We start from the raw sequence: 121,896 nt of genomic DNA on the forward strand, positions 1-121,896 counted from the left end.
TACAGGAGACTTCCTGGAAGCTGAGTCACTATTTCCAGGAGTAGTCACTGAAAGAGCCTTCATGTTGAATCTTCCTTGCAAGGTGCTACCATGGCTCTGTGCTCTTTGTGGCCTGAGCTATAAGATGGCAACACCACGGTAGGAAAGATCACTTATTGTCTCCTGGTATCCAGTGTCTCCTTTTTACAAGATAATTTTTATATGCCTGTTCCAGCCCCCTTGCAGGCAGGTGTGACCATGTGACTTAGTCTTAGCCAGTGAAATAGAAAAGATATCTTTGATTCTGACTTGTGTCCTTAAAGGAAAGGAGCTTGCCCTCAACTACCCTCATCCTCACTTCTGAGGAGGGTATGTCACTTCAGTCAGACCAACAAGGGATACATGATGGCAATGGTGGAGCATCAAGACATAAGGAGGCTGAACCCTTGCCATTATAGACCCCCATGATCATGTTCCTACTAGTATGGGAAAGAAAGAATGACTTTTCTTGTTTAAGCCACTATTAGGAGGAGGGGGTGGGTATCTCTGACATCATTTGAACTCATAACTCTTAGCCACATGTGGCAGTGCTCACACTGGGGTAGGTGAATGCATCCACGTGGGGAGTGTGAAAAGCCATAAGATATACATGTGTATTCTCTAGGTACATAGACTTTACTCAAAGATTCTGGATGAAAAGTGTTATACTGAAACCAACGGAGACATGGTTTCATATGTTTTTGAAAGTTAAAATACAAGATAATAAATGAAATTTGGTGCTGCAGACAGAATATTTCTAGCTCTATTCCAGGTTCCTGAAATAAGCAGAAAATCTCTTCTATCCTGAGGGAGGCTCTGATGGGATGTAGGAGGTGTATTAGTTGTAGAAAGGATATTTAACTACAAGTCCAAGGTTCTAGACTCAACTCCACTTCTGACTATACTATATGAGACAAGTCCTGCTGCTGCTCTGTGCTTTTAGGTTTATGAAACAGAGCCACATGTCTATGTGTCCAGTCAACACACTGCTATATATATATATATATATATATATATATATACACACACACACACACACACACACACACACTCTTGGGTTGCATGGGGGATAAAGATGACTTAGACATGATCTTGGAAGGCAATGAGATGCTAGGAGTTGTAATCCAGGAATAATGACATCCAAGTGGAAGCCTTCCCAAAAAAGGCCACTCACTACCTGGGCAACCTATTGTGAAGTTGTTTAGTGGGAAAATTCTACAATTTGCACAGAACTCCCAAACAACTTTCTATGGTTCACTATTAAATGAGAAGACAATTATAAATTAACTGCTACTTAGGGAATGCCTCCACATATAAATGCCTTTATAAGAGAGATATAAAGAAGACAAATACACAATGAAAGGAGCAGATGAACACAGACAAAAGCCTAAAGCAGGAGAAACATGCAAAGCAAAGAGCAAATCACTTAAAAAAACCTCTAAACTATAATTAATCTTTTCAGGGAGCTAGCAGAAGATATTGTGTCCATAAATGTATCAGAAAAAGCTTGGAAATTAAAAATAAGATAATTAAAATGTCAACATCAGGGTTAGATTATAATGTTGAGAAAATTCATCTTGAAGTAGAACAAAAAGGCAAATGGGGAAGAAACAATAGATATATAGATTACAGATCCAATATCTGAAAAACAAAAATTTCATAAAGATTATAAAGAGGAAGTGAGTAGAGAAATTACACAGAAAATACTGCAAGAGAATCTTCTCAAATTGCAGAATATGAGACTCAATATTTTTAAAAAGGATGACCAAAGTGTCCAGCATGAGGAATAACTAAAGCCGCATACCATCATGAGGTGTTGGACCGTCAAGGATAAAGAGAAGATCCTGAAAGCTTCTGGGAGATAAAGGGGGTTAGAGGGCATATATGAAGAAACAAAATTCAGAACCACTGATATTGTTAGACTTCTCAATAACAGTACTTACTGGATGCTAAAAAAATGGTTTTAAAAAAAAGCCTTTTGGGCTTCCTTGGTGGCGCAGTGGTTGAGAGTCCGCCTGCCGATGCAGGCGACGCGGGTTCGTGCCCCGGTCCGGGAAGATCACACATGCCGCGGAGCGTCTGGGCCCGTGAGCCATGGCCGCTGAGCCTGCGCGTCCGGAGCCTGCGCTCCGCAACGGGAGAGGCCACAACAGTGAGAGGCTCGCGTACCGCAAAAAAAAAAAAAAAAGCCTTTAAAATTCTTAGTGAAAGTAGTTGTCAATTTAGAGTTCAACACCCAGCCAAAAATAACTTTCAAATCTGAGGGTAGAATGAATAATATATTTCAGACACTGAAAGACTCAGAAAACTCACCTTTATGCATTCTTTCTTTTAAAACTACTGAGGGATGTAAAGGCAATAAAAAGTTCCTCCCTTGAAATGCAGACATGCGTCCAGCTGCTGACTTGACATTTACAGTTAGATGTTGAATAGGCATTTCAAAATTAGTAAGTCCAAAACACAATTCTTTATTTCAACCCCAAATCTGCTATTCCCCTAATATTCTACATTACAGTTCCTCTGGTTTGAAACTTTGGAGTTCATTTTGACCTCTTTATCTTGCACCCAGGTCTATTCTGTCAGCAAAGCCTAGTGGCTCAACTTTTAAAATATATCTAGAATCTGACCATTTCTGATTAATTATACTGCTACATCCCAACCACCAGCATGTCGCATGTGCTTTACTGCAACAGGTTCATAACTAGTCTCCATGCTTCCATCCTTCTCACTTACAGTCTAGTCTCTACCATTTTTTCCCTCAAAGTGTGCCTTTTTTAGAAAGTCAGTGAGGTCAAAACTATTTTCATACGAATACTACACATGATTTGCCTTTTTAACTCACCTTCTCTGGTGAATGTACAGAGGAATTTTCTGGAGGTTACATGATGTTAGTGAACAGACTGAATGCCAGGCATTAAAGAAATATGTAAAAATTTAAAACAACGTCATTGTCTTTCTTTGGGGGAAAATATAGTTATTTTCATAAAAATATATTATTTGTGTTAACATGTTTTCTTATTATTTTAAAATAAGTTAATACTTAACAGTTTAAAATTTCTAAAATGGTAAATATCTACAAATATAACCCACATAAAGCTCTTTGGGAGTCTTCAATAATTTTTTAAGATTACAAAGGCCCTGAGGCCAAAAAGTTTGGCTAATGGCTTCTCTATACTGCAGCCAGAGTGATCCTTTTAAAACTCAAGTCATACTGTGACCCTCATTTGCTTAAAACCTTCTAATGGCTCCTCACTTCACTCAGAGTAGAGGAGGACAGGACACTTCATGAGCCTACAGTACCTTCTCCTAATAACTGCTGTTCTCCCCTCGCTCAGTGCCTTCCACCCTCGTTGGCCTTCTTGCTGTTCCCCATCATGCCAGGGATATGCCTTTGTATTTGCTGTTCTCTCCTCAGATATGGATGGCTCCCTCCCTTCCTCCAGGTCTTTGCCTTATGAGCCATATTTTTTGTTGTTTCTCTTTCCAGATATTTAAATACTTGCAAATATTTCCCTATTCTTCTATGGTAGTGCTACCTCTTATCTTTGCCACACATATATTTGTTTACCCTACCCCACCTGTCACAGAGTATGTCCCGAGGACAGTGGCTGGGTTTTAATCTCCTCAAAGGAGAGCAGATCTGGTGGTGGTTTGCACACAGTTATGGTCCTGAACTGAAAACACATGGCTGAACTCAAGGGATTATCCAGCTAAACCTTCAGGAAAGAATATACTCAACGCAGGGCAGAGAGCCCCAACTCTATTCAAATTTTGAAAACAAAGACCCAGTCTCTATGAAAATTTGTGGAAAGCCTGATGACTTGGTGTCAGAAAATTCTTTTTAAATTCATATGCTGCAGGAGAGACCTTCAAGATGGCAGAGGAGTTAGATGTGGAGATCACCTTCCTCCCCACAAATACATCAGAAATACATCTACACGTGTAACAACTCCTACAGAACACCTGCTGAACGCTGGCAAAAGACCTCAGACTTCCCAAAAGGCAAGAAACTCCCCACGTACCTGGGTGGGGCAAAAGAAAAAAAAAAATCAGAGACAAAAGAATAGCGATGGGACCTGCACCAGTGGGAGGGAGCCGGGAAGAAGGAAAGGTTTCCACACACTAGGAAGCCCCTTCGCGGGAGGAGACTGTGGATGGCGGAGGGGGAAGCTTCGGAGCCATGGAAGAGAGCGCAGCAACAGCAGGGCAGAGGGCAAAGCGGAGAGATTCCTGCACAGAGGATTGGTGCCGACCGGCACTCACCAGCCCGAGAGGCTTGTCTGCTCTCCCGCCGGGGCAGGCGGGGGCTGGGAGCTGAGGCTCGGGCTTCGGTCGGAGCGCAGGGAGAGGACTGGGGTTGGCGGCGTGAACACAGCCTGAAGGAGGCTAGTGCACCGCGGCTAGCTGGGAGGGAGTCCGGGAAAAACTCTGGAGCTGCCGAAGAGGCAAGAGACCACTGCTTTGGGGTGCGCGAGGAGAGGGGATTCAGAGTACCGCTTAAACAAGTTCCAGAGATGGGAGCGAGCCGCGGCTATCAGCGCGGACCCCACAGACGCGCATGGGACGTTAAGGCTGCTGCTGCCGCCACCAAGAAGCCTGTGTGCGAGCACAGGTCACCATCCACACCCCTCTTCCGGGGAGCCTGTGCAGCCCGCCACTGCCAGAGTCCTGTGATCCAGGGACAACTTCCCCGGGAGAACGCATGGCGCGCCTCAGGCTGGTGCAACGTCACGTGGGCCTCTGCCGCCGCAGGCCCGCCCCGCATCCGTGCCCCTCCCTCCCCCCGGCCTGAGTGCGCCAGAGCCCCCGAATCAGCGGCTCCTTTAACCCCGTCCTGTCTGAGCGAAGAACAGACGCCCTCAGGTGACCTACACGCAGGGGCGGGGCCAAATCCAAAGCTGAACCCCAGGAGCTGTGTGAACAAAGAAGAGAAAGGGAAATCTCTCCCAGCAGCCTCAGGAGCAGCGGATTAAATCTCCACAATCAACTTCATGTACCCTGCCTCTGTGGAATACCTGAATAGACGAAAAATCATCCCAAAATTGAGGCGGTGAACTTTGGGAGCAACTGTAGACTTGGGGTTTGCTTGCTGCATCTAAGTTGTTCCTGGCTTTATGTTTATCTTAGTTTAGTATTTAGAGTTTATTATCATTGGTAGATTTGTTTATTGATTTGGTTGTTCTCATCCTCCTTTTTTTAAATATATATATATATACTTTTTTTCCTTTTTCTCTTTTTATGAGTGTATATGTGTATGCCTCTTTCTATGATTTTGTCTGTAGACCTTTCCTTTTACCATTTGTCCTAGGGTTCTGTCTGTCCGTTGTTTTTTTTTTACTATAGTTTTTAGCGCTTGTTAACATTGGTGGATTTGTTTTTTGGTGTGGTTACTATCTTCTTTCTCTCTTTCTTTTTTCTTTTAAAATTACTTTTTAATATTTTTATTTTTAATAATTATTTTTTAATAACTATTTTATTTTTTTCTTTATTTATTTTTCTCTCCCTTTTCTTCTGAGCCGTGTGGCTGACAGGGTCTTGGTGCTCTGGCCGGGTGTCAGGGCTGTGCCGCTGAGGTGGGAAAGCTGAGTTCAGCACACTGGTCCACGGGAGACCTCACGGCTGCATGTAATATCAAACGGTGAAAGCTCTCCCAGAGATCTCCATCTCAACGCTAAGACACAGCTCCACTCAACGACTAGCAAGCTACAGTGTCGGACATCCTATGCCAATCAACTAGCAAGACAGGAACACTACCCCACCCATTAGCAGAGAGGCTGCCTAAAATTATAATAAGGTCACAGACACCCCAAAACACACCACCGGAGGCGGCCCTACCCACAAGAAAGACAAGATCCAGACTCATCCACTAGACCACAGACACTAGTCCCCTCCAACAGGAAGCCTACACAACCCACTAAACCAACCTTAACCACCAGGGGTAGATACCAAAAACAACGGGAACTACGAACCTGCAGCCTGCAAAAAGGAGACCCCAAACACAGTAAGTTAAGCAAAATGAGAGGACAGAGAAACACACAGCAGATGAAGGAGCAAGGTAAAAACCCACCAGGCCAAACAAATGAAGAGGAAATAGGCAGTCTACCTGAAAAAGCATTCAGAGTAATGATAGTAAAGATGTTCCTAAACCTTGCAAGTAGAATGGAGAAAATACAAGAAACGTTTAACAAGGACCTAGAAGAACTAAAGAGCAAACAAACAATCATGAACAGCACAATAAATGAAATTAAAAGTTCTCTAGAAGGAATCAATAGCAGAATAACTGAGGCAGAAGACCGCATAACTGACCTGGAAGATAAAATAGTGGAAATAACTACTCCAGAGCAGAATAAAGAAAAAAGAATGAAAAGAATTCAGGACAGTCTTAGAGACCTCTGGAACAACATTAAACACATCAACCTTCAAATTATAGGGGTCCCAGAAGAAGGGAAAAAGAAAGGGACTGAGAAAATATTTGAAGAGATTATAGTTGAAAACTTCCCTAATATAGGAAAGGAAATAGTCAGTCAAATCCAGGAAGCGCAGAGAGTCCCATACAGGATAAATCCAATGAGAAACAAGCCAAGACACATATTAATAAAACTATCAAAAATTAAATACAAAGAAAACATATTAAAAGCATCAAGGGAAAAACAACAAATAACATACAAGGGAATCGCCATAAGGTTAACAGCTGACCTTTCAGCAGAAACTCTGCAAGCCAGAAGGGAGTGGCAGGACATATTTAAAATGATGAAGGGGAAAAACCTACAACCAAGAGTACCCAGCAAGGATCTCATTCAGATCTGACGGAAAAATTAAAACCTTTACAGACAAGCAAAAGCTAAGAGAATTCAGCACCACCAAACCAGCTTTACAACAAATGCTAAAGGAACTTCTCTAGGCAGGAAACACAAGAGAAGGAAAAGACCTACAATAACAAACCCAAAACAATTAAGAAAATGAAAACAGGAACATACATATCGATAATTACCTTAAATGTAAATGGATTAAATGCTCCCACCAAAAGACATAGACTGGCTGAATGGATACAAAAACAGGACCCATATATATGCTGTCTACAAGAGACCCATTTCAGACCTAGGGACACATACAGACTGAAAGTGAGGGGATGGAAAAAGATATTCCATGCAAATGGAAATCAGAAGAAAGCTGGAGTAGCAATTCTCATATCAGACAAAACAGACTTTGAAACAAAGGCTATTACAAGAGACAAAGAAGGACACTACGTAATGATTAAGGGATCAATCCAAGAAGTAGATATAACAATTGTAAATATTTATGCAACCAACATAGGAGCACCTCAACACATAAGGCAAATGCTAAAAGACATAAAAGGGGAAATCGACAGTAACACAATCATAGTAGGGGACTTTAACACCCCACTTTCACCAATGGACAGGTCATCCAAAATGAAAATAAATAAGGAAACACAAGCTTTAAATGATACATTAAACAAGATGGACTAAATTGATATTTATAGGACATTCCATCCAAAAACAACAGAATACACTTTCTTCTCAAGTGCTCATGGAACATTCTCCAGGACAGATCAAATCCTGAGTCACAAATCAAGCCTTGGTAAATTTAAGAAAATTGAAATCGTATCAAGTATCTTTTCTGACCACAACGCTGTGAGACTAGATATCAATTACAGGAAAAAATCTGTTAAAAAATACAAGCACGTGGAGGCTAAGCAATACACTACTAAATAACCAAGGGATCACTGAAGAAATTAAACAGGAAATCAAAAAATACCGAGAAACAAATGACAGTGAAAACATGATGACCCGAAACCTATGGGTTGCAGCAAAAGCAGTTCTAAGAGGGAAGTTTATAGCAATACACTCCAACCTCAAGAAACAAGAAACAATTCAAATAAACAACCTAACCTTACACCGAAAGCAATTAGAGAAAGAAGAACCAAAAAAAACCCAAAGTTGGGCTTCCCTGGTGGCGCAGTGGTTGAGAGTCCGCCTGCCGATGCAGGGGACATGGGTTCATGCCCCGGTCTGGGAAGATCCCACATGCTGCGGAGCAGCTGGGCCCGTGAGCCATGGCCGCTGAGCCTGTGCGTCCAGAGCCTGTGCTCCGCAATGGGAGAGGCCACAACAGTGAGAGGCCCGCATAACGCAAAAAATAAATAAATAAATAAATAAATAAAACCCAAAGTTAGCAGAAGGAAAGAAATCATCAAATGAGATCAGCAATAAATGAAAAAGAAATAAAGGAAACAATAGCAAAGATCAATAAAACTAAAATCTGTTTTTTTGTGAAGATAAACAAAATTGATAAACCATTAGCCAGACTCATCAAGAAAAAAAGGGAGAAGACTCAAATCAATTGAAGTAGAAATGAAAAAGGAGAAGTAAAAACTGACAATGCAGAAATACAAAGGATCATGAGATATTACTACAAGCAACTATATGCCAATAAAATGGACAATCTGGCAGAAAATCACAAATTCTTAGGAAAGCACATCCTTGTGAGACTGAACCAGGAAGAAATAGAAAATATAAACAGACCAATCACAAGCACTGAAGTTGAAACTGTGATTAAAAATCTTCCAACAAACAAAAGCACAGGACCAGATGGCTTCACAGGCGAATTCTATCAAACATTTAGAGAAGAGCTAACACCTATCCTTCTCAAACTCTTCCAAAATATAGCAGAGGGAGGAACATTCCCAAACTCATTCTACAAGGCCACGATCACCCTGATATCAAAACCAGACAAAGATGTCACAAAGAAAGAAAACTACAGGCCAATATCACTGATGAACATAGATGTAAAAATCCCCAACAAATTACTAGCAAACAGAAACCAACAGAACATTAAAAGGATCATATACCATGATCAAGTGGGGTTTATCCCAGGGATGCAAGGATTCCTCAATATACGCAAATCAATCAACGTGATAAACCATCTTAACAAACTGAAGGAGAAAAACCATATGATTATCTGAATAGATGCAGAAAAAGCTTTCGACAAAGTTCAACACACATTTATGATAAAAACCCTCCAGAAAGTAGGCATAGAGGGAACTTAGCTCAACATAATAAAGGCCATATATGACAAACCCACAGCCAACATCGTCCTCAATGGTGAAAAACTGAAACCATTTCCTCTAAGATCAGGAATAAGACAAGGTTGTCCACTGTCACCACTATTATTCAACATGGTTTTGGAAGTTTTAGCCACAGCAATCAGAGAAGAAAAGGAAATAAAAGGAATCCAAATCGGAAAAGAAGAAGTAAAGCTGTCACTGTTTGCAGATGACATGATACTATACATAGAGAATCCTAAAGATGCTACCAGTAAACTACTAGAGCTAATCAAGGAATTTGGTAAAGTAGCAGCATACAAAATTAATGCACAGAAATCTCTTGCATTCCTATACATTAATGATGAAGAATCTGAAAGAGAAATTAAGGAAACACTCCCATTTACCACTGCAACAAAAAGAATAAAATACCTAGGAATAAACCTACCTAAGGAGACAAACTACCTGTATACAGAAAACTATAAGACCCTGATGAAAGAAATTAAAGACGACACAAACAGATGGAGAGATATACCACGTTCTTGGATTGGAAGAATCAACATTGTGAAAATGACTATACTACCCAAAGCAATCTACAGATTCCATGCAATCCCTATCAAACTACCACTGGCATTTTTCACAGAACTAGAACAAAAAATTTCAAAATTCATATGGAAACACAGAAGACCCCGAATAGCCAAAGCAATCTTGAGAAAGAAAAACGGAGCTGGAGGAATCAGGCTCCTGGACTTCAGACTATACTACAAAGCTACAGTAATCAAGACAGTATGGTACTGGCACAAAAACAGAAATATAGATCAATGGAACAGGATAGAAAGCCCAGAGATTAACCCACGCATATATGGTCACCTTATTTTTGATAAAGGAGACAAGAATATACAATGGAGAAAAGACAGCCTCTTCAATAAGTGGTGCTGGGAAAACTGGACAGCTACATGTAAAAGAATGAAATTAGAACGCTCCCTAACACCATACACAAAAATAAACTCAAAATGGATTAAAGACCTAAATGTAAGGCCAGACACTATCAAACTCTTAGAGGAAAACACAGTCAGAACACCCTATGACATAAATCACAGTAAGATCCTTTTTGACCCCCCCCCAGAGAAATGGAAATAAAAACAAAAATAAACAAATGGGACCTAATGAAACTTAAAAGTTTGCAGAGCAAAGGAAACCATAACCAAGATGAAAAGACAACCCTCAGAATGGGAGAAAATATTTGCAAATGAAGCAACTGACAAAGGATTAACCTCCAAAATTTACAAGCAGCTCATGCTACTCAATATCAAAAAAACAAACAATCCAATCCAAAAATGGGCAGAAGAACTTAATAGACATTTCTCCAAAGATATACAGATTGCCAAGAAACACATGAAAGGATGCTCAACATCACTAATCATTAGAGAAACGCAAATCAAAACTACGAGGTATCACCTAACACCAGTCAGAATTGCCATCATCAAAAAATCTACAAACAATAAATGCTGGAGAGGGTGTAGAGAAAAGGGAACCCTCTTGCACTGTTGGTGGGAATGTAAATTGATACAGCCACTATGGAGAACAGTATGGAGGTTCCTTAAAAAACTAAAAATAGAACTACCATACGACCCAGCAATCCCACTACTGGGCATATACCCTGAGAAAACCATAATTCAAAAAGAGTCATGTACCAAAATGTTCATTGCAGCTCTATTTACAATAGCCAGGATATGGAAGCAACTTAAGTGTCCATTGACAGATGAATGGATAATGAAGATGTGGCACACATATACAATGGAATATTACTCAGCCATAAAAAGAAATGAAATTGAGCTATTTGTAGTGAGGTGGATGGACCTAGAGTCTGTCATACAGAGTGATGTAAGTCAGAAAGAGGAAAACAAATACCATATGCTAATACATATATATAGAATCTAAAAAAAAAAAAATTCATATGCTGTAAGTTAAACTTTTATCTCGTTTCAGAAGATATATACAATCACTCTTTAGATTCCATTGGAGATCCCTTCACATCACTGGAAGTAATTAAATTTTTGCTTGTCTTCCTTGTCTTAGCTGAAATATCCCAGTTCCTTTCATTTATTCCACATAGATTCAGTTTTTCAATGCTGTAACCCTCTTTGTCATGGTCTTTTGACTCTTTTCCAAGGTTTTCATCTTCCTATTTATTTGTGTAGTCGTAAATTAAAGTGTAATAGTGTGACATCAAAAGAACCCAAATCTACTTTTCTTTTATTATAACGTACTGTATGCTTTTAATACATACTAATACGTTGCCTTATAAAAAACAAATTTCCAAATCTGTTTGTGTAATAGAACTTGCAACCTCCTTCCAGAAATTAATGTTCCTGATACAATGCTTAATTAATTGATTCTCATGAACTTTAATGACATTAAGAAATTCTGGGAATTTAGTTACCACCCAAGCAGTTGATAAACTGTCAACCAAGAGTTTAGTAGCCTTTAACCAAATATTATTTTCTTTTGATGTTGAATCTAACACTTTTCTAACCATTTTCTTTTCCTATAAAATGTCCCTACCAAGTGCAAATCTTTTAATTAGCCTACTAGAGAGCATTTTTTTTTTAAACAGGAAATCTATTGTAATTCTTTGATACATGCTAAGTACAAAGTTTGTTGTTTTTCAAATGCAGGGATCAATAAACTTATTCTATAGAAGGAGAGACAGTAAATATTTAGGCCTTATAGGTCACATCTGGTCTATGTTGCATATTCTTTAAATTTTTTAAACAACCCTTCAAAAATGTAAAAACCAATCTCAGCAAGTGGGCCATACAAAAACAGGTTGCAGACCCAAACTATGCAGGCCACAGTTTGCCGATTTCTGTTGTAATGGTTCTTGGAGGTCCCATGGAGATTTGCTCATCTCAAAAGAGCAGCCGCTGGATCAAGGAACTTCATGGCATGTACGCTATTGAGATCCCTTGCTTCTCTTCCTGAGCCTGGGATGTTTTGCTGATCTACGGCAATTTGAGCCCTTGAATGTCAAAGTCTAGTGGCTATCTGAAAGCACTCCTGTTCTACTGGGCTTATGGTGATTTACTATCTAAGTTGAGAGCTTGGAGAGTAGGCTGGGCCATAAGAACTGGTTAAACTTGGGGTTGGAGTTAAAGCAGAACTCCTCCCCAGGATGAGATCAGAGAGGTATTTTGATATCTGAATGAAATAAAGAACTCCCAAGAAGGGAAGTCAAGTGTAGAACCCGAAGTTTCCAACCCATATTTTAAATTTGAGAACTTCCATGGCCAGTGTTTTGAATTTGACTCATTCAATGGCCAAATGTCTGTTATTATACTAAGAAAAACCAAAGCCCTTATAAAGTAAGTTTAGGATGAGCAACTATGCATTTTTAGGGAAAAAGGTATCTAAAACTTGGAAGTGAGGCAAAGGGAGGGCAGAATATCCTTTTATTATTATCTTGAAGAACTGTTTAACTGGCCTACGCAAGGATAATTTAGGGAAATACTTTTTTTTTTTTTGACTTGCTAATTACTACTCATTACATTCCAGACTTGCAGATTTTTGTTCGGTAGAAAAGAAAACCCAAAACATATGTTTTTTATTGCCCTGAAGGATGTTACCTAGTTTTGTATCTAACCTAGCAATGTTATTCTAACATTCCTTTTTGTTTGTTTGTTTGTTTTTTGCAGTAAGCGGGCCTCTCACTGCCGTGGCCTCTCCCGCTGCGGAGGAATGTCATATTTCCCTGATACATTTTTAATATGAACTGTGATTATATCATTTTTAAGTGGCAATGTAAATTGTAATTAAACATAATTAATATTAAGACCTGGGACTAATATTATAATTAGATAATGAATAACCTTTGGCAAATACTATCATATGATGGTTTTAACCTATGTATCATATCTATACATAAATATAATTTGTTCTTCATAACATTTAAATAATAATACGATAATAATTGTCTTATATAACATGCTTTATAAAATTAATTTTATCTTAAAAACCAAAGCATAACACATTAAATGCTGTCATCCACCATGTTTTTAGTTTATGTGATTTATATGATAAATAACACATATTGAGATAAAATTATTTTTAATTAGCTTAATAGAATAGGTAACTGGTAACTGAGGAAAAAAAAATTTCTCAATATGAAGCTGTAAAATTATTTACTTACCATATAGTCTACCTAGTTGCTAAAAGATATTTTTTCACTCACCCAAACCAAATGTGTTCTTTCAGAAGGGGCAATTAGCTTTCCTGCTTTTGTGCTGATTTTTGATAATTCAAAATTATAAATAACTGAAAACAAACAAGCGGAATAATAAAGAGATTCCTGGTCTCTAGAGAAATTAAAATTCTGAGATTTCTTAAACACTTTCTTAGTTGTAGTTAATAAGCCAGCCATCAATATGGCCTTCTTTTATCATTGGGCATCTACATTCTTATCTGACAACATTTTAAAATGTTGCTTTGAGATTGTTTCAAATTTGGAGCAATAGAAAAAGGAGCAGTTTTTTAATATTCAAAACATGTTTGAGACACACTAGACAGCCTCTAGGGAGCACCAAAGGTGTGCTCCCTCTCCTATAATCCAGGATGTGGCACTCATAAGTAAAAAAGATGCTGGAAATAATTCGTTGTAATTGATTTGCTCCTTAAATTCCTTAATTAGGTCAACAGTAGGCTGTTCTGCTTATTGAAGTACATTAGGGGAAAGCTGTCAAGTAAAAAAAAAGTTAGATAAAATGTTAGTGATGTGATTATGTTATCAGATACCCTTTCAGGATAAGTAAAATCTTCTTCAAGTTCAGGTACAAGGGCTGACTGAAACAGTCACTGTCAACAGATTTACTTCAAAGATTTTGTTTGTAAATTTTAAATACCCACATGTCCGTTAGAGATTAGTGTGGCATTTATCTTTATTTGCTGCTTTGTAGATTCCTTGGGATATGGAATCCTGATTTCAAACACAAAGTCTGTAAGGAGAGATACTTTTACTTCTTCCTTTCCAATCTTTATGTCTTTAGTTTTTTTCATCCTTATTGCACTGGCTAGCCTCCTGCATGATCTTGAATGGGGATAAGACTTGTCCTTGGAAACCAGCTAAAGAGGTAATCAGTTAACTGTCAACTGTTAGGCAAGAGTCTAATGACCTTGAACCCACATTTTTTTTATCTAACCTAACAATGATACCTAACCAGTCATATGCTTATAAAATGTCCCTAGTCAGGATGAATTTTAAAACTGACCTTCCAGAAATCTTTTCTCTTATATGTAAGACTAAAGTAAAACTTTAACACATAGTCATAAATGATTTGTCCAAAAAGTGTTTTCTAACAGTCTATTCAGTCGCACAGTTATCTATCACCATCTCCTTAGGATTAATTTTACTTTTGCCCTAATGGCATGTAGCTAGTCTTTCTCCATCTTGCATTTCATTCATGTAGTCATTCAACAAATATTTACTGGTCCTTTGCTAACATATACTGTTCTAAATACTGGTGATACAAAAATGAACATAACAAAACAAACAAAAATCTAGTATATTTGTATGGTTGGTTTATTTAGTTTTCTTCAAGTTACAATTCTATACTTCCCTTAAATGAATTTCACTGCTCAGTTTTGACTGTTTCCTTTCATTTTTATTTTATTTTGCCAAGCTCATTTCCAGTCTTTCCTTCAACACTGTACTTCTCTATCCACTGTGGAGCCACTCACAGAAATATAACACGTTATGTTATCCAGATCCTTAAATAAAATGCTTAAACACTCAACACACATCCAAACCCTAGACACACCTCCAGCTGCTACCTCCTCAACTTTAACCATTTTCTGGTTACAGGGATCCACATAGCTGTGCATTAACTAGAAAGGTTTTTTGTATGCTGTACAGTATTTCCTAACTTTGCTGACTTTAAGAACATTATCCTGGACCTTGCTAATTTCAAGGGCGATAATACAAATTAGCTTGCTGGTTTTTCCTAGCGAAGCTATCCTCATAGTTATTTTTAAAAATCAAGGTGTTATTAGCTAAAAAATCCCCTATTGTATTTTTCCAGGAGTTGGATTTATAGGTTATATCTTTCCCATTTAAAAAAAAAAAGATATTTGAACCTGTGTCTAATTTTTATAAATCTCTAAGGTATATGAGGAAGAGTAGTTAGTAATTTTTATTGATTTGACAAGTTCCTCATACATACAGGGAGAACACAGGGCCCAAAAGCTTTCATCTATTTAGCTTATTTAGTGACTTTTATCTAGGATTGGTTTTGATGTTCTGACTTCATATTTTATATAGTACTCCAAATTTCCAATTACATATAGAAATATTTCTGTATACATATTTCATGACCCTATTGAGAAGAATAACTTCTAATTACACTCTCAAATTTCATTTCTAGAATTTAAAATAATAGAAAGGGAAATGGATACACTCTAAGATGTTAGAAACTTTACTGTAAAATGTACCATTAAATATTTATTCCACAACTGTTTCTTGAGCAGCTCTGTCCCAGGCACTGTACAGGTGCTGTGGATACAGAAGTGAGCAAGACAGAAATGGCCTATATGGCCTCTGCCCCCGTGGGACTTTCAGTGCAGCTCCAAAAATCAAACAGAGAAAAGAGGTTGAAAAACAAGGATGTTTCTGGAGGTTTGAGGGGAAAGGAGAGGGAAAAGAACAATATGGTTAAAATAGAAGCTGAAGAAGAGGATCAGCTGTTGTCGGGGAAGGAGCATGCAAAGGCTGAGAGCCTCCAAATGTTGAAAGAAGCCAAGCTCCTCTAACCCTAACAGTTCTGAGGTTCCACATCAAAAGCCCAGGCTCATGCTCCCCAGGGACCCAAAGCAAGGAACCGAACATGAAAAAGCTGAGGGACTTCAGAAGCCCCACCCCTACCCCCAAATATCTACTTGTTATGAGTTAAAATCTCTTAGATAGAGAACATGGTATTTCATAATAATAAATAACTACTGTAGAATGCAAATGCTCTAATAAATACAAACTAATTTATACTCATGTGTAATTGACCAGTCACAAGAATGAATGTTTAGTATCAGAGCCTTCCCGGCATAATAGAAGTAAGTAAATAAAAGATGCTGAGTATTTAAAGTTTGGGGAGGGCTTCCCACCCAGAAACAAAACAACACAGGTAGAGGTGGTTTTGGAAGATAACTTAATGAATTTAATAATTTTGCCAAGATGAAACTGGGACAATTGGAAGACATATTTTTACAAACATATTTCAGCTTGAGAGCCAATAAAGTATACCTCTTTATAAAGGAAAAAAAATGTATATGTATATACTATTCTTCATGTCTTTTAGTTCCATATGGCTCTTTTATGGTTTTCAAACATAATCCAGAATCATGCTCTACCATGTGTTCTCAACAGGGGGGCAATCCTGTCCCTGTCAAAAATTGAGTCTGTGGGGCAGGGTAAACGAATCTTCAGGTTTGTAGCCTGCCAACAGGCCACAGTACATAAATGGGTATACCAGTGTATCTGTGGCATTACAATGTATCTAAAAAAAAACTCTGGAGGGAGGGTAGTAATGAACTAAAGATTGAGAAATGCTTCCCTAAGAGCTTCCTTATTCTCTCTTGTGCTTCCAGCCCTCGGGCAGTGTTTGGGTTTAGCCAAACTAATTTTCTTCCTTGCTCTTCCGACCGACCCCTCTCCAGTATGGGCAGAGCTTGGGTTCTTCTGAGTTCTTAGAAGGGTTCTTTAAAGAACATATAGTTCTCCTGGATGCCTTTGACCCCAAATACTTCAGTCATCTGGAACACTTTCAGTTGTTTCTCTAAGCTTTACAGCATTTTTCTTAAAATTGTTTTTTGAATTTCACCGATTTCCTCTTTTCTTTTCTTAACTCTGTTCATTTTCTAAATATTACCATGTCTCTACCAACTGCCACTCACAGACTATAGAATATTTTAAAAGGACACCCATCCAACACTAGAAAGGGATCCTAAATTCACTCCCAGAACTTATGACAGTGTGTTACAGTTCTAAGTAAAGAGCCCAAGTTATTTTTTGTTTCATGCCTGATATTGGAAATGAGTTCAGTTATTCTCTATCTTTTAATATGTTTAGGAAATTTTCAATATACCTGCCAAACTATCTACTTTAAGAAAAGCTCTGAGATTACCCTCTTGCCCTTCTGTGCCAGCGCTGGGAGCAAATGGGAGTATATTAATGTTCTAGATGTTCAAGGCCACACAGGAGAGGCAGAAAACAGGATAGTGCATTTGCCAAAAAATACAAATTCCATCCCATTGAAATATGGCTAGTAATGTTCTAAAAAATGTGCAGAGTGAGCAAAGGAAAAACTACATAAGGTGAGTAAATGTTTATAAGTCAAGATTACAAAAAAAGGATATGACACAAAAGTTAAAGATGCTAAAAACCAGATAAGGTCTTTATACAAAAGAGTGAAACACTGACAACATCGACTAATCGCTATATGCACATAAAATACACAAATGTAAAATAAAGCAGAAATTTCGATCCATGCTAGAATACAGTAACCCCTACTATTTATTAAGCATCTACTAGGTGGACAGGAGCTGTCCTTCACATGTATTGTTACATTTAATCTACACAGTGACCCAGCTAGGTAGGCTTTATTAATAACCCCATTACACACAAAGAATATGGGGCTCAGAGAAGCTCAATAATGTGAGTTAGTTGGCACTTGTATTGTGCAATAGCGCCAGAATTTGTATCAGCTTTTCCTGTCTTGAGCCATGCCCTTTACCCTATGCCAGTCTAGAATGATTTACATTTTAAGAGAAATTAAGTGAATTCGAGGTGCATAGTGATGTCACCTCACATATTGGTTGCAATATGCTTTCATGAGTGTTCTGGGGCTAGAGATATAGCCAGCACTCCAGGGACTGAGTATAAAGTCTTTGGGAGTGTGTTGCAGCCCATGAGGCCATCATTATCTGTGGATGAGAAGAGCTGATGAGCAGGAGTGAAATGTTCATTAGGTTAAGCTCTAAATCAGTCATTTAATAGAAATCAGTGGCAAGAACAGGGATTTGGGAAACAGATGGCCCTGATTCCAAATTCGAATTCTGCTGTATACAAGTTACATGGAAAACCCTGGACAGGTGACTTAAACTTCCTTGATCTCCATTTCCTCATACAGTCATTATGGTAAGTTAACAAAAATTTATGTAGGAAAAAGAAAAAGAGGCAGCTTTGGATAAAAAAGTAAATCATTAAGACTAGAGGCTTTGGATATACGTATTCGTATAACAGATTTACTTTGCTGTACACCTGAAACTAACACAACATTGTAAATCAATTATACCCCAATAAAACTTTTAAAAAATATACTAGAGGCTTGGCTTCGTTCAAGCATTAACTTAGCTGTAGAGTCTTGGGTAAGTCACAAACTCTGAGCCTTTTTCTTCTGTGAAATGTGAATGGCCATCTACCTTAAGGGTTTGTTGTCAGATTCTGAGATAATGTGTCAGACACCTACAGCAACTAGACCGTATTATAGTGGTGCTCCATATTAAATTATTAACACAACACTTGGCAAAATAAGTGTGTGTTTCCACTCTATTTCTTTTTAAACTTGGGCTTTATTATAAAGTCATTGGTGACTACAACTTAAAAATACTACAGACTATTAAGAATCATTAAAAATTTGGTAAAAATTAGATACCTTAGAAGTTAAAAATATTGCTAACTTTGTAGTTTTTTAAAAGATAAACTTCCTATAAGTGGAAAACTATTCATTCTTTTCTCTTACAGTTCCTCATACTTTTTACTTTTACTAAAAGCATTCCCTTCTAAACACACACTTCATTAGGTAAGTGCCTAGTCAATCTGAGAAATAAGAGATTAGTACCATTAACAAAGGCTTTGATAATTTTATTAATAATAAAGTTGTTAAACATGGGTGCTATCTCTGATATGGTTGTTGGGTTAGTGGGCCTTATCTGTGGTCAGTCTATTATGTGAACCATGAAAAACATCCATCCTTGCAAAGCTGCTTCCCACCTCTCCCTCAAAAGCAAACACACTGACCTAAAGAGTATATAATCACTCGAAAGTAAAGCAAATCAGGGTCACATCCAGGGTCTTCCCTATTTAAGCAAGTCACAAGAAATGCAAATATCACAGATAAGAGTTGTATACATCTAATCTGTTATCTATGTCCACACACCCAACACATGGTTTATGAATCTGAGCAAATTTTGGGAAGTTCGGCTTACCTTTGGGGCTTACATAAATCATTAAAAAATAGAGAGAAAAACACATAAAGCTGATTGGCTCTGACGATTCTGCAGTATTGTGCCGAGAGGGTTAAGACCACTTGTCCTCATCTCTCATCTGGATGGCATTTTAATGACTTGTCCATGAAGAAACCTCAGGTATGCCTTAGGAAACCACTACATACCTGTCCGGAAATGTGACCGTTGGTTAAGGCTACATTTCTTACACTATCGATGGCTTGTAAGAAGCGTGTGACTAAAATAGGGCTGCCATTTCCTTTACCTATTCCTCCCCCATAAGTCTGCATGAAATAGTCATTCAAGTCTCCCTCTGCCCAACACCGGCACTCCCACACAGGTTGATCGGGTCTTACTTTTTACTTTAAGGTGGATGGGGACTTGAAAGTGTTTCCTAACTGGTTTGCTGGGAGTTTAAAATGCTTAAAAAGAATTCGAAAGTGAAGTTTGGCCCTAACCCTCTGAAATATCCGTCCTGGGATGTGGGCTAGGTGTCCGTGGCATTCAAAGCTAGGTACAGAGCGAGGTTTTGAAGGGACTGGAATCTGATGTACCCCGTCAGGCGTGGGGGGGGGGAGGGAAGAACTGGCGGAGGGAGAGAAGAAGGAATTAGGGTCTACAGAGCACATCCTAAGGTTGCTGAGTTGCTAACTCCATCCCTCACCATCTCGTCGTTGAGAACCAGCTGGAAAGGGCAAGACCGGCGAGCCTGGGTTTGGGTCGAAGGCAGCGGTCCTGGCCTCGACCGCCGGCCTAGACACCTGGCTTCTGGGGCCCGCGCGATCCGGCGAAACCCTCTCTCCCCTAGGGTCCTGCTGGGGAGCAGACATCACGCTCTCGTTCCCTTCGGAGACCTTCTAATTCCTCTCTCTCTCCGAAAGTGCTAACTTCAGGGTTCGGGGGCGGCAAGGGAAGAGCAGACCAGAAGGGGCAGGCCCTGGGGTCTCGGGAGTTTTTAAGGTAGAACGACGATCGCTCCCAGCGTGGCCCCGTTTTCTCCTGGTCCCCTGGCCCCATCCCCCCAAGTCCGCAGAACCTGCCGCGCTGCGCTTGGCGCCAGGCTGGGGTCTCTCGCCCGACGCTGGGGCTGGCGTGGGGAAGGGTGGGGAAGGGGTTGGCGGGTCCCCGAGCCCCAGCAGCGTATGGCTCCAGGGACCACACGCTGGGCAGGAGACTACAGTCTGCCCTCCCGAGAGCCGGGGAAAGGCAGGGACGCGAGCGAGGCGGGGCGAGTCGCGGCCCCAGCGCACCTAGCGGACTGAGCCGCCGGTCCTCGGCGGGCCGTCCCTCTCCATCCCATCCCTCGGCGGTCCCCGCCCTTACCTCTAGGCGAGAGGGTGCCGTCTGCAAAGGGTGCTGGGGAGCGGCGAGCCGTCCCCCGGTCGGGCTCAGCGGCGGCCAGCGACAGCGGGGTCGCTCGCGGGGCCGCTGCTCATGGCTCGTCGCGCTCGGAGCACTGCGGCTGCGGCCACGGAGGCGCCTTCCTCCTAGTCCTCTTCGCGGGCTCCGAGCCGGGACGCAGCTAACGCCCCAGCCTCGCAGCCCTCCGCCCCTCCGCCTCCCCGGCCACGGATGGAGCCGCCTCCAGCGCCGCCCTGCAAGCAGCCGGGCCAGCGGCAGCCAGCGCCCCCCAGCGCCCGGCCCCGGGGTCGCCGCGCCGCCCACCGGTCGGCTCCGCCGTCCCAGCCCGCTGTGACGCAGGCCACCGGGCCCGGGAACTTCCTCCCCCGCGGAGACCACCCCAAGCCCGGGCCGGCCGCCAAGGGGACTTCCTTCAGAACACGGAAGAAAATCTCCCGCCGCTTCCCGGCGGGGCCACTGCGGCCTTTATGACGCCCACCTGGCGGCCAGTGCCGGGGGAATCGGCTGGGGCTAATACCTTCCGCCATCCCTAACAATCCGCGGAAAACCCGAGGCTTCCCTGCGCTCGGCGCTCGCTCCACAACCGCAGCTCCTCCCCTGGGTAAGTTAGAGGGGAGCAGCTACCCCTAAAAATAGTCCTTCTGGGAACTCCTCGGAAGGACCGGGGTCAGGATAGAGATAATCCCTCTTCATTATCATCCTCCCCGCACAGAAGAACAGAAAGGTGGGAAGGGGTGGTGGGACGCACCGAAGGAGACAGAGGACAAAGGCAAAAACCAGTTTTTCTGGACCATAAAGCCCATGAGCCGGTCGCTTGACACCTGAGCTTCCTGTCCAGCAGGAACCCCCAAGTTCCCGGACCTTAACAACAGGGCGCCTGGATTTCTCAGCCGCAGGTTCCAGGGACGCTGAAATTGAACGCTCTGCCTACAGTTTCGTGCTGTGCATGAAGGAGTTGACCAGGCACGTCAAAACCACCTGTTGTCTAAAGAGTATGGGGGAGAGGTTTTCCCTTTTTTTTTTCTTTTAAATTGATCTGAACAATTTTTTTCTCCACCTTTCCCTACCCAATTTCAGGATGAAAAGCGAACTCTGCCTTCTTGAAAGTTGACAGTTATCTGTATGGAAAATCTGCCCAGTGGAAAAGTGTCCAGAAAAGATTACTAAGTAATATAGGGTCTTCTGGGATGCATTACCAATACGAGCTTTTCTAAGAGCACCAACAATTAAACTATTGCTTTGTCCTGGCATTCAGGGAAAGACAGGTGTATGCCGAAAGAGGAATTCGTAGACAACTAGTCCTCTTTCACTAGTTGGTTGGTTTTTACACAGTTGGTTGGTTGGTTCTTAAGAAAGCAGGCACCTCCTTTTACCCCACGCCAAAATTAAAATGTGTCCAAAAGTTGTTCTTTTAGGCTTTTTACTGATTTCTCCATGTTCCTCTGGCAAACTCCTACATTTTTTCCAATTCCAGTACTGTGGTTGGGTGTCTTTCCCAGAAGACAACCTGAAACCCTCTCAGGCCTTAGGAGATGACCCGAATACTAGCCTTAATTAACCTAGATCAACACAAAATTCTAGAGTGGAGCCATCCTCCTAGGTAGCAGGCAGAAAAATTCCTGGAAGTTTCCTGGGGAAAAGACAGAGACTGATTAGCAATTTGCTAAAAAGTACTGAGTACCTTGCAGGCCACCAGGTACTAGCTGAGGTAGTTCCAGCTCTTCAATGCCTTGCCGGGATTTAAATGCTCAGTGAGGTGAGTACTAAGGGCACTAATGTCCTGTGGAGGGCTTTATTCTCCAAGGGCTTTCTGAGTGCACCTCTATCTTCCTTGTGCCACTGGCACCCTAAACTCAAGCTTAGTCATCCCTGAAATGCTCCCACACTACCCAGTGTCAAGGAACCACAATTCTAGACTTTGGACACAGGTGAACCAGGAGGAAGTCCCTACTCTTCTTGTGTAAATGTAAGGAAGTTACTGCTACATTTTTTTTTCCATCAACAATATTAGTACTATAGAGTGCTGTGAGAATTAAATAACATGCTTAAATCACCAAGAACAGGGCCAAGCACTTTATAAGTACTCAGTAAATGGTAGCTGTTGTATTTACTATAGTTCATTGCCCTGAGAACAAAAGGACCAGAAACAGAAAGGAGGTTTGGAGATGGATTTGAATCCCTGCAAGTTGAGTTCTCCCACCCCATCCCCGACAGTTGCTTAATTGTGATACTTTTGTCTACTCTGTGCCTGCTTTCTAGTAGGGTGAACTGGACAGTTCTGCGTGTAGTCAGGTGATTCCTGTGCACACTAAAGTCTGAGAGGCGCTAGTCTGAAAGCCGCTATGTTGTACTGCTTAGGTGTCCTTATTTTACAGAATGTAAGCTGTAAGTCTAGTCACCTCACTTCAGTCAACCTACTGTAAGTCAACACACACACTTATCAAGCCTTCTGTAAAACACTAGATGAATCAGCAATCAGCCAACTTTTGTGAAGGCTGAACCCTGAGGGTCTCAAAGAAGTGTAAGTCTTATTCCCTGACTTCAAGGTGTTCACAGAGCATGAGAGGGAATCTGGCATGCATATAAGTCAAAATAAACCATTTTTAACTAAATGTGGTTGGAGTTCAGAGAAAGGAGAGGGAACTGTGGGCCAGAGCCACCATCTTGATCTTTCACTGAATACCCAATTCTTTAGGCCAAAATTTGACATTCCAAATGGGCTTCCAGAGTGAGTTTCCATACTTAGACTCCACACAGAAGTTAACTATGTACTGGTTGACAAATAGGGAGCAGAAGTAGACCTTTCTGAGCAATGCATGACCATGATAAGAAATTTGGAATGATGTAGATCTGGGCTCAAATCCTGTGTCCACCACTAACCAGCTATGTGACCCTGAGCTTCATAATCTTTGAAGCCCAGTTTCCCCATCTGTCTCTTAGAATAGCAATACCTTCTTTTGAAGGTTCTAGTGAGGCTTAGAATATCTGCAATCGCTCCGGTGGATTGTATGGAAATGGTGATTATATTACATTGTCTTGTTAGCTACAAGAAAAAGCAGGCTGGACTATATCATTCCTTAAATCACATTTCAAAAGCCGCCTTCTCTGTGGAGCTCTGCAGGCTCCAGCCAAGTGTAATTCTCACTTCCTTATGCTCCCACAGCACTTATTTTTGAACCTCTGTTTCAGAACTTAACTGGTGTCCTGCCATTTATTTCTTTATGTTTTGCTTCTCTACTGTATATTCATCTCTACATCAACACCTAGCAGAGAGCCTGGCATTAAATTTTGAAAGAACAAGTTTAAAAATGTTTCAATTTCTTGTACGGGTTCTGACTTTCACTATAATTTGTATTAAACTGCAGGCTCTAAAACCTGAACCCTTTTGCTCATAGTTTATACTAAAATTATGTATTTTGAACATGTATCTGCTTAAACCTTGATTTTTCAATGCTGGGCTTATTCTTTAAGACCAACCTGCTATGCTTGTTTTGTTTTGTGATGTCAGTTGATCCTTCCCAGTAATAGTGAAAGTAAAATCTAAATTCTAAACCAAAACCACCAGCAGGATTTTACTCAGCATTCTCTACCCACTCTGTGCACATCTGCTCCCCAGACCTTTTCTGAGCTTTGTGGGAAAGATCCTGAGCTAACAGGAAACATGGTTGTTTTAAGTTTCAGCTGTTAACATTGTTGCAACCATTACCACTTTCTGAATTAATAGCTGCAAGATAAAACCCACCTTTAGCAACAGTTTTGAAATCCTTGACTCTATGCCAATAAAAATGCTAGGGAAACCTTCCCTAGAAAAAGTCGTGTGAGCAGGAAGTTGCCCAAGAGGTAATGTGGTCAAATGTGGTCTTGACCCTAAAAAGGCAGAAGAACTTGTGCCAGAGGAGAGGGTGGTGTCATTGAGGACTTAAAAATAGAATTCTAGAAAACTTTGGGTCAAATTCTTCTAAAATCAGCCCTGTATAATTTATACACCTCCCTCCACACACATGCACACGCGTTGGAAGTGGTTGGTACCACTAACTTGTGGGATATTCTTTGGAAATAATAATAATGAATAAGCACTTACTAGGTACATGGTATGTGCTAAGTACTAACTTTATATATATTGTCTCATTTAGTCGCTGTCGTCATCCACTAGTAGGCAGTGTTATTTTCTGCTATTGAGAGAGGGGAAAACTGAGGCACTTTGTAATCAAGTAACTAGCCAAAGGTCACATGACCAATGAGTGGAAGAGTTAGGATTTGGACCCAGGTGAGTCTAATTGCAGAGTTCTCAGGCTTAACCACTACTCAATCCATGGAAAAGGAATATTTATTTTTAAAGTGAATCCATGAAGTATATTCAGTAAGGTTAACAATGTAGTTTTTCAGTAGTTTATGAAATTGCATTCATTTGTACTTTTCTCAATCATGTATTCATATCCTAAATGTGCCTTCCTGGGGTGATTTCACAGCTTACTCTTTAATTGAAAAGCATTTTATGACTGAAAGCAAACTTAATGAAAGATCATGAAGTGTCTGTGGTTCTGAGTTTAGGCAATATGAAAGATACCAGGCAGAGAGCCTCATTCTTAGAATTATTGTTTATATGGGCCAATGATGAATAACTTTCACGTGATAGATATGTAGTATAAGTTTAAAGTAAAAAATGAGTTTGCTTTCTTTCCGCCATCTTTCCGTGCCGCCATAATGGTGCGCATGAATGTCCTGGCTGATGCTCTCAAGAGTATCAACAATGCCGAAAAGAGAGGCAAACGCCAGGTTCTTATTAGGCCGTGCTCCAAAGTCATCGTCAGGTTTCTCACTGTGATGATGAAGCATGGTTACATTGGCGAATTTGAAATCATCGATGATCACAGGGCTGGGAAAATTGTTGTGAACCTCACAGGCAGGCTAAATAAGTGTGGAGTGATCAGCCCCAGGTTTGATGTGCAACTGAAAGATCTAGAAAAATGGCAGAATAACCTGCTCCCGTCCCATCAGTTTGGTTTCATTGTACTGACAACCTCAGCTGGCATCATGGACCATGAAGAAGCAAGATGAAAACACACAGGAGGGAAAATCCTTGGATTCTTTTTCTAGGGATGTAATACATACGTGCAAATAAAATGCCTCAGAGGGGGGAAAAAATGAGTTTGACATTCTCAGGAGTGACTTTTTTGTACCCAAATATCACTGCTATCACTGCATTACTAAATAATATTTGCTTGCTCCTGTTTATTAATCATGTACAGCCACTGATCTAAGAACCTTATATGTATTAACTCATTAATTAAATCTACAAATGACTGGCTCTGTCCATGAAGTAAATTATTTAAAGATAATGAAACATTCTTAAGGGGTTTAGAACTTCCGTAGTTATTAAACAAAATACATTAGGATTTACCTCTTATGGAAGGAAACTCATTTTTTCCCCAGGACTCAACATTTTCAGCCTTTTCTCAATACCGTATCACATTATGCACGTAGAATGTACCTTAGAACATCTCAGATCACATTTTAATATCAACTTGCTTCAAATTTCAGTGACATCAGCCCTGACAAAGCACCTAATTTCAGGCCTAAGGAATTGCTTCTTTCCTTTGACTAAAAAGCCTCTCTTTCTCTCTCTCTCTCTCTGAGGCATGAAGATCCATGGCTCAAGACACCTTATCAGGGTAGTGAAATTGAAGATGCCCTTGTTACTCACATAAACATGACTCTCTCTTTGGAAAAGTATCATGGACTGTGCTTTGTTTACTTAGAAGATGCTACAAGCGTGCCTGGATGCTCTCTTCTTAAAGCTTCCACCCATACTGACACAAGACACATTTTCTTGAGCCTTTTTTCAGTTTATTTATTAATTTCCTGAATTTACTCATGTTGTTTACCTCTCTGGGAAAAAATCAACAAGAAAGCCTGGTTAGCTTTCTCAGTATCAATGATAATGATCATTTATGATCACGTTTATTGCTAGTAGTGAAAAGAGCGTAAACCGAGATTAAGAGACCGGAGTCCAGGTGTGGTTCTGTCATTGACTAACTTTGTGACTTAGGACAAGCCTATTAATATCTTTGGATCTTTGCTCTCTTGATCTGAAGTGAAGGGGTTGGAATAGGTGATTTTTTAGGATTTATTCAGTGCTAGAACTTTTCACATTGATCTTAAAATGGTACATATTTATCCTCCCTAGATTTCAGTCAGTAATGCATATAATCACCAATATGTAACCAAAAATCCAAGAAGGCATCCAGTGCTGTTATCTATAGGAAATATGTCTAGAGCAGGGCAGACCAATCAGGCAACATCTTCTCAAAGCACCTCTGTCTTCCACTATCCATTACCAGTGAGACAGAGCCATTCCTCTACTGAGGCATTTCCAAGTAGCATTCTGTAGAACCTTTGAGTACCCTGAGAAATAGGCGTCTGTGGTCAAAGTCGTTTGGGCAACACTATATTCCTCTTGGAGATTCACAATGCATATTAACATGCTTAGGGCTCTGCGAAGTCCTGCATTAAAAATACTTGTTGACTTTGCTGAACCTAGCATGTCTCTAACTTCATTTACCGTGGAACTATTTCCTTGGTCATATCTATCAACATTCCAAGAAGAATAAACTCTCTCAGAATAGAATGTTTGAATTGTTATTCTAGAGTTAAAGACTTCAGAACGGTCGTAAGGTTTTCCCCCTTTGGAAAGAGAAGGGAATTATAGGCCGTGTTAACTAATTTAATGAATGCCTACAAAGATGAGCCCTCTTGATAGATGCGATCTGCAGGCATTTTCCTTACAAACAGCCACAATAAAGTGCCTGTTGTCTTCAATAGGACAAAGAGCCCCCATTCTCACTGGTAATAGTGTAACCTTGCTCCTTTACACTGAGGAATATTCCCTTGCCTTTATACGTTTGTACTGGCCTCCAGGTTCTTTGACATTCTTTTAGAAATAGTTGAAAGTGGTATAAGACAAACACATTCATTCTGTGCACTCGAAGAGGTATCATAGAATAGTTTATCAATGACCACTGGGAGACAGCTCTCCATGGGTCTCTAGTATTTCTGTACATCTTATGAGCAAGACACTCACTGCCCTTTCTTCCAGACTAGATTTTCAAAGATATTTGTATAGTGAACAGCCTTTAAAGATGGTGATAATGTCTGCCTCTAGAGCAAAGGGCATGCATACTTACTGTCCAGTATAATAAAGGTAATGTCTCTCTCCAGAGCAAAGGACAGGCAGACACACTCGTTATAAAGGGTTCACATTCTCTGAGCTCATGGTCCCCTCTCTTATAACACAACCTACTGTTAATGTGTTAGAGTTCAAGGAATGGACACATAAAAAATGCTGATACTTCTGGCTACTGCTGTTGCTATGAGGGATGAACATGTTTCCATCTCTGATCCAGGAGCTTCATGTCTTCTACCAGAATCCAAGAAACTGGAGCAGGCTGATTTTTTAGCTTGCAAATAATAAAAGTCTCAGGCTTTTCACAGTCCTTAACAGTAACTGGCTTTTTCCTTCTTATGAATTGGACAGTGGTGGAATAACTTCATGTCCTTAGGTGTTCTCCCTCCCTGGTGCTGTGAACATACTCTCCTATGAGTGCTTCTCTAGGCCTGTTGTAACATTAATAGCTGTCCAGCCCACTTTCTGAGGAACATTCAGTAGAGGGCTGATAGAAGTGATGTGCTCTGATTATGGGATATCAAAGAAAGGCACAATGAATTTCTGTCCGGCATGATAATATTTCATTAAAATGATTAGAAACTATCTTGCTTTCTATCTTATTTTAAAGGAATTTAAAAATTAATCCTCAGTGAAAAGGAAGTACCATCTTACAGTAAAGAATGGATAAGTATGTGTCTGAGGGCGGGAGGGGTGGATACTTCTGAGTTAACTGCACTGACTTCTTCCAAAAGCAATGTAGATAAAGGAAAAGACTAGAGTTTGGGACTTCCCTGGTGGCGCAGTGGTTATGAATCCGCCTGCCAATGCAGGGGACACGGGTTCGAGCCCTGGTCTGGGAGGATCCCACATGCTGCGGAGCAACTAAGCTCGTGCACCACAACTACTGAGCCTGCGCTCTAGAGCCCTCGAGCCACAGCTACTGAGCCCGCGTGCCACAACTACTGAAGCTCGCATGCCTAGAGCCCGTGCCCACAACAAGAGAAGCCACTGCAATGAGACCGCACGCACCGCAGCGATGAGTAGCCCCTGCTCGCCACGACTAGGGAAAGCGTGCGCAGCAACGAAGACCCAATGCAGCCATAAATAAATAAATAAATTTATTTAAAAAAAAGACTAGAGTTTGGATAAGATAAATTGCTTCACGTGGCCAAAGGCAGCATGATTTTACCATAACATGAAAATAACAGTGACCAAGTTTAAGAAACTGAAAACATCCAGATTTCTTGAATGTCAACAACATTCTTCAGTTTGTAAGATACTCCCTACAACAGTCTATTTACACCTTATCTGATGTCATTTCATATTAACTGTTGATTTCATTGGCTAAACCAGAACTCAAAATTATGAGTTCTGTAATTATGCTTTTGACCAGTTGCTTTGAAACAAATATTTTCTGATCAAAAGGGTTTCAGGAACTTTAGAACATAACAATAATAGGTTTGTGAGCAACCTGGTCTGGAATTTTTAAGAGGTAGTCTGATAACTTGCTACAGTGATTTGAATGCCACAAATAGGGTAGTAAATTAACATTTGTTAAGTGCTCTCTGCCAGGCAGGGTCTAAAGCATTTTACATGTATGATTTCATTTACTCCATGTAACAACACTATGAAGTAGGTACTATCACTGTCCCCATTTCACAGATGGGGAACCTGGGGGCACAAGTAGGTAATGTGACTTGCCCAAGGTCATGCTGCTAGTAGGTGGCAGAGCCAGGAATAGAATCAAGGCGCCTACAATGGAATCAAGCCTACACTCTTACTCTACTCTTGTACTTCCTTTCTGCCTTATAACATCAGAATTTTTTAAACTAGAAAATGTGATTTTTTTTCCTGTAATGCTTAAGGGAAATAAACATCAATTTCCTTGCTTCTTTGGAGTTTTATCTGTAGATTATCTTCCCAGATATAATGTTTTGTCCTTCATTTCTCCGTAATGAATATATGTCAGGACCACCATTAAGGATGAATTATGTCCAACATCAGCCCATGTTGACTGAGAAGAGAGATATTGTGTAGCTCATTTTGAGCAGGGACACACTCCAATTAAGCCACCTTGAAATGTTCTATTTTGATGCACCTTAAACTCCTGATACAAGAAGCATTCGAAAAATCTTTTAATAATCTAAAACAAATACAAAATTGTGAGTGTTTGTCTTTCAGTCTGTATCCAGAGAAGGAAGAAAAAGTAGCAATACTTTTAAAGTTACCAGTTCTTTACTTGGGCAAACTTTAATTTTTCATGATCAGGAGTGGTGCTACTACCAGTCCCCAAATCACCCACGGTTGCCACTGTCCCCAGATGGACACATTGTGACCCTGTCTAGGCTAACAATCACATCACATCACAGTGCTTTTCTTCAAATCAGACTGGCAGCTTATCCCAGCTAATCTACCAAGGAGAATGGAGGTGGGCAATAATAGGGGACTTCTAAGTGCTTTAAGGGGAAAGGAATTTTTAAAATCTTGGCTGACTACTACTTAGGTTGATGAGATCATTTAATATACAGCATTTGTAGATTGCTGGCCAGCCTCTGGAACTCCAAAATGATTTCTGAAAATTTGTGATAGGAAGGTTTCACGTGAAACTCTCTGCAAGGTTAGATCTGTTCAGTGTCTGGCTAATGAAGACAAATGGTGTGGCACAAATTTCAGCCGCAAGAACAAGATCCACTTCTGCATCTCCTGCCACCATTTTCAGAAGAAAATGCAGGAGTCATCATGGTCTTTGTGGAACGACTTTTGTGGAGATTGGTCGGTATTTTTCTTTCTGTCGAGGACTGGAAGAAGTTTCAAATCTGGAGTGAATCTAGAAGTTTAAGAGGAGTGAGTTGATGGTTCACAAAGCTCCTTGGGAGCTTCCTGGTTGTGACCTGCTGCTGGCTTCCTTACTGGGAGGGCAGGGAGAGACAGAAGAAAGAAGCAGACCACTCCAGATTGGTAGGTGGAAGGCTTCATACGGAGATTTACTTACAAGGCTTGTCTTGTGCAGATGCAGGACAAGTAGATTTCTGCACCTGCCCGCTGGAATCTAAGAGTTTATATTGAGGTCTTAACTGGGTTCAGTCGCGTACACAGTCTAGATAGTCTCATCACCACGTTATTATTTGAAGGCTTCATTCTTGGGGCAGCTTCTGGGAATGGCGGAAGCAAGTGGAGCACATATTCCAAGGACAGGGGAGCGGTGGGATTCCTCCAACTGCTCGGGTCCAGCTTGCAGGTCAAACCAGTGGTCACGTCTTCTCAGTGACCTCCCCCAACACAAGTGTGGTTCCATCTCCTGACCTCTGTGAGACCTCAAGTAGCTGCACAGAAATAGTGTAATCCCTTAACTAAAAGGATTTGGATTTATCTGGATTTTAATCTGCATTGTGTGTTTTTGTAACTAATATGATAACTGAATGTCTATGGATCCAACATTTTTTGGCCAAATCACCTTCGGAAGTGTTGCAGTTGTTTGCTCTGAGGGGACACTCTCATCCCATTGGCACATGCCTTTGTAACTCTTTACTACCACCTTGATTTTGTACAGGTCTTCACACTACCTTCTGCTTTCTCTCATTTCTCTTTTCTCATCTCTCCACTCTCCTCCAAATTTTGTCAGCCTTTTAAAATGTCCTATTCAAATTCTCTCTCCATAAAGTTTTTTTTAAGAAACACTTTTTCTGTAAACTCTTACAGTAATGAATCATCTTTTTATCTTCCATAGCTGTGAGAACTTGGATAAGCTGCTTAACCTCTCTGAGCTTCAGGCATAGTTTAACAGGATAGTTATAGTATTTAATTTATAGTGTCTGTGATGATTAGATTAGCACAGTGCCTGACACATTGTAAACATTCAATAAATGTTAACTTTCATTAATATTCAACAGCTAATTACATCTTCTTTTTTGACACTTTACATTTTTTTCTGTTTCCCACATAGTTGATGTTCAAAAATTACTTGTTCACTTAATTATTTTAATAAAATGTCAAAGGAGGAGTCTTTCTATCAAGCTTGTTTTTTAAGTATATTGACAAACATGAAGAGTTGCCAGTTGCCAATTTTCTTAAAAGTCAACTTGTTAACTTGATATATAATAAAAAAATTTTAAAGTAAGCGTAATGAGTGCTTACTGCCTGAGTAAACTATATATAATTTTTACTATTTCATTTCTATTTCAGTGTAACATATCACCCATGATACATTAAAATAATCATCATATCTCTTCACCCCCAAATTTAAATCCATTAAATTTTTTTTGGAAAAATTCTTATCTGAAATATTTGTCATATTGCAGTACTTCCTCAGATATGAGCGATTCACTGTTTTAATAATTAGTGTGGAAAGAAAGTACATACTGAGAATTTTGAAATATTACTTTTATTGTTTACTTAAATCTGTATGCGGGAAGAAATAGTTGGTTTTTCACACAACAATATTACAGGTTCTCTTTTATACATGATTTATACAGGGATACATCATGAATTTGTGATCTACAAGGAGAGGAAGGACCTTGAACTCAGAAGTGAACACATTTCAGAAAGTTGTTTGAAAGGTAAAAACTGACAGTATTCATTTTAGAACAGAAACAGTCTTCCATTTGAAGACAAGAGGAGTCCACATATTTTGTTCAGAAGAATGAATGGGAATATGGCGTTAAAGATCAGGACAGGGGTCCTGAAACTTGTTCAAGAAGTGAAGATTAAGATCTTTAATGTTAGTTGAATTTCTTTTAACTTTTTATTTTATATTGGAGTATAGCCGATTAACAATGTTGTGATTGTTTCAGGTACACAGCAAAGCAACTCAGCCACGCATATACACGTAGCTATTCTCTCCCAGACTCCCTTTCCATCCAGGCTGCCACATAACATTAAGAAGAGTTCCCTGTGCTGTACAGTAGGTCCTTGTTGGTTATCCTTTTTAAATATAGCAGTGTGTACAGTTGAATTTTTAATGTTTAGAATACAAAGTTCTGTTAATCACAGGGGACACACTTGGTCAATATTACTTGGATATCTTTAGAAGATAGTTTAACTCTTCAAGTAGTTCTAACTTCTCAGTCCATTGTGTGGCCTCTTATAATGGAGACAAAACTTTAAATGATAAGTCGAAAGCTTCCTTCAAAATCTCTCTCAACTCCTCCCTTTCCTCCATTTCCATTTGCAGTTCTGCTCTGCCAGTTTAGCTCTCACCACTTCGTGGCTACACAGCGGCCACTGCCTCTTTCCCAGTTTTCCCGTCTTAGCTTCAGCCAGACCACTGTCCATGCAATCGCCCGATTTATTGCCCAAATACTATGAATGGCTGGACGTAGTAGCTGCTCAATACATGATAACTTCAACTTGCTTTAAGTAAGTCCCCACTGCACAAAGGAAAAAGTTTAAACTCAAAGCCCTGATGGTTTGTAAATAATAAAAGACTGTGGTATAATAAAGAATATATTTGGTATTTGTCTATTCCTGGTACAGAGCTTCTGAAACCTTTGGAATTCCCTGAGTGATGAAGTGCCTTTGTTAAGTTAATGAGGTGACTCATCTGGGCCTCTAGATAGTTTCAGGGTAGGGGCTGGACGTCAGAAGGCCCAACCATGTAATTCGAGTGTTGGAACTTTGGGCCAGGCTGACCTCTGGGATTGGGGGTGCCTGGAGATTGAGTTCAATCATGAGTCTGATGATATAATCAATTATGTCTATGCAGTGAAACCCCTATAAAAACCCTGGACACTGGAGCTCAGTGGAGCTTCCCAGTTAACGAACTCACAGATGTGCCTGGAGAGTGACATGCCCTGACTCCATGGGGAGAGGACGCTGAAGCTGTGTGCTCTCTCCTAGACCTCATCCTATGCATCTCATTTGGCTGCTCTTGGTTGTATCCAATAAAGTTGTAATCATTGAGCTCAGTGGGTCATTCTAGTGAATTTTCAAAATGAAGGGAGTCATGGAACCCCCAAATTTGTAGCCAGTTGGGTAGAAGAGTGGGTGGCCTCGCGAGCTCCCAAGACTCACGGCTGGCATCTGAAGTGAGGGCAGTCCTGCGGGGGACTTTGCCCTTAACCTGTGGAGTCTGTACCAACTCTGGGTGGTCAGTGTCAGAACTGGGTTGGGGTAGAAAGAGAGCCCACAGTACTGAGAAGCTATTCCTGGAAATCTATGGAAACAGATCAAGTTACCAGAGCATGATTTTGTACATCCTAGGTGTAATGGAAAGACTGATTTACTAAAGGCCTCCCCAGGACCACAAAATGATAACTCTGCTTTCTCTAATCTGGCTTACCTGGAACCTGTTAGGATGGCCTCATGGTAAAGAATCATGCCTGTGAGTCATTTAAAGAGGAGTCCAAATATTTTGACCAGCCTAGGGCAAGGCATTTGGAATGCGTTGTGATCTATGGTCTTAATTCCACAAGGTCCTACCAATGGTTTATTTTGGCAGAAGACAACATAAGTGTCCTTTTCCACTTAGTGTCTCTGAGAAATATTCCACCTAGGCAAGACAACCAAGCAGGGCTGATGAGTTACAAGTAAATAGGGGTGTTATGTACAAGGATTTGGAATTCTCTGTACTGTCTGCATCCCCAGTAGTAATTCTGAGAAGAATCGAGCTGCTAGTGCTGGTAGTAATAGTTATGGGAGGAGGGAAGACATTGCCTATTTATTGTTCAACAAGCTATCTGTTTCCAATTTTGCCAGTAAAATATAGCAACAAAGGGAAAGAAAAAGAGAAGCCACAGGCACTGAGCACCTATCGCCTACCAGGCTCAGGATGAGTGCTTTCACTTAAGTTAGCTTATTTCATCCTGGTAACCTCGCTGAGGAGGAGGTATCGTCATCTCCACTCTACAGACTCTCAAACTATGGCTCTGAGCTCCCTGAGGTCTCCCAGCTAGTGAGTTAGTAAGCCGACTGGATGCAAATTTAAACTCTACACTCAACTCTACTGCCAAGTTTCCAGCTTTGGGCCTCACCTTGGCAGCCTGAGTTACACTATGGTTTAGGAAAGCAGAGAAAGGTTATCTTTTCACCCTCAACTTGCCTGGAGGTTGGAGGAGAGTGGAGGTGGTTTAATCAATCCTCAACTTAGGCTAGAGTAAGCACCTGAGCCAGTTTTCCCCAGATAAGTCAAAGATTGCCACTGGTAAGCAACACTGAACTCTTTTAGCAACCTTTTCTCTCAGCATTCTCTCTTTTAGGCAAATTGGTGCTAATTCTGGGACAGGTGGCAACAAGCAACCATCACAGCCTCCTAGAGACGTCCTTGGTGCAGCTGCCCAGGGACCCCTTCTTGTGTTTAGAACACATCCCCCTCTTCCCCAGATTAACTCTGCCTACTTGTGAGTAGCCAGCAGTGAGTCTGCAAGCAAGAATCCTTGAGGGTGCATCCCTCTGTCCACCAGAAGACCTGCTAGTGGGCTCAACACATGCTGAAACCACAGTGGGAGGATGAGGCTAAGGTTTCGGCACTGTTCAGTGTCTATTTGTCGTTAGGAAGGGGCCCTACCTAGTATGGTTGGCTCAGGATCTAACACTGCAGGGCCTGGAGTAGACTGCCCAGTCCACTGGTGGCAGAGGCTCAAAGGAGTCAGACAAGACACACTGATCTTCACGGTGGCACTTGGCCACAATCAGGGCAAGTAGCCTAGGACAGCATCTCACCTGTCCAAAATTGTGAACAGACTGGACTGGAGCCTAGGCAGAGTGTAGCCACTCCCAGACAGCACCTAGAGCTGAACAGTCTCCCTCCCGTTTCCTAAGGTTTCACAGCAGTTGATTTCCCATGGAAACAAGCAGAAATCTGTTGTAATCATCGGGCATTTTTAGTTTCCTAATTTGTATGGGAACCTGGAGATACAGACATATGGTACATTCATCATCCCAGAAAGCTACAGCTGAAAGAAAAGCAGTTAAAGCCAGTCTTAAAACTGGAAAGCTTCAGCATATGCCTTCAAATGACTTTCCTTAATCTCAGAGACTGTCAACGGTGCTGCCAAAAGACTTGGTTCTGTTTCAGCTCAGTCCTTCCAGCAGGATTTGCGTTTGAACCTTGGTGTGTGCTTCCCCTGCAGCACAGCACAGCCGGCCAGCTCTTGCGGTTCGATGGGGAGCCCCCTTTCAGTTGCTGAACCAGATTGAGAGGGTGAAATGAGCGCTGGCTGAATTCTAATTCTGACCCTGGCACAGACTAGTCCTGTGACCTTAAAACTGAGCTTCTCTGTGCCTCGTTATCCTGCTCTGAGAATTTCATTCAATCATTAGCAAATACTGAATACTTATTGAACATCTGTGGCAGGTACTGTTCTAAGAACTGGGAAGACAGCAGTGAACAAAATAGTGTCCCCACCTTTGTGGAGTTTAGATTCTATTGTGGCGAGATAAACAATAAAAGAGTAGGAGGCATAATATAAGGGTGATAAGGGTTATAATAAAGCAGGGGAAGGGAGTATCTGGGCTGAGCAATTACCAGTTTAAAGTATGTGGGTCAAGGAAGTGCTCACTGGAGAGGAAGCAGCTGAGGAAAGGCTTGAAGGAGGAGTGAGAATGAGCCACATTGATATCGGAGCATTTGGGTGGAGGCCTTGAGAAGGAGATTACCTGCTGTTGTTGAGGAGTAGCAAGAAGTCCAGGGTGGCCACTCAGCCTATGGTGTTTTGTTATAGCAGCCTGAGTGGACTGACACATAGGCTAGAGTTGGAAAGAGGGTATTTGTGACTAAGGGTGTCAAGAAAGATCATGGGGAAGAGAATATCTGTGCACGTATCGGTTTGGAGAAGCTTTCTGGGCCTCCAAACAGAGAAGACTGTGAAGCTAGAGTTGAGTTGTGCAGTGGAAATTATATCTAGCTTGCAAGGGTGCCCAGGACCTCAAGTAGGACCCAGTGAAACTTACTTCCTTTATCTTAAGGACAAGAACTCTGTATTGTTAATCTTTGTATTCTTAATATGTGCACAATAAATTTACTTGTTTCTAGATTTGAATTTAGTCACTTTATATAGTTCTAAGGTACTAAGGTACTGGAGACTTAAGGGTCAGGTCAGCGTAAAGTTCAGACTTCTGTCTAGAGCAGTTCTACCGAGTAGAAACGTAATGTGAGCCACACAGGTAATTTTAAGTTTTCTAGTATCCACGTTTTACAAAATAAAAAGAAAGCAATGAAGTTGATTTTAATTACATTATTTAACCCTAAACACTCAACTTATAGCCTTTCAACATGTAATCAATATAAAACTATTGGTATGTTTTATTGTTTTTCACTAATATTTTGAAATCCAGCATATATTTTATACCTAGAGAACATTTCAATTCAAACTAGCCCCATTTCAAGAGCTTACTGGCCACATGTGGCTGGTGGCTGTCATACTGGACAGGGTAGTTCTGGTGGCAAAATGGAGGGATTTTCCTCTCTTGCTTTATATTTTTATGAGCCTGGCGTTTGACTGTAGAAATGTGGTGTGTTTTGTCAGTCAGACTCAGATATTACTTGTTCCTTTGCTTTATATAGCAGGCAGTTATGTGGTTCCCTCTCCTGTACGTGTTGCAAACAGGATCTCAAAGTGTCTTTATGCCTTAACCACTTGGAACAGCAAATTGCCCTGCAAGTCTCCTGCTTCACTTGTTCTTACCTCCCACAGGTAGGAACACACCCCAATCAAAACCACGAAGGAAGATCCAATCACAAAGCTTCTGCTGGTGTGGGTGGTCATCCTAATGGCTACATTTAAAAATACTGCCTTTCTCTGATTTTATGTTAAAAATTTCTGTGATGAAAAACATAAAAATGCTGGAGGGGGGCACAAATAACTTAAAATTTATAGCAGGAGATCTTCTAGGCAATGGCATACATAGGAAATAAAAACAAAGGGAAAACTATCCTGAATAACATAGAGCTCACAGAATAAATGGGACTTTAACTTACATTTCAGTTTATAAAAACGACTTCATGTACTTTTGCTGACTTGTTCATGTTTCTAACTTACAGAATTCCTCCCTGACTCCAGAATGTTAATATTGGCGCTTAATGGGGAGGAATACTACGAGGAATCCTGTTCTAAGCACTTTGAATGTATTAATTAATTTAATCCTTATAACAGTCCAATGCCCCTTATCATAAACCTGCAACAGGTTTGACCTATACAAACAAACAAAAACCAAAATAAAATGGTGGTTAGAGGATCAGGGTGGGGGGATAAGATTGATGGTGTTTCAGGGTACAGACTTGTAATGAGCAGTGGATTTGCCATAGAGATCTAATGTACAGTTCATGAATAGAGACAGTAACACTGTACTATAAGTACGTAATGTGATAAATAAATATCACCTTAAATTTACAAAATGTTATCTGTCAAATTTATCCAGTAAATAATAATAAAAAAAAGAAACATTAGAAAACCTCTAACAGGTTTGAATCTCAGCTCTGTCACTTGCTAGTTAGCAAACTCCCTGAGACTCAACTTTCTACTTTGTAAAATATGAATAACAGTGTCTCAATTCACAAGACTGTTGTGCAGATTCACACAGATTAACAAGATTGTTGTGAGGTAGTGTGTGAAATGTACGCAGAACAGTGCTTGACAGTGTAAGGTCTCAATAAACATTACTACTATTATTGGTGACAAATGATTACTTTACAGATCTTGAGGAGAGAGGTTACAGATGTTCTAAGGGAAAGAGGCCGCAGGATTAGACTCTTCTTCTAGCCTTTAACAGGCTATTATTAGACAGTGGTTTTCAGCTTCAAGAACCACAATTTCCCCTGTCCATATATTAGAAAGTTTTGGAGTCTATACTAACATTCAAGGCATTGGAGAACTCTTTCTAGAGTATCTAAGCCAAGAATGTATTCCAACATCACTGACATTTTAAAAGTAATTTTAAATAGGTATTACATGTACATGATGCAAAATTAAAAGAAAATACAAAAAGATATGCAGAGAAAAGGGTATACAGTGTTATCATTTGTGTGTGTGTGTATCCACCAGAGATACTGTGAATATCCAAGCTTACACACTCTGTCTTTCAAACATTCAATCAGCAAATGTACTCAACTGAGTCTATTGTTTTTACTGAGATACAGTATTGATTAGTGTTTCCCAAGGACACTTTCTTACAGGTGCACAATAGCTACTGACTCTTGGTGATCAGTCTCAGCAAAGGCCCCAGAGAGGTGTCAGTAATCAGGTAAAAGAAGCAAGCAGGGGGTAAGATGAGAGCTCAAGGGAAGAGGGTGAAGCTGGTGAGTGACCCTGGCTGACAGACGTGGCTCTAAGAATTTTAAATGTACTGTCTTACTGAATTTTCCCAACCAGTTATTCTCTCCCATTTTGCAGAGGAGAAAATGGAGGTGTGGAAAGGTTAAGTGACTTGACCAAGGTAACACAGCTAGAAAGTTGGGAAGGCAAGATTCAGACTTAAGTCTGGCAGGTTTCAAAGCCCCAAGCCCAAGGACTTCCACCCTAGGGGGAGGACAAAGGGATCAGGTACCCAGGAGGTTGGAGAGGGGCTGGATTGCCAATTGTTTTAAATGCAGGGAGGGGGACTTCCCTGATGGTACAGTGGTTAAGAATCCACCTGCCAATGCAGGGGACATGGGTTCGAGCCCTGATCCGGGAAGATCCCACATGCCGTGGCGCAACTAAGCCTGTGCGCCACAACTACTGAGCCTGCGCTCTAGAGCTCGCGAGCCACAACTACTGAGCCCATGTGCCACAACTACTGAAGCCTGCGTGCCTAGAGCCTGCGCTGTGCAACAAGAGAAGTCACTGCAACGAGAAGCCCACGCACCGCAACGAAGAGTAGCCCCCGCTCGCCGCAACTAGAGAAAGCCCCCGTGCAGCAATGAAGACCCAACATAGCCAAAAATAAATAAATAAAAGTAAAATAAAATAAATGCAGGGAGGGGTTGGGAGGTGAGATCTGAGAAACTAACAATTATAACATCAAAACAAAACACAATAGGAAGAGACCATAGTCAACAACCCTTCTCTGTCTCAGCACCTCTTCAGACCTGTGGACTTTAAATGTTCACAGAGGTCAGCTCTAAGACAAGCACCCAATAATGGTGACATTTTGTTGGGGAAGATAGACGGTCTATCCTCGGTGCTGCCTTACTCCATCCCCAGAATCTTCACTTCAGAGGCTAAGTGGAAATCAGTTATCATCACTTGAGCACATAACCAAGATTTCTGTAAGTGAAAATTCCTGAAAAAAAATATCTGTTCTTCAGTTCTGGTGGTGGTGCTGCTATAACAAAATGTCACGGACTGGGTGGCTTAAACAACAGACATTTATTTCTCACAGTACCAGAGGCCAGAAGTCCAAGGTCAACATGTCGCCAATTCAGTTCTCATTAAGGGTCCTCTTCCTGGCTTGTAACAGCTGAATTAAGATGGGGAGAGGGAAAGGGAGCTCCACACTCTCTCATCTTATAAGGACACTAATCCCATTGTGGAGGCTCCACCCTCATGACCTCATCTAAACCTAATTACTGCCCAAGGCCCCACCTCCTGACATCATCCCATTGGGGGTTAGGGTTTCAACATCTGCATTCTGGAGGGGACGCTTACACTGAGTCCATAATATTAACAATGACACAATAATGCATGCATACAGAGTTTGGCAGTTGGCACAGAAATTTCACATATATCACCTCATTTACACCTCACATATGTTACTGGTAAGTTAGTTTTTATTTTTCTTGTTTTAGGGATGAGGAAGCTGAGTTGAGAAGGATTCAGTGATTTCCCCGAGGTCACCCAACTAGTAAGTGGCAGCAGTGGGGTGCAAACTCAGGTCTTCTAATTCCAAATCCCGTGTTCTTTCAGCTGCATGAGGAATCAGGCCACTCTGCCTCAAGTATTAACAACAGCAACAGTGAAGCAGGAACAACAACTGACGTTTATTTAGTGCCCTACTAAGTGTCATTCTCTTTGAAAACAGGACAGGTACAATTATTCTATTTTACATCCATGAGAAAACCTAAAATTATCAAGATTAAGTCACTTTCCAAGATCACACAGCTACTGCATGACAGAACAAGTATTTGAACCAGGTCTGGTTGAACCTAAAGATTATGTTCTTACTAAATGCTCTGCACTAGTGGCCTTTGAAATGCTCTTTGAAAAACAGTATGTAAGATGAAAATATTCTGTTAGACATATTTATGGAGATTTTAGTCAAAAATGGATTTCTTGCCCTTTAATAGCATTAGAGTCCTACAATGTACTCTATTGAAAGTCCTAGTTTTTAGACACCACAGATGGAGGACAGATGTTTCTTTATGCTCTGAAAGGTCCACTCTATGTAGCTGACCATAATGAGATTGTATCTTTTTCTGAATGTTTCAGAAAAAATGGCATCGGACAGATCATTCCAAATGAAAGCCAAATCAAAGGAGCGACGGCATAGATTTGATGAAAACAACAACACAATGTTATTCAGTGGTTTGGGTGGGAACTTTTCATTTCAGAGTTCATTCTGAACCACGCAGACATTTTCAGAGGCGCTCTACCCTAAAATTCAGCCTGAAGGCAGAGAAGTGCACGTATGTCTGATGGAGACTTATGTGATGGGGTGGGGTGCCGCAGGTCCGGGTAGTGTGATGCTGAACTTTCTTTCAGTATGATACAGAATTACAGGTAGAATAAAGGCCCTAAGCCGTGGAGAGTGAGTGAAAACTTTGCTGTGAGTTAAGTATGACTATTCATGGAAATGGATGCTTTCTGTGAATTCAAGAGTCATACTTCAGTGCCTGGGCATATTTTAAATGCCCACTCGGGAAGAATAATTAAACCTTTAAGATAATACTTAGGGTAATATGTCATAGCCTTTGTTGTGTTTTGGAGTCACGATTGCAAACTGTGAAAGTCTTTCAGGGCCAATAAATGAGTGCACTTACGGGTTTTTTAAAAATTTTTATTTAATTTAATTAATTAATTTATTTTTGGCTGTGCTGGGTCTTCGTTTCTGTGCGAGGGCTTTCTCTAGCTGCCGCGAGCAGGGGCCACTCTTCATCACGGTGCGCGGGCCTCTCACTGTCTCGGCCTCTCTTGTTGCGGAGCACAGGCTCCAGACGCGCAGGCTCAGTAGTTGTGGCTCACGGGCTTAGTTGCTCCGCGGCATGTGGGATCTTCCCTGACCAGAGCTCGAACCAGTGTCCCCTGCATTGGCAGGCAGATTCTCAACCACTGCGCCACCAGGGAAGCCCTGCACTTACGTTTTGACCATGCTGATTTCCAGGTTAGGAAGTCCATTTGTATTCCACAGAGAATCATGACATTTCAGAGACTAAAATTGGCCTCAACAGTCACCTAGCTCAATGCTCCTCATTTTACCGAAGAGGAAACCGAAGTGGGCCTAGTCAGGGTTAGTGACATTCTGGAGTCACTTAACAAGCTGGGGGAATGTTCCCTGAAGACCTCAAGGACACTAGGTCCAGGTTGTGGTTGTAGACTTGGTTGAGTTTTTGCATAGTATCTAAGAACACAAACTCTGAAATCAGATCTGGATTCTAAACCAGATTTTTTTGTTTACTAACTGTGTGTGTTTTTGTAAAACATTTAACAAAGCCTCAGTTCTCTCATCTGTAGAATGAACATAAGATTTTTATGCTATAACCTCATCATACCCATTATACCCTCAAATCATGTACCCCAAGTTCTATTGAAACTTCCTCAGGCTTGCCCACAAGCCTCCGACAACTTACTGTTTTCACAGTCTGTCCACAGAAGTACCCACTAGCAGTTTCTGGCACATACGCTTGTCCTTAAGCTTTCTGGCTGACCCACTGGCCCTGGGATGAGGTTTGCCAATGCCTGGCTTTCTGCTTTTCATTCATTCTGTACCTACAATGTGCTGGGCGCTGTACTAGTTGAAGGGGATACAAAGACGAACAAGATTTGGTTTCTGTTGTCAATTTACTGAGGAAGAAATCTATAAATAACTTCACTACGTTATTATAAAGTTCAGGAATAAAAGCACTGAACTTCAGCTTGGGGGAAGGAAGGTGGTCAGAGACAAAATATTTTGTCTTAGTCTTAAAGAATGAATGGAAGTTTGACAGGTAGATGGTAGGTAGGTAGGTAGATAGATAGATGATAGACAGTCTTCCAAATTTATACTGAAGGAAGGGACCTCTGATTTAGAGAGCAGCATGGGCAAAGGCATGGAGGTTTGGAAAAGCCTGGCACAGAGGACTGCCACGCCGTTCCCTGCGCTGGGCCTGTAGGAATGCACATGGGAAGTCCAGCACTGCCCCGAGGATTTGGAATCTGGCCAAAAGCAAACCACTGGGGTCAGGTCACATGGCTGCTTTGTTAAATCCCACAGTGCACCAAAGGGCAAGAACATTAATATTTCCAGTGAGTCACATGTAAATGACTGCCTCTTTCTCAAGGTACTTAAGTGGGGGTGGGGGGCTTCTTCCATACTGGGCTACAGAGTAAAGAGTCAACACAGTTACATCTCTGATGCTGACGTCATTCCCGTCATGTGGCCTTGGATTTCATTTTCTCAAACTTCTTCTCTCTACAGTTACAAGAGGCAAGACTTCGTTTGTTTTTTTTTTGTGGTACGCGGGCCTCTCACTGTTGTGGCCTCTCCCGCTGCGGAGCACAGGCTCCGGACGCGCAGGCTCAGCGGCCATGACTCACTGCCCATCCGCTCTGCGGCATGTGGGATCTTCCCAGACCGGGGCACGAACTCGTGTCTCCTGCATCGGCAGACGGACTCCCAACCACTGCGCCACCAGGGAATCCCCAAGACTTCTTTTAATCGCGCTGCCTGGCTGTGAGAGAACAGACAAGAGTGTGACTTAACCAGGGAAGGGGGGATATGTGAGGAGCAGGGCCTTTCCCAGTCCCCCTGTGGTCTGTCCACAGGCCTTCTCTCTATCCCCCCTCCAAGCTTCCCCACACCCTGGTCCTCTCCCCATCAGAAATGGCCCTACTGGGAGGGGAAGACAGAACCCCTAACAGGGCACGGGTGCTGACTTGTCCAAGTGCTGGCCAGGCACCCTGGTTGCCCAGGGCAAAGTGAAAAAAAAGGACAAGGTTTAACAAGCTATGCAATCTTTCTCCAAAACCCACAGCTGGGCTGCACCCGACCCTGCCTGTTCCTTCTCCCCCTACCCTTCCCCATGTGAAGCTGTGTGAACAGTGGGTCCAAGGGCTCTGTCTGTGTCTCTGTCCAGGTGCTGAGCACCACCGCATCTGCCCTCCCCAATGATGTGGAATCCTCACTGGGGTGTGCTGTCCACAGATCTGTGAACTCCTGGTACAGTAAAACACTTTCATGTCAAAAAAAAAAAAAAAAAAAGAGTGTGACTTGACTTCTCAAAGAAGATTCTGACTGCCCTGTTCTCAGCAGTGCCCTCAGTGCTGGTGGATAAATGCTTCTTACCAATGGGAAACCCAACATGCCTTCCTTTGCACCGTAACTTGTTCACTTGTTTGTTCCCAGGGAGATTAGGATGCTTCCCAGGGCATGGTTTTCTCAGCCATCTCTTGGTTGCCCCTCCTCTTCGTATTAGAAGAGAGAAGAAAGGGAGGAAAGAAAGGGCCCATGTGCTCCTGATGGGTCAGATTCTTCTTGTCCTGGTCTGGGGTACTTTTCTCATTTGGAGGAGAACATGCCCTTCACACATGTCAGCCAGAAGGATGGTCAGACATTCACGGAGAATCTCAAAGCCCTGTGCTGAGGCTCAGGTAGCCATGGACGCTGTCTACACCAGGTTTACAGTCTAGTCAGGAACACAGATGTTAAACAAGTAGTAGTTACCAAGGTAATGGTATCTAGTATTACCAAGGTAATACTGTCTCAAAGTAGAGTGCCAGTTGCCATGAGAACGCACAATGGGGGAACGTATATCTGGTCAGGCAGGTGCTTCCGTGAGGAAGTGAGCATTTAACTGGAGAAGTGGGTGAACCCGAGTTAGTGCAACAAATGGAGCATGGAAGAGCCTTCCAGGCAGAAAGAAATACACGTGTAAAGAGCAAGGTGGAAAAGAGCGTATTTTAAAAGATTTTTTACCACCTTTGGAGGAAAACTCATTAGAGCTAACACGAAGTGAGCACCCACTGGGGATCAGACAAAATGCTAAGCATTGTACATAATTGCCTGGGATACTCCTGAGACCGAGAGGTTTGTTTCCATGATGGTGGGACCCTGTTTGTCTTGTTCCCATTGATCCCACTGTATCCTCAATACCTAAGGCAGGCCCTGGTTAGGAGCAGACACTAAATATTTGTAGAATAGAGTCTACATTTTACAGATGAGGAAACTGAAGCTCAGAGAGATAAGGTTACCCAAATCTTACTGGTAGAGATGAGATACCAGCCCAGGGTGCAGCTGAGAGCATTACCGGCAGCTGGCTGACAGCCCAGCTCTAAGACAGTGGACTTGCTTTCTCCTCTTCTTCTAGACACAGCAGAGCCAGGTCGAGGCCTGGAGAAGTCCTGAGCTGGGCACCAGAGCACAGAACAGGTACACAGCACACAGCTCCAGGACAGCCCACCATGGGTCTGGTCAGCCTGATGGGCACACAGTCTGCCCTTGAGCTGGTACCCAATTGGGGCTTTACCCTAAATTCAGGGAGGAGCTGACATCTCTCAGTACACCCAAGCCTGGAGGTGTGTCTCTCCAACTGGGAACCTATTAGCTGACCAAACACTTAGGCCCAGAGTCTCATGAAACAGAAACCCAAAACTGAAAACTTGGAGGCATCTGTTGGTCCCAGATCAGCCTCAGATTTCACACTTTGGTGTTAAAGCCCAAGAGAACCTCCCAGGTCACCTTTGTACCTGTGCAACCTGAGGCCGTTTCTCCTAGTAAGGGAAATGTAGCCAGAGCTGATGAAGGCCCTCCTGGGAATGCTCCTATCTGCCCTGCCCTACGTGGCTCCTCTTCACTGCACACCTGGCTCTCCTCGTGGGGTGCTTGGCAGAGCAACACTTGAAAACCATCCCATCCTCCTTCACTGGCTATTATGCTTTAAGTTCTTCAGCTAATAAAAGACTTGTTCATATGTCATAAAACTGAGTCATTTACAAAGCTAAAAAATAAATGTAGGACATGCTCAAGCTCTTAAGAAAATTACTCATTATTAACCCTCATCAACACTTCCCACTCACTGAGCATCTTATATAGATCCGAATACTGGAGTTGGAAGGCACACCAGGGAACACCTAAGCTCATCCTCTCATTAGCCTCTGTTAGACGGGGACCCTGAGCACATTGGCGTCTTCAGATCACACTGGAAACGGCAGCAGCAAGGGCCAATGCCGAATCCTAGAAGTCACAAGGACCCCATATTCTCTCCCATTATGAGCTGGCCTCTGGCATCCTCAGCATCTCCAAACTCCCGAGCCACAGCTCACCCCAAGAAGCTGATTTCCTGCAGCCCCTCCGGTCAGGAGCTCAGCTGGGGCCTTTGCTGATTATCTGAGGCAGCACCCCAGCCATCTGGCTCATTTCCAGTCTTACCAAAATAATTTTCTGTGGGCGGTCTTTTCTAAGCTGGAGGAGTTAGACTCACCACCAGAAAGAAAAAGGGAGGCGGGCCAGTTTCTTTCATCTTCTAGAAGAATATAAAAAGCAGCTAATGTAATGGTGCGAAGTCACTTGGTAAGTCATCTTTTCTTCCTGAGACAAGCTTGGTGAAGGGGTGGAGTGTCATGTGAGAGCTGCAGTCCCACTGTGTGAAGGGCCTTGGAGGCGGCTGATCTGGGCAGCTCACAGTGGGTCTGACATGCCCCTTGTCTTGAAGGGCAGGCATTCCGTAAAAACCAAGGGGAAATGCCAAGTGAACCAGTGCTTCAGGGAGTGGGTTCTTAGAGCTTGAGGTGAGGCTTTCTCCATGCTTGGCAGTGTGTGTTCAGCTAATAGGCAGAGCCAGGGAGGGACACACCATCGGCTTAGGGTGAGGAGCACAGCTTCTTATCTGTAGCACAGGAGGAATTCAATAAGGACAGCATCACCCGTCCCTCCTCCTCACTCTCCAAACGTCTACATCAGCAGAACGAATTTAGAACCAATTTAGCCTGAACTGTGATTGGTAGTCATTTTGCAAGTCTAAAATGTCTGCCAGCCTCTCCCTATAATAGATCAAGACTTTCAGGGAGTTAAATGAGAACTGCAATTCTGCATAAAACCCAAACCGACTGGGAGCCCCATCTGTACCTTGAAGCAAAAACCAAAATGTTGACAACTCTTTTGAACAGGATGAGGTCTTCTTCATCCATCGTCTCCCACAGGGTTTGAAGTTCAGAATGGCACTCTGTTCTTCTAATGAGAGCACATGTGCTCATAGTTTAGGTTAGGACATTGAAATAAAAACTCTGCTGCTTCAAAAATAACCATGAAGTTTAAAATTACATTAGTCCTTTGGATGAAATTGCTATATTTATACTAAAGGGTGTTTAAAACTGTGTGTTTGTGTATATGTATGTATCTGCATGCATATCAATCTTTTCCCAGAATGCCTTGCACAGTCTAAAGGGCAGAATACTGCATTAGATGTCGAAACCCTAGGCTGTTCTCACGCCACCATCATTTGCTTGTCATATGACCTTGGCAACGTACACTATACAAAAAGCAGAAACTTGGTGGTACAGGGTCTCCAGTTCAAACCTGGGTCTGCCACATCCTAGCTATCTAATCTAACATATAACGCAATATGTCATTTAACCATCCTGGACCAATTTCTTTTTTCTATAAAATGGAGCATTTTAAACATTCGTGAAGTTACTATGACAAATGCTTTTGTAGTTCTCAGTAATGGTAACTACTGATGGTTCCTTTCAGAGTCTAGTTTTCTTACAAGTGAAATGGGGAAAGAAGCCTCACGTGCTTTGAACCCAGTACTGCATGGGCACAGGAAGGGTTATTATCAGGATGCAGGACGTAACTAAAATGAATGCACCTTGTTGGAGAAGGCACAGGACCTGCAGTTAGGGAGAAGGCCTGGGCTCTTCCACTAGGCTTTGCTTATAGACTATCTGTGCTCCTGAGAGCCAGACCAGAGAGTGGAAAGAGCACTAAACAGGGAGACATGCAGACTTAGGTACCACCTCCCTCAGACAGTGGGTTTGTGATCTCGGACAAGCCATTTAGGCTTTCCTCTTCGGCAAAAGTCTCCATGGTTTCTTCCAATTGGAAAGTCCCACAATTCTAGAATTACATTAGGAGATGAAGGGGGAAAATAAAAAGGATAGGAGGTGACTCTTTGGCTCAGGAGAAGGCAAACTAGGATAGATATGGAATAGGAGGAAGCGCTGGGCGTAAATGTGATAGGAGACCAGTGAGCTCTGAAAACCAGAGCATGATCTGTGAGTCTTCAAACACCCAGGTGGGTGAGAGGGGGTAAAGTGCTAATCTTGGGTGCTGTTTACCTAAACCTCCGAAGAAACCTGTAGGTTAAACAGGATTCCTCTCTGAACAGTCATGAGATGTTGAGAAAGTTATTTTTATTTTATTTTATTTTTTTTTGCGTTACGTGGGCCTCTCACCGTTGCGGCCTCTCCCGCTGCGGAGCACAGGCTCCGCCGGACCAGACGCGCAGGCTCAGCAGCCATGGCTCACGGGCCCAGCCGCTCCGCGGCACGTGGGATCCTCCCGGACCGGGGCATGAACCCGTGTCCCCCGCATCTGCAGGCGCACTTTCAACCACTGCACCACCAGGGAAGCCCGAGAAAGTTATTTTTTCATTTGTTTTCTCATCTGTAAAATGGCAATAACACACCAAATAAAACCTTGTTGGATGGATTGAGACAGCACGCTTGAATAACCTGGGGGAGCACCTGGCCCGTAGCAGGAGGTAAATAATGTTACTGTTGTAATGGATTTCCCCCGATATGACGTTTCTCCCGAGGTGACAGACTCCAAGCTGAAGCAGCAGGGATGAAATGATTAGATTTTTATCTTTCCTCAGTTTGAAGCCATTAATGAGGCTTATGATGTACTGTTCTGCCCAGGTATCACAGGTCCAGCAAATTTCCCTCGGGCCTCTTAATGCAGACTGAATCAATGCTCCTTCACTTGGCTACTTCTTCAGGATTTCCCTTTTCACAGAGCAGTTGCCTGAGACTGGTTCAGACTATTACGAAAAGAGTGACAGAATGGCTCTTTTCTCCCCATAATGATCTGAGTAGTTCCTTTATGAAATACTACAGAGGCAATAAGACAAGGATGTGAATCCTAACCCAGTTCAAGGAAAGACTAGAAGGAAACTCTCTTCACATAGGTGGTCCCCCCCAGTGTTTAAACATTTGCCTGGGTACTAATTTACAAGGAGCACCCAATATTATTGGAATAATTGGTAGTAGGTCAGGACCAGTTAACGTGGGTTTTCACATGCCATTCATTAGGTTACCAGCCTAAGGAATGCAAATTGGTCCTACTTCCATTCAGCACAGTGAATAAGTCTGTTATTTGGAATTTGAAAATTGTGACCGGAAACCACCTTGAAGGAAGGGAGAATCTTGATAACTGAAAGACATTTATTTTTTCAAATACATTCTGACTTTATTCAGCATGTTATATGCAATGGTCCAAATCGATTATTCCTCTTCTGATAAAGTTACCACAACCTGAGGTAACTGAGAAACCATCCTTTCCCTACTAGAATCCCATTGCCTCAGGTTCCTAAGGTTGCAGCACGCCTCGCCAGCGGACAATCACATTCCCCTGGACATTGTGATTTGAAAGACATTTAGTTTTTATTTTTTTTAAGATATTTTTTGATGTGGACCACTTTTTAAAAGTCTTTATTGAATCTGTTACAGTACTGCTTCTGTTTTATGTTTTGGTTTTTTGGCCGCGAGGCGTGTGGGATCTTAGCTCCCCGACCAGGGATCGAACCCGTACCCCCTGCACTGGAAGCACCCCCTGCACTGGAAGGTGAAGTCTTAACGACTGGACTGCCAGGGCAGTCCCCTTGAAAGACATCTATTTTGATGAGTACAAACTAAAACATCTCCCTTGATATGATGGGCATTTAATACTCTCAAAGTTGGAATTTAGTAAAGGGTGATTTGTGTAAGCTTGGAATATGTGGTTAGGACAATGCTAAACAGCCCAGTCAGAGAGAGAGACTGGAGGGTGTAGGGCCTGAGATCTGGGAAGGGCCAAAAGAGTAGGACGCTCTGAGGGGGAAAAAGAGAGGGGAGACCCAGCAGCTGAGAGGCCTGCTCATGAGGCCTGGGAAAAGAGACTGTCTACTGGGAGTGTTTGACAGAAATGCTATGAGGACCCCCTACCTCCACCTGTCTCTCTGCTCAATCATCTTTAAGCTCTACCTTACTCTTGTGAGAGTTTTGCTTTTGGAGAAGGATATAGACAGCTGACATAAAGGTTCATGATTTTTACTAATAGAAAAGCAGTTTCCTGCATCTCTACCAAGTACATATTGAATGAATATTCAAAGCATGTTTAAAGGGGTGACAAATTGTTACCTGCCCAGGGCACCTGCATGTCTGGTCTGGTCCTGGTGCCGGGCACTGCATGGGGTTTTCTAAGTGCATCTCATTTGAGATGGAGTCACTGAGATTCAGTGAGGGCCACTGAATTCTCAAGATCTTACCTTGCGGGGGCTGGGGGCTGCATTTTATAAAGGCAGGGCAAGGACAAACTGAATAAAAGGGGAGGAAATAGGAACCAGGCGAACTTCTATTTGATTTCTTCTCATCTCAGCGGCAGAGGGAGGCAGAGAGTAAAAAAGGATGTGCCTGAGCCCTAAATGAATAAACAACAGGCCTGTGTAAAAAGGCAAACAAAATTTAAGGTATTTGTTACAAGAAGTAATTTGAAAAGCTTCTCAGCAGCACACAGGCAGTTCTATAGAATCATTGGTATTTAGGAGGCAAGACTTAGAACTCTTGTCTAAATCATGATGAGACAACACAGGGTGAAGAGAGACTTGTATTTTCCAAGTCGAAAAATGACTGCATTTTTCGCATGTTGAAAAATGACTTTTTTCTGATCCTTCGTTGGCATAGTAGATACATATTCCTCTGTAAATATGGGGCTGAGTTCAAGGTCTGGCTTTGCGCTTTTGGATAAACTGCTTTCCTCTGACCTCGGAGATGAGAGGGACACAGAAAACAAGCTAGGAACCTGGATTTCAGAGAATCCACTCATGTCAGAAACTCAAACACGAGCTGCATCTCCAGAGCATCAAACGGTGGCCTCAACAGCACCGACACAGCCTCTGTCTGCACAGCCAGGCCCCCTTCACTGCATGTTTGAAGAGTGATTTTGGAAAGTGGAGGCGAGTGCTGAACAACGTGGAGCCACCCTTGTCCCCATGCTCGTGGGGGCAGGTGACTGCCCCGTGGCCTGTTAGACAGGACCCAGCGCCCAAAGCACCTTGCAGTGACGCCTTAGGTCAGGCACTGGCTTCGTTCCCTCAACATATTCCCATTCCTGAGGCATTTAGGGTGAGGGAAAGCCTTGCCTGAGGTATGCATTTCCTGGGAAGAATAGGACCATCTGGTTTCCTTCATCATCTGGTTCAGTCTATAACGAGTTCTGTCCTCCAGCGGAGAAAAGTTCTTACTATCTGCTTTCTAATGTGTTTTCCGAAACTGTGTATGTGGTTGAGAGAGTCTTCTATCCAAAAGTTCAAACTATTAGGTGCCTAATTTACTCGATAATTCGAGTGTTTTCTCCCTTTACTAAACCTTCACAACATTTCTTGTCTTGTAGTTTTTTACTTTTTATTTACCTGGTCCACTATTCAATGTTAGTGCGAAACTAACAGTAGATGGAGAAACAGGAGCCAGGAAGAGAGGGAAAGAGATGGGTTGGTTTGTGAACATCAGTCCCCAAGGATGAACACTATTCGACAGATGGACTTATTAGGAGTGACAGATTCCACACCCTCAACGCTCCCCCACAGTGCATTCTAGGATCAATTCAACAGTTTTCAGGGACTTGATAATTTGTGGCCATTGTAGTGTACATTGTAAACTCCTACTACTGTTATGAGATTCTTATGTAAATCTAAACTCCATCATTTGGTGAACAATATAACAGTACAACTGCACAGGAAACCCTGAGAAGGGGAGGGAATCACTTCTGGAAACTTGGGCACTGATACGTGTATACAGGTAAAATTAGTCCAGTCGACTTCTTCCAACACTGAATCTGTTTTTATTTGCCATTTATTATAAAAATTGAATCTTTATTTTACACAAAAGTTATTTTAAAAACAGTAAAGTTTACCAAAACCTACTGAATCTCAGGCAGAGGGATTTACCACCAAAATGCAGATTTACATGGTAAACCTGAGGGCCAAAATCATTCAACTCAAAACAATCTCACATTTTCTAGTAATCCATTATCAGAAGCGAAAACCAATTATGTACATGTTTCAGAACATGTGGCAAAGACAAAAAAACAAATGCTAGCCTTCACTGTGAAGCTAATCAAAGAAAATGTCTCTACTCAGGATTGGCCCATTATTTTGCTGAGAGTGAAACATTTGAAGAGTTTTAAAATATTTAAGCATAAATATTTAGGTTTATATACAACACATATATACACAAACACATCCATTCTAATTCCATGCCCCTTTGTATTTTTTAAATTGCACCGTCTCTGTTAGAGATAATATATAACATGCAGGAGGCATTCCTAATTGTTTTTTCTCAGCAGCAGTGTTCTATACAAGACAAATGCAAAATTTAAATATGAATTAATTTCAACCAGAAGCCAGCTCGACTCAGTACTTTGGTTCATATGTTCTATGTTAATGCTTTAGGGTTGATGAAATTGTTCATATAAAAAAAAAAAGTTGAAGAGAATGTAGTCCATTACCAAAGGTACTTAGTAGATAGTTCCCAGTGGATGTAGAAGTGATGGACCAAAAACAGGAAGAAACCAATTAAATAGGACTGCAGTTTTTTCACTGCTTCAGCTTTCATATCCAGCTGAAGATAAGAAATAATTATATCCAGGGCATTTTGCAACAGTTACTAGTTTAGGCCATTTCATGTATATAATGTCTTCATAATTCAAACCAGGATGCAAAATAACTCCTCCCCTCTCCCACCAGCCTTCCTCTTGTTTCCAGAAAGAAATAAACACAGATTCTGATGCAATATACAGTTCCTGAAAACAAAGTGGATTTACAGTTATATGCTCATGCTGCTGGTACAGATGAGGGATCATTGGATCAGCTCTAAACACTGCAGGGATGGGTCAAGGAGAACTATTCAATTAGGCATAATTACAGGCTCTGGCTTCCCCCCCAAATAAATACACGCTCAAGTAGTATCGCAAGTTCTCTAGCACAAATATATTTTGTTACTATATAAATTTAAGGAGATGGGTGAGTGGAGAGGGAAAATAAAATACCTTATGTGGATGGGACAATGCTAAGAGAAAGTGACGATGGAAAGAGCATTTGCTTGAAAATACAAGGAAATAAAGCTATAAGTCCACAGAATAATTGTTTGATTATTTTAATGGTTTCTGAACCCATCAATATTATGCAATACTTTAATTCAACATACAAAATTTGAATCATGAGACACTGAAGAACAGAAACAAATATTTTCACTATCAAACAATAATGTTATGCAGATAACTCACTGCAGCTCACCACAGCACACACATTGGAGCTATGCCACAACAATGAGACCTTGAGGATCTCTATTTACCCTGTTTAACACAAACATTTGCTAAGTGACAGTGAAACATGGTGATATCAGAGGAACAATGAAGACTGAGGATGAAGAATGAAAACACCGTATCTATGTGCCACACAGATATACCCTGATGTATGTTAGTGAAGGAACACCACACCTTACAAGGAATGCTCGAAACCACTTAGGTCGCTGACCAAGTTTGAGCATTTAGTTTTAACATTACAACTAAGAGAACAGAATACTCCATGATTACAAGTAAGGAATAAAAAAGAATTAATATCCTAGCATTAACCTACAACCTCTTATAACTTTGGAGAAATATTAAACATATCCAAAACTAATAAATTACATTTTGTATACATGGGGCGTGTGTGTGTCTGTGTGTGTGTGCAAGCTCATCATTGTGTATCTGTGTGTGTGTATGTAAATAAAATGAACCAATGCTAGCATAAGCCTTCAACTTTGTTCTGAATAACATCCATATTTATTTTTTGGAAAATGCACTACACATTCTTGGAAATCAACTAAAGTCTTAAAATTATAATTGAATAAACTTAATTTTCTTCATTTAAAATCCTCTTCCAAATTGAATATCTGCTCCAACATTGCAGTAAAGGTGGCATCAAACATCACAATTTTGTGTGTTAAGTGGTGGTCTCAGAGTTCATGGCCTCAGTGCTGCATCATTTCAAAAGTTACCTAAACACTGGAGTGTAGGATTGAAATAAAAAAGTAACCCTAAAAACTATGGCATGAAGAACAACAGAGTTTGCATTAGTAACCAAACCCTAGTGTTTGGAAAGAAGCTTACAAAACTCATTATTGATCCTGATAGTAACTTGCTTCCAGAAATTTAGAAGGGTGATAAGGAAGGTTTGGCTAGTGACTTCTGCAGGTGAACAGAACTGGTGACTAGCCGGGAGGAGTTGTAGTTTGTCAGGGGAATAGTAGCAAATCTGAAATTTGTTTTAAAAATTCTTCCTTATAGAAGGGGGTAAGATCTTTCATACACATTATGGCTAATTATATGGCCCAAAACATTTAAACATATTTCCATGTATCATATTCATGTTCCAAACATAAGATAATCCTATCCAACACTGGAATCGGTACACATGACAATTCTATTGTGCAACAGAGATGTGAAACATTAAAATGACAAAGAACTCAACATTCAAAAGATTGAAAATAACACAAAACCCTAGATATGGTCAGAACCTGTTTTCTGAAATCCTACAAGAAAGTTTCATCAGTTATGCCTGGCTCCCTGAGAACTTGAATGTTCTGACTAAAGGCAAGTTTTGGTAAGAATTGCATTTTTACACTGTTCTTTGTCATTCAGAATAAACAATAATGTTTTAGGCAGCCTTTGGTGTTTTCTATTTTTTATAGCTATTACTCAAATTTCATTTGATGTGAACAACTCTTTTCTCTGAATGTTAGTCCAGGGGTGTGTGGCAGGTGAGGGAAGCTACATTTTGCCATCATTTAGACTTTCATCTTTCTGGAAGGGACAAAGCAAGAAAAAACATACCATACAACACAATTCCATGTTTACAGTACTCTTTACCCATAGTGTTTTCCAGTTTTGTCTAGGTGCAGTTAATAGATTACTTCATAGTTACATCCAAAATGAGACAGCATCACAATGCCTAGACCCATTAGAGAAAAACACATTGAAAATGTACGTTTCCCCAAAATGAGTCAGTCGATTTTATTCATTTTACAATATGTATGATAATAAAAAGCCAAACACAAAGCTCTTTATAAAAAAGAGCAAAATGTATTCCAGAAAAGTTAGACAAAGGCATGAGATGAATTTCAGTTAACCAGATCTATTTCTTTGTGAGCTCTGAGAACTCATTTTAAGCGCTGAATTTTAAGCTGAGTGTTTTACATTATAATCCTATCTAGAGATCATGCAGATGGAGAAGAAAGTATTTTGCTTAACTCTTACTTAATTTCTACAGAATGCTTTAAAATCAGTTTTAAAGATTCAAATCTGCACCTCTCCCCTCCATCACAGTTTTTGAAGTAATTAAGAATTGTACCCGTACAATAGCACAGCACTAGGGAAGAGAGAGGTAGATGATGTGGCCATCCTCTTACCAAGGAAACCCCCCAAATATTTTAGGGCATGAAACACAAGGCTTTTGTTATCCAAAAGTAATTAGTTGCAGAGTACAAAAACATTTTGGAACAGAATGTGCACAAATATGAGAATCATACGCAGCCAAAACCAAGTATATTAATAGTAAATTCTTAAAGAAAAGGATGTGTTTCTCTGTACCTTACAAAAATTATTCTCACAGATTTTGAATCCAAGATTATACAATAAAAATATTTGTATGTTTACATTTAATATAAAAATGATTAGCAAATAAAAAAGGCTTTGATGATATACAAGAAAAAATTTGAGTATACATTAATTTTTAGGATGCCCCGAGGGTGACATGTCCTAAGTACCCTGCTCCTGTTCTATGCAAAGGCCAAAGGCAGGCACTTTCTCAGGGTTCATCATTGTTGTTAAGAGAAAATCAGATCGAGGAAGACTCAAAACAAGCTGGGACAGGAAGTAAAAATTAAGCCAGAAGGAATTCTGCCTAGCACAATGTACCCTGCCTAAAAATATTTAAGACCATAAATCAAAGACAGTGCTCAGTGTACACATCAAGGGAATTTATGTTGATGAGTTTATGGTCTAGGTGATAAATATCAAAACAGGAAGTCAGTTAAAACAAGTACGCAAATAAGTAATACCTAATCTTCAAAAGATACAAACTGCAATGTAGAGATTCAATAATTTCTTGTCCCCATTCCACCCTCCAAGCGTACTTCTTATATTTCCATAAGTTAAAGATCAATTATTCACAAAACTTTAGTTCAGTGTTAATACTTTTTACCTGTTTAATTTAGGGATAGACACTGAGTTGCTTTAATAAGACATTTGGTTATAGTTAGTCATAATTATCCATTGTTCATCTTTATAACTTAGGTAAATTGAGTTCTCAGATAAAGCCCTGGAGTGTACTTTTAAAAATTATTTTCCTCTTTAGGTCAACATTTATCTAAGCATGTCTGCAAACGTTCTGTTACAGGGGGAGGAAGAGTATTGAGCAAATTCTCCTCAACAATCAGACAGCTCCGTTTGAGGGACTGACATCCTTCCAGTTCAGGAGGAAGTGTTTCCAGGTAATTACCAATGAGCTCCAGATGAGTAAGGTTCGACAGCTCACCCACGTGAGGGGACAAGCTCATCAGGCTATTTTTCCCCAAAAGTAAACACTGCAGCTTTTTGCACTGAAACAGCCCATCTGGTAGCATCTCAATCTGGAAAGGGAAAAAAAGAAGCCAGTAAAACTGTTTTTTGATGGCCTACCATAATACATCTATTTATCTATACCCCTACCTTTTCCCAAAAACATTTCTAGACATTTTACAGAGGTACATATAATAATGATGATACACTTGAAGTAGATGGGAAAGATAAAGGAAAAATACGGACATCCTGACATGGAGTCAGGATTGAGGCTACCTTGAACTTCTATAAACCCCTGCTGCATATGCGTGGGCAACAGATTTGGCTCTGAACATTCTAACAAGCAACTCTCAATTCTCAAAGGAAACCTAATCGGTTACATACTCATTGTCCCTGAGATAAAAAACAAATCAGTGGGCTTCCCTGGTGGTGCAGTGGTTGAGAATCTGCCTGCCAATGCAGGGAACACGGGTTCAAGCCCTGGTACGGGAGGATCTCACATGCCGCGGAGCAACTAGGCCCGTGAGCCACAACTATTGAGCCTGCGCGTCTGGAGCCTGTGCTCCGCAACAAGAGAGGCCGCGATAGTGAGTGGCCTGCGCACCGCGACGAAGAGTGGCCCCCGCTTGCCGCAACTAGAGAAATCCCTCGCACAGAAACGAAGACCCAACACAGCAAAAATAAATAAATTATTTAATAAACTCCTACCCCCAACATCTAAAAAAAACAAAACAAAACAGTGACTGAGGAGAAGTGTAATTATTCTTGAGTCCTAGTCAGAAATCAGGGATCTCAAGAGTCCTCATAACGAGTTTACTGTGTGGGATAATGAGCTATACTCTCAAAAACATCCCGAGAACAGACACAAGGCTATTTTTTAGGGTTTCACAGTAGAGACTGAAAACTTTATTCTGTTAAAAAAAAAAAAAGCTGACAGGAGTAGAGACAAGAAGATATGACAGACAATCTATACAATCTATACAGGATATGACAATCTATAGATATAGATATACAATCTATAGATATACAATAGATATAGATACACAATCTATAGATATACAATCCATGCAAGATATGACAATCTATACATGCACATTTCATTCCCCTCTACATACACACTCACGAGTATCTACTCTTCTTCCTGCTCTCTGAGAGTTTCGATTAAGTCATACGGCACAGAGAAATCATTTAAAATACGATGAAGAGCCTGCAATTAGGTCAACTCCTACAACTGCTCAACTGAACTGCTCCCCTATTTGGTGGGAAAGTTGCATTGGAGTTTCTAATGGAGCCACAGTATGTATAGGAAATAGGGTTTATTGGGGAAAGACACCCAGAGAAGGGCTGAGCACACTCAATGTCCTCAGCGCTCATCCTGCCACTGAGGGGCAAGTGCGCTCCAGGAAGAGATGGATTGCATGCACCCCACCCTGTAACGTTCCCCATATTTATACAGGCCTGGACCAGGCATCTTTGCAACTATGAAACAATGTAGGCTCCTTTGTTCCAGAAGCGGCTTTGTTAGAAACAGGGATGAAAGGGGCGCTCCAGATTTCAATCTGTTCCTCTGATGGGCTAGTGTAGCCCCACGGAGCCAGTTCTCTGCTGGAACTTCCGGGGCCTTCCAGAACTGTCTCTTCCAAAGGATAAACATTCCCTATACAGCATAAAAAATTGGTCAAATTGCATTCAAAAATGCTCATTATGTTGGAAATTGCCTTCTCCTCCATCACCCACATATACTCTCAGTAATGGCTATCCTTGAAAATAAATCTAATGATCACTGTTGCTAAGTCAGCCATGCATTATAGCTCATCATTCTACACCAAAATACTAGGTATAAGCAAAGGAAAATATCTACCCTTTTATTTCATTCCTTCTTAAGAATGCAGATGAAAAACCATAGATATGTCAATTTCAGTATAGAGATATGAGAGAGATGAGAGACAGAAGAAATGTAACCTCCTTCTGATTAGAGATTATCTGCAGCTCAAAAGTAGTGTCAGTGACGTACAAGTAGAGGGAATGATCAGTCCTGTGCAGTGTGCTCAGGGTTGAGAGTACCTGCTGGTGCGAAAGGAGTGACTTAGGCAAAGAGGCTGGGAAGAGGGAAGACTTGGCTCACCTGTATTCAGTGAATGCCCGCTGGGAGCCTCATTTTGTGCCAGGTTCCCAGCTAGGTGTTGGGGATAAAGTAGTGAGCAAGACAGATGGGTCTCTCAACCTTGGCATTGTTGACATTTGGGGTGGGATAATTCTTTTTGTGGGGCTGTCCTGTGCATTGTGGAATGTTTTAGCAGCATCCCTGGCCTCTACCTACTAGATGCCAGCGCCACTCCCCTCTCTAGTTGTGACGACTAAAAATGTCTCTTGACTAATGTCTTCCACAGCGTAAAACTGCCCCCATTTGAGAAGCACCGGTCTAAAGGGGGAGAGAAATATGAAACAATTATAGAAATCATTAGTCTACAACGGCTGCTAGGAAGAAGAGTGCCTTAACCAGGGCTGCATCAAGGAATCCCAATCTCCCTTCCTCATTCAGCTTCCAGGCCCCCAGCAGGTGCCTTGTTTGATTGTACTGATTTCCTACTGAATGAGGACCCTAAAGCCGTTGTCCTCATTCTCCTTCTGTCTGGCTGTCAACACTACCATGTCTCACCCATCTTCTTTCATCGCTCTCAGTTTGTGATTTTAGCTTCTTCTCAGCCCCCAGAGTACAGGCGAGGGATTTCACCAGGCAATGAGAGCGAGCCTCTGGGGTTGGCCCCTTAGTTGTGTCGTAAAAGTGAGTTAAGGACTGTGGTCAGCAGCACACTTCCTGAGCGGTAAGTATCCGTCTCAGGGGCTTTCTCCCAGCATCATCACGCAGCTCAAGCACAGGGCCTTAACTCACGAGGCTGGGGAGCTGTGTTAGAGACTCAAGACTTTCTTTCAAGTCAGCAGTTTTATCTTGAAAAATCGACTTACAAATTTTGCCTGAGCCAATAAATTAAAAAAAAATGTTTAGATAGCATTTATTTATACTGAATTCATTTAGCATGCTCTTTCTTAAACCATATAATACATGAGCCAGAAAGGAAAAAAATTCCCCAGTGGACCACTGATTTCTTCTCAAAAATCAAAAGAAATGTTTACAGACTATCAGATGATAAACTATATAAACAGAATGGTTTTATAGAATAAACTGTATTACATATATTTAACAAACTATGAAATAAACTGAAAAAAAAACTCACTATGGTTACATTATCACTCTATATCCTAGAATTTTCTGGCAACCAAATACTTTCAACAAAATGTATTGAAGCCCCCAGAACATCAAAGGAAGGATGGTTCTCATCCTATATTCATGGCTGACATTGATAATTAAATATTCCACTGTTTCTCAGAGGCTGGGACCTCATTTCAGAATTCTTTTCAGTGTCAGATTTCCTATTTTTCTGCCCATTGACACATGCTATCTCAGAACATGTCAACCTGAATCTATACAATCCAATCATTTCAATAAGCAAAGCTGAATACTTCCATATCTAAGTGGTAATATCAAAACCAACAAGGAGCACTGTTACATAAATGATCTGCAGAAGGAATTTCTACATTATTCACCTGCTGGCTAAAGTCTTTGAGTTGCATTAAATGCTGAAATGGAGAAACTGGAAGACCTAGGTGTAAATTGGAGTGGTTTTTAAGATTTGAGGGAGGTTATTAAATCCTCCCCCTTTCCTGTGCTTCTCCATCACATTCAACACCATCATAATCCAGTTACACTTTGGCACTGGATAGAGGTGGATGCTGCCTCTTCCTCTCCCATCATCTACACACACCACTGCTTCCCGTGGAACATCATGTGGACTGATGCATCTGAGCTGTAGGAGAAAGAGCACTAGAGCAGGAGCTGGAACATGGGTTCCATCCCAGATCCATCGCTGGGAAGCTTTGGACCTCAGTCAAATTGCTCTGAGCCTCAGTTTCAGTATCAGTAAAGTGAAAGCGGTGGACTAGAACAGAGATTGGCAAAGTTTCTCTCTAAAGGAGCGGAACAGTAAATATTTTAGGTTTTGCAGGGCAAGTGGCAAAACTGAAAATATTATGTAGGTACTTACAATAACAAAAGAGAAAACATTTCATACATTTAAGTGATGTAATTAAAAATACAATAACACAATTGAGTACAATTTCTTTGTAATACAGGCCCACTAAGGAGAACAATGCAACTTATTCATGGACACTGAAATTTGAATTTCATATAATTTTCATATGTGATGAAATGATTTTTTCCCCAACCACTTAAAAATTTAAAAACCATTCTTAGGTCAGGCTGTGGGAGGATCTGGCTCCCAGGCTGTAGCTTGCTGACCTCAGGACCAATGACCCACAGTGTTCCTTTCAGATACAAGGGTCTCTTAATCTATATTCCTACTTCTCAATCATAATGATTAAACCTTTCCACTGGGTTTTGTTTCTTGATCGTCCTCTCCCAACCCTTGTGTATGCTACAACCAGAGCCTCCTTTGAAGGTACTGATTCAGGCTAACTGGCACTTTCAGGCTCAAGCCTCACCTCAGCTACTATCCAGTGACTCAAACTTGAACTAGACTGGTAGAATTCAAGGCACTCTCCACCCTGACCCACCTTCTAAAGGCTCCATCTCTTATTACATCTGCCGATGCCTGTTGCAATCCTCTGGGCATGACCTCTATCGTCCTTTCACATTTCCCCAGTCATTGTTCTCAGGAACACTCTTCTCAAGAATTACCATGGAAAAGAACGCCTTGCTCAACTATGTGTGGCAAACGTTGCACACCGTATCTCCCTCTTGGAGAAGCACATGCGTGTTCATATGTTAACGTCTCTGAGGAATCCTGCAGCAAAAATATGCTAAAAAATGTTTAATGTTTTTTTGTGATAAAACTTATTACTCTTCAGTGGAGTAAACTCTGGAGTGCCCTCTCAGTGAATGTCTGTCATTTGGGGGGCTGCCCCACATCTTCTATGTCCTGAGAATTCCCTACCTTATCTTGGTGGGACTCTTGGTGGGAAGCAGAGCCCACTTCCAACTAGAGGAACTGAAAACACAAGATCCTTGTGTTCCCAGATAACTTACAGCTCAAGTGTGAGCATTCTTAAGCTCTATCAGGTGCTCAGATATGGGCCTTGTGTCACAAAGCAGCAGAAACCATGAAGAACCGATTTTGTGGGAGGGCAAGGGCCACAGTAGCAGCAGCATTGTTTTCAGGATAGCAATGGTGTGCAGTGCTGGTATGGTCAGTGTCAAGGTATCTTCCTCATTTGACTTTTGTACTATGATTTGGGCTGCATTTCTTTCACTATCTAACTTTGTGCTTGATTGTTTTCCAAGCTTCATTCTTCAGCCTTTTCAGTGATGAGATACATGACAGCCTTTCAATAAATGTCTTTTCTGCGTAACCCCAGAGTTAGTATTTGTTGCCTCCATCTATAAACCTGACACACTGCCCAAGTCTTTAAAAAAGAAGAGTCTTATATATACACTACCAAATGTAAAATAGCTAGCTAGTGGGAAGCAGCCGCATAGCACAGAGAGATCAGCTCCGTGCTTTGTGTCCACCTAGAGGGGTGGGATAGGGAGGGTGGGAGGGAGACGCAAGAGGGAGAAGATATGGGGATATATGTATATGTATAGCTGATTCACTTTGTTATAAAGCAGAAACTAACACAGCACTGTAAAGCAATTATACTCCAATAAAGCTGTTTAAAAAAAAAAAAAGAAGTCTTTAAAAACTGTTCTTTTAGGAATCTTTACCAACTTCCATTCCAAATGGAGGAATCAACTCACGTTTCTGAGTATATGCACATCTAAGTATTTATGCAGCAGGTTTGATGTTTTATTTTCTAATTTTTATACATATTTTGGTCTACTTCATAGACTCATGAGAACCTTAAGGTTTCAAGAAGGAACCTTGAAATTAGTTAAATCCCTATATGAAACACGAATCCTTAAATCCCTTTAACAATATTCCTACCAAGTGGTTGACAATTTATATCTGGACAGTTTTATTAATAAGAAAATCACTTCTCCCTTCTCAAATGTTCATTCAGTCTTTGGACAGCTTTCTGGGGAAAGATGAGAAATCTCCTGCTTGTCCAAGCTCTAACACTTACAGCTACTCCCAATAAGCTTTCTTTCCTATGTAAGGTCTTCCAAATATTTGAAGACCAATATTGTGGACTATTCTCTCTCCCTTCCCTCCCCAGTACTTCCTATAATTAGGATACACTATACCATCAGAGAGGAACGTTTCATCTGTCTGGTCACTGTCTTCTGAGTTCCAGTTTCTCCACATCCTTAGCAGGTAAGTCTCTTCATAGCTCTGATGAAGTGATCCTAACCCATTCAAAGGTGTCACAGTCATCGTTATGGCCTGGAGGGCGCTCCACAACTGCTGGCTAGCCCACTTCTGAGACAACACAGCCAAAGACACCGTTGTACTTTGGCCATAAACTTTCTTCAGCATAAGACTTTTCATATGCTACAAAGTACCCTTCAAGACAAAATGTGTCTGATACTAACACCTAGTCTCCCTTTTAGCCACAATCAAGAAGTCAGTAAACTTGGTGTCAAAGGTACCAATGATCTTAAAGTTAACATTGAACTACAGAAAGCCGTTAACCTGCTTGTACATTTAGACAATTCATGGCCCGCTGACAATTTAACCAGTCACACCTTTCAAAAATGTATGGAGTGGTCAGGAGGAGCTTCAAGATGGTGGAAGAGTAAGACGCGGAGATCGCCTTCCTCCCCACACATACATCAGAAATACATCTACACGTGGAAAAACTCCTACAGAACACCTACTGAACGCTGGCAGAAGACCTCAGACCTCCCAAAAGGCAAGAAACTCCCCACGTACCTGGGTAGGGCAAAAGAAAAAAGGATAAACAGAGACAAAAGAATAGGGACGGGACCTGCACCAGTGAGAGGAAGCTGTGAAGGAGGAAGGGTTTCCACACACTAGAAGCCCCTTCGCGGGCGGAGACTGCGGGTGGCGGAGGGGGAAAGCTTCGGTGCCGCGGAGGAGAGCACAGCAACAGAGGTGCGGAGCGCAAAGCGGAGAGATTCCCGCACAGAGGATCAGGGCCGACCGGCACTCACCAGCCCGAGAGGCTTGTCTGCTCACCCGCCGGGCGGGCGGGGCTGGGAGCTGAGGCTCTGGCTTCGGTCGGAGCGCCGGGAGAAGACTGGGGTTGGCGGCGTGAACACAGCCTGCAGGGGGCTAGTGCACCGCGGCTAGCTGGGAGGGAGTCCGGGAAAAAGTCTGGACCTGCCGAGAGCTCCAGAGACGGGCACGAGCCGCAGCTATCAGCGCAGACCCCAGAGATGGGCATGAGACGCTAAGGCTGCTGCGGTCGCCACTAAGACGCCTGTGTGCGAGCACAGGTCACTATCCACACCCCCCTTCCGGGGAGCCTGTGCAGCCCGCCACTGCCAGGATCCTGTGATTCAGGGACAACTTTCCCAGGAGAACGCACGGCACGCCTCAGGCTGGTGCAACGTCACAGTGGCCTCTGCCACCGCAGGCTCGCCCCGCACCCGTACCCCTCCCTCCCCCCGGCCTGAGTGAGCCAGAGCCCCCAAATCAGCTGCTACTTTAACCCCGTCCTGTCTGAGCGAAGAACAGACACCCTCAGGTGACCTACATGAAGAATCAGGTCCAAATCCAAAGCTGAACCCCAGGAGCTGTGTGAACCAAAAAGAGAAAGGGAAATCTCTCCCGGCAGCCTCAGAAGCAGCGGATTAAATCTCCACAATTAACTTCATGTACCCTGCATCTGCGGAATACCGGATTAGACAATGAATCATCCCAAATTGAGGAGGTGGACTTTGGGAGCAATATGTATACATATATATATATTTTCCCCCCTTTTTGTGTGTGTGTATGTATATGCTTCTGTGTGTGATTTTGTCTGTATAGCTTTGCTTTTACCATTTGTCCTAGGGTTCTGTCTGTCCGTTTTTTTTTTAGTATATATTTTTTTTCTGCGGTACACAGGCCTCTCACTGTTGTGGCCTCTCCCGTTTCAGAGCACAGGCTCTGGACGCGCAGGCTCAGCGGCCATGGCTCACGGGCGTAGCCGCTGCATGGCATGTGGGATCTTCCCGGACCGGGGCATGAACCCATGTCCCCTGGATTGGCAGGCGGACTCTCAACCAGTGCGCCACCAGGGAAGCCCTTTAGTATAGTTTTTAGTGCTTATTATCCTTGGTGGATTTGTTTTTTGGTTTGGTTGCTCTCTTTTTCTTTTTTTTTGATTACTTAAAATTTTTTTATTAATTACTATTTTTATAACTTTATTTTATCTTCTTCTTTCTTTCTTTCCTTCTTTTTTTTCCTCCCTTTTTCCTGAGCCGGGTGGATGACAGGCTCTTGGTGGTCCAGCCAGGAGTCAGGGCTGTGCCTCTGAGGTGGGAGAGCCAACTTCAGGACATTGGTCCACAAGAGACCTCTCAGCTCCACGTAATATCAAACGGGGAAAATCTCCCAGAGATCTCCATCTCAACGCCAAGACCCAGCTCCACTCAACGACCAGCAAGTTCCAGTGCTGGACACCTTATGCCAAACGACTAGCAAGACAGGAACACAACCCCACCCATTAGCAGAGAGGCTGCCTAAAATCATAATACGGTCACAGACACCCCAAAACACACCACTGGACATGGACCTGCCCACCAGAAGACAAGATCCAGCCTCATCCACTAGAACACAGGCACTAGTCCCCTCCCCAAGGAAGCCTACACAACCCACTGAACCAACCTTAGCCACTGGGGACAGACACCAAAAACAACGGGAACTACAAACCTGCAGCCTGTGAAAAGGAGACCCCAAACACAGTAAGTTAAGCAAAATGAGAAGACAGAGAAACACACAGCAGATAAAGGAGCAAAAAAACCCACCAGACCTAACAAATGAAGAGGAAATAGACAGTCTACCTGAAAAAGAATTCACAGTAATGATAGTAAAGATGATCCAAAATCTTGGAAATAAAATGGAGAAAATACCAAAAAATGGTTAATAAGGACCTAGAAGAACTAAAGAGCCAATAAACAATGATGAACAACAAATAAATAAAATTAAAAATTCTCTAGAAGGGATCAATAGCAGAATAACTGAGGCAGAAAAACAGGTAAGTGACCTGGAAGATAAAATAGTGGAAATAACTACTGCAGAGCAGAATAAAGAAAGAAGAATGAAAAGAATTGAGGACAGTCTCAGGGACCTCTGGGACATTAAACGCACCAACATTCGAATTATAGGGGTCCCAGAAGAAGAAGAGAAAAAGAAAGGGACTGAGAAAATATTTGAAGAGATTATAGTTGAAAACTTTCCTAATATGAGAAAGGAAATAGTTAATCAAGTCCAGGAAGCACAGAGTCCCATACAGGATAAATCCAATGAGAAACACACCAAGACACATATTAATAAAACTATCAAAAATTAAATACAAGGAAAAAATATTAAAAGCAGCAAGGGAAAAACAACAAATAACATACAAGGGAATCGCCATAAGGTTAACAGCTGATCTTTCAGCAGAAACTCTGCAAGCCAGAAGGGACTGGCAGGACATATTTAAAGTGATGAAGGAGAAAAACCTGCAACCAAGATTACTCTACCCAGCAAGGATCTCATTCAGATTTGATGGAGAAATTAAAACCTTTAGAGACAAGCAAAAGCTGAGAGAGTTCAGCACCACCAAATCAGCTCTACAACAAATGCTAAAGGAACTTCTCTAGGCAAGAAACACAAAAGAAGGAAAAGACCTACAATAACAAACCCAAAACAATTAAGAAAATGGGAATGGGAACACACATATCAATAATTACCTTAAATGTAAATGGACTAAATGCTCCCACCAAAAGACACAGATTGGCTGAATGGATACAAAAACAAGACCCATATATTTGCTGTCTACAAGAGACCCGTATGCTAACACATATATATGGAATTTAAGAAAAAAAAAAAATGTCATGAAAAACCTAGGGGTGAAACAGGAATAAAGACACAGACTTACTAGAGGATGGACTTGAGGCTATGGGGAGGGGGAAGGGTAAACGGTGACAAAGCAATAAAGAGGCATGGACATGTATACACTACCAAACGTAAGGTAGATAGCTAGTGGGAAGCAGCCGCATAGCACAGGGAGATCAGCTCGGTGCTGTGTGACCGCCTGGAGGGGTGGGATAGGGAGGGTGGGAGGGAGGGTGACGCAAGCGGGAAGAGATATGGGAACATATGTATATATATAACTGATTCATTTTGTTGTGAAGCTGAAACTAACATACCATTGTAAAGCAATTATGCTCCAATAAAGATGTTTAAAAAAAAAAAAAAAAAGAATTGAGGACAGTCTCAGGGACCTCTGGGACAACATTAAACGCACCAACATTCGAATTATAGGGGTCCCAGAAGAAGAAGAGAAAAAGAAAGGGACTGAGAAAATATTTGAAGAGATTATAGTTGAAAACTTTCCTAATATGAGAAAGGAAATAGTTAATCAAGTCCAGGAAGCACAGAGTCCCATACAGGATAAATCCAATGAGAAACACACCAAGACACATATTAATAAAACTATCAAAAATTAAATACAAGGAAAAAATATTAAAAGCAGCAAGGGAAAAACAACAAATAACATACAAGGGAATCGCCATAAGGTTAACAGCTGATCTTTCAGCAGAAACTCTGCAAGCCAGAAGGGACTGGCAGGACATATTTAAAGTGATGAAGGGGAAAAACCTACAACCAAGATTACTCTACCCAGCAAGGATCTCATTCAGATTTGGCGGAGAAATTAAAACCATTACAGACAAGCAAAAGCTAAGAGAATTCAGCACCACCAAACCAGCTTTACAACAAATGCTAAAGGAACTTCTCTAGGCAGGAAACACAAGAGAAGGAAAAGACCTACAATAACAAACCCAAAACAATTAAGACAATGGTAATATTGTCTTAATATGAACATATGTCTTAATATGAACATACATATCAATAATTACCTTAAATGTAAATGGATTAAATGCTCCAACCAAAAGACACAGACTGGCTGAATGGATAAAAAAAAAGACCTGTATACATGCTGTCTAAAGAAACCCACTTCAGACCTAGGGACACATACAGACTGAAAGTGAGGGTACGGAAAAAGATATTCCATGCAAATGAAAGTCAAAAGAAAGCTGGAGCAGCAATTCTCATATCAGACAAAATAGACTTTGAAACAAAGACTATTACAAGAGACAAAAAAGGACACTACATAATGATCAAGGGATCAATCCAAGAAGATATAGCAATTGTAAATATTTATGTACCCAACATAGAAGCACCTCAATACATAAGGCAAATACAGCCATAAAAGGGGAGACTGACAGTAACACAATCATAGTAGGGGATTTTAACACCGCACTTTCACCAATGGACAGATCATACAACATGAAAATAAATAAGGAAACACAAGCTTTAAATGATACATTAAACAAGATGGACTTAATTGATATTTATAGGACATTCCATCCAAAACAACAGAATACACTTTCTTCTCAAGTGCTCATGGAACATTCTGCAGGATAGATCATATCTTGGGTCACAAATCAAGCCTTGGTAAAGTTAAGAAAATTGAAATCGTATCAAGTATCTTTTCTGACCACAATGCTATGAGACTAGATATCAATTACAGGAAAAAATCTGTAAAAAATACAAACACATGGAGGATAAACAATACGCTATTTAATAACCAAGAGATCACTGAAGAATTCAAAGAGAAAATCAAAAAATACCTAGAGACAAATGACAATGAAAACACGACGACCCAAAACCTATGGGATGCAGCAAAAGCAGTTCTAAGAGGGAAGTTTATAGCAATACAATCCTATCTTAAGAAACAAAAAAAATCTCAAATAAACGTAACCTTACATCTAAAGCAATCATGGAAAGAAGAACAAAAAACCCCCAAAGATAGCAGAAGGAAAGAAATCATAAAGATCAGATCAGAAATAAATGAAAAAGAAATGAAGGAAACTATAGCAAAGATAAATAAAACTAAAAGCTGGTTCTTTGAGAAGATAAACAAAACTGATAAACCATCAGCCAGACTCATCAAGAAAAAAAGGGAGAAGACTCAAATCAATAGAATTAGAAAAGAAAAAGAAGTAACAACTGACACTGCAGAAATACAAAGGATCATGAGAGATTACTACAAGCAACTATATGCCAATAAAATGGATAACCTGGAAGAAATGGACAAATCCTTAGAAATGCACAACCTTCTCAGATTGAACCAGGAAGAAATAGAAAATACGAACAGATCAATCAAAAGCACTGAAATTGAAACTGTGATTAAAAATCTTCCAACAAACAAAAGCCAAGGACCAGATGGATTCAGAGGCAAATTCTATGAAACATTTAGAGAAGAGCTAACACCTATCCTTCTCAAACTCTTCCAAAATATAGCAGAGGGAGGAACACTCCCAAACTCATTCTACGAGGCCACCATCACCCTGATACCAAAATCAGACAAAGATGTCACAAAGAAAGAAAACTACAGGCCAATATCACTGATGAACATAGATGCAAAAATCCTCAAAAAAATACTAGCAAAAAGAATCCAACAGAACATTAAAAGGATCATAAACCATGATCAAGTGGGGTTTATCCCAGGAATGCAAGGATTCTTCAATATACGCAAATCAACCAATGTGATATAACATATTAACAAAGTGAAGGAGAAAAACCATATGATCATCTCAATAGATGCAGAGAAAGCTTTTGACAAAATTCAACACCGATTTGTGATAAAAAGCCTCTAGAAAGTAGGCACTGAGGGAACTTACCTCAACATAATAAAGGCCATATATGACAAACCCACAGCCAACATCGTCTTCAATGGTGAAAAACTGAAACCATTTCCAATAAGATCAGGAAAAAGAAAAGGTTGTCCACTGTCACCACTATTATTCAACATAGTTTTGGAAGTTTTAGCCACAGCAATCAGAGAAGAAAAAGAAATGAATCCAAAACAGAAAAGAAGAAGTAAAGCTGTCACTGTTTGCAGATGACATGATACTATACATAGAGAATCTTAAAGATGCTACCAGAAAACTACTAGAGCTAATCAAGGAATTTGGTAAAGTAGCAGGATACAAAATTAATGCACGGAAATCTCTTGCATTCCTATACATTATTGATGAAGAACCTGAAAGAGAAATTAAGGAAACACTCCCATTTACCACTACAACAAAAAGAATAAAATACCTAGGAATAAACCTACCTAAGGAGACAAACTACCTGTATACAGAAAACTATAAGACCCTGATGAAAGAAATTAAAGACGACAAAAACAGATGGAGAGATATACCATGTTCTTGGATTGGAAGAATCAACACTGTGAAAATGACTATACTACCCAAAGCAATCTACAGATTCCATGCAATCTCTATCAAACTACCAATGGCATTTTTCACAGAACTAGAACAAAAAATTTCAAAATTCATATGGAAACACAGAAGACCCCGAATAGCCAAAGCAATCTTGAGAAAGAAAAATGGAGCTGGAGGAATCAGGCTCCTGGACTTCAGACTATACTACAAAGCTACAGTAATCAAGACAGTATGGTACTGGCACAAAAACAGAAATATAGATCAATGGAACAGGTTAGAAAGCCCAGAGATTAACCCACGCACATATGGTTACCTTATATTTGATAAAGGAGGCCAGAATATACAGTGGAGAAAAGACAGCCTCTTCACTAAGTGGTGCTGGAAAAACTGGACAGCTACATGTATAAGAATGAAATTAGAACATTCCCTAACACCATACACAAAAATAAACTCAAAATGGATTAAAGACCTAAAGGTAAGGCCAGACACTATCAAACTTTTAGAGGAAAACATAGGCAGAACACTCTATGACATAAATCACAGCAATATCCTTTTTGACCCACCTCCTAGAGAAATGGAAATAAAAACAAAAATAAACAAATGGGACCTAATGAAACTTAAAAGTCTGCATAGCAAAGGAAACCATCACCAAGACAAAAAGACAACGCTTGGAATGGGAGAAAATATTTGCAAATGAAGCAACTGACAAAGGATTAACCTCCAAAATTTACAAGCAGCTCATGCAACTCAATATCAAAAAAACAAACAAACAAATCCAAAAATGGGCAGAAGGTCTTAATAGACATTTCTCCAAAGAAGATACACAGATTGCCAAGAAACACATGAAAGGATGCTCAAAATCACTAGTCATTAGAGAAACGCAAATCAAAACTACGAGGTATCACCTAACACCAGTCAGAATTGCCATCATCAAAAAATCTACAAACAATAAATGCTGAAGAGGGTGTGGAGGAAAAGGAACCCTCTTGCACTGTTGGTGGGAATGTTAATTCATACAGCCACTTTGGAGAACAGTATGGAGGTTCCTTAAAAAACTGAAAATAGAACTACGATACGACCCAGCAATCCCTGGGAAAACCATAATTCAAAAAGAGTCATGTACCACAATGTTCATTGCAGCTCTATTTACAATAGCCAGGACATGGAAGCAATCTAAGTGTCCATCGACAGATGAATGGATAAAGAAGATGTGGCACATATATACAATGGAATATCACTCAGCCATAAAAAAAATGAAATTGAGTTATTTGTAGTGAGGTGGGTGGACGTAGAATGTGTCATACAGAGTGAAGTAAGTCAGAAAGAGAAAAATAAATACCATATGCTCACACATATATATGGAATCTAAAAAAAAAAAAAAAAGGTTCTGACAAACCTAGGGGCAGGACAGGAATAAAGACACAGATGTAGAGAATGGACTTGAGGACTTGGAGTGGGAAGGGTAAGATGGGACGAAGTGAGAGAGTGGCATGGACATATATACACTATCCAATGTAAAACAGATAGCTAGTGGGAAGCAGCTGCATAGCACAGGGAGATCAGCTGGGTGCTCTGTGACCAACTAGAGGGGTGGGATAGGGAGGGAGACGCACGAGGGAGGAGATATGGGGATATATGTACATGTATAACTGATTCACTTTGTTATAAAAAAAGAATGGGTTGTTGCCTCATGGAGTAACCCTAAGCAGCAGAACTGAAGGGTCTTGGGGTATTATTCTTCCTACATATATTCAGAGATTGCTTAATAAAAGCGTGTTAATCTGTTCACACTGGAAGAAAAAAAAATTATGGAGTGATTTAACTGTACAGCAACTTGGTGAAACAAATGCCTTTCAAAAGAATTATTTATACTTTTTATTATAGGTTTAACAACAGAAAAAGTATAACCAAAATACTAATATTAATCAACTGCATAATTAAACAACACTTCTGATAAATCTCTAGACCTGTAGTTTTCAAAGTATGGTCACCAGAGCAGCAGCACCAACTTCACCTGAGATTTTTAGAACTGCAAACTGCAGACCTACTTACTGAATCAGAACTGTGGAGTGGGGCTCAGCAATCTGTGTTTTAACAGGCCCTTCAGGTAATTCTGATGTAAACTGCTAATCTAGATCAACCTTAAAGGGGTTTTAAAACCTCATGATCCTTTAAGACATGAAGATGTTTTGTTTATTGTATAGTGGGTTCTATCCTTTTACGTATGAGTAAAATCATAGCATTCTAAAAGTCAGTATGAATTGTGCCTCATTCCCCACCTCGCTGGTATTTTTCCAACAATCCATGGTTTCTGAAAATACTGTCTGGTGATTAACATGTTTACTAGCCAACACTATGCTGGTAGCTATATTTAGCATGAAATATGAATTATAAAAAGTCCAGGAGATAGTACCTTTTTGGGTAGAGCAGAAGAAAACGGTTCCCATTTTTAACTAGAGGAGGATCACTTTCATCTTTTGGCAGACCTGATTTCTGACAGGTTTTTTTTTTCTTTTTCTCGTATGGATATTACCGTCCTTCTCTTGCCCTTTCAGCCCGCATGATTTTTTGTCTTTTTCCTCCTCCTTCACATTTTAACCTAGGAAACTGCTCATTTATTTTGTTTTTTTCTTGTTTCAGCAAAGTTAACTTTTCCTTAACTTGGCTTTACTGTTGCAAATTATGGTTCATTTTTAAAGCACAGATGCTGGAAAAAGCTTCTAAGGAGCCCTAGTGTTGCATTATAGAACCAGGCCTTTCATTTTGAATTGTCTTTCTAGACATGCATGGACATTTCAAGTCTTTCTTACTGTATCACAAAAAAGACTTATGAATAATTCATGATCACAGTATTTTTAACAAAAAGTCCTCCTATGACAGATTTGGAAAGCTGAAAAGTTTTATGAAACTTTCTAAATACTTAAGACTTTTCCAAAATGAAAGCAAGCCCTGCCATAACTAATTAATTAGTTTAAAACACTTCAATTGTAATGTTTATGTAAAACACAGAGAAAGAGGATAAAGAGAACACTTGTTGAGTACCTACTATGTGCCATGAACTGTGCCAAATGTTTATATATTTTTTCATAAAATCTCCATGACAACTTGTAAATTAGATGAAAAACCGATGCTCAGTGTTTTGATAATTGGTCCATGGTCACATGTCTAGAAGTGGTAGTCAGGCCGAGCTCAGGATGCTTAGTATGACTTAAAGTCCATTATCTTTAACTACATCACACACTGCAACAGCAGATGCTCAAATGACTGGCCAAATAAAGGGCAGAACGGATTTACTTACATTGTTGTTGGTCACAGCAAAGTACTGCAAATTACTCAGATACTGGATTTCTTCTGGAATGAAGGTCAGGTGGTTATAGCTTAGATCCAAATAATGTAGTTTGGTGCATAGGAAAAGCTGCAGGGGCAGATTCTCAATGTTATTATGGTCCAAAGAGAGTTGCTCTAGATTAGATAATGCCCCAATCTGGGCTGGAATATAAGCTATGTTATTGTGCCACAACTTTAAGCAGGAAAGATTCTGGAGATGCTGAAAGCTAATGATCTCTTCCACAGTTTTAAGGTTATTTTCTTTGAGGTTTAACTCATGCAAATTGTTCAGACTGAAAATGGAGTGCGGAATGCGTTCCAGGTCGCAGCTGATCAGCTCCAGGCTTTTCAGATTGACCATCTTTTTCAAGTTGTTCAATACAACCAGCTTGCTCCCCTCGTTATCGAGGGACAACTTCTGCAGCGAAGGCAGGAGGTCTGTAATGACTTGTGGGATCCGGGAGATGCTGCTCTTCAAGTAGAGGGTCCTCAGGTTTTTCAAGTCCTGAAAGCCCTCCAACTGCATGGTACTCACCTGCTCAGGTAGAACACAGCCTGACAGGTAAAGCTCCTTGAGATTCTTCAGATGAAATACCCAGCGTGGAATTTTCCCCATTTCAGTAAATTTCAGGCGGAGGATTTTTAAATTCTCCTCTAGAAAGGCCAGGGCAGGATGGTCGACCACCAGAGACGAATGGTACACGTGGAGCTCCTTGAGGTTGACCAGCTGCGAGACCGCAGAAGGCAGCTTGACCTCAGGGATCAGCTCCAGGCTTAGCACTTCAATTTCTGTCAGCTCAAAGACATTGTCTGGAAGACCGTTTAGCATGAAAAGATGCAGTTCTATCTTGTCCTGGGAATTTTTCACAAGCTTGCTTTTCAGTTTCTCGACCGTCCATTCGTTGTTGAGGTTGATCTGTTTCAGTTTGTTCTCACTGACCTCCGACAGGAATATGGAGAAGCGTTTGGAGTAAAGGGGATCATACTGATCAGCCAGATGCAGAATGAAGGCGAAGTCATTCTTGACATCCGGGATGTCACTGTAGTTGCTTTTTTCTCTCAGCGCCTCAAAAGAATATTGCTTCAGAGAACTCCGCAGCATCCACCACAAGCTGTAGGAGGAGGTAAGACCATAAAGTATAACCAAGATGACATAAAATGAAGCCAGGACCTTAAATATTTCTGCCAAGGAGTAGACACACTGGTAGCGCTTATATCCAGTAAAAGCCTGCACATCCACTGAACAGTCAATTTCAAGAGTAATGTAGGTTAAAAAATACGGAACGTAAGTTATGATGAGGACAAACAAAATGACTTTGACTATTATCTGCTTCAGATACACTCTATAAATGATATCCTTCTGTTCCACGTGCATGCGGAACCTTTTCACTTTTTCAAAGATGGCTTTGGCCTGTTCGCCCTCCTTCTTGTCCAGGACGCTAGAAGTTGGGCTTTCTATGCCAGCTGACTCTAAGCCAGGCTGCGGGTAGGGCAATGACTGCTTGTTGGAATCAACCTCAGCTGAGCACCCTGAGGAAGAAAGCAAAACCTTGGACTTGGAGAGTGTCAGGGGCCTCACTGACTGCTCAGCCACCGTCTCTGACAGGGCACGGGTGGTCCACGGAGAATCGAAGCACTTGTGAAGGATGGCCACAAAATGCTCGAGCCTGGAACTGGTACTGGGGTAGTGCAGCCAAAAGTTGCTGCAGGCTGCGAAGATGAGCGTGTGCAAGAGCACCAGGTAGGGAAAGAACTTTGCGAACCAGTGGAGCTGCTTCTCATAACAGACGGCGTCGATGTAGGAGTACTGCTGTCGGTGGAGGTCGTTCTGGATTCTGAGGGGGAGCGGAAGCGGCGTCCCGGGATCGGAAGACGTGTTCACGCTGGCTTTCAGGATGTCCCAAGGCACGGTGCAGTGATTGTCGAATTCCACCTTACACGGAAGACAGCACAGAACCCTGCTCTGTGTGAGCTGGAGGGCTCCAGCCAGCACGGCCACCAGCAGCATGATCAGGGTGATGTAATACCAAAAGACGTCCCACCACGGTTTTAGGATGTGATAAGACGACTGGGCGTCTGCTAAACATTTTAGCTCTGTTAGTGTAATCATGACTTTCCCTTGTAGGAGGACAGAAACTGGAGGAGGAAAATAAAAGAAAAACCACTGAAGCAAGTACCCCAAATAAGCTTAAACTCTAAGGCTTGTACATAACCAAGTAGGATTTAACTCAGGGGCAAAACCTGGGAAGCAGGGCTGATGATCAAAAGGTATCAAAGTTTCCTGGTTTCATTCAAAACCTTAGGCTATGCCAACTGAGCACTTTAAAGTCCCTTAGATGAGAGACCATTTGGTGACAGCCAGATTGGATCTGTAAAGGTATTTATTTGGTGCAGGACGTGAAGCAACTATCTAGTTTCCTCCTGCATCTTCACTTCATGCTAAGCTACTAAAAACCAGAAGCCGAATTTTCTTCAATCAACATTAGGAAAACTTGTTCTTATGCTACTAATTTCTAACAGCCACATGTTGTACCTTCCAAATGGTCTGAATAAGCTCTCTTTCACATTCCACTCCCCAGTCTGGAGCGTCGGGTACAACCTAAGAGTTGTGTTTCAACCATGACAAGGAACTTCCTTTGAGCAAGCACTGCTTTATAAAATTATCCCTTGGGATTAGAGGGATGTACCAATTCTATGTTCAGAACAAACTGTGATTTAATACATTATCTCCTTTCCCCCCAAGCTCTTGCTTTGTAACTTACGTTTGCATCCAACTTAGAATATTTAAAAGCTGGCACAAAATGGTAATGGCTTAAAAAATGGATGGGGAAGGAAGCCCCAGTTACAACACTGTGGAAGGGACTCTCTCTCATGTTTAATGTTTTGATGGCAAAGTACTAATAGTATAAATGATTAAGGGCACATGCTATTATTATTTTTGCCTTCAGAAAAACAAGGTGGATTTTGCATTTTCATATTGAAAGTATTCAGACAATGCTCTTTACAGAAATGATTTATGTAGTATTCAGCCTTACCTAAATCGTTTAAAAAATTGTTAACTAGTAAAATCCAGACCACCTATAAGACGGCACAGAGTAAGACAGATAAAAGGAAATATTTGGATTTATAACAATTCTGGTTAAAAAAAATCACAGTAGCATCTTTGCTGGTGGTTCAGCTGCAACCTTCATCCATGGACTTCTCTTACACTTTTTTGAGTCTTAAGTCTTATCTTTCCTGGGTCTGAGTTTCTCTTTCTAGATACCCTAGTACTGGTAGCACCCCCAAGAAAAACTGTTTTGCTCTCATTAGTCTTCCTTCAAGGGAATGGTACCCTGCCTTGAACCCCAGAATCCCATTACAGAGGCTCTGATACCTATGAATAACTGTCTTTTCTTTTGCTGGTCAGCCCTAACATATTCCTGACCATCTGACCCTGAACCCTATACCTTCATGCTCTCCCCCTTGCTAAGGCATCCCAGGATCCTTGATTTTAACTACTAACCTGGAGCACCACTTTCCACCTGCATCCTCTCTGGCCATCATCATATTATATGGATTCAACTTTCTCTTAGGACCTATGGCTTGATTAAATAATTTTCCAGAGTTTCCCTCCCTTACTCTAGTTTAGTGGGTCTATTTCTAACTCTCAACTCCTCCCCTTCTGCTTCAATCCACTGCAGTTAATCATAACTGTGTGTCAAGACAAGACAAAAACCAAAAACAAGAGGATTATATGCGACAGAAAGTCTGGGCTTAGACCCCAAAATAGCATCAACATGATGGGAGGAAAGGAGGGCAGAAATCACTGCTGGATGAACATGTGAAAAATACCTAAGGATTTTAGTTGACATGAATGCACGCATTAAGCTAATTGTGTCATAGCTATTATGCAAAATATAGCTATATGCTATCTTTATGCTAAATATAGCCATAATATGACTATAATCTGTGGCCATATTAAATCATGAACCCAGATAAAGGGGCAACAATCCTTCTGTGTCTGCCTGGTAAGATCACACCTGGAACCCAACGTTCAGTCATAGGTTAAAAACTAATTGGGCAACAAAATAATCAGGAGCTACTTGTCTACGAACCATTTCCTGTGGAGGAACACAGGTAACTGATGATACTCAGCTGAGATAAAAGATGACTAGGGGAACCTGAGAATTTATCTTTACATTTTCGCAGGACTACCTCTTGGATTAAAGAATAAGTGGATTTGTTCCAGAGGCAGAACTAGGTGGGTGCACATTTTAGAAAGTGACATTTTGATTTAATCGGTAGTAGGACATCCATAGAAATAGTTCTGTGAAATAGTTCAGGCCCTTCTCCTACCTGGGCTGACCTGAATAAGATGACCATCCGTCAAGGATGTTGCAAAGGAATTTCTTGTAATGGATAAAGAAAGTGAATGAGATCATCTCTAAGGGCTCTGCCAACTCCGAGTCTATGGCTTTATTTGTCCCCTCAAAGATGCTGGGAGTTATATTCATTTCAGATACACAACTGAAATTGTAGAAGAATGTAAACACAAACAGCTCTAACGATGAGGGTATTTGACAGACAGCAAATATTTATTCAACAAAGAGCACAAGTCAACATTGGCCAAAACAATATACTTTAAATATTTATACTTACTATAATGAAAAAAAATGAATCCAGTAAGTCGACTGTGCTTCAGTCAGGAGGCCTACACCTTTTGAAATTTCTTAGACACACCATCTCTGTGATTGTCTTCATTCTGTGAGAAAGTATAGATATCTTGAAATAGCTGTGGTCATACAAACAAACAAAATTGGAGATACTGTCGTTAGAGACCCTCTCCATCCTAAAACATTACATGGCAAGTGGATTTTCATAGACCAGTTTACTTTTCACACTGGGAGACATTCTGGCAAAGCTATTTATATAAGACCCCATCCACATACCAGATTGCACTCAGCCTCTGAACTTCCTTAACTTACAGAGAAGTTTCTACAGAAATTGAGATGTTAACATATTTTAAAATGCTGTATCTACAACACTTAGATGAACACTTAGCTTCTTCCAAGCAGTCTGCATATGCTAATTTCGCTCATTCAATCCTCATACACAGTTGGTCTTATTTGCATTCATCAGATGGCCTGTCAAACCATATAATTTCTGCACTTTATGATACATCTATCCAAATGAGACTCAGTGCTCTTAAAATTTAGCCTACTGATTCATTAAATACAGTTACAAGTCAATAACTTTTTAAGACACAGCTCAGAAATATGACTGAAATTCTCTGAAATTATGACATTATTAAATGTAGCTACCTTTTATATTAAAATCTATTGGTTTTTGTTTCTCACCTTATAGATTAATATAAGTCATTTTTAGCATCTACTTCAATCATTTGCAATAGCTTAAATTACATATATACTGATTAGTTTGAAATGTGAGAACATTCTAAAACACACAAAATTTTTTTAGTTGGGTGTGAAAATTGCATTTTTTAGTGCCTATGTATCCTCTGAAAACTTGTTGAGAAGGTTTATATATTTGCCTGGAAAACACAATCCTTTTTTGGTTTATTAAGTACTCAAAATCCGGCTCAGAGTACTGACCCCAAATTGTATTTAAGGTATTTTTAGCAATACTCTTGCAACCTTGTCATTTTCAAAGATCAAAGAGTTAGCATGTCTGAAATTTACTTTGGTTTTACCAATCCATGTGTAAAGCCTTCTTTATAATTACTACTGAAGATCAAATTATTTTGCAGGCCAGAAAGCACAGTTAGTGTGTGACAACTCAGCATGTATTAATTCATACTTAGCACCACTGGAATATGAGTTTCTTATTCACAATTCATTTTTAAAAGACTGACAACATACGATACACAACTGCATTTATGTGTAGTTAAGCACAATAAAGACATTTGATCTTTGAAACATTTTACATATTCTTCTACTGCATTGCATCTGTAATGTGCCAGGAAAGAATTTATTGCATAACTCCAGAATGCTACCCAGCTGTCATGATACTTCCTGCACAATACAGTTTCCTTTAGATGTTGCAAATATATTTTCTACTTTAAGCACAAAAAGAAAGAAAGTCACAAACCTCCAACTACAGTAATATTTTAAAATAATCAGAATGAGAAACTACTATAACTAACCTGTTAGCAAACCACAACTGACGACAAGTTCGCCATATTTATTCTTTTTCTTATTTTATTTATTTAATTATTATTATTTTTTATTTGGCTGCGTTGGGTCTTCGTTGCTGTGTGTGGGCTTTTCTCTGGTTGCGGTAAGCAGGGCCTACTCTTCATTGCATTGCAGGGGCTTCTCCTGTTGTGGAGCACGGGCTCTAGGCGTGCAGGCTTCAGTAGTTGTGGTACGCAGGCTCAATAGTTGTGGCTCATGGGCTCTAGAGCACTGGCTCTGTAGTTGTGGCGCATGGGCTTAGTTGCTCCACAGCACGTGGGATCTTCCTTGGACCAGGGCTTGAACCCGTGTCCCCTGCATTGGCAGGTGGATTCTTAACCACTGCACCACCAGGGAAGCCCTGCCATATTTATTCTAACTGAGAACTATTTGTAAAGAATTTTTCCTGTTCATCTTTTTAAGAATTATAAACTTTTCCTCTAATCATCTAATTCAGATTTCCTTTGATGACTTCCTCGTCAATCAGAGAACAAATAAAAATCTGTTATTAATAATCTAATATCTGTTTTCCTACTTTCAAAGCACTTTCATTTACATTAATTTGTTTCATACCTACAACAAACCATTAAGATAAATATTTTTCTTCACATTTTATTAACATGGAAAATAAGGCAGGCCCAAAGGAGTTATCTCGTCCAAGGTGACGAAACTGGCAAGAAATAGTAACAACTAGAACCCAGGTCCTCAGGCTAAAATCTTAGGGCTTGGCCACACCAGACCACACTGTCCAGACCATTTAATCCAATTAAGCCAGTCTGAGTTTTTTCAAAAGCTAAAAAAAAGTTGAATATTTAACTCCCTTACCTAACTGCAACGGACTGAATGTTTGTGTCCCTGAAAAATACATATTTTGAAATCCTAATCCCTCAATGTCATAGTATGAGGAGGTGGGGCCTTGGGAGGTGATTAGGTCATGAGGGTGGAGCCCTCGTGAATGGGATTAGTGCCCTTATAAAGGGGACCCCAGAGAGCTCTCCTGCCCCTTCCACTATGTGAGGAAACAGCAAGAACGTGGCCATCTATGAACTAGGAAGTGAGTTCTCATCAGACACAATCTGCTGGTGCCATGATCTTAGACTTCCCAGCCTCCAGAAACTGTGAGAAATAAATGTTTGCTGTTTAAGTTATCCAGTCTGTGGTAGTTTGCTATAGCAGCCTGAAGGGACTAAGACATCAACTTACCCCAACATCTGCATTATAACTGGGTTCCATTTTAATCTTTGAAAGACAAGGATACAAAGGATATAGCTTTCCACAATGTCTCCATTTACATACTATATAATCTGCTTTCTCAGCTAGACTTTTTCTACTGAACATTTTCCACTGAACAATTTAAGACTTTATATAAATATATAGCATCTGGATTTAATGATGTATGAAAAGTCTCAAGCATTCCTATATGTTAAATGATGTTAATTTTTCTAATTGAAGTGCTTAACTGGAGAGTTAGAGCATAGCTGTCCTTTGTCGTTACAAAATTTAATACTGTTTGTGTGTCCAGGAAATTTTTTCCAGACCGGATTTTTGCAAACAATGAGGATCCAATACAAATCAGATCTCTATTTCTAATACAAATGCACTAAATCAGTTCAAAGAAACAATGTTAAAAGTAAAGGATTTTATGGTCCTAATCCCATTCCTTTAGCTTTTAAACCTCGTTAAAAAAATCATAAAAGCTTTTCAAAGCACATGAATTCATCTGACAATCTCACCCCAAAGTCTCTAAGACTGGAACAACAACACTCAAGTTAGCCAGTCTTTACTTCCCACTAGTCCTTGTTTTACTTTGAAAGCATTTCCAAAACAACCAGTGAAAAAATAAACAAATGATGATCAGATGGTATTTAGAGTCATTGTATGATGAGAACTGGATGCTACTTCAAAGCTCTCTGTCTCTGGCCCCAGGCAGGGACACAGCCAAACAATACAGAATGGGGTTTCTCTATACTACTCTCACTGAAAATTGATTTTAAAATCGCCTTACATCCTTTCAAAATGCTTAGTCCTACTTCTCATCAAGATGTTTCTTGGCTCTGGGCTTCCCTGGTGGCGTAGTGGTTAAGAATCCACCTGCCAAAGCAGAGGACACAGGTTCGAGCCCTGGTCCGGGAAGATCCCACATGACGCAGAGCAACTAAGCCCGTGCACCACAACTACTGAGCCTGTGCTCTAGAGCCCACGAGCCACAACTACTGAGCCCGCGTGCCACAACTACTGACGCCCGTGTGCCTAGAGCCTGTGCTCTGCAACAAGAGAAGCCACTGCAATGAGAAGCCCGTGCACCACAACAAAGAGTAGCCCCTGCTCGCCGCAACTAGAGAAAGCCCACACGCAGCAACAAAAGACCCAATGCAGCCAAAATTAAATAAATAAAAATAAATAAATTTATTGAAAAAAAAAGATGTTTCTTGGTTCTAACATATACCTAACTGCAATTTTTTTTGTCTTTCTTTTTTTTGTTTAACATCTTCATTGGAGTATAATTGCTTTACAATGGTGTCTTAGTTTCTGCTTTATAACAAAATAAATCAGCTATACATACACATATATCTCCATATCTCCTCCCTCTTGCGTCTCCCTCCCACCCTCCCCATCCCACCCCTCTAGGTGGTCACAAAGCACCGAGCTCTTTGAGTTCTCTCTCTGAGAAACGATGCGTCAGTATCCAGGATTAATTTGCTCCTTTGCTTTATACTATTATAAATAACCCCCTGAACCACTCTTCAGAGAACTGATGACAATTACTTAGCATTTTTCAAGCACTTAAATGATCACTAGCCAGACACTAGTTTTGAGATCTAGAAGGGAACTAGGATTCATCTAGTAAAGTGTTTCTCTAACATCAATGTTCATAAATCACTGGAGAGCTTATGAAATCACAATGTGATAGGTCCCACCCTCGGAGTTTCTGATTCATTAGGTCTGCATTAGGCCGCAAGAATGTGTATTCCTAACAAATTCCTAGTTGATGTTGCTGGTGCAGAGACCACTTTTTGAGAATCACAAATCTAAGACAGTGGTTCTCAACTTTGGCTTCACATTAGAATCACCTGGGGTACTTTTATAAGAAACTTAAACCCAGGGCCACTCTTAAAGAACACTTTAGTTGGTCTAGGTGAGGCCAGCAATTTTTTTTTTTTTTTTTCAAATCTCCCAGGAGGAGAAAGCTCACAAGATAGATTGGCAATGAAATATCTGGGGAAAATGCCTACCTTTTAAGTCTTCCTGAAGTTTCAGATGTCTAGAGTGCTCCTCACAAACTACAAAGTAACAGCTACCATCAACTACAGGAACCTTCAGAGATTCAGGTGTAAGGTGGGGGAATACTGAGTCACTGAACTAGAGAGATTTGCAGGATGGATTTGAGGAGAAGGATTAGAAACAAGGGGCTTGAAAGGCTATTTCAATCACGTGGGCCAGAAATAATACGGAAAACTTTTGTAATATATTTGAGAAGAAGGCAGTGAATGAAATAGTCACTGTAAATGAAAATTCAATGCCACTTAGCAACATCAAATGTCCTAAGAGAGGTCCATGGAGAAACGGGGTCAAAGGATTCGGATTCTGATCCTGTGGTATTATAGGATCTTCCACAGTTTATAGCACATAGTGTACAGTAAGTATTTGTACAATAAATAACTGAACGTACAAAAATGCAGAAGGCCGAAGAATATTACGTTCACATGTTAGGCAGGGTGTATCTAAGGTGATTAAGCCTTTCCACAGAGAGGCTAGAACTTGGAAGCATATAGATGGGAAGGATTTGGCTAACTATTCTGCATATTCCAAACCTTAATAGCTTAAAATAGTTTTATTTCTTGTGATTCTGTGGGTGGTTCTTTTATTTCCTGGTGTTGGCTGGCACAAAGATGGCTGGAAGGTCCAAAATGTCCTCATTCATCAGGTTGGTAGTTGGTGCTGACTGCTGGCTGGTACTCTGTGTGAGACTTCTTGTGGCTGTTTGAGTGTCCTCGCATAGCTTGGTGGTTGGGTTCTAAAATAGTGCATTCCAAGCAAAGAGATAAAACCTGCAGTTCTTTTATGGGATAGCTCTCAAAGCTACACGGTGTCATGTCCACTATATTCTGTTGGTCAGAGGAGTCAGGTACCAGCCCAGATTCAAGGAAGCAAATGTCTCCTCTCAGTGGGAAAAGTGGCAAAGAATGTGCAGCCGTGCTTAATCCACTGCAGTCTACTCTCTGCCCACAAATGATTTACATTCCTCCCACATGAAAGCCTCACCCTCTGCCAAGTCCCCCAGAAGTTTCATTCTGCTACGGCATCAAGTTCAGGCTTGAAGTCTAGGATCTTGTCCTCTAAATCATGTCCAGGATGCTATGGGACAACACCCTTAAGATTCTTAGAAGCCTTTCTATCTAGCTGAGAAGACGCACTGCCTTAAATCTTTTTGAAGTCTTAATACAGGGTCCTATACCTGTGCCCTGGCTTTTATTTGCACCTTAAGACCAAGTTTTACTGCACTAGTGCTACTCTGGATCTGATCTTTCAACCTGAGGCCATTTCTTACTTTGAAAGAAACAGTTTTATTCACGACCCCAGAAAATTCTGGATTGGAAATATGTCCTCTAAAGTCTACTTAAAATCTGAACCATTTCTTCTATAATTAATCTCTCTCTTACAATACTTTGGTCATAAGTGGTTTAAAAAAGTCAACTGGTACTTCCAATATTCTGCTGGGAAATCTAAGCTAGATCCACAAATCAGTTAGGTTCATTTTTTATCTTCCATGTTACTGTGTCAATCTTGTTAATTTTTTTGTCAATACATAACAAAGGTACCGTTTTATATCCTCCAATAGCAATTTCCTCACTGCTCTTCGAGCCACCATTAAGAATCTTCTTTTTTAAAAACTTTTATTTATTTATTTATTTATGGCTGCATTGGGTCTTCATTGCTGCGTGCAGCCTTTCTCTAGTTGCGGTGAGTGGGGGCTACTCTTCATTGCAGTGCACAGGCTTCTCTTTGCAGTGGCTTCTCTTATTTTGGAGCACAGGCTCTAGGCACACGGGCTTCAGTAGTTGTGGCACACAGGCTCAGTAGTTGTGGCTCACGGGCTCTAGAGCACAGGCTCAGTAGTTGTGGCGCACGGGCTTAGTTGCTCCACGGCATGTGGGATCATCCCAGACCAGGGCTCGAACCCGTGTTCCCTGCATTGGCAGGTGGATTCTTAACCATTGTGCCACCAGGGAAGTCCAATAATCTTCTTACTTCCCCTTCAGGTTCACTGCTACCTGGTCTCAAAGCCAATGCCAGATGTTTTCTTGTGGCAACACCTTCCTTCTAGGTACCAATTTTTGTTTTGGTTCCTTACTGCTATGTAACAAACCATCCCCAAACTTAGCAGCTGAAATAACCATTCATCATTTCTGATGAATCTGTGGGATGATGAGGCAGTTCTGTTTCACATGGTGTTGGCTGGAACGCTGTGATGGCTGGAAGGTCCAAAATGCCTCAGTCACAGGGCTGGCATTTTGGCTGGCTGCTGGTCTGGAGCTCAGCTTGAGCTAATGACCAGGGGCTTTGCCACTCCTCCACATGGCTGTTTAGGCTGCCTCGGAGCAAGGTGACTAAGTTCTAAGTAGGAACGTTACAAGCACACAAAAGCAGAAGCTACAAATCTCCTCAAGGTCCAGCCTTAGAAATTACTCCACACCATTTCTTCCTTTTGATGGGGAGAAAAGGAAACAGATCCAGCCCAGATTCAAAAGGAAGGGAAATAGACTCCATCTCTTGACGGGAAAAATCACAAAGTATTTGCAGCCATCTTTAATCCACTATAGGAAGTTGAGAGCATTTAAGTAGTAGATGGTGCCACAGAAATGAATTAATTCTTTGAAAGCATTTAGTGAGTGAAGAATAGAATCTCTCTCCCCTTTATAACATATCAGATGAGCAAGGACTATCAGACAAGGAACAGTAAAGGGGGATAGAATAGCAGGGTCAGTGAGGTGAAAAAGCAGAACAGTGTTTCTGGAGCACAGAAGTCAAAGGGTTTGACATCATAGTCAAAACAGAGAAACCAAAGGAGAACAGTGATGTAACTATCATTCTGCAGCTTCTAACACAAAGCCGTAGAGTGGAAATGGATCTGTGAAGCAATCAAATAATATGCTAAATATTAGAAAAATTACCCATATCACCTGAAGTCCCAGGAGAAAGTTACTGAATACGACAATTAAGAGCATGTGAACAGCTCTAGAAATCCTAATTAAATCGGAGTTGTTGAACTTTAAGGAACATTGTTTCACTATTCCTTGTTTCTGATGGTTATGAAATACATCGTGCATTTAATTTAGATGGTAATTGTGTTTTTAGAGAAAGACCTCTCAATTTTTTGATGCTTTAAGTAAGCTACCAAATTATCTAGAATACATTTAAAATGAAGAGAAGCTGCAGTCCCATTACTGTAATATTAACACTAGAGCATAAGCCACCAGTGGCTACATAATTCCTAGAATGTGTAAACAGACAGCAATCTCAAACCCTTCTCCACCATCTTCATTGTTTATAAAACCGTTTTCCTGACCCCCTCCCATCACCCTAGAGTCGCAAGCCATAAAGTCGAGCCAAACCCAGTCCCTGTGCAGTCCCTGGGGCATCACACATGCCTCCTTTCAAATGACTAGCTGACAGCACTGATCATCAGCCCATTTGCTTCTACAGTGATTCTTCCACAGGTGACCTACCTTTCACAGGAGCAGAATCCATATGGACTATTTAACCCAAGAAGAAACTGCAGAGATCAGAGTCTAACTCTTCACAAATAAGGAAACTAAATTTCAAAGATGTTCAAGCAGCTTCTCTAGGGTCACAGGGTGGTAGAACATGGGCTCAAGGCCACCTTGCCTAATTTGAAAAGAACTGGGAGGCTGAGAGCATTGCTTCTGGTCACCTAGCCTAAGTAATAATAGGCCAAATAAAACAGGGTTTTGGAACATGAAGTTGCAAAAATAGTCCAGGACATTTCTGTGTTATAATTTTTTTAAAACTATAAATCAAAATGAGATTTTTTTTTTTTAGCTCTGGGACACACAAACCAGTGTATTCTAGAAATACTTAAACATATGATTAAGCCACTAGTCTTAACCCTTTCTCTAAAGTTAACATTTATATACATTCAATTATGGAGGTTAGGACTACAAAGGCATACCAAGGAAATATGAGGCCTTGTTTCTGCTTTCATGGGATTTACAATCCTATTGTGGAGAGAAGACATGCATAGTTGAGAGTTAGCAGCACCATCTTATACTGTCGTTTCAGTGCCAAAATGAGTGGGATGATGGCCAAAAGTAAGCAGTGCATTCGGTTCTACACAAACAAAATATCCAAAGAGAATGGGTGAAACATTACTGAGAATGGTAAAGCAGTACTTGTCAAACAAAGGTCAGGATTTAGTCTGTTCATGCAACAAATATTTAGAATGTTTACTATGTGCCAGGCAGAGTTCTAAGTGTTAGGGAAATATAGATGTGCAAGACACAAGATCCCTGCTCTCAGGGACCTTACTGTGTAGTAAGGAAAGAGAGAAAATCAAATCCACACACATGATAAAATCAGAAATGTTATGAAGAATACATAGCTACTTCAGACTGGGGAGTGAGGAAAGCCCTCTTTAGAGGGACTACCATTAGAACACAGATCTAAATGGAGCCTACCAGATGATGATACTGGGGAAGATCATTCCAGCGAGAAGGAGCAAGAAGCTTAGGATGCGTGCAGATCAGAAGGGAGGACACCTGGCTGGAATGTCAGAAGCCTGGGGAAAGTACAGTAACAGAGGGCCTGCAGTCAAGATAAAGAGTTTGGATAGTAAGTAGTATAGGAGTGGTGGAAGAGCCACTGAAGAGTCATAAGGAGAAAAGTAGCTGATCTGTTACTAGCTTTTAAGAATTCACAGTCAACTCAATGAATCAGCAGGGAAATGCGGATATACTCGAGAAGTCCAAGTATCTACCTTCATCTGTAAAAAGAATGGTGTTCAGAATACGGCAGGGGATAGATCTACTGTCCTCACCACTGCTTTACCTGGACTATATGTTCAGAGCTGGGTGACACAGCTTTAAGACATATGTCATATTCACAACACTGGAGAGCCATGCAATTTAATACAGTGTACAGATTAATCATTCATCATGTCAAAGTCAAAAGCTCTGCCACAGAGCTAATTCAAGATTAAACTTCCACAACTGTAAAAGATGAATGATGTTTGCAGGAAGCAACGGGATATAGAACTTGTTTATTTCTGACTTACCTACTCTAGGAAAGCATGGCCATGTTTTCATTACCGAAACATGGCAAACCAATTCTATACATTAAAAATGCTACCCTAGGGACTTCCCTGGTGGCGCAGTGGTTAAGAATCCGCCTGCCAATGCAGGGGACATGGGTTCGAGCCCTGGTCTGGGAAGATCCCACATGCCACGGAGCAAATAAGCCCGTGCACCACAACTACTGAGCCTGCATGCCACAACTACTGAAGCCCACGAGCCCAGAGCCCATGCTCCGCAACAAGGGACGCCACTGCAATGAGAAGCGTGCACCGCAACGAAGAGTAACCCCCGCCCGCCGCAACTAGAGGAAGCCCATGCGCAGCAATGAAGACCCAATGCAGCCAAATTAATTAATTAATTAATTTTTAAAAATGTTACCTTAAACAAAGATCAGAAAAATATAGACATGGAGTCATGGAGTCTAAGTCTCTCATAGACATTTATTATATTCCTTAGATCTTTAATGTTAAAAAATGACAAATATCAAACACATACACATATCCTTTCCTACATACAAAACTAACAAAGGATAGGAAGATGACATTTTACCAAAATGTATACAGATTTAATTTTCTGTTTAATTGGTTTAAAAACATCAAAAGGACTTTACTCAAAACAGCTGTAAGAATAGTAATCTCTTTTTACACACTAAGTATTCAGTACTTATTTGCCCCAAGCTACCAGTGTAATAGTAATTATCTTTACCATGTGTTCACAATTCAGAATATTAATCTTACCCTATGAATGCCTGGTCAACCGGAAACTCTGCAATTAGTTTCTATTTGAAAAATTCCTAAAGAGAAATCATAAACATATTGTTATATTTTATGCATCATAGGACTGCAAGACAATTTATCCACTTATGTGGTTCTAAAGTTTCAAACATCTATAATAACTTTATGAAACATATAAAAGATAACTTTTTTAAAAAGCCACTGCTGTTAAAGAGATCACTTTCTGACCTCTTACAAAAGGTGTCAACTAAAACCCAGGGAGACAAACAAAATCACTGTCACAAGCTACACGTTTAATCCCATCACCATGGCAATTTACAAGGCATAAAATATGACCTTTAAATTTTTAATGAAGAAAGAGGTAAGCATTATGAGGCACCACTCATTTTATAAATAAAAGATAGAAAAACTCATGGAAAATATCTACGCTTCTTACAGAAAATAGGGAAACATGGGGAAAAAACAACTTAATGTTTAGGATCGTTTTCCCCTTCCAGTTTTGTTTTTGTTTTTGCTGGCCTGCTAGTTTTACACAACTATGCCATTATAAAATTCAGTGTTATGATATTGAGATCTCTTTTTGCCTCATCATTTCTCATAGGCTTTCTCGATGTTGTTGTAGTTTCTTGAAACATCATTTCTGAAGCATAATAGTTCATACATGGCTATGTCATAGGTTACAAAATCATTTCCCTACTGAACCTTATGTTTTCCCTTTTTATTACTAATAATGCTGTAAACATCTCTAACTCTGTTCATATGATTTCCTTTGCATAGACCTCCAAAAGTAAGAGTAATAGATCAAAGAGCATGAACAGTTTAAGGCTTCTGATATATAACATCAAATTACTTCCCAAGAGGATTATACTAATTTTCTCTCCTATAAACAATATGAGGAGGACTCTCACCAGATGTGGGAATCATCATTAAAAATAAAAGTCTTTGCTAATTCCACACATGAAAAGGATCTTGTTGCTTTATTGTGCATTTCTTTGAATTGGGTTGAATGCTTCCCAACATGTTTTAACAATGAGTTTCATTCCTCCTTTCTGTTTCACATTTACCTAAACCAGAGTAATATTTTGCTGAGAAGATATAAATGCAGAACTTAATGAAAGCTCTCTCATAATGACAACTTGTCATCTCAGAGTGCAGCCATTGCTGCCAAGTAAAAAAACAAAATGTAGCTCAGTTTCTTTATCCAGCTTAAAATCACTCAAACTAATTTTGGAAACAACAGCAAACATTATCACCTTTCTTCCTCCCCAGCAGCGAACCAAAGTATAAGTTGCAAGAATGAAATGTGAAAGTACTAAATGGCAACGCTTCTAAGAATAGAAATAAACAGTCCATATTAGGCAAGATCAAAACAGGACTTGGACTGTCAACAGTACTTGTGACAGACCCAGCTGCTGAGGAAGCATCAGTGGGCTCCCCAGCTACCTATGCTGGATGGGTGTTATAAAACCGGCTTTACCTACCCTCTGAAAAACATTTACTCTCCCCAGGGGCAAGACACAAGATGTGTATTTTCACTGAAAAATTCAATTCCAAGATAACCTAAAAAAATATATCCTGGAAGATTTGGAGATGACAAGCCTAGCACTGAGAGCTCCCTTTCTCAAATAAGAGCTCCTTTCAGAAGGTTCCCAGTGAGGGACACGGAAGGGAATGCTCCCAAGTGACTGTGGATTAAGGAGCAATAGGGGATAATCAGCTTTCTGATAGAAAAACAAAAGGCCAAAAGGCTTTTACTTTGAAAACTGAGAAGTCTGGGTGCTCTTATTTCCTTCTGGTCAGTGGAGACAGTGGAGACTGACAAAACAAACTCCTTTGTAGTAAAAGCAAAGGCCTACTATAAAATTTTAGAATCTGAGAAAGGCTTTCCATTTGGGAGAATTTGTCTTTCAGTGATAGATTCCTTTTTTATTTTTATTTTTATTTTTATTTTTGCGGTACGCGGGCCTCTCGCTGTTGTGGCCTCTCCCGTTGCGGAGCACAGGCTCCAGATGCGCAGGCTCAGCGGTCATGGCTCAGGGGCCCAGCCACTCCGCGGCATGCGGGATCTTCCCGGACCGGGGCACGAACCCCTGTACCCTGCATCGGCAGGCGGACTCTCAACCACTGCGCCACCAGGGAAGCCCTAGATTCCTTTTAAGATTTAGCAAGAAGTCAAGAATCTTTGCAGATCAATATGGCAAGAATCCCTGCAATGTCACACTTATTCAACCTGCCTTGTGCAATTCCATAAGATTAAGGCTTTAGGTTGCGTAAAATTAAAGTATCCTATTTTCATCAATTTGAAAGGTTCAAACTCTGAATACCAGATTTACTTAAGAGAGGGACATTTCACTTCACCATCCGTCCCACCCTAGGATCACTCCATGAATCACCGCCATAAGCCACGCTGACCTCCACAGGCTACGTTCACTGCTCTTCCATCTGCTTTCTTGGAATACTTTATCAATAGTTCTCTCACACTGTTTTATGACATGTAATAAGCTACTGCCTCAAGTTCCTTGACGACTGGGGCAGAATCTTATTTACCTATATTCTCAGGATCTATCCCAGTATCTCTTTCCGAGGCTAGGTTAAGCGCCTCGATATTACGGCAGCTTCCCTGTACCAATTCATCAATGGGGTGTTGAAACATCTTTGGAAAGTTAGCTAAATTAAACTAAAATAGTATCTACCAGACTTTTCTCAGGGGTTGTTCAGAATGTGGTTGGAAGGAAAGACAAAGAGACTTCTGGTCAGTTGAGATCCTGGGAACTGGCAGAAGGGGGAACTAGAGGGGCTCTTTGGCTACCCTCCTCCCTCTCATACAGCTCCTGGCTTCTCTTCAAAATGTTGTGGGGCTTCCCTGGTGGCGCAGTGGTTGAGAGTCCGCCTGCCAATGCAGGGGACACGGGTTCGTGCCCCGGTCCGGGAAGATCCCACATGCCACGGAGCGGCTGGGCCTGTGAGCCATGGCCGCTGAGCCTGCGCGTCCGGAGCCTGGGCTCTGCAACGGGAGAGGCCACAAGAGTGAGAGGCCCGCGTACTGCAAAAAAAAACACAAAAAATGTTGTGAACAAATATTTAAAGAATAGCAGTCTGAAGTGACATCAAATCGTTAGCCTGCCCAGAGTGACAAGTTAATAGCCCACCTAGGGGGCTCCCATGTCTCAGTCCTGCCCCTGCGCTCATCGTGAATATTGAGTAAGCAATTATTGAGTGAACCAATAATACCAGATCAGGTTTCCCCACCCAGTTAGGAACCAAGGGTATGGAGGAGCAGGCCTGGCTCTCTGGAAGACCTGTGCACACATCTGCTGTACAGACACGGTGGGCCTGGAAGGGTGATAAGCAAAGCAGTGGGGACAGAGCCTCAGGCGTTGCCACCTGCTGAGATTCAGAGGCAGAGGCTAAGCCTTCACCCTTCAGAAAGAAAGGAGAAAATTTCATATGTGCCAGCTTACTCACCAAACATGACATCTCACAAGTCTGAATGCAGAAGTGCTGCCAAACCCAGCCTGACCGGCTACATTATAATGACAGTGAGTCAACGTGAATCAGTGACGGACCAACGCATAAATGCCACAGCAGTCTTAAATGACCTTAATATCATATCAAATTATGATTTCAAAATTCTTCTTTTGTACAAATTAACAGTATAATGCAACAGGAATAAAGCTGGGACCGGCAGAAGCGTCAAGATACCACCCAACAAGGATACTGTGTACCATGCTGTTCTGTGCCCATTTCTTGCCCAGTCCACCTTCCCCCAAGACCACAGGCTCTGGGAAGGTAAGGACTTTGTCACCCAGGGCCTGCCACATATGAGATGCTCCCTAAGTGTCGTAGTTCTGCAACCCTGTATGCTATTATCAAGCTAACAATATTTCAGGTACAGGGATGGTTTCAGTCTCATAAAACCAGTAACTTCTGATGGTGATCACTATAAGGAATGCTATATCTGCTCTACCACATTGCTAACCCAACGACAAAAATCAAATTGCCATGCATTGCAAATCAGACTAGTGTTTACATCAAGCTCATTTCTAACCACAAAACACAAAAGTTTAAGGTTCACCAAGTACTGAATGACCGTTAAACACAAAAGATGTTTAAAATAAACACTGCTACTCACTCAACCCCCTCCCCCCACCCCCAACAAGTAGTTATTCCATACCTGGTGCTTCTTTGGCATCGAGGGAATGGTGAGTGCTCTACCATTTCTATTAAACTGCATCACAAATAGCTGGTCAGATGCCTCCCTGCCTCTCACTATGAGCTCTTAGAAGAGTTCAGTGTGCAAGACAGGAGCTAACACACAAGAAGTTCTCAGTAATTGTCTGTTGAATGGAGAAAGGTGGTGGGAGGTGGAAAGGGGAAAGCTATCATTTTACTGTGCACTTAGTGACGTACATATTATGACCTCAACTCAACGGTGGGAAGGGTGAGGATGGGAGGAACTAAGAAGCTTGCTCAGGCTCAAGCTCACAAAGGAGAAGAATTCACACCATCTGCTACACCACCTCTCCAATAAGCTATGTTAAAAGGAGTTTTACACAGAATGTGACATCGCTTAAAAAAACACCGACAATATCTTTTAGAGAAACTGAAAGGCACAATCTAAAAATCAGATCTATATAGTTTCCCTGTTCATTACTCAGTATTCCATCTAGTGAAACAGAATCAACAACTGCTCCCTCCATCCTGCTTGCCTCTATTAAGTAATGAAGATCAGCGTGAACAGGAGTGCATCCTATTGGCACAATCTCTTACAGAGAAACATTCACCCACCCCGTAACAACAAGAGGAATAACCCAAGTTTAATCTGTATTTAAATGATCTTTTCCATGGGTTTTCTTCCTGGCCTTCCTATTAAAATGTGGTTAAACTAAATTTATGCCACATCACCTAAATAGGACCTTCTTTCTGAATGACTTAATAAAGAAGTATCGCATGTTTTCAATCTGTTAGTTACTTTGTTAGGCTTAGTTCTTACCTGACACTCTTAGGAAGAAGGGAGTATAGCAGGATGGTTAAGATCAAGTTCTGACTGTGTCATTTACCATCTGCTTGATCTTAGGTAAACTCAGTATCAATTTTCTCATCTGTAAAATAGAGATAATAATGGAGTTGTTTCAAGAATTAAACGAGATAACTATAAATCTAATGTTTAGCATAGCAGGAGGTACAAAGTAAATGCTCAAAAATGACAATTTATTAACTGAGTAGTAGGTTTATTTAAAGTGAATTCTTTAAAGGTTGGCTTTAAATTATCCTGTAAAGAGAAACCAGACTGGATATTAGGGGGTTTGGTTTTCCACCCAAGCTAGAGATTTCCATGCCATGTTTTGCAATGTATCACATGACTCCAGTCACTAGAAAGTGTTGTGCAATATAAATATAAATGTAATTTACCTCAATTATTTAATATATGACACACAGGGAAGACCAAGTATCGTGAAGCCAAAACAATACAAGGTGATGCAACATTTTTAAAAAGTTAACCTGTGCAAGTACCCTCTACTTTTTGATGCAATGCCTGTCTTCCCAATCAAGATTCATGCTGCAGACAAGTCCGATATAGCCAGTGTCACCCAAGGCCATGTTTTAAAATCTATAATCACAGATGCACAACAATGTGAATGTGCTTCATGCCACAGAACTGTACACTTCAAAATGGTTAAAATCGTAAATTTTATATTACATATATTTTACCACACAAAAAAAATCTATCATGTAAAACAGGAAGACTGTTCTGACTGCTTTAAAATGAACACAAAGGGATTACACAAAATAAATATACAGCGGGCCCCCATGTACTAGAAAACATACCAACACATACAAATATTATTTTACTGTGTCCAATTTGCTTTGTCCATAATTCATAGGTTATTAGAATAAATACTAAATATTTCACTATCAATTTTTTTTACCTTTAATTGGAAGGATTTGGGTGGGGGAGATATGTTCTCACTAATTTGCCTAGAAAAGGTGTGGGTCTCTTTTATACTAGATAAACAGCCATACATGAAGCTAACACATTCAAATATCTTCTAGTGACTAGCTAGGTAAACACACACATGAGATCTTTTTTTTCTCCTAAAATAACCACTGAAGCACCCACATGTTTACAGCAATCAATAATAACTTGGGATGAATTTGCAAAGTATTTGATCCTCTTGTTAATCTTTTATTTAGAGGTCAATTCAGCAGAAAGCATCTAGGACAGCCTTACAGGGTGCGAGTGGGGTGAGGGAAAGGTTGGTGGTAAGGCAGAGAGATTGTGTGTGTGTGTGTGTGTGTGTGTGTGTGTGTGTGTGTGTAAGTGGTTAGAGAAGAGACATCATAATCCTTTACCTTAGTCATAGCAGACATACTTATCAGGCACTTACACTAGTCAATCAATCAATCCCGGAGGCTTTCACAATAACACGTATTTTTGTAGGACTGCCTTGTTACTTCCTTGGTCTCTGGATTATGTGTGGTAGAAATGTCCATTCAAGGCACGAGTGAAAAAAGGTAGTGATTCATATCAAATGAGAGACAATTTAATAGCAATAGCTGCTCTGCCTCTCTATAGGGCTATACTGAAGAAGGATGAGGGAATGTAGTAATGAAACAGGATGTTTAAATGAAGGAAAGTAACCATCACCATGGCACACAGAAGACGACTATGAGGCATCACACCCTAACAGAAAGAACCCTGACTAGGTGTCAGGAGACCCGATTTCTACTCTCTACTTTACATCTAACTGACAGTATAGTGTTGGGCAAGTCATCTCACATCATCTGACCTGACTTCCCTCACTTGTCGTGTTCGAGAGACAGACAAATGATAGCTGGACCCTCCACTTCCTGCAATCCACTATCCTGCGAGTTGATTAATTGCTGCTGGAGCTAAGGGAGACCCAATCTGAAGAAACTCCTATGGAGTGGTGAGAATCAAGAAGGGCTTTGAAAGAAGAAGGTGACAGCACCAGGAAAAGCATTAACCCGAAGATGGCTGCTGCATGTTTCCTTAGAAAGAGAGCACACTGAATGATCTGCAATTGGAAACTAATAAATTGGGCTTGCCAAAAAGAGTAAAAGTGGGTCATAGCAAGAAAAGAAGGTCATCAGGTCAAGCATATGAGGAAAGCATTGATTTTAATTGAAGGGAAAAAGGTAAGAGGGAACCTTGGAAGGGTCCTAATACTACCATCTCTCAGGCAGCGGGATTCGCCAGGATTCAGTCACTGACCAGTAGCTTCTCTGCTCATGCACATGCTCTCCTGGGATGACATCCTCTATTCTTAAGAATTATCCAGGGCTTCCCTGGTGGCGCAGTGGTTAAGAATCTGACTGGCAATGCAGGGGACATGGGTTCAAGCCCTGGTCCGGGAAGATCCCACATGCCTCGGAGCAACTAAGTCCGTGCACCACAACTACCGAGCCTGCGCTCTAGAGCTCGCAAGCCACAATTACTGAAGCCCTCACACCTAGAGCCCGTGCTCTGCAACAAGAGAAGCACTGCAATGAGAATCCTGTGCACCCCAACGAAGAGTAGGCCCCGCTCCCTGCAACTAGAGTAAGCCCATGCGCGGCAACGAAGACCCAACGCAGCCAAAAATAAATAAATTTAATAAATTTAACAAAAAAGAAGATAAAGGAATTATCCACCACCTCCCTGTAGATGATTCCCCAAAATTATATGACAAGCCCAGCTCCCTGATCCTAAACTGCAGAATCATCTCCCCGCTATCTTCCCATAGATGAGATGAGATGTGTAGAAAACAAACTCAGCATGTCCCAAACTGAACCTGCCATTTCTTCTCACACCCACACCAAACCTGCTCTTCCTGAGTGCCTGAGTATTGGAAGCAACATTAACACTGAGAGCTGAATGATGTTGAAGGTTGACAGCAACATCAAGAGCTCAGGCACCTAACCCCAAACCTTCTTTTCCTCTATTTTCTGAAATCAATTGGTTCTTTTCTTAAACTACTCCCTTCTTTTGCATCCCTGCTACCACTGCCTTGGGTGGAGGTTGCCTCATCTTTGAGGAAGACAGCTGAAATATTCTCCTCTCTTCCCTTCCTTCGTCCCATTTCCATGTTGCAGCCAGAGAGCTCTTTCTAAAACACATCACCTCCTGATGTGGTTATTTGTTATTATAAGGACAATGTCTCAGGGAGGTGGTGGGGGGCAGCAGCTGGCACTGGAACACGACGGAAACGAGTGCTATCCAGCTTCTCTTGTGGTTTTATTAGCTCTTGCTATTTCCTTCCCAGGAATGCTAGTGTCTGACCGCAAAAGGCTGGGCAGACTGGACATATTCTGTGATCACTCACTTGAGGACAGCTGGAATTGGAAGAACCACATGGCCACATGGCTCACCCTGGGCACGCACACAACCTCACAAGTTGGATATGGCTGCCTTTAACTTCAGCTCGTGCTGCCCGTGTCATGGATTCTGATACAGTTTGGACTACTGCTGTGAGAGGAAGGAATTTTTAAAGCCTCTGGCTCTGTTTTCATCTACATGTTACTGGTGTCTATGCTACCAGAGATCAGGCATTTTTACAGAAGTTTTATTCTGCTTCCTGGTCAGCAGCAGTCATTGCTAGGGCAGTCAATTCTGGAAGCATAGAGCCATGATCGCTCCTCCTGCTGAGATGTTGCTCTGTGGATGTCCTGGAGCTGCTTTAGGTAACTGCAAACTGCCCACTTTTTATTTACCTTCATATCTTTTGTTCCCCTAACTCTCCACTCCCCCCACAAGTGAGGGTAAGAGGTAGGGGCTGGTTTTCTCTGCTCCCGGTGTGGAAAATATGCACTGGAACGATTCCCAGGCCCGTCTCCACCGCCATCTGCATGGGCTAAAGCAAACCACTCGCCCAAGTCCAGACCGCCATGTCCTCGACTTCAAAACGTGGCCAATCATACTGGCCCTAAGCTGACAGTAGTGGTAAAAGAAATACTGTGGAAGCATTCTGAAATCATTAAAGGTGCACATAAATGTAATGGGGAACTCATTAGAGAAAACTTTTTTTTTTTTTTTTTTGCCAGTAATTTTAGAAGAGGATGTTTTTGGCCTTGGAGCATTATCCTAAACTGAAACAAAACAACCCATGGGGGCCTCCCTGGTGGCGCAGCGATTGCGAGTCCGCCTGCCAATGCAGGGGACACGGGTTCGTGCCCCGGTCCGGGAGGATCCCACATGCCGCGGAGCGGCTGGGCCCGTGAGCCATGGCCGCTGAGCCTGCGCGTCCGGAGCCTGTGCTCCGCAACGGGAGAAGCCACAACAGTGAGAGGCCCGCGTACCGCAAAAAAAAAAAAAAAAAAAAAAAAACAAAACAAAGAAAAACAACCCATGAAGTGAGTCTTATTTACACCATCTTGGTTCCAAGGAAACAAAACAGCAAGTGTTACAAGGTCACTGACACTCCCTCACACTTAAGTCCTACTACAAAGTCAGAAAGAATTTTTTTAAAAGGCACAGGGGTCCAAGTAGAAATATGTGACCAAAACACAAAACACAAAACTGGCAGCAGTCTTCTCACTGTGAGAAGATAATAACGCGAGCAGAAAGTTCTTCTCCAAATCCACCTTGCAACGATGGACTGAAAATGGACCATTCACACTATCAACTAGGGATTTAAAAAAGAAAGAAAAAAACAACACCTGCAACCTCTGGCTCACAGTGCCAATGAACTGCAGCCATGCCTGTCTGCCCAACCCAGAGGGACTTTGAAAACATCACGGTCAGCCAAGACTGCTTATCTCTTCCAGCTCCTATTTTTGCTGGAAGAAGGTGTGGGAAGTAAAGGATTGAGCAAGAGAATTAAGAGAGAAATAGGTCAGTTTCAAAAAAAACCAGCTCTTGTGTCATCGGTGTTTCAGGTAAAAAGTCCACTTTCACCTCAGTGTTAAATCAGTGCTTCATGTTTGCAAGTTGGTTAATGGCTGCTGGTGGTCAAAAACATTGGTTTTCATTTGCTCCTCTGCTGGAGCAGAAAAATGTCTGGTCTCCATTTAGGATAAACATAGTGAGTTGTCTCTTTTTCCGACATTACCTTCTCTGACACCACCTGGGTGTCCTGCGATGCAATCCTATCCTGATACTTAAGTTAGTGCAAGATTCCACAGTTCTAAGTGCTCAGTCCCACAAGACTGCCCCCACTTTAGATGCCAGTCTCAAGTCCCAGTTTACTCAGATTACCCACACTTTTGTTCAACTTAATTACAAATTCAGGGGCTCCCACAACCCCCTCCTCAAGGTTGGTAATTCACTAGAATGACTCACAGAACTCAGGAAAACACTTTAGGTTTACAGGTTTATTGTAAAGGATACAACTCTGCACCAGTCAAACGGAAGAGATGCACAGGGAAAGGTATTTGGTGGTGTGTGTGGGGAGGGTGAGTGGTGGGTGTGGAGCTTTCATGCGCCGTCTGAGTACGCCACCCTCCCAGAACCTTGATATGTTCACTCACCTGGAAGCTCCCACACTCTGTCATTTAGGGGTGTTTCTGGAAGTTTCATTACATAGGCATCATTGATTAAATCACAGGCCATTGGAGACTGAAAATCTCTAGCCCTTCCCCCGTCCTCAGAGGTCAGGGGGTAGACTGAAAGTTCTAACCCTCTAGTCACCTGGCTGGTCCCTCTGGCAACCAGTCCTCATCCTGAAGCTCCCTAGGGGCCCATCCAGAGTCACCCCATTAGCATAAAGCCAGGTAGGGCTGAGAGGGGCTCATCATGAGTAATAAAAGATGCTCGTGCCAGGAAATTCCAAGGGTGTTAGGAGCTCTGTGCCAGAAACTGAGGGCAAAGACCAAATATATATGTATTTCTTATTATACCACTCATAGACTCCCACTGCATGAGAATAGTCTTACAGGAGGGCTAATTCTTATTCAAACTAGCTGCAATTTGCAACAGTGCCAAGCAGTCCACTTAGAAGGCCAAGCTCACCTGCAAGGGCCAAATAGAGGAGGCAGTCATTTAAGCCACGGATTTCCTGAGTTAATGACTTAGAGAAGTTACTTCTTAAGGGACCCCTTCTCTGACCAGGCCCTTCACAATGTGTTCTTTTAGTTCTCTATTCCTTGTTTTCACAGCACTTAGCACACACCTTCGTGTAATTGTTCGATTAAGGTTTACTTCTCTCCCACTAAAGTATAAGCTCTATACTTTAGAGACAGATACATGTCTCATGCTCATCATTGTATCCCCAGGGCTTAGTAGGCAGAAGCTGCTAGTAAATATTAAATGAACATTAAAAGAATTAAAATTAGAACCCCCTCCCCCCCCTTGCTTGGAGCAAAGACCAGAACAACTTCCTATAGTGACCACAGTATCTTATCTTCAAATCACCTAATTCCACAAGACATGCAAAGGCCCCTGAATCCTTTAGGAGATAAAGTCTCTATTCCAGCCCTCTCAAAAAGAGAAAAGAGATTTAGCTTAGCCATGGCCTTACGAATAATTTGAGGCAGCTCTGGGGATACTGAAGTGATAAGAGTAAGGTCAGGCTTCTAAAAGAACCCACAAAGAACTAATAGGAATCAGGTAGATTGTCCACATTCCAAAGAAGGTGAGTGGTAGGGTTTCTGCACATTGGGTTGGCCTTGGGCTTTAGAATTCAGAGGACTCTGCAGCTTCACTTGGTGTTAGCAAAGAAGAGAAGCCATGTTCTCTCTGGAACTGTGATGGCTTCCCAGGAAACAAAAGCCACATTCCCGGTCTGGAAGTTTAACACATGACTTCTAAACGAGGGTGGGGCTTGGTGTGGCTCAGGGACAAATCCAGCTGCACAGCGTGCATCATCTCCTGTCAGTGACCGAGTTTTCTCCTTTGTGCACAGCAAATGAATCTACGGTTATTTCTTAGCAACAGACTTGAAGGTAGAAGGATTGCCGCAAGAAAGCTAATGGTGTCTTTTCTTCCTGTCTCCATTTTTTTCCCCTAACCCCTACACAAGAAATAACATTTTTCTATTTACATTTGACAACATCTTGTGTTTCCATTGTGGGAAGTCTTATTCACTGAAGGAAGGCAACAACTTAGTCACTGTTAGTTGAACAGAGATAGAAATGAAGAGGGCCCTATGTGCTACCAACTTGTGTCAATGGCCAGAGATGGGGTACCGAGAGAGTATAGGAGGACTGTCACATCTTGCATCCACTAAGTGTCCTCAACAATCATGACCTAGCTTCTGCTGGGTGCAAAGCATCATCATCCCAGATTTTGAAAGGGACATAAAGGTGTCAAACTCAAACATGAACTTCAAAAAGACCTTATGCTTTGGTAAATAATGCGTGAATACAAGAAAGATCAAACAAATGGATTACACAGTTATGTTTTAAGGCAATATATGCCAAAGAAATAATGGTCATTGCACAGGTGTTATGAGTTGGACCAAGAAAAATGCATAGGATTTATATAAATGGGAGGTGAAGGGATGAGGGGTAGAAGGGAGGATTAATATTTTTTGTGAAGGAATGAGGAACAAATAAAGAAGGTAGGAGGAAGCCAGGGTGAATTTAAGGAGTTAGTGAAGAGACATGTGTGGGTGGAATGGAAGTTTTGAGACAGTAATAATGGAGATAAGAGTGGAAAGTAGATTTGGGTCAAATAAAGTCTAGAATGTCAGGCTAAGAAGTTTTTAAGACACAGCTCAGCCCTTAGCATATAACAGGCACCTGAGAAATAACTGTTTTGAAATAAAAATATCACTTGTTGAATTAACAGTCATATATTTTTATGAGAGCAGAAAGGAATTTAGATTTGATCACACAAGCAGTAGGGAATCACTGATGGTATCTGAGCAGAGGAATGATGGAAAAAAATACATGTAAGGACATATTAGTGTATATTAGGGAAATTAATTTGAAAGCATCAGGAAGAATTCATTGGAAGGGATTTGAGAATGAGAGCAGGAAGCCTAATTCTATATTAGGGTATATATCAGACCACCTTGTAAAATAAAACATAAAGGACTTCATAATTAAAATATCAAGTAGAAAAGTAGTTATGCTTAAAAAAATTACGCTTTCAGATTAGCCAGTAAAATGATGCAACTGGACAAAACAATTAGATTTTGAGGGAGCAGACTTTTCCTAAAAGTCTTAATTGATGTTTTCAAAAGAGAAGTGGATTTGATTAGGTTTTCTACACTAGATGGTACTTGAAAACTTTGGTAGAAATTAGATGCATTGGGATAAAAATATCAGTTTTAGAATTAGTAGCCAAATATTTCATGCAATGTTATAACACATAAGAACAGTCATTTAAAACACACACACACACACACACACTGGTGCCTGATACACTAGTGGCTATGTTAGATACACCCTAAGCAAGCCATCAGCCCAAGAGTATACCGGGCCTTTCTTTTGGAAAAATCATTAGGCATATGTCACTCACCATGCAATCAAACCTCTGTTTAAAATCAAGTTACAATTACTCTAATTATGGGCCTACATTTCACTTGATTCACAGCTGGTGCCTAATCAAACAGTTCTGTAGGCTTCAACACAAGGTAACTTAATTACATTCAGTGGGAAAAGTTTTTTTTTTTCCCCTTAAGTTTTCTTTAAGCAACTGACTTACCAATTTAGGCATCAGAAATCTTATTTCTATAAAAATTACTACATGAACTAAATCTAAATCAAACCAAAATACATCTATTAAAAAACAATACTCACGTCTCATAAACACTTTGTTTAAATATTTCCCAGCAACAGCCTTGTGTGGACAAACCGGGAAGTGAAACCAAATACGATCATATTGTGAAAGCAGAGTAAAATGAAAGAGTACATTTGGAATTAGCTGAAGCACTATTAAGATTTCATTTAAAAACTCATCCCTTGGAAACATCAATTTAATTAAAGCAGTAATAAGAGGAATTGCAAAAGCAGAAGTCTTCATTTTGTTGTCTGGCCATTTCCCTCAATGCGAATGCCTTTTCCTGTGGCCAGGTTGGCTCATCTGAAATGCTAGCGCTTACCTGGTGAATGCAGAACAGGGTTAAGCTATCATTTTCATGCTACTAAGTCAGCCCTGCAACAAAACAATCACAGTCTTTAATGACTTACTTTGGAGAAATGTACCTTTTGCTTCTAAGGTAACAAGCAAATCCCACTTCTCCTAATTGTTTTGCTGGGATTACTGTCATTTCCTGTATTTTACTTTAAATTATAAACTCCTTAAAAACAGGAACCATATTTTACAGTTGGATTAGATTGTTTTTTAACTGAGTATGAAGACTCAGTGACCCAGACATAGCAAGAGTTATAAATATATAACGATTATTCTTATTATTATTCTTATTCTTATTGTTCAAGGATAGTGTCATCAAACAAGACTTGTCACAGTTCATATTTTCCTTCTAGTCAGAATCATAAATCCCTGCACTCCACCACCATATCCCTCATTCCTAGAAGGATGCCTGGGGAAGAGGCAGCTAGAAGATACCTGTGCAAAAACAGAATGAAGTCTCACTATTATTTTTTATTCTTATTTTTGATTTTAAGCAGGATTTGAGTAAGCTTAATATGAGAAATAATGCAATATTTGTACGGGTATTTCTTAGCAATCTAAATAAGGTAGTTCCTAAACTACTTATGACTTCAGCAAGTAATCAGGTACCCCCTGTCAGACACTGCACAAACACAACGCAAATGCGAACATCAGTGCTACTCTGCAGACAAAGCAGACACACTGCTGCTACACACGAGGATGAAATTTAAAGGGAAAAAAACCTATGTAAGTAGTGACATTCATTGGCATGTATATGGGCCTGTATAAACATGTGTGTGTGCATAATAGTATACATAATCATGCGGGTAGGGAATTCGATAAACATTTGCTAGCCTACTCTGTGCAAGAAGTGTATTACTCCTAAGAAGATGAGGCAATTCTATTGCCATCGCGTAAACAGATTGAAGAGACTGCCTCTGGGTCTAACGAGCTCGGCTATGAACCCATAAGTCAGTATGGAGGCAGGCCAGCTGCCTAGGCCGTCTCCTTCCCTCTGCTCACCTCATTTTCTCCTGGTTACCCTCTCACTCCCTGTACTTTCACTCTAGTGCCTGATACTTTATGCTTGTAATTACTGGATTCTCTTGACGGGGGAGAATTTGTTGAACATTTGCTGTGGTGTGGGCTAAATAGGACAAGAAGGAATGACAGTCACTAAATGACAATTTATTTTACTTCTGCATTTCACCTCATATCTACCCTTAAAATACTCAAAGTTAGGGAGACGGGAAACATACACAAAATGAATAGGGAACGGGAATACGTATAATCAAGAATTAAACAGTATAGTTAAGACAACAGTGAGATACATCTGCATAATGCTTTAAAGTTTATGGAGCATTTTTTTCCCATAAGTCATTTAAATCACTCACCTGACTTTACGATAAGGATACCAGCTCAGAGAGAAAAAAATAAACTGCCTAAGTCAGATGTCTGGTGAACAAGAGCTTGATCCCATAACTGACACCAAATATCGTGTTGTTCTCACCATCAGAAGCTGCCTCTCACAAAGGCCAACAATTATAGTTCAGGGAATGGAGAAAGCAGCACAGCTGATGTGCGTCTGAGCCTTTCGTGATATGCAGGAGCTAGATCAGGAAGGGCAAGAGCAGGGAGTCTTGAGTGGGGAAGAGCAATGAGGCAGCAGGTCCCACTGGGGAGGGAATCTTCATAGCCAGAGATGACTTCACAAATAAGTGAGGCACTTAGGACAGTTAGGACTTAAGATTCCAGAATGAAGAGTACGGCTTGACCTGACTCACAAAAGAGAACCATTATAGATTCTAAAACAGAATGCAAGCAATGTTTTAGGAGAAGTAACCCAGTGGGGCATGGGAGATACACTGGGGCAGGAGAAGGGAGGGAAAGCAGAATGGAGGCAAGGGTACCAGGTAGGATCCTACTGCAGTAATTCAATAACTGAGTAGTCAGGACCTGAACAGGGGAGTGTCAGTGAAAATGACAGGAGTGAATTTAAGTAGCAGTAACAGAAAAAATCGGACACTATTGGCTGATGGGAGAGATGAGGAAAGGAAATAGGAATAAAGTTGGGTGAAAGGCTTGATCATAAAGTGTGAGTTAATATTCCAATATTCATTGGAAGATCAATGAGCAATCTGGTGAATTTGCTCTTTCACTATGAATCAAGGATAATTTACTAACATAATTAAGGTTTTATACCTTTATTAGGGATTTGGTGTAGCTAAGTTTTGACCAAGTACTGCTCTTGGGAGTGAACCCCATGGAAAAGTTGAAGAAGGTGAGGTAAAAAGGCCATTTAGGTTCAGATCATAAAGAGACTTGGGTACCATGCTATGGAATCCATGAAGGTTTTTATACAAGGAAGTGAAATGACCTGGTCAGTGTCAAATTTCAAATTTAGAAATTTAGTATTTGCTGCTTTGATAGCAGCATGGAGGGTTCATTAGAAGGGGGAATGTACGATATAGGTTAAGAGACCAGATCAATAGTCCAAGGGATAAAAACAAGAAAGAAGGCTTGAACTAAGATGTGACTAAGCATGAGGAGAAGGGGGGATAAAAGCAAATACTTTTAAGTACCATCATTCTTTAGTACTTTCAAGCAGGTACTCTGCTAAATAGTTTATGGGCATGGATTCTAGAGTTACTCAGGTGTTGGTCAGGACTGGTGGCAGACTAGATATTAAGCCAAGGCTCAAGGACAAGAGACCACCCTGGTTTGGGCCACAAGGTCAATGGTGAAAATTGGTCAGTGGAGGCTGATGAATGTGGTTTTTAAAAACACTGAGTTTGCAGTACCTGTGGGTCATTTAGGTGGTGAGGTCTAGTAGGCAGCTGGAAATGAACTGGAGCCCTGGGGAGAGGAGAACATATGTGTTTGTTAGACTGTTCGTTTTTGCTGCTGACCTTGGCCAATGTTGGAGTTAAAGGCTTGCACTTGGTAATTTGGAATAGAGAAGTAAATGTAGACTGAGTCCATCTCCTGCATAAAGGAGTTAGTTCAGTTAATACTTGCCTTTGTGAATATTTCTATTTAAAGATGAGACAATTTAATTTTTTATGAAGGCAATCAAGTTGAGTAAAACATGTTTATATGTTATAAAACACACACACACACACACACACATCTCTTTGTGTGGCTTCTACTTGTCTGCTCAACTGGAGGTAAACAGGACTGGAAGATTTTTTTTTTTGCAGTACGCGGGCCTCTCGCTGTTGTGGCCTCTCCCGTTGCAGAGCACAGGCTCTGGACGCGCAGGCTCAGCGGCCATGGCTCACGGGCCCAGCCGCTCCACGGCATGTGGGATCCTCCCGCACCAGGGCACGAACCCGTGTCCCCTGCATCGGCAGGCGGACTCTCAACCACTGCGCCACCAGGGAAGCCCAGGACTGGAAGATTTTAAATAACTTCCAGGCTCCCTGTTGTAGGTGCTCACTACCATCCTGATCATGAATGGCCAACTCTCTAACAAAATGTGTAAGGGCATATTTTTCATTGTACTTCAGTGTAAAAAAGCTGCTCTCCCATGCTACTTAAACTTCATCTTGTGCTTTAAACCTGCTGGTTGGTTGTAGGAACAGTGAATATATTTAGCTCATCAACAGAGTTAATAGAAACAGGAAGGAATTTCAGATGTGGTATGTTTTGTATTTTTATAAATATCAATCTTTCCTTTGCTAGCTTTGATAGAATTGGGAAATGTATCCTTGGGGAATCCAATTCTGAAGAATACTTCTTGTTTTGTTCTTCTCTATGTAATTTATCTCTGTTTAATGTACTATATAATTATTTTGTCTATTTTCTGTGTCTACCCACTAGGCAGTAAGCTCCAGGAGCACAGACCTTTTATCTGTAAGGTTCAGTGATGTATCCCCAGCTTTTAACGCAGATAATAGGAGCTCAATAAATAACTGCTGAGTGAATAAATCACAGTCCTGTGATTACTGTACTTCAAGAACTTGACGTGTTTTTCCTTAGCAATCATGACTCAATCTCCATGTTCCAACTTCTTCTTGAACCATGCTTTCTATTTACATACTCCAGAGAAATTCTTTTAGGACCTGTATCATGGTGGGATCCTGCAGGGCATTGAAGGTTATTGGTACAAAGAAATGAACATGGGGAAAACTGTAGCCAAGTGTCAAAACCTCCTAGGTTCTCCAGGTGATCCCTCTGCGTAGTTCTGTCTTATAAGGAAGAGTTATGATTCTTCTACCCTCCTACCCTGACGTCTGGTTTCCTGATCTCAATTCCTGTTTTCAGCATCTGCTTCAAGCTAGACTTCCTTCTGGTATTCTGACCCCAGCTTACCTGAGTTTGACATCTGTTATTTTCATTGCTTGACATTTTGATTTTGGGGGGGGGGGGCGGGGGGGTTAAACCTAGAGAATGGTCTAAGCCTGTATTTCTTACACAACCTAGAAACTCACATAACTTAAAATTATAAGATATTATAGACTACTTTCCCCTCAAGGTTCTTATTGCCCTTCCCTGTCCCCCTTATAAATCTAATAATTTCCGCACCACTCTGTCTGATGGGCTAATCACCGTGACCACTTGCATTCCTTATTCTATATAAATTTTTTTTCTGGTCAACTACATTTGGTAAGTAGGAACTATTATACAATCAAAGACACGAAGAAAACTACTACCATTCTCCAGATGCATATTACGAATGAAATTTAAAAGGACTTCAAACTTAGAAAAAAAGAGATGTATTCTAAGCTACAAATTTATGCTACAAACTATCCATTTGATGTCTAGATATATACTAGAAAAAAATACTGTACTTCTGCACTTTTTTGTGAGATGTAGTCAGTATACAACCTAGGCTATGTGCTTTAAGTCATTGGATTGGGTCTAATTTAATTCATAGGCCAACAATTCCAAACGCATCAATTCTACCAGCAAGCCAATGTTTAGAAAGGCTCTCTTCATCTGCAGAGAAGACAATTCACTTGACAGCACTCCTTTCTTGAGAAATGACTCAAATCAGTTAGACTGAAAATAAATCTAGAGGGTACACAGCTGTCATACAGCCCAAAGTAGTCCTCTGAGCAATAACTTGATTCATTTTTCCCTAACTGTACAACTGGTTCTGCAAACAGGATTGCAATCCAACAATGCATTTTTGCCCCACTGTGAAGAGAGAGCTTTTCAGTGCCCGTGTTGGATTCCTTTATACTTACAGGTATGGTAAACTGCACATAGTGATTCCTTGATTTTATTTAATGAGAAACAGACATTTAAGCTCAATGATCTATGTCAACCAGTTACAAATAAGGTCTCTAAAATTAGAGAATAATATTTTATCAATGTTAGCATCAAAGTCTGAGGGACAGACAGGTACCAGATTGCCTCCTGGGTATAGGCAACTTATTTATTTATATTGTAACATTCCTTCATTATTAACTTTTTATTATGGAAAATTTAAAACATACACAAAAGTAGAGAGAGTAGTAGTATAATGAAGCCCATGTGCCCATCACTCTGATACAACAGTCATGATACCCACTCCAACTGGATTATTTGAAACAAATTCTAGACATTATATTTTATCTGGCTTATTTCAGTATGCATCTCCAAAAGGTAAAGAGTTTAAAAAATATAACCACAATATCATAATCATACCCAGTAGTGTGCTGGTAGGTATTTTACAACCAGTTCTCTGGCCAGGGGGGCGGGGAGGGAGGAGGGGGATGGCCCTGATTTGTAGTCTTTGCCAATTTCCGTGGGGTTCATAATAAACGTGCAGCACACATTCAGTACCTCGACTACGCAGAGACATTAGCTACAAATAACCTTAAGAGCACAGATAACAGCAAATTATAGAAAAATTAGTAGGAAGTGATAAATTTTGGGTGTTACTTTTATTTTAATACTTCAAGTTTGTGTAATTTTTTAATGCTTGTGTTTAACAACTGGCTTGCAAAATTCCTGAAAACATAACAATCGTCTCTCGTCAACTCTAGCATACCACTGAATCACATCCAAATAATTAATAATTCCGTAATATTACCAACTATCCAAATTTCTCTCCTATTTTTCCTCAGCAGTAGAGAAACATTTTAAGCAGGAAGGAAGAGGGAACTTTGCTTCAGAAAGCTACAGCAAAGAGTTAGGCTTTCTAAACGGTTGGGTGCTTCTGTGTGTAACTGTCTGCTGTTAAAGGCTGTTTCCAGGAGGTTAAATTAGGTGCCGTCATGCATATGTGCCTCTATATTACTGGGCAATCAGCAGTGTTTTTATTTCGCTTTTACTGCCCATTCTCAGGCACACGAGAGAGAGAGTTTGAAAAGGAGTAGAGAAGGAACTTGGCAGATGGGAAAATAAGTCCTTTCCAGGTAAACAACCATAAAATGATGGAGTGTTCTACAAGAAAGATTCCTAAGATGTGACACCTTCTGTCACACCACTGTTGAAACTCAGTTTGTAAAAGCCCTCTTTAAATGTGCCTTCCAGAACTGAATACGGCATGTCAGGTGTGGTGGCGTCTAAGACACCCCCTAAGTGGGTCTGCTGTCATCCCTGATGAGGATGCCAGGCTGCACTGTGACCCCACCTTCAGCTCATAGTCAAGTCCAACTTAAGTCTCGTAAATGAACTAGTGTCTACCGGCACTCACCCAGATTCCAGAGTGTACATTCATGAACTCCCTCCCACCACCAAATGCGTTTCCAAACTATCTTTCCAACATCATTTCCCACTGTGCCTTTGAACAAACCCTTTATTCCAGATAGGCCAGCCTACCCACCGTCCAAAAATATTACATACCATTTTTATATTTTAAACTTTTTATTATGAAAACTCCCTAATATAAAAGTATAAATAATAGTATAAGGAAGCCCCGTGTACCCTTCACTCAGCTTCAACAATTATCAACTCATATCACACCCATGCCCAGGATTATTTTGAAGCAAATCCTGGACGTATCATTTCACAATTATTTCAGTACTGCATACATTCTGTCCCGTACGTCTCTGCTCAGATATTTCCCTTCCACCCCCTTCACCTTTCCAAATTCTATCTCATCCTGCCAGGCTCAGTTTGGGTCTCACTTCCTACATTGTTTCCACTGAACTTGTCACTTAGTTATATGTCTCCTTGGGCATCTCTCTTATTGCTGTCCTGCTGTTCTGTACCTCCTAAGCTGTATACTCACAATGTCATTAGCCTGGAAAGCAGGAAACTGCTCTCACTACACAGACAGTGCAATGATAATGCTTAGTAGGAAGAGTACTAAAGAATAACAACCTGGTTTTAGAAAGTTTATTAAAATTTGGTACACCAATTTCACACAGCCTATTGACTCAATTGCTTATATGGCAAACGTCTCATGGCATAGAACAGGGTGTGCCCACAAAGTATGACAGGCCAGAAAGAACACTAGACATGAAGCTAAAAGAACTATCTCTTCTCCTAGTCCTTCTGTTTGTGTGTCATGTTGGGTTATATTGAGTGACTTCTCAAAGTTCACCTATAAAATAGGAATTAACTGTAGCCATTCTCTCTCTCTCTCTCTCTCTCTCACTGGACTGTCAGAGTCAAATGCGATTATTTATGTAAAGATGGCCTTGTAATTATAAAGCATGTTGTTGATACACATCATTACCGGTAAATGCAGAAACGGCTGGCCATCTGATTTGATAATAAGAAAAACTATTGCTTTGGATCCTGAATATATGAGAATAAATTTAAGCTCTCAACAGGGAAAATGGGAATGTGAAAGATAGTACAGAGATCAGATGGGATTTAGAACCAACAAAATTAACCCTAGAGGAATTCAGGAGCATACCTAGATTGTAGTTCAAACACCACTGCCTTATAATTAAAACAGACCAATTAAAGGACCCTGAAAAAGAGACTGCAAAGGAAGCAAGATATACTGTCAGCTATTTAAGAAAAATTCCTGTTACGTTACTTAAATGAAAAGGCAAAATTCAACATCTGATGCCCTCCTTCAAATAAAACTGCAGAATTATCCCCCAAAATGGCTATAATTCTGAATTTATTTTCTCCTAGGATATTTTCAAAGTCTTTGACTTCTCAACTTTTCCTTTTGCTTTGTCAAAGAACAATCATTACTATCACTCTGCGAACATTTATCATATTATACTAAACACTACTTAAATTACAATAGAATTGAGGTCTCTCCTTCCTCCAGCAGAAAAGAGGATAGATGGCTTTATCAAAAAAATGCTGTTCTGCAACTGACACTGCTAGCTGTCATTGGAGTCCTGTGAGAGACAGGTTCAGCCTATCTAAACCATCCATTAGAATATTAATATTATACGTTTTCTTGCAAGTAAACGAAAATTACAAGGGGTGAGGAAAAGGCTTAAATTTTTTAAAACTCTGGATAATCTAGGCCAATGTAGAAAAAAGGGTTTTTCAACTTTGGACATTAACAGAATTTAGCAATAGTTGGTAAAAACAACAGCTGCTAAGCCTGGTAAACCCACATGAGATTATTAGGTCAAAAATCACAGAAATACAGAGAACATTTCAAAACTCCCAGCACACTGACAACAAAGCACCAAAGTGAAATCTCATTAGGAAAGGAAATGGTTTTAGAAAGAACTTTTTTTTTTATAAGACTGCTGCACCATGTGTAACATCTCTGAGGACTTCACTAGAGAGGAAAAACACAGAATCAAGAGTGAACTACAGAACAGTTTCCTTCCTCTGTTCCCTTTCCCCTCTCATCATTCTCCAATGCACACACCAGGCAACTCTCTGCATCCTTACAACTCATTCTCCATTCACAAAAACACTGATACAGAGATTTAAAAAAAAATCATCATTTTTCAAAAATGAGATCATATTGTTAGAATAAACTTTCTCTCGTCTAGATCACTTTAAGATAAGGAAACTACCAGTCACTGATTCAGTCACCTTCATGCAGAACAGGAAAAGAAACAAAGGAGCTCCAAGGCTTCTAACAGATAAAAATGAGAATTTTATGCTCTCTAGATTTATGTGGCTTCTGAGTATTGTTACCCATGCCGATCAATTATCATGAAAGACTTTTCAAAGTTAAAGTCTACACATCGCAAAATATGCATTAAAAATGTGAAGGACCATACGTTTTTTACTTGTTCATTTGCTGAATAATTCAAGGTTGAATTTCAGAGAATGTGAAGATTGAACAAATTTCAGGCTATAACAAAAACTTAGAGGCTTTTCCAATCTGGTCCTGGGACAGCTATAATTTCTTCTAATTTGTAGTGTTCCTGTACAATCAATAACTATATAAAAGCCTAATTTTCCAGCATTAGGTACTTTGACTCTAAAAATAACCAGGAAAAAGTCCATTTAAGCCTAGTTAACTGAAACAACAAATTATAAATCATCAAAAGACAAATCAAGTGGAACCTACCCTAATAGTTCTTCCTAGGTAGATAAGACAAAACAAGCCCAGTGTTTTGTGAGGCCCTTACAAGTAGCTGATGTGAGGATGAAGTAGTCAAGTTCGCTCAGTATATTGTAACACTCAGTTGTGGAAGCTAATGCTCACTCACCACAAGATAACCAACCACATGTAAATATTCTTCTAAGCCCTTTATATCCATTAACTAATTTATGCTCCCAACAACTCCATGAGGTTATCTCCACTTTACAGATGAGGCAACTGAGACAGAGTTATGGGATTTATCTATGCCTGCACAACCAGTAAACTCGTAAGACTGGCAAGAATGTGAATAATCTTCAAAGACATCTCTAAGGGGAATAAAAAGTAGCTCAGCTCAATAAAATGAACAGCACACTAAACGTACACTCATTCATTCACCCCTTCCTTCAGTCATGGGTGTAGCAGGAGGAGTCAGCAAAATGACTAAGGAGAGTGAACTCTTGTCCTGACTAACATCTACCTTATTTGCGAGCTAAGCTACACAGTCTCTCAGAACACCAGCTTAATCGTAAAAATAGACATAGCTCTACCTGGCCTTTCTCCCTTCACATTGATGATAACATCAAATGCAATGGATACTCCTTTCGCCCAGGAGGCTTCAGAAAACAACTGCCCACGAAGGAGGAAACTCCTGGCAAATACAAGCCCTGCTCCCCCCATAAAACCTACCCAACGTGCCCACAGTTTTCAAGCCTTCTGGGAAACAAGGAACTGTCCTGTGTGGAGTGATTACCTGCTTTCCACAGACTTCTCCTGTGCAAAAAGAGTCATTATTCTTCCCACAGAACACACACTACTTCTCCCAAGTCTTCTCTCATTTCTAGTAAGACACTCTACTCATGTTTAGAAGCTGTCTTAATCCATTCGGGCTGCTATCACAAACTCCCATAGACTGGGTGGCTCAATCAACAACATTTATTTCTCACAGTTCTAGAACCTGAGAAGTCCAGTACCAAGGTGCCAGAAGATTCAGTGTCTGGTGAGAGCTCACTTGCTGGTTCACAGAAGGACCTCTTCTCGTTGTGTCCACACATGGTTGGAAGGGCAAGGAGCTCTCGGAGTCTCTTTCATAAGGGCACTAATCCTATTCTTGAAGGCTCTACCCCCATGACTTAATTACCTCCCAAAGACACCCTCCCCAATACCGTCACCTTAAGGGTTAGGTTTTAACATATGAATTTTGCGGGGGACATACTCAGCCTATAGCAAAGCTATGATTTTTAAAGTTGTGCTAATATAAGTACATTCACTGGTAACCTGAAATTTGAGGATTTGGGGGACTCCATAAATAATCAGAAGGAACTTAGTCCCTTCCTTCTACAAAAAACTGAAAAGTTATAAATTATAGTAAAACTAGTAAAACTTCAGTAAGCATAGATGGACTTATGTAATTACCATGGGATGCTTGTGATGAAAGAAAATGAGAATATGTACTCCTATGACCTCTTCCTCAAGTTTTTTTCATATGAGCCTCCTCTGCTCCATCCCCACTGCCCTACTGGGTCTCCCAACATGACCTCTCACATCTCCAACACATCCTCCACATAACGGCCAGCATCACTTCCCAAAACAAATCTGATGTTACCTTCTGCTTCAAAACCTTCCTTGTGGCTCCTGGGCTCCTCCTGATGAAGCTGAGTGCTGCTTATGGGGTTAAAAATGTATCTCTAAGGCCACCCCAGGCAGAGGCTGAGCCAGAATCAGCACTGGGAGTTCCAACTCCCACTCTAGTCTCCAGTGTTCTCATTCTTGCATTCATGACACAAAGGGGAATAGCTGACTTTGGCAGGGAGGGCTACACTGGGTATATATTTAAAAAACTCAAAGTGTGAGATTGATTCCAAGCATATTTTCACATCAGTGTAAGAGACATTATAGCAGATAAAACTGGCAAAATACTATTTCATCAGGCAAAAAGAAAGGAGCCACATGGCCAAAGAAACAAGATTTTAGAGCCAAAAAGAACTTCAGGCCCTCATGCCACAATGCAACAGACACATAGAATGTTCACCTACTTTAGCTCCAAAAATTTGATTCACATCCCATGACTTTACATACTAAAACATTGTGCTAAAAACTATTTTCCCTCTACATAAAACACAAACATAAAACATAAGTGATGCGTAAGTGTTTTATAAGTGATTATAAAACATAATATTCGGGGCTTCCCTGGTGGCGCAGTGGTTGAGATTCCGCCTGCCAATGCAGGGGACGCGGGTTCGTGTCCCAGTCCGGGAGGATCCCACATGCCGCAGAGCGGCTGGGCCCGTGAGCCATGGCTGCTGAGCCTGCGCGTCCAGAGCCTGTGCTCCGCAACGGGAGAGGCCACAACAGTGAGAGGCCCGCGTACCGCAAAAGAAAAATAAATTAATAATAATAATATTCAATTTAAAAATAAGTGTCTGGAAATTGGAATTGGTTAATTGGAATATTTTATTTAATCTTTGGGTATTTCATTATGGGTGTCTAAGAACCTGATACTTGAAGATGTAATATATGAAAGAATGAACATACATGTGGGAAGGTTAAAAACTACCTGTGGGCACCTTCACCCAGATTTTATGGAAAACACTAATTTCCATAATATAGAGAGAATATTTAATTGTAATTCTAAAACAAGCACAAAATAAGTGCACATTAGTTTAACCACTTATTTTTAAAAATTCAATGGATGGGAGCAAATACTGCAAGCTATCAGTAATCAAGACAGATTTGTATTTAATTTTTTAAAAAGTCTAATACTGATAAATACTTTGAAGGGAGGAAAACCTAAGCTGGCAAATCTCCTCTACTGAATGATTAAGTTGAACAATACTAACTCAAGCATAGGATTAACAACTGGTAAACCATAAAACCAGCCCAAGATTCCTCCCATGTAATATGCTCCAGTAGATTTGTCTTTTGCAGTGGGGTGACTCTGTGGCATTTATTTCTGTACTACATCCCCTCCACAGGCTCCTAATGCTCTTTGCTCACCTTCATGATTATGGGTAAAGAAAGGTCTGGTGAAGTGTAGAACAATGGGAAAAGTAGGGCCTGAATCAGCTCATAACCCCAGTGCCCCCTCCCAGTTGGGTTGGTCCAGTTCTACCACCAATAAAGAACCACCCATGCCTGAAAAAACCCAGATCCCTTTTTAGCATTGTGAACCATGTAGGAGATGCTTATTATATCTGCTTTGTTCTCTATTTCTACGGTGCCCATCACCATAGCAACAAGGCACACAGATGGAAAAGTAGGCTAGAAATACCTAGAAATGGGGGTGGGGATGGGGACTATGGAAGAAAGGGCCTTTCACTGGTTAAGAGAGAAAAAGGCTAGAACTCTTCTATCAACACAACACTACGGGGCACTTCTAATGGAAAAAGTAGGTCTTCTTTGCAACAACAGAAAGCAGCCTAAAAACTCAATAAATATCAGTGCTTGTAGGAGGTAGAGTGGCTAACTTTTGGAGGTTTTAAAGCCAGGTCTATTTTATTAGAAAATCTTTTGTGCAAATCAAAACCTTTACACAGCATCCAATTTTGGAAATTACACATTAGTTCCGCAGCGTGTATGATTACTACTTAAAATTTTTGGTTATTTTGTTGTACTAAAAGTTGAGACATCTGTTAAGGAAGTGTGGCTGGGAAGATAAGTTGATACAATGAACATTTTCCTGAAAGTGACAAGTTTATCTTCCAAGTTTTTGTACAAAATATCCCCAGAGGAAATCACTGGGTGGAGTGGTGAGGGTGACTGTTGTTTCACCCTAGGGAGTCCCTGTCCCCGTCAAAACTGGGACAAGGTCTTTCCCACCTCCAGGCCCTCTGCTGTCTGTAAGAACATCTTCACACTCCAAGGTCTCTATTTTGGTTTTTGTTTGTCTTTTCCTTTTCTACTGCCAGCCTGAGTCCTCCTTGTTCATAATTTTCTAGGACATTTGGAATGCTTGGGATATTATTTATATTGTTACTGGTCAGGAAATAGAACAAGGAGCCACACTGGCCACATAAGCTACTTGGGGAGGTTTTCTACGTAAATAAAAATGGTGTATATATTAAAAAACAAGAGATGATTTTTGGACCAAATTGAGAGAGTTTAACACTAGCAACTTAGAGAGTTTAGCAGAAAAAGCAATGGACAACTTTATGGGAATCTTAGGTCCTTGACTCAGCCGCTAACTAGCTGTGACACTGGATGATTTTTACTTTCCCTTTTTCAACCTTAATGTCTTATCAGTAAAAAGAAAAACTGAGATGGAACAGGGGTATGAACTTGAGGTGTTCTAAGGATGATTTCACGGCATGTTAAAATGTTATGCATATGTGTGTAGTATTCTGGGAAAGACCCTCAAGGATACCTATAATATAAAAAGGTTAAAAATCGATACTCTGTAAGATCTCTTCCACACAACTCTAGAATACCATGACTTGAATCAACTTACCCAAATAAACTCAAGGCTTTGAGCTCAGACTCAGGTGAGTGTAATACTCAGGTCTTCTCAAAAGTCCTCACCCAAGGGACGCTCTCCCTGACCACCCTGTGTCACCAACCACTACCAGCCGCCAACCGCTCTCTAGCCCTGTACGCTGCTTCATTGTTCATCAGAGCACTCAGTACATGATATTATATGTTGGATTTGCTTATCTTCTATCTTCCCTCCTCTAGGATGTACGCTCCATGCTGTTTTCTTCATTGTTGGATTTATTCTCAGTGCCTGGCAAATATTAAGTGCTCAAAAAATATTGAATAAGTTTTTTCTTAATCCATAAAATGAAGCATGGCAGACCCAAAATTCAAATACATTTTTTTTTTAAAAAAAATCTGGGAGGGGGGAGCTTCCCTGGTGGCGCAGTGGTTGAGAGTCCGCCTGCCGATGCAGGGGACGCGGGTTCGTGCCCCGGTCCGGGAAGATCCCACATGCTGCAAGAGCGTCTGGGCCCGTGAGCCATGGCCACTGAGCCTGCGCGTCCGGAGCCTGTGCTCTGTAACGGGAGAGGCCACAACAGTGAGAGGCCCGTGTACCGCAAAAAAAAAAAAAAAAAAAAAAAATCTGGGGGCCTGCTAAGAGCAATGTACTCTACTAAGCATTTTGTGAGCGTATCTGTCTTACTTAATCTTCATATGATCACATTAAGGCAAGCTTTTCAATTTTTAGAGCCTTCTATAAAGTAACACATCTGGGAAAAGGAGGCAGGCAACATACTGTAGAAAAAGTTGTTTCATCAGGTACCAGATCTACAGCTAACTTGCAGAGTCTGCTGAGACAAGCCACAATCCCCTTATAAACTCAGTATCCACATTTGTACCCATCTCCCACAGGTCATCAGGAGAATAAACGTGCATATAAATGCTTCAGTATGTTAGAAGTGATGTACAAATGTATAATAGAGTAAGCAATGTGGTGGGGGGTCCCTGTAAAGTGTTTCAGTAGGATCTGCTACAAGCTGCTGGGAGAAGGCAAGAGCACAGGGGACATCTGTACAGTGTCCTTACATACAGGGTGTCAAGAGCATCCAGGATCCAGGAGGACCCAATAAAGACTTACTAATCAATGGGAATGATAGCCAGGCTCAACTCCTCTCCCTTCAGAATGCATTACTCTGTAAAGAAAAAAATGTCCCAAACCTAGCCTGGGACCAAACCTTTTTGCATGTAATTCACAACCTCCTCTTGGAAAGAAATTAGCATTCCTGATAAAACACTGCAGAAAACTTTTTTTCAATGGGATTAAGACTTGCTCTTAGAAATCAGTCACCCACTGACCTAGGTGACTGTCAGTCAAGCACCTGGTGATCCTTACCAACATTCTATTTGTATATAGTCTAACAATGCGTATAAAAAATTATGTATTATTTCTAAATATTCTAGGAGAGTTTGAGTGTACATTCCTAAAATGGATAATGGTGATTCTATCACTTTGGTATCAAATTAGCTTCCATCAAATCTTTTTAAAAGAGTGATAAGCTCTAACCATGCTCTTTCCCTTTTGAATGTTTTTGTCCACCAAGAAGAAATCTTTAAATTGGCCTATTGGGGCCTTTTTCCTTAGAGTTGATAGCGAATTTGACTGAAAAGTTTTCTTTAGCACCCAAATCAGTTGATCTTCAAAGTAGGGTAAGGGCTTTGGGGGCTTTTTGTTTTTGGAAAGGAGGAGCACTCTGGTAGAATCTACTTCCAGATCACCAATTAACCCTCGTCTAAAAGTATGTGCTTCAGAACACCTGATGTCCAGCTGGTTCCTTCTGGCCATCTCCCTTTTTTCCCTTTTCACAGTCATCCGCTCCCCACGTTCCACAAGAAAGGTAAATATCTCATTTCTCAGGAGTCTGCTTGTGGTGCATTGCCTTGGGGAGTAAAAATCTCCAGGGCTCCAAGCTGAGGGTCATTTGAAATACCTGTAGGGTTCTAGATGTTAAGAAAGTGATTGACTTTCAAGACTGAGAAATCCTTTTGGGAGTTGGGGAAAGTATCCATTTCTTTGCTTCAAACAACACTGGAGGGAGATCCAATCAAGTTGTTAAGACAAAAGAACATGGAAAATCATTTTTGTGATCAATCACTAGGTAACTTTTGTCATACACCTCAGGAGTTTAAAAAATAGAGTGGAATTATACTGCCTTCATTCCCATACACTTACATATGTGGTAAGGTGTCTTACGCATTGACACTTAAAAAGAAGCCTTGATTGTGCAGCCTATCTTATTTTAGCAATAAGTTTTACTTATGCATAAGTAAACTCTTTTTAAGCCCCAGGCATCTCACTGAGAAGTTATTTTCCATAAAATTTTACCTATGCTTAATACTTATTCATCAAAATTCTAATATACTTGTTCTGGTCAATCGTATATTAGTCAAAATCATAAAAACTCAATCCAAGTGAAATTTTGTTTAACATTTAGAGGCTTATTGTCACAAGAACTTAAAAAAAATATAGTGTGTATATATGTGCATCACAAGAGTACGATAAGGTAATCAATGAAAGATTTTCAAACCTAAGACTGTCAAATGGGGATTAGGTTATATAGAAGAAGAATGAAATGAGTTCCACAAGGGAAACAACTATGTAAAAATTCCCAGCTTTTCTAGACCAGCTTGTTTGTGTGTTTTTTAAATGGATGACATGGTAGATATGAAATCACTGTGGTATTTAATTTAGCTTCCACTGGGTACATTAAAAAGTGTTTTTTTAAATCAATATTTATAATATCAGAAGTGCCATTTTTTACAACTATAAAAAAATTTAGATATTAACTTTTAAAATGTATGAGGAGAGGACACAGTGTTTCAAAATCCTTTTATGGGGTACTGGACAAAAATCATTATCAGACACTTTATTCTAAACTCCTTTATTCTAAGGACTTCCCTGGTGGTCCAGCAGTTAAAACACCACGCTCCCAATGCAGGGGGCCTGGGTTCAATCCCTGGTCAGGGAACTAGAGCCCACATATCACAACTAAGACCCCATGCAGCCAGATTAAAAAAAAAAAAAGGGCTTCCCTGGTGGCGCAGTGGTTGAGAGTCCGCCTGCCGATGCAGGGGACACGGGTTCGTGCCCCGGTCCAGGAAGATCCCACATGCCGCGGAGCGGCTGGGTCCGTGAGCCATGGCCACTGAGCCTGCGTGTCCGGAGCCTGTGCTCCACAACAGGAGAGGCCACAACAGTGAGAGCCCCGCGTACCGCAAAAAAAAAAAAAAAAAAAAGTTGCTTCTATCTTGCTGTCCTCTGTGCCCAAGTTTAGTCCCCAAAGCCTGGAATTGAAAGCACCCTTGGGGATCCTAAACTGCCTGTAAGCCAAGAACCTGTGCTGACCATCTAAACTTTTGACTTCTAATAGAAAGAGCCAGAATTATTTCAGTAAAGTCCAAAAGCTGAGTCAAGCATCCCCTGCAAATGGCCAAATCCAGAACTCTAAACACAGTAAACGTTCAGTAAACACTAGCTCATTAACAAAATATTTTGGTCATTCAACTGATATCATTAACAGCATATATACAATAACTCTTCTTCCTACTTCTAACCTTCAAGGAAATCTTTCAGATTTCCAAATACCAGTCAAAAGTACATTATTGAAACAAAGCCCTGGACTAGATAATAAGTATACTGAATTTTATTGCCTAATCCTTTCCCACATATCAGTTTACATGCCAGGTATAATGCCTGGCTCAGGAAGCTCACTCGGGAGATGAACAAAATTCATCCTTTATCATGAAGGAGCACCTAGGAGGAGGCAGAGGCATTCTCTGGCAGAGGGAATATAACAGATGCACAAGCATCAGAGGCAACACAGGGAAGGGATTCAGGAGCTCCTACGAGTGGTAGGCAGAGGGAAGGGTCTGGAATGGTCTTTCACAATAGGTATGCTTGAACTGACTCTTGAAAGATGGGCAGGTGTTTGACAAGGGGATATGAACACAGAGAGAGAAAAGGAAAAAAAAAGCCACGGAGTGAAGCCATCTGGCCACCTTGTACCTTCCTCTGCACTGCAGACAGTTTAGGATGGCTGGTGCATGGGGGTGTTATTGCGCACGCTGTGTCCATGGTGCACGCGTTGGTGATTTAGAAATGACGGGGGTGGGGGGAGCGGGGGGCAGTGAGAGGTGAAGCTGGAGAGTTGTAGAAGCAGACGGAGGAAGACTGTATTATATGGCTCTCCAAGGCATTTGGAATCCATCCTTTGGCAAAGCAAATCATTAAAGGATTATTAAACCAGGTAGTCGTGGTATGAAATTTGCCTTTCACAATGATTATTTTCCTGTTGTGTGAACAGCCAATTTTGTGGGGGGAAGATAGGAAAGACTACAAACTGAACTACCATTTGGAGGCAATTAGCAGCAGTCCTGGAAAAAACTCAAGGCAGTCAAGAGACTGTAAAGGAAGGGCACTGTTGGGAGGTACCTTAAGGGTGTGGCCTCTGCACAAACTGGTCACCATCCTTTAAGGAGCAGTTAAGGGGGGAACAAAGCAAAGAGAAGCCCAGAGTGAGTTCTACGCATTTTAGGGTTATGTACTTGGGTAAATGGTATTGCTATTTGCAAAAATATGGAATCTAAAGATGATTAGCAAGTTTTGGTGGGGGAAAAGGTATCTTTGGTACACTAACTCCAGGCCCTTACTGTTCTATAAGGCAGGTAGCACCGGTGATATCATCCCCATTTTAAGTTCAAAGGGGTAATTTTTTTTTTTGCCCCAAATCACATGTAGCAGTTTGGGGAGTTCACGACATACCAGGCTTAAGGGCAGATATACAAGTGAGCCAAGATCCATGCTTTCCCGTAACTTGTATTCTGGCGTGGGCGGGGAGGGAAACAGAAGATAGACAAGCCAGCAAACAATAAACCAAAGCCTGAAAGGCTAGGACGGAGAATGGCAAGGGTACTTTATCTGAGGTGATCAGGGAAACTATACCTGAGGTCACTGGAGCTGACCTTCCATTGAGAAGGAAGCAGCTACGCAGATTCATAAGAGAAGAGCGTCCAGGCAGAGAGCAGCAACTGAGAAGCCCCAGAGGTAGGAACAAGGTTGGTGTGCCCTGGAGGAGGAATTCCAAATACTGGCAAGTGGTGAGCGACAGGAAGCCCCAGCTCCAAAGGCATTCCTGGGAGGGCGGAGGTGAAAGCCTTGAGCCCCCTTAGGGCAGTGCTAGCAGAGCATAAATACTCTGGGAACCTGCCCACCAAGCACAGCATTGTGCATCCAGAAACTGCATCATGACTCACACTTTTCGAAGACAAGTCATTGCTCAGTTGCCTATTTCGGCATTGAAATAGGGCCAGG

General features: G+C 41.1%; 2 protein-coding genes and 1 long non-coding RNA gene across 3 annotated transcripts; 2 read left to right on the top strand and 1 right to left on the bottom strand.

The window, feature by feature from the left end:
- The first annotated feature begins 21,104 nt into the window (after nucleotides 1-21,104).
- On the top strand, nucleotides 21,105-22,104 carry LOC309825864. The gene is made up of 3 exons (XR_014297069.1): nucleotides 21,105-21,308; nucleotides 21,546-21,670; nucleotides 21,785-22,104. It is a non-coding gene; the product is annotated as an uncharacterized lncRNA (long non-coding RNA).
- Nucleotides 22,105-25,382: 3,278 nt separating this feature from the next.
- Nucleotides 25,383-25,842, top strand: LOC309825860 (small ribosomal subunit protein uS8-like). The gene has a single exon (XM_082659637.1). The coding sequence runs from the start codon at nucleotides 25,412-25,414 to the stop codon at nucleotides 25,763-25,765; it is 354 nt and encodes a 117-aa protein (XP_082515763.1). The 5' UTR covers nucleotides 25,383-25,411; the 3' UTR covers nucleotides 25,766-25,842.
- A 27,530-nt stretch (nucleotides 25,843-53,372) lies between these two features.
- LRRC8B (leucine rich repeat containing 8 VRAC subunit B) lies at nucleotides 53,373-121,625 on the bottom strand. Its single transcript, XM_082659611.1, has 6 exons — nucleotides 121,528-121,625; nucleotides 93,716-93,824; nucleotides 88,726-88,781; nucleotides 78,142-78,244; nucleotides 73,472-75,636; nucleotides 53,373-56,842 (listed from the first exon to the last, which is right to left on the bottom strand). Exons 5-6 carry the CDS (start codon nucleotides 75,608-75,610, stop codon nucleotides 56,570-56,572), a joined length of 2,412 nt encoding a protein of 803 aa, XP_082515737.1. The 5' UTR covers nucleotides 75,611-75,636; nucleotides 78,142-78,244; nucleotides 88,726-88,781; nucleotides 93,716-93,824; nucleotides 121,528-121,625; the 3' UTR covers nucleotides 53,373-56,569.
- Nucleotides 121,626-121,896: the final 271 nt, after the last annotated feature.

Source organism: Grampus griseus (assembly GCF_964374135.1).
Source record: "Grampus griseus genome assembly, chromosome: 1".
Taxonomy (NCBI): Eukaryota; Metazoa; Chordata; class Mammalia; order Artiodactyla; family Delphinidae; genus Grampus; species Grampus griseus.

What these genes read in the sequence shown, in the direction of transcription:
- LOC309825860 (XM_082659637.1), top strand. Translation starts at nt 25,412, where the DNA reads ATGGTGCGCATGAATGTCCTGGCTGATGCTCTCAAGAGTATCAACAAT.
- LRRC8B (XM_082659611.1), bottom strand. Translation starts at nt 75,610, where the DNA reads ATGATTACACTAACAGAGCTAAAATGTTTAGCAGACGCCCAGTCGTCT. An exon ending in TTGCTGTGACCAACAACAAT is followed by an intron (nt 56,843 to 73,471) that starts GTAAGTAAATCC and finishes TTCCCTTTCCAG; the next exon opens with ATTGAGATGCTACCAGATGG.